This window comes from Nannobrachium achirus, assembly GCF_963921795.1.
Source record: "Nannobrachium achirus genome assembly, chromosome: 9".
Classification (NCBI taxonomy): domain Eukaryota; kingdom Metazoa; phylum Chordata; class Actinopteri; order Myctophiformes; family Myctophidae; genus Nannobrachium; species Nannobrachium achirus.
Window position 1 is genome coordinate 28166587 of NC_137818.1, and position 144179 is coordinate 28310765.

The 144179-nt window shown below is 43.5% G+C and overlaps 1 protein-coding gene across 1 annotated transcript; it reads right to left on the reverse strand.

Annotated features, from left to right (window-relative positions):
* Positions 1–17400: 17400 nt before the first annotated feature.
* casz1 (castor zinc finger 1) lies at positions 17401–77666 on the reverse strand (the record flags this gene model as incomplete). The annotated part of the gene is made up of 20 exons (XM_080733692.1): positions 17401–18689; positions 19476–19859; positions 21636–21858; positions 26105–26253; positions 27946–28117; positions 30906–31104; positions 31544–31855; positions 32613–32735; positions 33599–33756; positions 34757–34820; positions 35410–35533; positions 40948–41822; positions 42262–42434; positions 44752–44916; positions 47689–47785; positions 51555–51620; positions 53153–54071; positions 59961–60209; positions 60668–60988; positions 77588–77666. 20 exons carry the CDS (start codon positions 77664–77666, stop codon positions 17401–17403), a joined length of 6141 nt encoding a protein of 2046 aa, XP_080589818.1.
* Between the last annotated feature and the right edge of the window lie 66513 nt (positions 77667–144179).

A 144179-nucleotide genomic window follows, 5' to 3' on the forward strand; every position in this document is an offset into this window, starting at 1 on the left:
AGAGTTCTTTCAGATATAACCCCCCACCTTTAGCTCTCAGGAAACAGGGGGAGGGACACCCCTCCGCGATGGTCCTCCGTGTACCTTGGGCATGGGACTTGAACCTGTCTGAAACCTGCCTGTAACAGGGACAACCGATCAAGCGACCATACCATTGAGCCAAGGCACCTTTGGGCCCTCAACAGGTATCTCCTGGTTCTTTTGAGTTTTTCTCTTGTATTTTAGCCTTGAAAAGATCAAAGTTCACAAGCAATGAACTGTAAGAGGACTGGGATTTGAACATGGAACCTCTGAATTGAGAGTCTGATCGTTAGACCACTACACCATCTTTCACTGAAATTGTTATGGTGCTTTTGAGTAATTATTTTGTATTTTGAAAAGGTTCATATCTGTGGGAAGGCTGGGATTTGAACGTGGAACCTCTGAACAGGAAGTCCAATCATCAATCCACTACACTATATTCCACGCCAGATTTCATCAGGTGCTTTTGAGTTCTTTTTTTGCATTTTAAATGTCAAAGCATAACAGAAATGTATGAGGACTAAGATTTGAACATGGAACCTCTGCACTGAGAGTCTGATCTTTACACCACTACACCATCTCCCACTACAGAATTGATAAGGTGCTTTTGAGTAATTATTTTGTATTTTAACCTCGATATGGAACCTCAGAGCTGAAAGTCGGATCATGTCAAAGTACTCCAGCCACTAACTATAGAAGGACTGGGATTTGAACACGGAATCTCTATGCTCAGAGGTATATCACCAATACAACATCTACTTCACAGCAGATGTCTTTTAGTACTCTTGAAGGGTAGACAACATTTTGACAGGTGCAACAATGAAGTGGTTAGTTGCCCCAGCACGAGGTGGCGCGGTGCGGAGCGGAATGGCATGGTGTGCTACTGTTATGGGAAAGTAAACACCCAGAAAAGTGAGTCCCAAAATACCAAAAAATCCCCAAAAAAGTGAGTCCCAAAATCAAGGCAAAACACCTGGAAAAAGGTGAGTCCCATCAAGCCGAAACACCCGGAGAAAAGTGAGTCCCATCAAGGCGAAACACCCGGAGAAAAGTGAGTTCCATCAAGGCGAAACACCCGGAGGAAAAAAACTCATGCAAATGAGGTCCAAGTCAGCCTAGAATCTCTCGATTACAGACAGATTGGCCTTCTAGAGGTCTGATTTAAGACTTAAAATCTATGTTTTGACGCCTTACTATAGTCTTATGTAATTTTGGGGGTTTTGAAGACAATCTGAAAAAAAAAAAAAAAAACGAATTAATTTCATATTCACGCGATCGTCTCGAAGAGCTATACAACATACTAAGAGACAGGCGCTTAAAACCTATTGGTTTCCGAGTTATCGCACTTTGAAAAATCTATGATTGCATTTGTCGAAAAAAAGTAGGGTTCCAGGGGTTGCACAGCAATGTGTCACACATCCACACGTTCGTCTCGGCGAGCTATACAACATACCAAAAGATAGGCACTATCGGAAATTTAAGACTTAAAATCTATGTTTTGACGCCTTAAGTCTTATGTAATTTTGGGGGTTTTGAAGACAATCTGAAAAAAACGAATTAATTTCATATCCACGTGTTCGTCTCGAAGAGCTATACAACATACTAAGAGACAGGCGCTTAAAACCTATTGGTTTCCGAGTTATCGCACTTTGAAAAATCTAGGATTGCATTTGTCGAAAAAAAAGTTGGGTTCCAGGGGTTGCAGAGCAATGTGTCACACATCCACACGTTCGTCTCGACGAGCTATACAACATACCAAAAGATAGGCACTATCGGAAATTTAAGACTTAAAATCTATGTTTTGACGCCTTACTATAGTCTTATGTAATTTTGGGGGTTTTGAAGACAATCTGAAAAAAACGAATTAATTTCATATCCACGTGTTCGTCTCGAAGAGCTATACAACATACTAAGAGACAGGCGCTTAAAACCTATTGGTTTCCGAGTTATCGCACTTTGAAAAATCTAGGATTGCATTTGTCGAAAAAAAAGTAGGGTTCCAGGGGTCGCACAGCAATGTGTCACACATCCACACGTTCGTCTCGACGAGCTATACAACATACCAAAAGAAAGGCACTATCGGAAATTTAAGACTTAAAATCTATGTTTTGACGCCTTACCATAGTCTTATGTAATTTTGGGGGTTTTGAAGACAATCTGAAAAAAAAGAATTAATTTCATATCCACGCGTTCGTCTCGAAGAGCTATACAACATTCTAAGAGACAGGCGCTTAAAACCTATTGGTTTCCGAGTTATCGCACTTTGAAAAATCTAGGATTGCATTTGTCGAAAAAAAGTAGGGTTCCAGGGGTCGCACAGCAATGTGTCACACATCCACACGTTCGTCTCGACGAGCTATACAACATACCAAAAGAAAGGCACTATCGGAAATTTAAGACTTAAAATCTATGTTTTGACGCCTTACCATAGTCTTATGTAATTTTGGGGGTTTTGAAGACAATCTGAAAAAAAAGAATTAATTTCATATCCACGCGTTCGTCTCGAAGAGCTATACAACATTCTAAGAGACAGGCGCTTAAAACCTATTGGTTTCCGAGTTATCGCACTTTGAAAAATCTAGGATTGCATTTGTCGAAAAAAAGTAGGGTTCCAGGGGTTGCACAGCAATGTGTCACACATCCACACGTTCGTCTCGGCGAGCTATACAACATACCAAAAGATAGGCACTATCGGAAATTTAAGACTTAAAATCTATGTTTTGACGCCTTAAGTCTTATGTAATTTTGGGGGTTTTGAAGACAATCTGAAAAAAACGAATTAATTTCATATCCACGTGTTCGTCTCGAAGAGCTATACAACATACTAAGAGACAGGCGCTTAAAACCTATTGGTTTCCGAGTTATCGCACTTTGAAAAATCTAGGATTGCATTTGTCGAAAAAAAAGTAGGGTTCCAGGGGTTGCAGAGCAATGTGTCACACATCCACACGTTCGTCTCGACGAGCTATACAACATACCAAAAGATAGGCACTATCGGAAATTTAAGACTTAAAATCTATGTTTTGACGCCTTACTATAGTCTTATGTAATTTTGGGGGTTTTGAAGACAATCTGAAAAAAACGAATTAATTTCATATCCACGTGTTCGTCTCGAAGAGCTATACAACATACTAAGAGACAGGCGCTTAAAACCTATTGGTTTCCGAGTTATCGCACTTTGAAAAATCTAGGATTGCATTTGTCGAAAAAAAGTAGGGTTCCAGGGGTCGCACAGCAATGTGTCACACATCCACACGTTCGTCTCGACGAGCTATACAACATACCAAAAGAAAGGCACTATCGGAAATTTAAGACTTAAAATCTATGTTTTGACGCCTTACCATAGTCTTATGTAATTTTGGGGGTTTTGAAGACAATCTGAAAAAAAAGAATTAATTTCATATCCATGCGTTCGTCTCGAAGAGCTATACAACATTCTAAGAGACAGGCGCTTAAAACCTATTGGTTTCCGAGTTATCGCACTTTGAAAAATCTAGGATTGCATTTGTCGAAAAAAAGTAGGGTTCCAGGGGTTGCACAGCAATGTGTCACACATCCACACGTTCGTCTCGACGAGCTATACAACATACCAAAAGATAGGCACTATCGGAAATTTAAGACTTAAAATCTATGTTTTGACGCCTTACTATAGTCTTATGTAATTTTGGGGGTTTGAAGACAATCTAAAAAAAAAAAAAAAGAAATCATATCCACGCCTTTGTCTCGAAGAGCTATACAACATACTAAGAGACAGGCGCTTAAAACCTATTGGTTTCCGATAGGGGTGTCTTCAAAAATTCGACGAATCGACGCGTCGTTTTAAGCCCCCGGAATCGACGCCAATTGTTTGAGTCGAGCCGTCAAAAATATATTATTTTTTATCACACCGGTGCGGTATGAGAGCGCTGGACTGTCATGTTCTTCCTATTTAGTCCATACTTCCTACTGCTTGCAACTAGACTTAAAAATAAAACCAGTTCACGTGACTTGAAAGTTGCCTTGATCATATAACAAGGTGCTCTTATTTTGAAGTTAACCGCTTTCAAAGGAAATGCGTCGACTTGTTGTTATTCTACTTGTTAAAGCTGACCAAGAAGCAGCAGCGCGATGCGCTTTCACTTTCACTCACTGCCGCTGACTCGCTGAGTGTGGCTCTGTGGTGGTGGTCTAAGGCAGAGAACTGCGGTGGAGTAGAGGACTTCTTAAAAAGTTTTAGATTATGACAATTTGCTTGCATTGTGATGCAGCCGTGTGCCGCTCTGCATCGACGCAGTGATGTTACATTATTGTTACCTTTAGCCTACTTTGGTGTTGTTTTTCCTCCTGAAGGAACAGGGCTAAATCGTTAGCATGCTAGCGCTTTAGCCCTGTTCCTTTAGCCTTGGAGAGGCATACAATCATTACAACCAGGCAGTTTTCAAAGCAGAGAATCCACCAATCATAGTGGTTTACAACAGCTGTTGTACCAGTACTCTATCAACGCGTCGCGGTCGCGCCTCCTCTCCAGTCATTAAAGCACAACTTTTTTTTTAATTTTTATTTTTATTTTTTTTACACATAAACGATTCGTCGACGCGTCGGATTAACCCCCGCGACTCGAATCGACTTGATAAATCCTGAGTCGAAGACAGCCCTAGTTTCCGAGTTATCGCACTTTGAAAAATTTAGGATTGCATTTGTCGAAAAAAAGTAGGGTTCCAGGGGTCGCACAGCAATGTGTCACACATCCACACGTTTGTCTCGACAAGCTATACAACATACCAAAAGATAGGCACTATCGGAAATTTAAGACTTAAAATCTATGTTTTGACGCCTTACTATAGTCTTATGTAATTTTGGGGGTTTTGAAGACAATCTGAAAAAAAGAATTAATTTCATATCCACGCGTTCGTCTCGAAGAGCTATACAATATACTAAGAGACAGGCGCTTAAAACCTATTGGTTTCCGAGTTATCGCACTTTGAAAAATTTAGGATTGCATTTGTCGAAAAAAAGTAAGTAGGGTTCCAGGGGTCGCACAGCAATGTGTCACACATCCACACGTTGGTCTCGACGAGCTATACAACATACCAAAAGATAGGCACTATCGGAAATTTAAGACTTAAAATCTATGTTTTGACGCCTTACTATAGTCTTATGTAATTTTGGGGGTTTTGAAGACAATCTAAAAAAAAAAAAAAAATTCATATCCACGCCTTTGGCTCGAAGAGCTATACAATATACTAAGAGACAGGCGCTTAAAACCTATTGGTTTCCGAGTTATCGCACTTTGAAAAATCTAGGATTGCATTTGTCAAAAAAAGTAGGGTTCCAGGGGTCGCACAGCAATGTGTCACACATCCACACGTTCGTCTCGACGAGCTATACAACATACCAAAAGAAAGGCACTATCGGAAATTTAAGACTTAAAATCTATGTTTTGACGCCTTACTATTAGTCTTATGTAATTTTGGGGGTTTTGAAGACAATCTGAAAAAAAGAATTAATTTCATATCCACGCGTTCGTCTCGAAGAGCTATACAACATACTAAGAGACAGGCGCTTAAAACCTATTGGTTTCCGAGTTATCGCACTTTGAAAAATCTAGGATTGCATTTGTTGAAAAAAAGTAGGGTTCCAGGGGTCGCTCAGCAATGTGTCACACATCCACACGTTCGTCTCGACAAGCTATACATCATACCAAAAGAAAGGCACTATCGGAAATTTTAGACTTAAAATCTATGTTTTGACGCCTTACTATAGTCTTATGTAATTTTGGGGGTTTTGAAGACAATCTAAAAAAAAAAAAAAAATCATATCCACGCCTTTGGCTCGAAGAGCTATACAATATACTAAGAGACAGGCGCTTAAAACCTATTGGTTTCCGAGTTATCGCACTTTGAAAAATCTAGGATTGCATTTGTCAAAAAAAGTAGGGTTCCAGGGGTCGCACAGCAATGTGTCACACATCCACACGTTCGTCTCGACGAGCTATACAACATACCAAAAGAAAGGCACTATCGGAAATTTAAGACTTAAAATCTATGTTTTGACGCCTTACTATTAGTCTTATGTAATTTTGGGGGTTTTGAAGACAATCTGAAAAAAAGAATTAATTTCATATCCACGCGTTCGTCTCGAAGAGCTATACAACATACTAAGAGACAGGCGCTTAAAACCTATTGGTTTCCGAGTTATCGCACTTTGAAAAATCTAGGATTGCATTTGTTGAAAAAAAGTAGGGTTCCAGGGGTCGCTCAGCAATGTGTCACACATCCACACGTTCGTCTCGACAAGCTATACATCATACCAAAAGAAAGGCACTATCGGAAATTTTAGAATTAAAATCTATGTTTTGACGCCTTACCCTTATGTAATTTTGGGGGTTTTGAAGACAATCTGAAAAAAATTAATTAATGTCATATCCACGTGTTCGTCTCGAAGAGCTATACAACATACTAAGAGACAGGCGCTTAAAACCTATTGGTTTCCGAGTTATCGCACTTTGAAAAATCTAGGATTGCATTTGTCGAAAAAAAAGTAGGGTTCCAGGGGTCGCACAGCAATGTGTCACACATCCACACGTTCGTCTCGACGAGCTATACAACATACCAAAAGAAAGGCACTATCGGAAATTTAAGACTTAAAATCTATGTTTTGACGCCTTACTATTAGTCTTATGTAATTTTGGGGGTTTTGAAGACAATCTGAAAAAAAGAATTAATTTCATATCCACGCGTTCGTCTCGAAGAGCTATACAACATACTAAGAGACAGGCGCTTAAAACCTATTGGTTTCCGAGTTATCGCACTTTGAAAAATCTAGGATTGCATTTGTTGAAAAAAGTAGGGTTCCATTTCCAGGGGTCGCACAGCAATGTGTCACACATCCACACGTTCGTCTCTACGAGCTATACATCATACCTAAAGATAGGCACTATCGGAAATTAATATATACATATACATAATATGGAATTAATATCAAACTCTGCCCTCAAAATACCCCTTTGTACCCCTTCTCTGCCATGCCCGTAGAACCTGTAAATGTAATAAAAATTAATTAAAACATTTTTTTTTATCGAAGCGGAACTAAAATAGGCCGGAACTAATGCTCCGTGATCGGTTTCTACACGGACACATTATTGAGCGGACAACTTAACATTGGAGTCCCTGAACCGGAAGCGGATGTCCGTCCTCTATTTTGGCCCGTTATCTTTCTGTCTGAACTCCGCGGCTTACAGATGGAGAACTTATTGATCAATTGAAAAAGTTTCAACGGATTTGAGAAGCTGATGGAATACGCGAACACACGATGCATAGCAGTGTTCGATCACGCACGATGGGAACTGGACGAGCGCCCACGTTAACAGGTAGGAGAAGCCGGCAGTGAAAGACATAGAGAAATTAACGGGCTTTACGGCCGTAAACTACGAATGAGTTAACAGAAGGTAGGGTGTAAATCAGAGTAAAGTAGGCTTTTGGGCCAGTTAGGGCCTGGGATTGATGACATCAGAAAGTGGAACAGGAAGTGATGTCACGGTGACAGTATGGATATCCAGGGTTTGATCTTTGATGAGGTGATGTAACGTGACATCACTTCCGTTACGGAAGGACAAGCTACGACATTTCTCATGGTATACTGCGACCTTCGGTCACAATTACAGGTGTTCATGATACCTATGTATTATGAACAGGTGTTCATTTAATGTTAATTTAATACATGGAAAAAAATGTTTCAAATACATGTGTAGAATCTATATGTTATGTTCTTTCAGTATTGCCATATCATTTTTACAACATCAGGTTTCAATGAAATATGTAAAAGATTCGGTTGTAATTTATGAAAGGCGTTGCGGTAATGAGAGAAATCATAATTCAAATAAAAAACGTTAATTTACAAAAATGTGTAACTGTGCTTACAAAAGTAACTGAACAAAAGTGAAAATTTGCCTCTGGACGTATGCATTATCATCCAGGGGAGGGTGTGCTTTGATGTTACTTTCCATTGTGTTTGTATCGTTCCAATGCACCATTTACCATTTACCAGTTCGGTTGTTGCGTTCACCCTCACCTACAACTACAATGTTTCAAATACATGTGTAGAATCTATATGTTATGTTATTTCAGTATTGCCATATCATTTTTACAACATCAGGTTTCAATGAAATATGTAAAAGATTCGGTTGTAATTTATGAAAGGCGTTGCGGTAATGAGAGAAATCATAATTCAAATAAAAAACGTTAATTTACAAAAATGTGTAACTGTGCTTACAAAAGTAACTGAACAAAAGTGAAAATTTGCCTCTGGACGTATGCATTATCATCCAGGGGAGGTTGTGCTTTGATGTTACTTTCCATTTCCATTCCATTGTGTATCGTTCCAATGCACCATTTACCATTTACCAGTTCGGTTGTTGCGTTCACCCTCACCTACAACTACCCCCCCCCGCCCCCCCCCCCCCTGGATGATGATGCGTAGGTCCAGAGGCAAATGAACTCACTTTTCTGCGCCTAATTATTCAAAAAACTACAGATTACAGAAAAACCACTGAATGTTGAATGTTCAGTTTTTTTTTGGGTGTAATTGAGGTCAGTAAACATGAAAAAAGTCCCCAAAGAAGAAATAATATTTATTTATTTTTTGATGTCATAAGACCTTTAATAGCTTTGGCTTACTGGTTGTGTGGGCAAAGTTTCATGCTGATTGGTCCAACAGTGCCTGAGATTAGATGCTCACAGACACAGACCAATGGACACACAGAGCGAAAACAGAGTCAACAGCTTTGTCTGTCTGGCCTGGCGGAGATAATGGCAATGAATTTCTCTGGCGACCTGGCTGCAGTAGGCCTGCTCTGCTGCAGTAGTCTTCACACAGACAAGAACTGTTACACTGTCAAGTTTATCACACACACACACACACACACACACACACACACACACACACACACACACACACACACATTACAAGAGGATTGTGATATCTCTTGAAGGGAGGCAGCTGTTCAAAAAGGATGGTCAGCCAGCTCTCATTGACTCAAATGAATTTCACCTGAACTTCCGCATCCGATCCACCTCCCATACGTGTCAATGGCACGCGGACTGGCCATACCTTCTTCTATAAATTACCTCCTTACCTCCTGGAAGAAGGGGACTGCCCATACTGTAAGTCCGACATCTCGTTAAATTAAGGAAAGGCATCAACGTAATTTTCTCTATCCAACAATTGCAGCTGTCAGATTCGTCGCACTGGGGCAAACTGCAGCTGGGAGGTTGATGGAATGCACTGCAGTCAATGAGAGCCAGGTGGACCAGCTCATATATGCCTTGTTCAGAAATAATCACTATTTCTAAACTACCGCAACCTTTGTCAAATACTCTGTCCAGGAAATAAAAGAAGATATACTGTATCACACATTGTTTTCATCTGTGTTACAATTTACAATTTAGCAGACTCTCTTAATCCAGAGCGATTAACATGAGTGACTTACAGTCAGCAAGGACAGCACAAGGTAATCATCATCAACATCAATACATAAAATGCATAGAAATCAGTAGTAATCTAAAAACATAGGTACAGTAGTCCAAGAACCTATTCAGTCAGTAAAAGACAATAGAAATCGAAACAATCAGAACATCAATAATCTGTACACCGAGCTATACACACAATATATAGGCTTTCTACTCTAAATTACATGTATGGTCATTGAGAGGGTATAGGCAAGTGCTATGGTAAGTGCTAGGGCTAAGGTGGAGTCAAGAGGTGAGTCTTCAGACCACAGCGGAAGCTAGGGGGTGAGTATCTGCCGTTTTAATTGCAATGAGGAGTTCATTCAACAGTCTAGGGACAACTAGACTGCAATGTATTCTTGCGAACTTCCAGTCAAACTACAGTCATAAGCTCCCAAAGAGTAAGCAATCTAAGGCCTCCGCTCCGACACACCGTTCAGTGTTACCAGATGGGAAATGTTGAATTATCGTACCGGAGGCTCAGAATTATCTTATTTGACATGAAACTATCGTACACGGCCAAAAAAGAGAAATCACTCGCGTAAAAACGTAATTTCACCAAAAAATGTGTCTTTAGTGTAAGAAACGACCTCGTTTTAGACTCCTGCGTGACAAAAACGCATCAGATATGCTGTGTGGAGGCAGGCAATTTCTTGGAGCTTACACAAATAAAAGCCTGAAACTGGTCTGGAAAGATGCAACCAGTGTTTTTAATGCCTCCAAGTACAGATCTAGGGTCAGATTGACTGATTTCCTGGCTTATTTTGAGAAGCCAAACCAGATCCCAGATCAGCAGCCAGGGAAAATAGTGAATTCACGCTCTTTTTGATGATATGCCGAAATTATCGTACATTTGGGCATTTTTGGAATTATTGATCGTACATCGTACAGAGGGTCAAATTATCGTACAAATACGATAATTATCGTACGTCTGGCAACACTGACACCGTTAAAGGCACATACCCTCCCTGTGCTTGCTCTTGGGAGGAGGGGGGAAGGGCAGCGTCCAATTCATTCCCTATGGAGCAACGAAGTTTGACGTAATTTACACATCCTACCTAGTCCCCCCCCCATTCTGAATTCCCATAGACTTTTTTCATATTGCATGTTCCAAACATAAACAAATCTTAGCGGTTTGATTCATATGGATATGAAGAATCAACTGATGGTGAGAAAACGCTAATGTTACTGTCGCTGAATTAGTTACACTAGAAGCTCGGACGCCCTTCGGGTGGCCGAGCGTCTAGTCGGCAACCTGGCCAACTCGGGAACGATGTAAATAGGGAATGAATGCCCCGCCCTTTAATGCAAACCCCATTATACATGTTGTCATAGGACCCGTTTTGACCATATGTTTGTCTGGGTCCATTTTATGCCCTTATATGGAGATCTCTGTATCTGTCTGTGTCCCTTTATGGAGTGCATCTCTCCACTCCGACATGTCTCCTTTCCGACATGTCTCCATTCCGACACTAACCCTGTCTCTATCTCTAACCCTAAACCTTAGGCCTATGGGAGTGTCGCCACTCCGACAATAAGAAGTCAATTTCGGAGTGGCGACATGTCGGAATGGAGAGAGCCTCCCGCTTTATGCCCATTATGGAGATCTCTGTATCTGACTGTGTTGCAGACACAGTGCCGGTTCTGGAAAACCCTGATGTCAGACATCAGCTCCACATACGGAGATTTCGAACAATTCGAGCTGGTTCTGGAAAACCGTGTATCGGGTCAGGTCGAGGCTGGGCACCGCACTCGTGCCGAATTTGAGGCCGGTGGACAAACGGTCCCATTATACCTGTTGTCATAGGACCCGTTTTGACCACCTGTTTGCCTGTGTCCATTTATGCCCATATATGGAGATATCTGTATCTGTCTGTCTGCATCCATTTTATGCCCATATATGGAGATCTCTGTATCTGTTTGAGCGTCTAGTTGAGGACCGGCCTACTCGGGAACGATGTAAATAGGGAATGAATGCCCCACCCTTTAATGAAAACTCCATTATACCTGAGATCCAAACGTTTCGTGGCCGATCCGGAAAACCGTGCATCGGGTCGGGTCGAGGCCGGGCACTGCACTCTGCGTCGCAGTGGGGAACGCGCGTGTGGACAGATGGGCGGTTCTCAAGAAATGTCAACTACCTACAAACACAAAAATACATGCATAGTGCATACATGCATACATACAGTACATACAGTACATACAGTACATACATACATACATACATACATACATACATACATACATACATACAGTACATACATACATACATACATACATACATTACATACATTACATACATACCTACATACAGAGAGAGATTTCGTGCATTTACTGTAAGATTGCATAAAAATCAGTTTAACCATTTGAACCCTATACTTCAGCTGCTATATATATCTAATCTCACTTTAACCCAATGTACTAGAACAGCTGCATAAATAAACAGCCACATACAGAGAAGCTGCATGTTCCTATGGCCCTGCCTTCAATAAGGTCTCGTTAATGTTAAATTGGCTGAATGTGCGTCCAATTCTTTCTTTCCTCAGGGGTGTCTCAGCAGCAACAGCTGCTACCAATGGCCTTTTTCACACTGCCCTCTTTTATAACCGTGTGACCAAGGTCTTTCCAAAATAAGCCCTTCACAAAAATAGATAAATGCACGTCTATTGCAAAGGGCAATGAATTAAAAGAGAGGAGAGTTGGGCTAACTGTGCTGAGAGAGACAAATACATCTTCTAATATTAAGAACCAAATAGTCCTTTATCAAAATAAACAGCACAGCTGCACTAGTTATTTTTTACATGTAATGATCAGTGTGATTGGCTAACGTCTTGGTGGGGACTTTTGTGTGAACCGTCTCCTAGTAGTTCCTTTATGGCTGTTACGGCAGACTTGGGCGATAAGCAGGCAATGAGGTCGGGACAGTCACATTTCCATAAATCATTCCAGTGACCACAATCTCTTCAAGTTCGTCTGTACAATATCTACACACGGCCGCACCTGCTTCTCGTCTTGCCCACACACCCCATGCCTGCTCCCCTCGTGAACTTAATAAAAGCCGCCATTAAGGATAGCTTCATCTGTTTCGTTCCTAATCTGCCTCATAGGCATCATGTGACCACATGTGTAGTGCACACACCTGTCGTGTGTGTTCCTAGGCATGGTTTTTCCCTCTCTTTGCTGCCTTGTAACCACCCCAACCCGTCACTCAACCTGTTCTTGGCATATCAACCCAGGGCACATCACGCCTGCACAAAATTGCATGCTCGTAGAACATGCACACAGTATAATTTACTCTTCAGTGGTTTCAATACACTTTCACACTGAGAAGTTGTGAAATCAAGGCGTCTAAATAAAAACAGCAACATTGAAACAGGCCTAAGTTTTGTTCAGTTTGTGTTTATTTCGTTGAGTGAAAAGCTCAATCTTTGCATAAGACATGCACAAACAAAAAGGTTAACATAAATATATAGCACAATGAAGACGATCAGCACTGTATCCAAGTGGAAATATGCAATATTAATAGCATGAACAGTAGTGCTGAGGGCAGCAAATTCAAGTAGAAGATTTACTTTTTCAACTGCTTCGTCTATCTTTCATACAAAATGTCTCATTTGCCTCCTTGTAATGGTTGTGAATCCTGCCAAATTGACTGTGAACTGGTGATGGCTTATAGTCGGAAAGTGCAATATGTTTCACAGAGGCTAAAACATTGCTCTGTTTATGCACAACACTGGAGCAGTCCGCTGCTCTCAGATCACACTTTGTTAGCAGGGGATACACATACATCTTAGTTTATATCCCTCCTACTCTTTTTTAGACCATCCCTTTTTTCCCTCTCTTAATTAAAACAGTAAAACGATCTGTCGTTTCGGGCAGCAGCCTATGCAGGATTTGGAGGTCGTTTCCGTCTGGTTTTCGTGTAATATAATTTTCATGTTTATTCTCTTTTTTTTTCTCCCTGGTAGATTATATACAGGATGCCAGCTGGCTGACAGATGGTGATGCCTTTACCCGTGTTTTTTATTTATTTATTTATTTAAAGAAACATCACAAGGAGGAGGTGGAGGAAGGACGGGAACAGCTGTAGACTGGGGCAAAGACAGACAGACAGACAGACAGACAGACAGACAGACAGACCCAGCATGCTGGCCACTGGGTGAGGTGAAGGGCCCCAGAGCACATGGGTTAAGTGAAAAAAGAAACAACCAGAAACAAAAAGAACCTGACACAGGGAGTTGTGTTGGTACTGGTAACAGTGGCCGACCTGTCTTAAGTCTTAGTTCATTGTCTGTTGTACGGCCGCGTCGCTCGCCGGAAAAAAAGGTTTTACGACCAAGTACAAATTAGGCTCAGCTGAACGGCCCCATCAGTTCTGATCTCAGGCAAGACCATGCCCCCCCTCCAACAAATATTGTTGATTCCCTCAAATAGTTTTTCTTCAAATTCTGGGATGAACCTTTCTCCGTAAGAAATCCCCAACGGAACGAAGCAGAGGAGAGCTGCACAACGTAATGAAAAAGCCCCAATTGCGCTCCACAGGTCTGGGGCTGTTAACAGTAGCCATCTATCTGTCTCTTTCTTAGGGGTTGGAGAGCAGGCGGACGCCGGACACACACCGTCAAACCCCTTCAGTAGTACCACTGAGACACACCACCTGCCCACTGTGACCTCCTGCCCTGCTGTCTATTCGGGGATAGTTAACCTGGGTCAGCCAGTAGCACCTCTCTCTAGCCACACCTCACTCAACATGTCCTCAGGCTAAAGCACTATCAAGCAGTATGTATCATTAGAATAATTATAGTTTCTTTATTTTCAACTTTTTACAAATCCTGCTATTTTACACTCACACACACACGCACACACACACACACACACACACACACACACACACAAACGGTATTCAAGTGCACAACGTCTCTCCCAGCCCAACATCTATGTCAATTTATAAAGAAACAAAACAAATAAAGTGATGCACTGCCTTGCAATCGAGTCCGGGGGAGACACTTCAGTCTGTGAACGAGGCATGCCCACAGCAAAGTAAATATATAAACCAAGAATTCCAACTAATTAAAAACAAAATGCACACGCAAAAATCAACATACAAACGAAAATGAATGAAACAAGTAGTTAAATAAATCAGAAACATCTGTATGAAGAAATCCAAATCAGTGTGTTTTAGTATGAGCTTTAAATATTGTCAGCAAAAAAAGAGGAAAGTTTTTTTTATGCAAAAGTATCAAAGTAAAAAAACAAAACTAAAACTGAATCTCAGATGCCATTGCTACGGTATGAACAGGGTCCTAACGTGTTTTTGCTAACTTCTTCCCGTATAACGACCGTAGAATTAGGATTTTAAATTAAAAGATACAAATGAAATTCCAAGCACACAAGCAAACTATCGTGAGGCTATTAAATTTTTAACTTTTTATTATTCTTTTCTTTTTTATGGTTTTCTTTTTAAAGGAAGCTGTTCATCAAAGAGCATTTTGTTCATATAGTTATTTTTTTACAGAGGAAAATACTGTACAACCTTTTTTTTCTTTTTCCTTCTTATTCTCAAAACAATATCTGGAGAATCATCTACACACACATCATTTCCCTATATTATGAAGATGTATTTCCAAAGCCAAGTTCAGGACATAATTCATAATTAGGCCTACAATGTCCACGTCCACACCTCTGTCTGTTTTACACATTTGGTGAATAGAAATCAGAAAGGTGGCTTTCTTTGACAGGTTTGTAATTTAGTTTCTACATTATCGGAGCATTGCCATGATCTTGTTGAGAATTGATTTATAATCACAGTTCATATTAGTGTTTCTTGACAGGTCGCCATATTTTCAGCACCCCCCTCCCCTTTTTTTCTTTTTACAGTTGTTATACCATACCGTCCAATGACAGAAGCAAATAAAACCAGTCTTTAAATAAACCACAGAACAACAGTTCTTTGTCACACTAACATCTATTTGTGCATCAAAGCAAAACAAAAAAAAAAGTGAAATAAAACATCTTAAAGCAAAATTCCCTGTTAAAAGATATATGTCATATTTCTTCCGAAGGTAAAAATGAACCTAAAAAGTGCAATAACACCCTAAAAATGTCTCATTGGAAGGTCACATAAATATTAAATAAAAACCGTTAAGCCTAATTCATGTTCCGCAGTGTGATGGTGTCGTCTCTTGCCGACAAGAATTGATTTTCAGTTCACGTCTTCAAATCGCTTCTTTGTCATCAAGTGACGCCGTCACGCCACGGAGCATAAACTGATCTTTACAATAGGAGCTCAACCACAGCCAGAGTGAATGGAAAACAAAAAACAACGTTTTTGGGTCTGTACATTTTCAAACACAAGCTCCCTGACACCATCACCCCACGTCATCCTGTCTGCCGGTCCATTTGACCCCCCCGCCGCTGCTTGGTCATCAGCCATGACCCCTCGCCCTCTTACCAATCGATATGCATCTTACTTAACAACACAACATGGAAAACGAAAACTCGATGCAATGATGCAAAACGGTAACAAAAATATATATTTTTTTAAATATATGATCCGTGTATCTCTAGTCGTCGTCACCGTCAGGCGTCAGCTAATAGAAAAGTGCACACTCCTAGGGTTGATACCCTCACAAAAACATGCACGTAATCCTGGTCTCAATAATGCCTCCCCCTGGCCAGCCGGGGCGCCTGATGGAGGGGAAAGGAACTGGTTGGAATAACGTGTTCCTTCCACGCGCTACGTCCAAACCAGGGAAATCTCCACTGTCAGGTGAAAAGAAGCAACTTGGACTCCTCATGCATAGAAGGAAGCATGAGGTCAGTCCGTTGTCTCCCCAGGCGCGGCAGAGGGAGAGCAGAGCCCAGGATTACATAGGCAATTAGCACTGGGTGAAAAAATGGGTTACAAAAATTGTGGGATAAAAATTAAGTAAAAAAAAAAAGAAAAGTGCACACTACCCATTACACAAACTTGATTCCTCAACAGGGGTGGGCGAGTGGGGGAAATGACATGGGGGAGAGCTTGGTTTTTGGTGCTAGTTGAACAGGTTCTAGCAGAATGTCAAGAGAGGACTGCTTATACACTGATAGCTTGCTCATGAGGTGCGAGTCGATGCCCCATCTGCAGCCGAGACTGACCGCGCAGTCACTGGTCAATTCTACATTTCATTGAGAACATAACAATAAATACCTTGCAAAACGTTGGAGAGAGGTGGGCACAGGCTAAAGCAAAATGCTAACCCTTTGCTCTCAAATGTGTATTAATAATAATAATAATAATAATAATAATGTTACAGAAAAATGATCAAATGTTTGAACACATTCTCTTTCATAATTTCTCCTTGGTGATCCATGTCCCTTTTTACACCAGGGCCCCACAGTTCATGTTGACTGGACCAGCTATTTCCTTTTGTATATCAACATCCTCTCTCTCATACACACACACGCGCACGCACACACACTTACATATATAATTATATAGAGATATTTTGTTTTTCTTTTTGTTTTCTTTTTTCCACACAAAAAAGTGAAAACAGAAATAAAATAAATTAAGTCAAACATGCACGCACACAAAAAGACTGATGTGTAGTAAAATGTTTACATTGCTGCCCCGTGTGTAAAAGAGGGCCTAATTCTTTGTGTCTCCGTTCATTTTTTCTTTTAATGCATAATTGAATTAATAATGTTGGTCATCTTGTAAACATCATAATAAATCATTTTGGGCCGTCATTTCTCCGTGTTTTTATTTTTTTGTTGTTGAGTCTATGAACATGATAAATGAGGCCGCTTTATTTTCTGTTTGTTCCTAGTACACAGGGTTCATCATGTTTGTTCCTAGAACACACACAGGGTTCATCTTCACTTCCTACAGTCTGTCTGTATTATTATTATTCTTTCAGGGGTCGTCACCCTCTGGCTTTTCCAGTTGGGAAGCGTCAGTGTGGTTAACGGAAGCACCGAAACTCTCGCCATTGTCCTTTTCGCCGTCAGGCTCTGGCATCGAATCTTCATATGAGTCAGTGTTGAGGTCCTCCTCCGCCTCCTCCTCCTCCTCCTCCTCTTCCTCCTCCTCCTCCGGGTTGGCCTCCTCCTCTGGCGACATGTCGTCTTCGGCGTCGCCAGACGTGCCCGTGGTGTCGTCCTGCCGCGCCGACAGCCCCGGCGGCGGGGTGGGGTTTGGACCGGGGGCCGCGGACATGGTGGAGTGGTGGTGGTGCATCTTCTTGCTGAGGTCCAGTGAGTCGCTGAGGCCCAGACCGGCCGCGTTCTTCAGGAAGAACAGCGAGCTGCTGTTTTCTGTGCCCAGGTTGAGAGAGCTGTCCAGGCTGACTGAAGGCGGCTGGTATGGGTGGGGGTTGTACTCAGAGTGCATGCTGACCGGAGGGTAGAGCATGGAAGGAGCATTGGTGGTGTGGTGGTTGTGGCCGATTCCATGCAGGCCACCGGGAGAGGAAAGACCCAGAGAAGCCGAGGAAATCGCCGACACGCCGCCACCGAGGTGGTGGTGCGTCATTTCTTGGTGGGGGGACACGGATGGCAGCTCTCCCCGCTCCTGTTTCTCGTGCTTGCGCTTGTGGGAGTCCATCTGGGACATGCCCACCACAGTGTGCTTGCACTCTGGGAAGGTGCAGTGGAAGTGCGAGCACTTGAGCTTGTACTTGCAGTCGGCCACCTCGCAGTCTAAGCTGGAGCTGAACTGACAGAAGCCGGCGGCGGTGATCACGTCTTGTTTGCCGTGGTGCTTGCGGTGGGCCGTCACCTTGGTGCTGTCGGTGCAGCGGAAGCCGCAGCGGAGGCAGTGGAAGTGGGTGCTGTTGCCAGAGAACTGGCAGTCAGGGAAGTTGCAGCTCAGCGAGGACTTGAAGCGCTTGAAGTCGTCCAGCACGAGGTTGTCCACGCGGTCGTGGTGCTGCGCGTGCTTGTACATGTGGGTGCGGCCGCAGAACTTGTAGCCACAGTTCTCACGCGTGCAGTGGTAGTGGGTGACCTTCAGAGAGAACTGGCAGGTCGGGTCCTTGCAGTCCTCATACAGGTCGTATCGGCGGAAGCCCTCCAGCATCATGCCCTCGTCCAGCATCTTGCGCGACGAGGCTGTCTTGCGGCGTTTGCCGAAGGGCGACATGTCCTCGATGATCCAGAAGCGTTTCTTGGCGCCCGCTGCCGTGGGGATGGAGATGGTATTGCCTAGAAATGGGGAACAAATAAAAAGCACGTCAGACAAACATGACTGGTCAGAGCACAGTGCAAACTCTAACTACAACAAGCAGTTGCCTCCTTACTCAGCCAGAAGTGGCTAATGGCTGAGTAAGCAGCGAGATTCTTAATTCCCACAATGATTAAAGGAGAGGGAAAATGACAGATTTGCTTGGCTGCTAAAAGGAACATGACACTTTTACAGGGTGTCTACCGCCTCCAAACGGAGGCGGAGCTGTTGGTCTTAACTGCCCACTCTTATCTCCATGTTGCTTTTTACGAGGGGTGCCCACCTTCTGCAGCACCCCTGGGGTCACCGCTAATGATGTGATCCCTGTTCTGCATGACAGGAAGCAGTAGGCCTCGATAAAACTTGAGGCGTGATTAAAATAAGAGGCCGGTGATGCAGTCTTTGTTAATGGAGGCTAAACAAGGCCAAGGCTTTGGGACTACAGGTGCTGAATTTACGGCACTGACTCCAAAGCCCAGCAAATTCCAATAAAGTGGAATGCTACCTTATAGTGTGACGAACGCATACATGATGTAATTACATAAAAATTTGCTCTGTGACATTTTGTCCTGTGTTATTGTACCCACCACAGGTAAGCATGCACAAGTTGTTTCCCTAGAGGTGGTTTCAGTTTTTGCATGCTTTGGGAGTCCTTGGCTCTCCATAAAATATTTGTCAAATAATATTGGATAAGACAGTAGAATATAGTACTGGACTGGATTGAGAATGACAGGCTGCAGTGTTGGATTTGCACCGGGGATAAGTACCTGCAGCATCCTGTACTATAGGGACGTCATTTTTAACCGGAGACGGAGTGGCAATGATGGGGCTGAAAGCTGGTGTGTTGGTTGGCATGACAACACTCCGAGTGGCTCCCAGAGAGGCGCTGAGCAGAGAGTATGACAGACAGGATGGAGAGAGGAGGTACGGGAGTGAGGTAAGGGGAGGTCGGAGGAGAGCGGGAGAGAGAGATGGGGCCTGGGACTGATGGAGGCCATGATGAGAGGCGAGGACAGAAACAGAAGTAGGAAGTGGTGGAGGTGGTGGTGGTGGAGGTGGAGGGGGTGGAGGAGGAGGTGGTGCGTGTTGGGGAGCGCTAGTGTCAGCAGGGGTGGAAGAAGCAGAAGAAGTGGTGACGGGGTAGCCTTGTCCTGGAGAGACAGGTTGACCAGGGAAAGGTGGAGGAGGACAGACACAGAGGGGAGACACAAAACACAGAGGATCCAATCATACACACAGGGATGGGAAGTAAAAAGAAGGGGAAAGATAAGAGAATGATACAAAATGAAGCCCAATCAAGACAAGTAACCCCCAACAACCAGCCAAAGCAACAATGATGAGAGTAGTGGATTGTATTAGCAACAAATGGAGAACCATGAAAAATCATATGAATGATGGCAGGCTCAGATTTTGGAGGAAAAAAAAGAAAAGAAAATGTGTGTCCGTTCAATAGTTTTAAGAAATAGGACCTTTGCTTAACGTCATCGTTTCATCACAGTTTCACACAGTACAGGATACAGGATGTTTTAAGGCTGACCAAGCAGATAGAGATGTATTATCCGCATTTTAAACTAAATTCCATAACTGCAGAATATAGCCTGTGAAATAACTCGTCTGGACGTAACAATAACTGAATTGTTTCACCGTGGATTATGATGTATGAAAAATGAATTGACTAATGATGTATACTGTAACCAAAATCGGTCTTGCACTCTTTCCTTCTTAGGAAAGGCTTCTCAGATCTACCTGCTGACACTTTTAAACACATTTAAAGTCCAATATCATCACTGTTGGGCATAAACCTTGCATCTATTCAACTTTATATGTTTTTTTTTTTTTTTTTTTTTTTTTACTTAGAAAGAGAAAGTGGTTAAGTCTGTTTTGGGGTTCTAGATATAACCAATGAAAAGTTTGTGACTAAATAATACCTTTTACATTTTCTTTCTTTTTGGAAAAGTATCATATTTGGACATAGTGACATTCAAGGTTTCCACCTGACAGCGACAATGTAGTGGTATTCCACAGAAAAGAAGACCATATATAGCGCCTATCAGTGGTGTAAAGCAACTAAGTGCATTTACTTACATAAGTAGAAGTACTGTACTTAAAGGAGTAGTTCACCACTTTTCAACCTGTCTTCATATAATAGGTCCTCACTATTGTTCATGATAAAATATCACAATTTTTTTCTACTCAGTCCAAGTCTCCTAGGAGAGCTGTGGGAAGTTCAGAATCCATCGTCTTGTGACATCATCATTTTCCCAAAAAAAAAATTAATCAATATTTTTGAAAAAAATATTTAGATTTTTATTATCGCGAGAACAATGGCTTCCACTTTAAAATTGCAACTTTTCAGGAATAGAAAGCCTGCAGTTTCTATAAGCTGGATTGGCAATCGATGATGTCACAAGACTATGGGTTTCTGACCTGCCCACAGCCCTCCCATGAAAAAAAAAAAAAAAAAAAAAGAAAAGCTATTTTTGAGTGAGGACCAATTATATGAACATAGGTTGAAAAGTGGTGGAGTACCCCTTTAAGTACACTTTTTTGTAATATTTATTTTCTTTACTTGAGTATTTCCAATTTCCAATACTTTTTACTTCTACTCCACTACATCTCGGATCCAAATATTGTACTTTTACTCCACTACATGTATTTGAAAACTTTAGTTACTAGGCTATTTGAAAATAACCGATCTACAAGCTCACAAAGCGTCGCATCACGACGCATCGCGACGCATCGCGACGCATCGCAACGCATTGTGAACTTTTGCTACTTTCATACTTTTACTCAAGTACATTTTGAATTCCGGACTTTTACTTGTAACAGAGTATTTCTATAATGCAGTATTGATACTTTTACTTCAGTAAAAAAAAAATATATGGAGTACTTTTTTCCACCACTGGCGCCTATATCTGCGTACTAACCTGCGGGGGAGCCTGGCCCGGGGGTGCTGGTGCAGCTGCGGTCCTGGTTGGAGGACTCGGAGGACAGGCCCAGGGGGCTGCCTCCACCCATGTAGTCCATGTAGTCGTCCGTCTCATCCATCAGGTTGGAGTAGCCTGAGGTCATGCTGTGGAGGCCGGAGGCTGATGCCATGCCACCGGACATGTGCTGCATCTCATCTGCCCTGTGGCCATGGGGCATCACCTGGGAGGCACAAAGGGGGCACAGTGTGTTTAGCATGGGCAAAGCCAGATACAATGTAGATTATACCAGTAAGACTCCCTAATCGGGAGATAAGCGACCGTTGGTCGCTTATCTCCACAAATAGGCCAAAAGTTTGTTTTACCAATTATCAAGACATACGGGCAGTTGACAGTTTGCCATGGTTACTCATTGAAGTTGAATCTCCATATATGGAGACATAAGTTGCTCATACCATAGCAACCATGTTTTTTACAGGGCCTGGGATTGATGACATCAGAAATCTCCATATATGGGCATGAAAGGGATTTTGTTTCTGGAAATATGTCTGTGGGGTGCCACATTTGGAATAAAACACTTACATCACACATCTGGATATCCATACAGCCCATCTAGTTTGCCTGTGTCCATTTATGCCCATATATCTGATGACATTGGGACACTGATCTCCATATATGGGCATAAAACTTATGTTAATTAGTAAAGCCTGGGGATCTCCATATATGGGCATAAGGGGTACCCTAAAAGGGCATCATCTGGGAATAGCAAATATAGTTATCCTAGAAAGTGAAAATCTTACATCAAAGGCCATAACTACCTACATACCACCATACTGCATTCCTCATTCAACTACCTACCAGTAAGATGCCTATAGGGAGAAAAGCAAAGGGCGAGGTTGCACCATTTCTTGGTCTTCTGGCCAGTGATGTATATCGGACCATTTAACCATATATGGAGACATCTGGTACCCAAAGATATTCACAGATATGGGCTTAATATTGATGACATAAGGGATCTCCATATATGGGCGTAAAAGGGATTTGGTTCCCCTGGCATCACAGGGATCTCCATATATGGGCATAAAATAGATTTGGTTACCCTGGCAACACGGGGATCTCCATATCTCCATATATGGGCATAAAAGGGATTTGGTTCCCCTGGCATCACAGGGATCTCCATATATGGGCATAAAAGGGATTTGGTTCCCCTGACATTACAGTGATGTCAGTGGCTGGTTCTACAGAGGGGATCTCCATTTATGGGCATAAAAGGGAATGTATGTATGATGATGTCAGATATCATAGACGTCATAGGACTTTCACATAACGAATAACTGAGTAAGCATGTAAACCCGTAAAATCTATATTTGGGCATGGCTGATTTATGACCTCATCATGATGACACGAGCAAACACAGCTGAATTGTATAAATGATCAGTGCAGAAACCAACAGAAGTATTTGACCAAGACTCTTCGATTTAAACATCAACAAAGGTGTGACGTTTGTTGATGGTCACAAAGGTGTGACGGACGGACGGACGGACGGACGGACGGACGGACGGCCGGTGGAGGTTTTCATAGTAAACTGCTCCCTGACGGTCGCAACTAATACTGTATATACTGTATTGCAGGGGTCTTCAACAGGGGGTCCGCAGGGATACTGCAGGGGGTCCCCAAAAAAATCAATTTTTTTATATAGTTTTATAAAAAAAATCTGCTGGCTCTGAAATTATATTTGTTTTTAAATATAAAAAAAAACATTATTCTGTCTCTTTTGAATAGCTTTTATACATGATTATTATGCAATTGACCGATTGTTAGTGATAGATTGATAGTACTGACATTGGTTCTCAGTTAATAAGGTATATTTATAAATGGCAGTGGTACGGCCACTTGTACATGCATGTTTAAAATTAAAGCATTAATATATTAATCTATTTTACTAGCATAGTATCGAATGCACAATAACATGGTATGTTTAAACACATGAAACACAATTTTATACATAATATACAATATATGTTGTAGCCCCACCCCCACCCTACGAGTCCCTGCCCATCTCCCCATCGGTTTGGGGGTCCCTGGCCTGAAAATGTTGACGACCCCTGCTGTATTGCATATCTACCAGTCATTTTAATATAATCATCATACGGTAAAGGCCATTTCAAGATGGTAGCATTTATTTTGTGCGCTTGATTTTCTTTCAAGTAACTGCCATTTGTCTCATGATTAAATCCACACAAAACGCAGCTTTTCAATAAAAGCATCAACCTGGCAGTGGCGGATAGACAATTTTGTTTTAACATGGTCAGTTAAAGGATTCATAAACAGAATATAACCACCTGTTTCCTTGGGTATTTACTGTAGCATTATGTTTGGGACACTTCCGGTAAACTTGAAAAGCAGTGTTTCTCAAACACTGTGCCTGGGGACCTTTGGTGTGCCCCTGAGAAGGGTCAAGTGTGCCCCTTAAAACTGCTTGAAAGCCAGTATTGTATTTATCATTTTAAAAATGATTTAAACTAGTGAAAACTTTGCGAAGAAACATACAAATTTGAAACTTGGAGATACAAGGTTTCTTCCCGACAGTGACGATATTTACACCCCCATATTATGTTGGTGTGCCCATGGATTCTTGGGACATGAAAAGTGTGCCCATGCAGAAAAAAGGTTGAGAAACACTGTTGTAGAGAACAGCTGACATACAAGCTCACGTTGCGACGCAGATGCGACCGCTGTGAGCTTGTAGATCAACTCGGCTTGCGACGCCGGGAACTGCCACCCAGGCACCCACCTTCTTCGCAACGCACAATGGGACGGTAGAAACTTGTGGATATATATATATTTTCTTTCTCTTTTATTTGTTCAGGTGGTTTGCCAATTTCATTTAATCAGGAGAGAGTAGCCATTTATCAGCTTCAATTTTATAGTGTTCTGGATTTTGTCTGCTTATTTCATTGCGTCATCACTTCCAATTTCACTTGTTTATCCTGTATCCTGTATGAGTTCTCTCTCGTGATTGGATAACATTATATCGACCGGCTTCACCAGGACGTGCTATTTTGCTAAGAGATACGTTATATATAGTTTAATTTATATACATTTATTTGTGAATACATTTTCTCCGTTGACTTTAATTAAAAATGTAACTTTTCCCAAATATGGAGATGGCTGACATCATAGATGTCTGACATCACAGAACACATGAGACTGACACAGTATGTCCATATATGGGCTTTCCAAGATATGGGCTTGATATTGATGACATCAGGGATAGTGTATATGGGCATAAAAGGGACATTAATGTATTAGTGAATACATTTTCTCCATTGACTTGAATGGGGAAAATTCAAATGGTAAGAAATTACCATGTGATTTTTTTTGCGTCACGGCAACCACACTTTCTAGTTTTAAGTTGACATTTTTTGTTTTGAGTCCCACACTTGCAAAATAGTGAAGATGTAATGTGTCTTTCTAGGATATTGATCAATGAATATAATGTTCTTTTCTCCTAGTGTAAACAGTAAATGGATACAGTATTTTGGAACGAATACCCTTCATATGATTTAAGTCACCATCAAAATGAAGTGTTTCCTAGCAGGCACGCAAACAACATTACCTCACCCCACACCAATCTTTCCTAAGAGCGTGTCTTACAGTATGTGAAATGTTCAAAATGGAACAAATAGAACAAGAAATACCACATGTGCACACCTCTCTTCTGCATACTGTACATACCACAGGGCTTAACAATAAAAAAGAAACCTCCATCAAAGCCATTTCAGGTTTCATTTGTCGCTGACTGCAGTGACAGGCTATGACAGGTATTTTCTTTTGCTTTACAAACTGCCAACCCAGGCGCTCGTTATTCTTATTTATACACGTGACTCTAGGAACAGGAAGCATGGTGAAAAATGAAGAATCTCCAAACTTTACTGTACGAGGCATGTCTGTCACATTTGTCACGGGTGTGCAAATTAGGAACTGGGCTTTTTTTTTCTTGCTGATGTACAACGTACAAATTAACCACGATACACCGCCACGTGCTTCCATATACAGTATGTCAAAGAGCAAAAAAACAACCGATCTTCAAGCTCACCGCGCTGTTGAATGTTCTTCTATATTCACAGAATGTTCTTACATCTTTGTTGAATGTTGGCCTATTATGAAATTCCCAGAATAGGGATACTAGGTCTAGGGTTCATGTGGTTGAGACCCAATCTAAGTGCTCCCTTTTGAGCACTTACTCAAGTACTGTACTTGAGTCAACTTTTGAGGTATCTACTTTACTGGAGTATTTCCAATTTTCAGTACTTTTACTCCACTACATCTCAGAGGGAAATATTGTACTTCCACTCCACTACAAGTATTGTAACAGGGTAATTCCACATTGCAGTATTGATACTCTTACTTTGGGAAAACATTTAAGTACTTTTTTTCCACCACTGGACATCATCACAGTACTCTACCTGGGATGGAACCCTGTCAAAGTTCTTCCCCAGCATCCGCCTCATGTGTTTGCGAGCATGCGACGTCATCTGGTGCTTGAGCAGGAAGGAGAACTGACAACCGTCGCGGATGCAGTGGAAATGGCTGTTCACTTGGTTATACTTGCAGCCTGCAGAAAAGGAGACAAAGGGGTACGCATGGTAAACAACTCACAATTACACCTGCAAAACTTGGCCGCACAGCCTTTCCTTTCTTGTCTGAACCGTGACGTACTGTGTGTGAAAGCAGCCCAACTCAGTTAGTGACACGGTGTGACAAAGTGTGATGAGATCAAAATCAAAAGGAAATGCTTTTAGATGTTTTACGTCGTGATGGCACACTGACACGTTGACAAGGCCGGGGACAAAAGAGGGATCGCATTTCAAAGTGTTTGGGAGTGTTACACGTAGGAGGAATATTAGATCACTCCAGTGTCACACTGAGCAAGTCTGGGGCTTCTGTGGACCAAACCTGTGGAGCTCTTTTATTACTCTGACATGCTTTATTCAATTAGGAATTTACATAAATAAATCCTCATATTCCGTGGGCCAATAATGCACACACCCCTGCAAACCAAAGTAAATATACAATTATTCCCATATTAAATTCATTTTTCAGAATCTCTCCATTGTCGCCCCATCCTTTTGTTCCTCCACGGTGGCGGTTGTCTGTTTCATATTCTTCTGTTCTTTTCCTCCTGTTTTTAAAGCGCTCCGGCTCTAATTGCTTTATGATTTTAAATTAAATGAATGTTCCTTTTTGTGCCTGTTAATCAAATACCATTATATAAAAGCAGGCAGAAATAATTGAAAGAGTAGTATGCTGGGCAGGTGCTAGCATGTCAGTAACCATGACACCCGGTGAAGGGCACAACACGTCTGTGTCATCAAATAGCTTTTGTACACACAATGTTTTAAACACGCAAAGTTGAGCAAATAACAGTAACCCCCGCAACACGGAGGGCCTTTTGTGAGACAGGAACCAGGTAACATCATCGCCTGTGTTCAGTTTAATGTTGCTGCCATGGATACTGGTATAACCCATCAATTCTTTATGACTCGAGTGCTAGCAGTGGTAATCCCTTCAGCCAGCCCCCCCCCCCCCCAACCCAAACAATACAGCCAGGCAGATCAGGCTGGAGACAAAAAACAGCTGTTTAGGCCCCGCTTTTTTGTTTGCTGTGAGTGCGCGTGCTCGTGCGTCTGCATGTGTGTGCGCGCGTGTGATCAGAATAGCTTGTGTAACTGTCTGAAAGGGGGAAAAAAGGAGATCACTTTTAATTTGTGTGTGATGGCAATGGAGGCTTCACAACAGGCTAAGCCAGACAAGCCAGGTAATTAACAAACACAAACCTAATTGCTCATTTCAGAAAGGGGCAAAAGGAAGACGAAAACAGCCTAGATACTGTGTGATGGCAGTGGGACTTGATGGCACAGAATGCGAGCTGCATACATACAGAACTGTACTGCTCACAACAAAAGGTGTATGAGTCATGCAGGCTTGTTTCATGGCATGTGAATTGCTCTGATAGCGTGACATTGCATTTGCCAACACCGGGAGCATCTCCCTCTCCTCCCTCTGTAAACACAGAGAGAGAAGATCCACTCACAAAATCAATCTACATCTCTCTTGATTTCACACCCTTAGCCCATATATCTCCCAATTGGGGAGAGATGGGTGCTGGTGTGTGCGCGAGTGTATGTGTGTAGGGAGGCGGGTGAGGGTACAAATAAAGGAAAAAAGGTGACAGAGATAAGTGGGGGAAAACGGGGCGACCAATACAACTCATGGTAGAAAGAACACTTTGTCTGCGTGTGCTTACCCAGCCTGCCACACTCCTCCCTCTTGGTGAAATATCTAAAGCCGTTGGCGGCACGGCGCTCCGCCTTCTCGTGCTTCTTGACGTGCCAGGGCAGCTTGGTGGTGATGTTGGTGGTAAAGTAGCAGCCTGGCCTCAGACAGTGGTAGTGGCCCCTCATTCTGAACTCGCAGTGCTGGAGCCCGGGGACGAGACAAGACAAAGAGTTTCAAACAAACAGTGGTGGAAAAAAGTATGCACGTTTTTTAAGTAAAATTCCGGAATTCCAAATGTACTTGAGTAAAAGTATGGAAGTGTTGACATCAAAATGTACTTCAAGTACCAAAATTTAAAATACGAAATGTTTGAATATAGATGGTCTACAAGCTCACAACGCGTCGCGATGCAGCGCGTTGTGAGCTTGCAGATCGGCTATTTTCAAATAGCGTAGGTATAAAATAGAGCTAAAGTGGTTAATGTATGCTTTATAACATTATAATTTTATATCTGCAAACTAACTATAAAAAAAAGAAAAAAGTGGAGTAAAAGTACAATATTTGGTTCCGAGATGTAGTGGAGTAGAAGTAAAAGTATTGGAAATTGGAACTCAAGTAAAGTACAAATACCTCAAAACTGTTCTTAAGTACAGTACTTAAGTAAATGTAGGTCTACTTAGTTACTTTACAACACTGCAAACAAACATCATTCAAAATCATTTAACCACTATCAAACCTGCCGTGCGTATTTTGGGGACGTTATTATAGGCAAACATTTTCAGACATTTTCAAAAACAAATAAAAAAACTGCGAAGATAGCTTATCTACAAGCTGTTGAGATGAGATCAGCTATTTTCATGCAAGGCCATTGTATGACTAAGTAAAACATAGGGCTTAAGTGGTTAAATGGTTTATAGTAAGTTCAGTCACTGCAATCTCTTGTTCACAGAAATTAATATAGGATGTTACATTTAGAATGAGTTTTATTCCCTTTTTAGCATTTTGCCATATTTATACCATAATTACCTTACATTCACATTATATTTACATTACTACTGCATCGTGAACATAGAAAAAAAAAAAAAAAAACATTGAATGCCTTTCAAATCATTCCTTTATGCACATTTGGGGAGGGTCCCATATATCTAAGCAGGCCAATTCTTTATTATTTAGTCTAGACTGCTTTTTCCCATGAACCCCTCCTTTTTGAGCGGTGGTAGCCGCTCCTGTGATTCGCTTTCAAGATGTTACTGGCCGTGTATGTCTGTCGCCTGCCGTGTATGTCTGTCGCCGGCCATACCTCTCCTGACCACACACACAGACCACACACACACACACACGTTAAAGGAGGGGCGCTATTGAGCAGGGCAGGCAGACAACACACTCTCTCTCTCTCTCTCTCCCTCTCTCTCTCTCTCTCTCTCTCACACACACACACACACACACACACACACACACACACACACACACACACAGCGCAACGGTGGGGGCTTGAGTGTGGGGAACACGCACCACTGAGGCAGACAACACACACTCTCTCTCTCTCTCTCTCTCTCTCTCTCTCTCTCTCTCTCACGCGTTGGTCAGGGACCGCGTTGGTCAGGGACGTGCAGAGAATGTTAAGAGAGGCAGGGGCTGACATTTCTAAAAGGGCCCTTTGGTGGACAATTCTCTCTTAAAAAGGCAGGGGCTCAAGCCCCGTTTGATGTCTGTGTGCACGTGCCTGACGACTGGCGTTGGTAAAAGCAAGAGCAGTATCATCGCATCGTCTATGCGAAGCGTGGAACAACCACGATGTGAAACGAGCAATTATAATCACACCAATGGATTATGTTTTCCTTTGAACCAAATTAGGTAGTCTACAGAGGGACGGAGGGAGTTTTACCGTGAACGTGGCTGCGTGCAGGCAGACTCGTGAGAGAAGAAATCCATGCTTTACACAGTGTTTTCGGTGGAGAAGTCTCGTAAACAGTCTGCCTTCCCGTCCCTACCAAATGAGTCGCCCGTTTCAGCTTGACTCGTTATCATTCTGAATCAATTAAAGTTACATTGTGTGAAACGTGAGCACGTTTAACTCAAGAGGCAAAGCACTGTCTGCTAGGCGGAGGACGGTCAGTGTAGGGAAAGTTCAGTAGCTGGAGGTTTATTCTTCGCTGTATGTCGGTGTCGCTAAACAAGCACCCTTTTAATTAATCTACAAGCCCACAACCTATTGGATCAGTGACGCATTGTGGACTTGTAGATCAGCCCACTTTTGCAGCGGCGAATGGAGACTTCTGCCTCGTGAGACCAGCCACATTTTAACGTTACACGCGAGAAGTGCTGCAGATTTGTTGTTTTAATTAAATATAAATTAATTCGAAGCTCTGTCTAGGGGTTGGTGGGTAAACCACCGCTCAGTTCACACGGGTGTGATTTTTTTAACATGTCTGTACACTGCCATCTGTTTGCGGGCCCTGACTCCCAGAGGAGTGGGCCAAATAAGATCCGCTCAGTTCAGGAGGGGGAGGAGGAGGATAGAGGGGCTCTTTTTGAGAGAGGGGTGATTTTCGACACATTAATGAATTCATTTAAATGGTTTTCCAAATACGGGCTCGCGAGAGCAGGCGGGGGGCTGCCATTTAGGTTTCATTTGCGAAGCATTCCCCTGATTTTTGCCCTATTCCAGACAGCCTTGTTTACTGTGCGGGTGACAATGATTTATTGGGTAATATCAACTAAATTGGCCTTTTCTGAGAGGAGAATGCGGCAGTCAAAATGACATCATTGACATATAAACAGGCATTACGGGGGTGAGTCGACTGTCTTCTTCAGCGGAGATGGAAGACGGCAGGAAGCGATTGTGAAAGCCTTGAGTCAAATAACCTCAAATACAGGTCTAATAGATAGCATACTTCATGCTTAGAAAAACTCTGCGATATGACAGTTTGGTGATTCAGCTCCAAGCCCGCAGAGCCTGAGGCTCAAGTTATCAGCCATATCACCCACCTGGTTGGGACAGAGACACTGGAGAGAGTAGTAGGAGAACTGGTCACGGACATTGATCAGGTTGTTGTTGGGGTTTATGTGGTCCAGGCAGTGGGATTCGGCCTTGCCGGCAGTCTTGCACACATACTTGCAGTTCCCAAACAAGCAGTGGAAGTGGAACTTGTTGGAGTACTTGCAGTCCGTGGCCAGACAGGGATCACTGGACGGACAACAGTGAAAAATGTAGATTTGGTAAAATTAAACAGAACAATGACGATGATGCACAACAGACACGGACGTAAGGCTGTCACGATTAGGACATTTTACATGACGATTAATTGTCACTCAAATAATTGCGATTAAGGATTTTATTGTGTTTTTTACATTTTGTGTTTGGCTTTCAGGCTTTGAAGTTGCACATGGCAGATATGCCGCCATAAACGATAGTGGAAATAGCCGATCTACAAGCTCACAACGCGTCGCATCGCGACTCGTGAGCTTGTAGATCTGCTATTGAAAATGTTTGAAAATATATGAACATTTTTCAACATGGAAAACGATTATGACGATTATGCCAAAATAATTGCGATTATGTCAAATAATTGCTATAAGACAATTATGTAATAATCGTGACAGGCCTGCGCGGACGTCTCTCTTACTTTTCCTGGAACTGCAGGAAGCCAGGTTTGACCTGTGGCTTGGCGTTCTCCAGAGAGGTGGTGGCCAGGGGGGAGTTGGCCGGCATGGAGGCGGGCATCTGGGGGATGCTGCCCGTCAGCTGCTTCCAGGCCAGCAGGGAGGGAGGAGGGGACCCGTAACCGCCGGTGGAGGTGAGGTTGGCCATGTCCATGGAGGGGTTGCTGGCCATGGAGACCGGGGCAGCGGGCTGCATGACAGCTCCGTCGCTTCTGGACTCCCTGGCTTCGCCAAAGCTCTGATCCTCCGTCTTCACTTTGGATCGGATGTGAAAGCTAGGAAAACACAACAATGCTTTAGGCTAGAGTCTTTTTCAGTGGTGGAAAGAAACTATGTACATTTACTTACAGTAAGTACTGTACTTAAGTACACTTTTGAGCTACTTGTACTTTACTGGAGAATTTCCAATTTCCAATACTTTTACTTCTACTCCACTACATCTATATTCCAAATATTGTACATTTACTCCACTACATTTATTTGAAAAATGTAGTTACTAGTTTCTTTGCAGATATACATTATAATATTATAAAACATACATTAACCACTTTAACCCTATTTTATACCTTGGTTATTTGAAAATAGCTGATCTACAAGCTCGCGACGCGTTGTGAGCTTGTAGATCTGCTATTTTCAAACACATACATTTCCAATTCCGGACTTTTACTTGTAACAGAAGATTTCTATATTGCAGTATTGTGAGTACTTTTTTCCACCACTGGTATTTTTTTTGCCTGCTCGGAATCAGAAATGACTTCCTTTGACAGTAAAACGCTGCAACACTAGCTGTACAGGAATAGCAGCTTGTAGCTGTACAGGACTTTGTCTGAGTAACGCTGGTGTGATAGTATTGTATGAATACTCATTTGGTAATAACACTGCTAATGTATTTCGCATTTTGTACAATCAGGACAGTGCAGGATTTCAATTTCAGTTTAATCAATAAAGCCAAAAGCTGGACTGTGCTCGACAGTGCCATAATTAGCCTTTTGTGCTGGTAATCGAGCTATGAGACAAACTGTTGCTTCTCACTTAGCATGTTTGATGGCTCCATCCACAGTGCTGAAGAGCGCCCCGCAGTCCTCCACCAAACAATGGAAATGCACTTTGTGCAGAAAATCACACTGAGACTCGCAGTAGTCCTCTGTGTCAAACCTTAACAGAGAGGCAGAAACATGGGGGGATGCTGTAAATAAATAAGAATCTTCATGCTCAGATAAATAATGAATACCAAGAAGAGGGCTGCTTGGGTGAAAATCCACTTATGTGTCAGCATAACGCTTGCAGGAGCACGTCATTCTACTTAAATTCCCCTAACGCAATACAAGATTCTCTTCATTTTGTGGGGCTTTTGGGGTGTGAAGAATAGTGTTTACTCAACCAGCTTTCGATTTTAGCAGTGCAAGTTATGTTTCTGTCTGTCTTTTTTCCTCAAAGAAACAACTACACTACTGTCAGTGTGGTAAGTGAATCAAAGCCTAACAGTGAGTAAAAAGCTCCTTCCTGCAGGGGTGTCACACTGGGCCCTGGGTACTAGCATTCACTCACATTTTGTGCTTTAACTATTGAAAAATAGCAGACATACAAGCTCACAGTGCGGCACCGAGTGCCACGCTGCGAGCTTGTAGACCTGCTATTTTGGAAAAATCTTGAATATTAGTGCAGTGTCTGAATATTTCAAATCCTTCTTAGGTTTTTGAAAAACCTATGTTTCAATGTCAGTGGTGCTCAAACATTTTCATGTGAAGGACCCCCAAAATGATATGTATTTGGCCACGGACCCCCATCTCAAAATATTTAGTTCCAGGGTCCCCTCCAGAAGCAAAATTTGAGTTACAAATGTTCACTTAAAAAGTACATATATTCAAAGATTTGCACACATTTACACGACTTTTCGCTGTGAGCTTGTATATCTGCTATTTTTCAAAAGCTAAATAATTAAGGCCCCCCTCCACCTTGGGCCCTGGTAACTCAGTCCCACTCCCCTCCCCCCTTGTGACGCCTCTGCCTTCCAGTACCTGCGCAAGTATGTCCTCCATATCTCAGAGGGCTTGTCTGGCCTCTTCATGACTCGGCACATATACTGCGGTAGCTCCGAGGCAGCAGATCCCTGGCCGGCCTCCAGCTCTGACTTCAGGTTCATGGCGTTGAACAGGGCAGGGTTCACCTGTGACATCTGGGGAAGCACACAGCATAGAAACCAACAGCTGAGCACAGGTTAGGCTAGACACACACACGCACACGCACGCACGCACGCACACACACACGCACGCACGCACGCACGCACGCACGCACGCACACACGCACACACACCCAAAGGCACATGTCAGTGCCTGTGTTACCACACACACACACACAAACCAAATGACTTGGCAAAGCAAAAAAGCTCAGACGCATTTGACAAACATCCGGGCTTTTGCCTTGAGCACAGGCCAAGAGCACGTGCCAAGCATCCTCAGAGGGCAATTGAGAGCTGCGCCGTCTCAGAACGGGAGCCCCTGAAAGACGGCTGACATTACGAACGAACGCTGTGGGACGGAGGTTCAACAACTGCCTTGTGGAGTAGCAACTACACTTGTCAAAGGCAATGAGAGATTGGTGTAGGAGGAGACTCAGCCAGTTAGCCATCCAGAGGGGGAAAAAATAGAGGCTGATCTGTCTTTAAATCATCAAGGTAATGGAAACCACCCGGCACATTTGTATCAGTCAAAGAAGATGTATGATTAAAACAATGTCCACTTTAATCTTCACAAAAACACACACGCTCAAAGATCCCTACGCTAACATTTACCCGTGATAAAAAATGAGGGTGATGGCTTCCTCTTTTTTTTTCTCCGCTGACTTTTTAATCAAATAATTTACAAACTCCATAAATAAATACAGAGCGAGCCCAGGGAAGAAAAAGGAGAAAGGAGGATATAAAAAAATGGACGGCAAGTTCAAAACAGCTCATCAAAAAACAAACATCTCTATATATCTGGCATGGCACCCGGCTCCTGCTTCATTATATTAATTTGTGAGAGGTGCTGTGAAAATTACACCGTATGAAAAATGGCTGGAAAATTTAAATGATACAAACTCATCTTATTAGCGGTGAAACATTAAAAAACAAACAGGCCCCTCCGCGTCCCGCTAATTTGTCTTGGGATGAAAAGCGTTTGATGGATGGATCTTACCTTATTCATAAGCGAGGATAAAAGAGATGTATTCCCCGGTACAGGGTGTCCGTTTGATTCATTACTGGAACAAGGAAAATGAACAATGTTTAGTCAAGATTTGCATGAGAACAGTAAATATTACTATTTATCACGCAAGGTGTGCATATATAATGAAGAAGAAAAATGCTGGCTTCTCAAGAAATGAGATCCGCTGTAAGTTAGAGGGAAGATTGGAGTTGAAGATTTAGGTAAACATCCCTCTCAAACAGAAATTGAGAAATATGTTGATGGGGATCATAAATTGATATGTAAATGTATCCAACTGTAATGGGTTTGACAAAGCTATGCATATACGCTGCCAAACATAGTCCTTTTCTATACAAATAAACTATCAAGGTTTCTTAATTACTTTATTTCTTTATGTATTTTTACTTAAGAGTCCTATGTACGTAAAAATAAAACAAGAGAGTAAAACGATGAGACACAAAGTGAGAAATATAGAATATGTGTTGTCCTCTATTGTCGCACTGTACTCAACATTCCATTGTGAGTAGGTCATTCATTTTATGGTGATAAATATTACTTCCATTGGCTACTGTCCTGGGCAAATGAAGCGATTTTTGGTATCTTGGTAATTCAACAGAGCATTTGAATTCCCCAGGTGCTCATACCTGTTGTCCTTCTTGCTCAGGTCCAGGCTGTGCTCTTGCATGGAGTCGTGGGTGGGGGCCTCCATTGGCTCCTGCTTCACTTGAACCAGATTGAACCGGCTTGCCGAGCTATGCTGCCCGTTCCCTGAGGACCGCACCAGGGAGAGAGAGAGACGAGAGACAAACAAAGTTGTTGTTGGTCAGCATTATTAGCCTGTGATGAGATCCAATCTGACTTCTGTCCTGGCCCGAAAAGAATACGCAGAGTGATAATTATTGCCAAATTATGTCAGGCCGTCAAGCCTTTTAAATGGTGATTGAGAGGCGGGATATATGAGGGGAAAAGACTTCTTTTTCTGCAGCACTTGTCACAACTCATTTGCTGGGCTGCCTCTTAACTGGTCATTAAGTGAGATGCTAATGCTGAAGGAAAGTGGCAGTCTAAGATTGGTCAAACCCCCCCAGCCCCCCTTTTCCACCTTCCCCGGCTCCTCGTTGGCCTGACAACGGACGGCAGGCAGTGCCACTGAGCATGCCCACGAGGAACAGGGGGGGCTATGTTGGTCAGATTGGAGCTGACAGCCAATCAGATTGGTTCAAATAGCGTGACCTCTCGATCACATTCTCCTCTGAATAGGTATTCAGCGGACGCCCGACCGAGTGAGGAGGAGAGGAGTGCCGAAATTAAATAAATAAAGAGGCAGGGAGAACGAGGTGGGGTAGAAAATGCTGACAGGAAGGTGAGTCCTTCCCCCACCCTGCACCGTCCCCCAATCCCCAAGTGATTGAAATATTAATTTGCCCTGGGGCTGTACAGAGAAAGCTGGGCTTTTGGTAGACAGTAAGTGGAGTTTTATTAAAATAGAAAAAAAAATAATAATAGTAGTGAGGGAGGAGGGACAGAGGGACCTGCTGTATAGCCTCTCAGCCAGTGGGAGACCGGAGTGCATAAGCTGTGATTGGTTTGGTAGTGTTGGGGGTGGTGGTGTTGGTGTTGGGGGTATATTGTTTAGGAAATGGGGGGCTGGTGGTGATGAGGGATAGTGACAGGCAAGGTCATGGGCAACCAAGTGTGTGCCCTTGGCCCTCAGCCTGGTGAGGCCCCTGTTCTTTTCTTGCTAAAGGAGAACAAGACTAGCCTACGTAGGGGGAAATGTAACCCCCCCCCCCCCTCCCCACCCATGCTATAAGATGACCCAGAGACATATCAGCTAGAATAGGAGTGGAAAAGCCAGTCTTGGGCCATGTCAGCTGAACACTAGGAGACGGGGATGTGTCAGTGTCATTGTCGGTTTAGTCTCATAATGGTGAAGATGGAGGGGGGGGGGGGGCAATGGAGGGTGGGGTCAAGGGAAAAGAGTAGTCACACAGTCTTGTGTCTGGTTTGAGGTCATTGGATGCTTACTAAGTCTCCATCCAAGTCATACGCCGACAGCCCCCCCCTACACACACCCCCCGCCCGATAAAAGGGCCACCCAAAATTAACTAGCCAGACAAAAACCTTGCCTTGTCACTGGCAATTACATCAGCTGCAAAACCAAATGAGAGCCCATTATTTCAAGAGCAACTACTCACTATATGATGATTCCACACACCAGCCACCAGGCACAGTCAAGGCATGGAATTCTTAGCGTAATCTGCTATAAGACAGAATATTGGCCGGCTAAGGTGTACGGTACTATAGTGTAAAATAAAATCTGTTTTACAGTTGTACGGTGCTGTGTTTAGTTTTCATCCGTTTCCCAATGAGGGAGAACAAATTAGTTTAACTCAAAGCGGCATCTTTCTGAAAATTATCCAGGAATAATGTACCACTGTGTAATTACTCCGGAAAAGATACAGAGCTTGTGAAAGATCATTTGTACCATGCGTCTAATTAGTAAACCCTTCAGATGCATGGATCTCTGGATAAAAACACTTATGGGGAAATTGGAGTGTAACAGTAATACCATCTTTTTAAAATAATAATAATAATAATAATAATAATATATACACTGTGTGTGTGTGTGTGTGTGTGTGTGTGTGTGTGTGTGTGTGTGTGTGTGTGTGTGTGTGTGTGTGTGTGTGTGTGTGTGTGTGTGTGTGTGTGTGTGTGTGTGTGTGTGTGTGTGTTACACAAACACACAAAATTCTACTGAGAAGCAGAGATGGAAAATACAAAACAGAACACAGCTCACCTATTAAGAGGCAAAAGTTTCACAACCCTCCTGAATAAAACAAACACAACCTGATCTGAAATTAGCCACCAAACAAACTGACAATTTTCTCACATCATTTTAACTGAGAGCTCGAAAACCACTTCCTCTTCGATTTAGCCCCAAATGTCCTGTTCACACAATGTTTCTTTGAAACAAACATGAGAAACTTCGACGAAACAAAAACCTCAAACTCCCCTGCCCTCTATATCATTGCACTCTTTTAGACATCAAGACACAAATGGCAGTATGTGAATGAAACAGGGGAGCTCTTCACATGATGTTTCAACAGCACTGTGGAGCAGGAGCGTCACAAGGGGGGGGGGGGGGGGGGCAGTGGGACTGAGTTACTAGGGCCCAAGGTGGAGGGGCCTTAATTATTGCAATCACTGCAAGCTTGTAGATCTGCTATTTTTTAAAAGTCGTGAAAATGTGTGCAAATCTTTGAATATACCGGTATGTATTTTTAAGCTGACATTTGAAACTCAAATTTACACTTCTGGGGGGTCCCTGGAACTAAATATTTTGAATTGGGGGTCGGTGGCTAAATACATGGTTTGAGAACCACTGACATAGAAACATCAAAATAAAAAATAGCAGATCTACAAGCTCGCAGCGCGGCAATCGGTGCCACGCTGTGAGCTTGTATATCTGCTATTTTTGGAGCGGTGAAAGCGCTCCCAATGAACAGGTATATCCGTGGGTATGTGGCTGGCTGGCTGGCTGGGTGGGTGGGTGGCTGGCTGGCCCTGTCCGTAGCCTGGGCAATACCTTGAGTGGCCACACACAACACACTAGTTAAAGGAGGGGCGCTGTTTTGTGCAGGCCAGGCACACTCACCACTCACTCACAGGCACAGTTTACACTCACTCACTCACTCACATAGGGTACAGCTGCTCAAATTCACCGCTCCACTTCGAACCGAGGTTTGATTTTTCAATAGTTAAGCACAAAATGCGAGTGAATCATTGTACCCAGGGCCCAGAATTTGGTGCGACACCCCTGGGCTCTGGTATCCAGCCGTTGAGCTGGGAGCCCCCCCGCTTCCCCCACTCTGGTACCGGTGAGGCAGACGGAGGAGGAGAAAGGTGGTGCTACCATCTGTGGAGCCCCCCACCCTCAAGTGGGGCTCCATCTCCCAGTGGTGGAAAAAATACTTGAGTAAAAGTACAAAGGTATTGGCAATCGAAATGTACTCAAAGTAGCAAACGTAAAAGTACTCGTTATGCGGAATATCCCATTTCAAGTTTTCAAATGTCGTTTTTTTGTTGTTGAAAATATCAAATCTACAAGCTCACAATGCGTCGCGACGCATTGTGAGCTTGTGGATCGGAAATTTTCAAATGGACGAAATGTATCCACAAGTTTCCGCGGGAGTTTACTGGAGACTATCAGGACCAAACTTCCGGGTTTAACAGCAGACATACAAGCTCACGTCGCGTCGCAGATGCAACCCGTTGTGAGCTTGTAAATCGGCGGCGGAAGATCGGTGCAGACGTCTGCGCAATGCACTATGGGGCGTAGGAAACTCGTGGATATAGGGCTGAAGTGGTTAATGTAGGTTTTGTAATAATAACCCAAATCAAGTTTTCAAATAAATGTAAAAGTAAAAGTACGACATTTGGATCCGAGATGTAGTGGAGTAGAAGTAAAAGTATTGGAAATTGGAAATACTCAAGTAAAGTACAAATACCTCAAAATGATACTTAAATAAGTACAGTACTTGAGTAAATGCACTTAGTTACTTTACACCACCGCTATCTCCTCCGCCCCCCCGTTCAGGGTACCTGGTGGTGGGCCCAGAGGTGGAGCTCCGCCTGACAGCCTGGGCTCAGCCCTGCTCCCCGGAGCAGCTGCCCCGGCTCTCTCCCAGGGCCTGTCCTTCTCCGGGAAGGAATGCCACCAGGCACTGTAATCCTTCCCACCACCACCAAGCGCCCCGGCTTCCGGAAGACGCTCCCCTGTTCTCATCCCCCAATTTACAATCCGCACACACCCCACCTGCTCAGGCTCAGCACAGGAGGCCCCCGAAAGCTTACCGAGCAGAAGACAGCGGCTCTGTAGGACTTTATCAATTTAATGCCATAACTTCATTTTGATTTTCAGGTGCTTTTTTGTTGTTGTCTCAGAGCGATACGACAGACACAATAGACATGGCAATTAACTCCAGTGAGGGAAGGGAAGGGGGGGGGGGGGGGGCTGGTTATGTGAAGTGTGTTCACGCTAAATTAAATGTGTGTTTTGTGAGAAACAAAGGGGTTCTAAAAAATCTAAATGATTCTTTATAGGTGTGCGTGAGAGTGTGTTCCTGTTTCACAGAAAAAATAAAACAAAAAAAACTGCTTTCTCAGATCTGGTTGCATTGACTCATTTCTGCCTGAGTGATTTCTGTTTTTATATCAGTTTGCATAGAGGGGAAGGAGGAGGGAGAGAAAAAAGCAACATTTTTTGTTCAAGCAATTTCTGAACTTAATTTCATTCCACCTCCATTTGCTTGGAACGAGCACAGGCGCAGATAAGAGACCAGTGATGAGGAAACATGTTCGACACACAAGCCCCGGGAGCCCCCCTCCGCACTGTGAGCACCGTAAGAGACTTTTACAGGCTCTACTCTCCCCTGTCAGCGCATTTATCTGCAAATGGATTGTGGGTATCTAGCAAACGATCACCACAATAACAAGCCCAGAGCAGAGGACCATGCCTCCAGTATGTCCCTCAAAGCCAGAAAGCGGCAGTTTTCAAGCCCCGGTCTCTCTCTCTCTGTCTGCCTCCCTCTCTCTTTCTCTCCACTGTGGGACAGTGATAGCAGTGACCTCTGATTGCACTCTTGGATCTGGCTGGAGTGCAGTAGGGACATGATAGCATGAAGGAAGATGTGAATTTTACAGGGATCTGACTTCCTTTCTCTTTGAGTGCTGACATTATTCAGTGATGTACAAATGTTATGTATTTGGCTTGTTAATGTCAACAGCGTAGCAGTGGTGTAAAGTAAAACATAAATTAAATCGTATCATTAATAAAGAATAAACTTTTGTATGGAGTAAATGATCAATAAAGGTATAATACTTTTCTAAGTCAAGGAGATACGGATTATGATTTTGTATTGTGTATTGAGTATTTGTGTATTTGTATTGAGTGATTGGAAGCCAAACCAATCACTCTAGATTGATATTCATATGCATTTGTTAAATTGTTGTTGATGTACTGACATATTATCTTGCTTATTATAGTGATGTATTACCTGCTTATTGTAAGTCGCTTTGGATTAAAAGCGTCTGCTAAATGCCTAAACTGTAAACTGTAAACTGATGTGATTGCACATTGATGGAGCCTAAACCCAAATGACTGATTACTAATGACCAACCTGTGTCTGGGTTGTGGGAGGGCTTGAGGGCAGCAGCTGCCAGGCGGGCCATCATGGGCGATATGAGGCCCTTGCTGGCTGAGATCTTCTCCATGATTGAGGAGGCGGAGAAGGTGGTCGGCGTGGAGGCCATGGCTCCCTCGGCCCCTGCTCCTCTCACAGAGCAGCCCATGGTCAGCGAGTCGGTGGGCATGGAGTGGGTGGCGGAGGACACCGCCGATATCAGACTGGCGGCTGAGTGAGGCAGCTGGAGGGGCAGCCTGGGCATGAGAGGGAAGAATGGGTTGGAACCGGCCAGGGCACTGTTGGACAGAGCGAGGGCCACGGGCATGTTACTGGGCAGGGCTTGTGCCAGGAGGCTGGACATGCGCTGGCTGGTGTTTGGCAGCGAGGACGTGGGCTTCAGGGTGTGGCCAGACGGAGAGGGCGAGGAGACAGCAGTGGCGTGCGTGGCCAGCATGTGGGACACACCGGCAGACTGCTGGGCGGTCGGAGAGGCGCTCAGGCTGGAGTTCCTGCTGCTGATCGTCGAGAAGTCCATCAGGTCGTCGTTGCTCGACTCCTCTGGCTCGTCCTTGTGCGTCATGAAGGTCGAGCCCAGGCCGATCACGCCGGAGGAGCGGATGTGGCGGCGCTCGTGCTTGCGCTTGTGGGAGGTCATCTGGCTGGTGGAGGTGAAGGTGAAGCCGCATCCGGAGCGGATGCAGTGGAAGTGGTTGGTGGCCTTGCTGTACACGCAGCCCTCATACTTGCACTCCTCGTACTTGTAGAACTTCTTGAAGCCGTCCTTGGCGTAGGCATCGTCCTTAATGTGGTAGCTCTTGTGCTTCTCAATGTCACACTTGTTCTTGAAGGTGAAAGTACAGCCGGGGCGCCTGAGGAAAGCGTGGATAGAAAAAAGTGGGGGAAAAAACATTGTTGGACAAGAAGCATGTACTGTAAGTAGTAGTTTGGCTAGTCATGAAGCGGTGACACATGATTCAAATACCTCTCAATGGAGGAATGATAGCTAAGGGCTTTAGGTGACAAAACAGTAACTCACTGAAACGTCATGCCTTTCAGCCATTGCCTGATGGATTTGACATTCCACCATTTTAGTTTGATGACCTAACCAAAGCTATCCTCAATAAGCGCTAATAATAATTTCTACATTCATCCATCCCATAATGAGACAGCTGCAAACTCAGGAAGACTCAGATTTACATACTGTTCTAGCCACGAGAACATCCTTGGTAGCAGATCGAGCTGGAGGCAAACTGGGGGACAGCAATACATAAACCAAGCTGCCGAAAAAGACCATTCATCCTCCCTCACCTGCAGTGGAAGTGGGTTGTCTTTTGTCCATAGAACTGACACTCCACGGTGCCGCAGTCCTCTGTGGCACGGAACCTCTGGAAGCCATCATTTATAAGCTGGGCGTTCTTCTTGTGGAAGTTCTCATGGGTCATGACATCAGAAGTGCTGGTGTATACTTTGTTGCAGGCCACCTGCAGAATAGAGATTAAAAAAAAAGAAAAGAGAAAGATGAAGAAAAAAAACATCCCAGGGCATAAATTTCACTTTGCTTCACTATGTTAAGAATGGTTTAAGAAGAGCCGTCTTACAGGAAAGCAATATGTTTAGGTTAGTACTGTAGATGTACAGTATATGAGCTGTTGAGAAATGAGTACAGTGTGGTTAAAATGATGCTAGTGACCTAGAAGTGGCTGGCAGTTAAGACGCTTTCTCATGTTCGCCCTTAATCTCGCGGTTATAATAGTGCACCAGGGCTGTGTACCTCATAAACACAGAGTTTCAAGTCATATGAGTCAAAGTTGCGAGTTGGAAACAATGTTGTGACTGTGACACGGAAAAAAACATAAATGAAGAAGGAAGAACATGACTGAAAGAGGCAGTGGTCACAGCAGGTAGCATGTGGCTGAAACTATCTAACTAAAGAAAAATCATATTTGTGTTATAGTGAAGTCACCGCAACCTTTACTGCAACTGAGAGAGAACTTTAAGAGGACGAGGGGGGGGGGGGGGGGGCAGCAAAAGTGAGAGACAGAGAGAGAGAGACAGACAGAGACAGAGAAGACAGAAAGAGAGAGAGAGAGGAGTGTGACATGTCATGTTTAAAACGGTCTGTACTTGGGAGACCTCAAAGCCAGCACGCAGGGAGAAAAGAAAAAACTGCAAATGTTTGAATTAAAAGCAGCAATTGTATATCATCCCTGGCACTTTTCAGCCGCACAAACGGGGCAACTTCTCCATATTGAGTCAAACAATGAAAAAAATGCCACTCTGGTTTTCTCCCCCCCACCCGTAAATCAAGAGTGCCGATGCCAACATCTGCAGGTTCTCAGGCACTGTTAAAACAAGGGCTGAAACGTCTTAATAACAATTACGCAGTTAGGGGGGTTTAAAGAAGAATATATCTCTGGTCATCCTGCGCTGGGCTGCTGCCCTGCCAGTGAGAAAGCTCTCGGCATGATGACACCTTGAAAATAAGCAGATGTAAAAAAAAAATTAAACAAATCCGGAGGAGGGGAATAATCTTCAACTGGCCGCTTGGTACTAAAAGATGAAAAATGTGATGTTTATATAAACACCTAACCGAATTTTATCCATGCCAATTAAGGAGTGAGAGAGAGCGGGGAGAGGTGGGGGGGGGGGACACACGAGTGGTCTCACGTGTGTGTCTGCCTTTTAATTTTTTCCCTTTCGTTTATATTAGAACACCTTTCGCCAAACGAGGGAAACTGCTCTTAAAGCGCATTTTGGGATTAATGGAAAAAGTGGAGGAGCTGTAATTCCCTTTTATAGATGTATTTTAAAAGCGTGTGGGACTCTGTACCATCCAAGAGCTCATGTGTTATGCCTGAGTGTCCTGGTTGTCCCAGTCCCTGGCATCAACTATGTGATGCTCTCCAACGCTCCATCCTTTTTTTTCCGCTTTACTCCGTGCCATCTCTTGAATTGCCCCTAAATGGTGTCATTGGCGCAAACAATAACTCAACTGACTTGTATTTAGGCTCTTTATGGGCACACAACCAGGCTTTAGTCTCTTTAAGGACATACAACCTGAGCCATATACTGGCATATTGCTTGAACTGACAATACACTCCCGTTTCATATTAGCAAATCCACTGGGAACTGACCACTAGTCTACGTTGTATATCCGGTGTTGTGTTGTGGCTCTGGAATGCACGTTGATGAATTATGCATGACCCTGCAAAAAATCCCATTTCACAAGAAGCCTATTGGATCTGCATAAGTGACAATGGGTCATGGGTATGTAATACTTGTGGATAAGTGGCCATATGTTTGTGTCTACGTACTGTAGGCACATGTACAAGTGAGTGTGGTGCGCGCGTGTACAGGGATTGTTAGGGATGGGACGATATGAAAATTTCACGTCGCAATTATTGTGACCAAAAAAATTGCGATTTACGATATTATCGCGATTATCAAAATATCCCCAACATCCATTATCCTGGGGCGGAACGTTTGCCAAAAACTAGCAGATCTACAAGCTCACAATGTGTGAGCTTGCAGATCGGCTATTAAAATATTACGTTATTTCCAGGTCCGTTTGACAAATTATAGAGGGTATAAATGATACCGGATATGCAGCTCGGCAAATAAAAGGTGAATTGAGTGCATGACGGAGGATAATCACGATAAACGATAATGGTGATTAACGTCCCACTGGTCCCTAACCAGTAAGACTCCCTAATCGGGAGGTAGAGTGCGTGAGCGTGTGTTTGCGTGTATGCATGCGTGAGGAGAGGCAGGGGATGGATGAGGCCGGGTGTGGTCTACCTGCATGCAGTGGTAGTGGGTGCTCTTCCCATTGAGGTGGCACCCGTGGTAGTACACGCTGCAGTCATCCAGGGGGCTGAAGCGCATGAAGCCATGCTGGAGGGAGTTGTCCCTCTTCTTGTGCATGTTGTAGTGCCTGATTACGTCTTGCTTGCTGGTAAACCTCTGTCAGGGCAGGGGAGGGGGGGGGGGACAAAAAAATGTACAGCAACAGGTTGTTGTTTATTTGAACCAGTCACAGAATCAGCAACAAGTCACTTTATCGCTGCCGCAGGAGCAGCAGCAGCTGCAAGGCGCGGGAGCCAGTTGGCAGTTGTATCGGGGCTGTACCACGTTGCAAACGGAGTGAGGGCCAGGATGTCTTTAAAGGTGACAGGTTCAGGTTGTGACTGATTTATTCCCGCATTTCTCGGATAAGCAGTGACCGATTCCAAATGCAGCGTCCAAGGTCTATCCGAGTTACTTTTTGAGGGCAGTAGGAGCCTCTGGGTTCTCTACATGAGCCAGTAGGCAGTACATAAGCTATCTTCCCTTAATACCTGTCATTTGATTATTTGACATCCCCTCCGTACTTTATATATTTTCTTTTAATTAAGATGATTACTTGACATGCAAGATCACAGTTCTGAATGATGTTTCTGGCTTTGGGAAAAAAATTAGTGTTCTGTGCTGATGGTTTTTCAGACGTGCGCAGGGGGGGAAAAGGGAACACAACGGAAACAAACAAATAAACAAACAAGCCAACCAAAAAAAAAGAAAAAAAAACTTTCCCCTTTTAATTCCCTGGCTGAGATATGATTCCATTTTTAATTAAAGCATTAACGCTTGCTTTCAGTGCCAGCTTCTGCTGTAATGATGAAAGAATATCTGTCTAAAATTAAAAAATCCCTCCTGCACCCAGGAGTCAGGAAGGGGAAAACAGAAAAGACACTGCGGAGACCGACAGCAACCAAATCGGCTGTAATTGGCCTTAAGCTGATGTTACTGAGACTGTAACTGGAGAAGTGCGAATCAATGAGACAGTGCCGTCTGCGATCCATATTTATCTTCAGTTAAGTGAAAAAATATCAGAAAGAAGCCTTTCTAAAACACGGCTAATTGCTGTACAAAGTAGGGTAATTGCCTTGTGTCGTGTGTTCCACCAGCGCGCAACTTAAAAAGTAACAATCCCGCACAGCTGTTCATTCCTCTGCCCTTGGCCTATGTCCCACTGGCGCTTATTTATTTATTTTTCCGGAGGAATCTCATTTCTCACTAGGCTAAACACTTCATTGTGCGTTTTACTAATCATCAATGACCATGACGTTTTGAGTGTTTTTTTTCCCTCATTGAAAAAACAAAACTGAGCTTGTTGGATCCAGGTTTGGGTTTCTAGATGCTGATGGTCAATGATAAAGCAGTAGGTAGGCAGGTGGATAAGTTGAAGCGCGGTCAGAGTACATTCGATCCATCGTGGCATCCAAAATAGGCCATGGAGAGCTGACTGGGAAAAAGATCTCATTTTCAGTCGAGTGGCGATGAAGGTTGGGAGCCACTTGCTACATTTATTTTAGGATTCCCACTAGTGTGGCAAGATGCACACAACACTCTCACACACACAGGCCCATGAAAGGAGAATGTCCGCACTCAGCCAATCGGCCTGAGGCTGCCAGTGGGGTAATATTCCAGGAGTGTGTGTCATGTAACATTTCATGAGTTATTGCTTCGAAAGGAGAATCGTTCATCTCAGCTTGACTTTTTTAATTTTTTTATATTGACATCCAGAGTGCTTTGGGTTGCGTGAGCATGTCTGCGCTTTGCATGTGACACAAAGCTAGTGAGAAATGTGGACTTGAGCGTGGAAATTGCCATGATAACCTGAACTAACACTCTCATCTAATGACATGAAATGAATTTTCCTTTGCATTCCTCCCAGATTGTGTCTCATCAAGCTGTGAAGTGCGGAAAATGAGGCCCCAGATCTGCAATGCTCCTCGACACATAAACATTATTTATCGAGCGCTAATCTCTCTTGATAAGAAGCAGACAATGATTACGGTTGGAGATGCCTTAATTCACAAAATCGAGGGAAAATAAACATAAGAAACAACACAGCACCGGCACAGTTCTAGTTGTGCAAGGATTTTTGACGTCTTCGACAAATCTGCACGTGTTTGTCTAACTCTTTTACGCCATATGCTGTAGCAAACACAAGCCTTGTATAATGACATGCTTTGTGTTCTTTCTCCTTCCTGTGCCATCCATGACAACTCTCGGGACCAGGACAAGATTAATAACGTGAAAGGGGATTAAAACCAGGCCCCCTAGCAGTGGCAGATGTCTTCAGGAAAAGAAAAAAACAGCACATAGAAAAATTGAGCTATCTTTCAAGCATATTTACCATTAACCCCTGAAATAAAAGACTGATTGTCAGAGGCGGACTGTGCCCGGAATCAGCTTACGAAAAGGGGAGGGGAGGAGGGGTCAAACCTTTGCTCTGAAACTGAATGAGTGCCAACAGTCATAACCTGTTCAGCAAAGCCAACATCAAATAAAGGTTTTCATCTACACAAACCTTTGTTGGGTGTGCCCAGATATGAAAAGATAACACATTATTTATACGGTATTTATGTATCCTAGGGTCTAGCCGTTTTCCCTTTGCCATGAGTTGCTTGGCTTAACGAGTTGCGATAGCCGTGAATGCGACTCTTGACTTATGAAGACATCTTAAACGTAACCTTGATATTACGGAACGGCTCTTCCTAAGTACTCGCTAGGTGGTTTTAGGACATCCACTTGCGGGGGCGATGAACCTTGAGGCTACAACTTTACCGTATCATACGTAATCCCATTTTTCATTCTGACAAGTAACAAGGCCTGAAGAATCTGAACTGCCAGCCTCTGAGCCTAGAGAATATAAAACATGCAGGCTACTCCAGAACGATATAAATGTACATTGCTCACCTGATAGTTGCACTCGGGGTCCATGCAGTGGTAGTGCTCTCTGTACTGGTAGGCACAGGACATGTGTCCGCAATGCTGACTCCCGGAGAACCTGAAAACAGAGTGACAGGACACGTTCCACAGTTGTGCCAGCTAAGACGGAGGTTGACAAAACAACTAAATGGTGTTACTTTAATTTATTTATTTATTTAACATTACATTTAACCAGGTAATGTCAGAGCAAGCAACACCACTGGAGCGATCAGGATTTAATTCTCCAGCGGCAAGGGCATTTCCACTACAGTTGCTCTTTTCAAAAGCCCGTTTGCCCCTCAGAACTGTTCCAGCTCCTATCAAAGCGCAACAGTTCTTGCACTGGGAACAGTCACAGGGCAAACATAAATATGCATTACTCAAGCTGAAAAGGTGAGAGTAATAATGGAAGTAGTAATGGTGTTCAACAAGTTAATAATAACATGGCGAGTTATCATGTGTATGCACACTGTATGCAGTTTTGTATTCATTAATAAATAAATGCATTTCAACAGCATAGAATAAAACATAATGTTGAAGTGATCAAGGATCCTCCAGTTACCAAAAGTGAGTAAAGTACAGTGCAAAATCCATTTTCATCATCTCACCTTCAAAGCAACAAAACTCACACCTTAATACAGTCCTTAATCACAGTAAGTCTCAAATGGCATTACACATCCACATTTAACAACAGAAACACTTCCTGACCTTGGAATATTGTGTGAATAATCTGTTATTGCTATTACCACTGCACTCCTTCAAGCCAACTTCTGCTCTCCACACTGCCACAACAATTTACCTGTCCGTCACATCAATTTCAACCAAATTAGCTCAATTTACTTCCAAAGCAACGGGTAGAGACACTTAAACTGTAACCCTATTCCACGACTGACACGCATGCATGCACTCACATTCTCTCACACACACACACGCTCACGCACGCGCGCGCTCAAACATTCACACACATGCATATGATTCCTTCATTTACCTTCACTTTTTTTAAGCCCATGCCAAATCAATGCACAGTTCTCCCAGGTTAACCACAGTGCATTAATCACAGAAAAAAAGGTTAGCTCTATGGAGATATTGGAGTAGCTCTGTCTACACTCACCCACTGAACCCCACCACTCTATGAGTCTGGAGTCCAAAAACAGATTCCAGCTTGGCTCCACAGTAGTTAAATAAAAAAAGAGAGTACAGCGCGGCTGCGTTTTACGGGCCTGATTATAAGCCTGACGATGATGACTGTTAAAAACTCTCCAATTACCACTCAAAACACACAAATAAACATTTGCGCTGCTGCTGCCAAGAGTTCCATCTGCTTGAAGAGCAGAGGAGAGGGGGGAAAGGGGCTAAGTAATAGATTTTTTCCATTTCTTTTTTTTTTTTTTTTTTTGGCTGTTAGGATTATCCCAGTGCTACATTTACAGATCACTTTGCCCAGTTCATTAAGCTAATTGAATGGCAAATCCACTACCTTTTATAAGTTGGTTGTGTGTTAGGGTGGGGTGGTGGGTGGGGGTGTAGCCGGGGAGTGGGGGGTTCAGAACAAGTTGGTAGATGCAGAAGGGATTTTTGGAAGGTTGCACGATTCCTGCGAAGAAAATGTCAAAAAATAAGTAGCATTACATGTCTATGCACCCAATACAAGCAAGCTAACATATGTCGCCCAGCATCAGTATTCTCTCTCTTCAGCCCTATTCCTCTCTTTATGCGCCTATGACACACACAGGCAGACACACACCTATCGTCAGTGTCGTGGCAGAAACCTCGTATCTCCAAGTTTCAAATGTGTATGTTTTTTCGTAAAGTAAAGCCCTAGATCTACAAGCACACAACGCCTCACAGTGCGATGCGTTGTGTGCTTGTAGATCAGCTATTTTCAGTATTCTAAATATTTTTTTAAATGATAAATACAAAACGAACAGTTGGACATACAAGGTTTCCACCCGACAACAACGCTATATACACACACAGAGCCCCCCTGGGACTGTGGCCCACCCCTTTTGCTCATTGCCCAGCTGTATCAATTTGCCTCTGGACAATTCCCACTTGCCGCGTCAGGGGGCCTAATGGGCCGCTGCTATTCAGCAGCAGATTAAATATTAATATCGCCACGATACAGAGATTGCAGCGCATCTCCCATTACAATAGAGACGCGCAGATCAAAGTGCCGAGGCAATAGTGGGTGCATGAAAGCATTTAAAGAGGAGAAAACTGCGACTAAACAGTACCAAGGAAAAGCTCTTTAAAACGTCAAATTGTGGTGCGATGTGAAGATAAAGACTTCTCGCGGGGCTTGGTGGTCGTGGTCGTGGAGGTGGTGATCTACAAAGCTGTTTTTTGGCATAAGCATGCACTCATTAGCCATAGCCAGGGGTGTCGTACCAAATTCTGGGCCCTGGGTACAAGGATTCATTGACTGGGAACGCATTATTACGCATTATTTTGTGCTTTAACTATTGAAAAAAAGCAGACATACAAGCTCACAGCGCTGTGAGCTTGTAGGTCTGCTATTTTTGAAAAAACTTAAAAATTTGTGTCAAATCCTTCTAAGGTTTTTTGAAAAACCTGTTTCCCATCTCAAAATATTTAGTTACAGGGACCCCCCCCAGAAGCAAAATTTGAGTTACAAATGTTCGCTTAAAAATATATATATTCAAAGATTTGCACACATTTTTCACAACCACAGCTCCATAGATGAACCTCCCCCCCTTCCCCCCTGTCTAAACCCCTCACCTTCCCCACCAGCCGTACCACCAAATGTACCCATCCATATTTGCCCTTTTTATGAGCCCGTCCTTTTCTTTTTTTTCTCCCCTCCCTCCTCTTCTTCTTCCCGTTCTCTATTTTTTTCTTCTTTCACCCTCCCTACCCCAACACGGAAATTGAAACTGTATCTGGGCTTATCTGCAGCCTCCCCGTGCATCAACTGCCGAGATGTTTAGACAAATTTTATGCATTATGCAGCGCAAATATCAAAACAGTTCTTGGCAGTGCCAGCAGAAGCCTCATTAAAAATTCCTTAATTAAATCTTCTTGCAAAATGTAATCAGTCCAAGGAAGAGGTTTTTGTGTGTGCGTGTGTGTGCGCATGTGTGTGTGCGTGCGTGTGTGTGTGTGTGTGCACGCGCACACGCATGCATGCACGTGCAGAGGAGGATATGTGGTGTGTGCCTGTGTCTGTCAGTGCCAGGTCTTTGATTTGTGCCCTTCATGTTACGGCTTGCGAGAAATAATCATTAACGCCAAAGCCACTTTGCCTTTTTTCAAATGTCGGTTTTTCTTTCCTTTTAAACCGAATAAACAAACAAGTGATAATCACCTTTCTAGTGGCAGCTTGAATGAATGTGGAATATAGGGTGTGTACATGTGTGTGTGTGTGTGTGTGTGTGTGTGGGTATCGTTGATTATTGTGTGTCACTGTCCATTGAAATGCAAGTATCCCCCACCCTAGCTCCCACCCTTTCTTGTTGTTTTATCCCGGTTGGTGCGAGTGGCTTGTCTCTCAGATCAATCAGCTCTGCTCTGACTGCTCACCTTCATTGAGAAACACAAGAACTTAAGAAGCTCAGATCCCCTCTGTCTCAATCACTGACAAATGTCCTGAGTTTTTGTTTCAACTCTGTACACTACCATGTATCAAACCAGTAATCTGCTCGCCTCTCTCTCATTCTCTAACATACATCCTCTCTAAACTCAACCCCTCTTCTTTAATACACACAAAACATCCTCATAGCATTCTGCTATCTGGTTACATCACGTGAATAAAAACACCATTAATTTAATAAAACCGGTTTGTCTCCGTGTTGGATGTATTTTTCCAGCGCAGGGAGAGATTTGCATACCTGGCGATATATTTCTGGTAGAGGTTGATGTCATCGCCAGCGGGCTTCTCCGGTGGCAGGCCGTTCCTAACGCGACAGAAAAACACAAAAGAGGACAGGATTAATGGTGAGGCTGGGCTGCCTGTTGTTAATAAAAACACACTGACACAGTATTTACTTACAAGGCGCTTCCAAACTTTGGGCTATCAATATACATTTTCTTTGCAGCGTAACAGCGTTTTCACATGCCGTATGAATCAGAGGACGGCGATGGAGCGCACTTTGATGCATGGTCTCCCGAACCAACGAAGGGAGCATTAATCTTTTAAGGGGTATTTTGGTGAGTGCTTATATGCAAAACTGGATAATGGGCATGTGGGGAGAAAAGCTCTGAAAGGGTATTTTCTGGTCATCTCCGCCTGAGTTCTATCCACGGTAACATGCTGAGGTGCAGTTTATCTTGTGTCACCTGCGGATGCCATTCTCTGCATGGCACTGACAGTAGTCCTACCTTTAGAGTGACAGAAGCAACGCTGGCATTTAGCTCCTCGTGAGCGGCTCCACACAGGGGGGTGACCTGGGGTTAATCTGGCCCAGAGGGGAAGGCTAACTCTGGCATACGCTCTACAGTAGCAATCCCTCCCATGTCCTCCCCAGCGATGAGCACCAGAGCTAGGCTAGTTAGCCTGGCGCACGCGGCGACGCTGAGACCCAGCCTGTCAAAGGCCAAAGCCTGAGGGAGAGCTGCCTGAGGGCCCTGAACTGAGGGACTTTGATAGGCCTTGACTAACGAGAGACAAGGTCGAAAGCAATCAAACAGGCTCCAGGAGCTGTTTTCCTGGTGGTAGTGTGCCAAGATGCTCGGGCTAGCTCCCCAAACTCCTTGTTTGCTTGCTTTAAAGTGCACTCGGCAGGCGGCATTGAGTCAGCCCGTGTGACTCGCCGGGAGGTTAGACACGGCTCCAAAGTAATTAAAGGGAGAGTTGTTACACCCCAGCCGAACGGAGGGAAGTCAGTCACTTTGCGATGACTGTGCTAAATCAGTCTCGGCGGAGGGCCACGGCAAGTAAACACTTCATGTGCCTTCGCTACTCATCATGTTGCGGATCTATTGGGCGCCACGCGCTATTTCACACTACATTCGCGTTGGCTGCTGTAGAGGTAGCAATTACCTTTGCGTTGGGCTAACTGACTCATGGTGGCAGTTAAGTGTATGTGAGGCACACATTAGCTGCAAGGTGTTCCGCTGAGAGACAATCAATGAGGAGTACACAGACATCTGAGCTTGGTCTATGCACTGTCTAACTGTAAACTGGAGGTTTTAACGACAGTTTATGTGATTTAATAATTTATTGATTGGAGGTATGAGTTGTTCTAAGCACTTGGTGCAGGCCCAATACATCACACACTGGTGCAATAATTCACAACATTTCTCTAAATAAGCACATACTTTTAATAATAACTGCCAATGAAAGCACTGATTACACAACCTTAAAGAAGAAATATATTGCAGGCTTTCATCTGGCTCCCCAGTACTCCATATGTCATATGTATATACACACCTCCATGTTAACTCTACACACACTGATTTTATATGCAGCATGTTCAGACACACTTACTTGACAGAGGACACGGTGCCTGTGGTGATGGAGTCAGTCTTGGAGAAGCTTGACACCGCCGACTTTAAGTAGTCGGCGGTGTTGAAGCCAAAGTGTCCTGTCTGGTCCATGGTGAGTCCCGGGGCAACGCCAGCCCCAGGGGTGGCCACAGCAGGGACACCGGGCAGCGGGCTCGGTGTTCCTTGCGTTGTGGAGAGGACGCCAGGCATCGGCGACGCCTCGGGCTTCCCCGGCATCAGCTTCTGAATGTTCCTGATGTCATATTTGGAAGGACGACCGACTTTGCCAGTTTTGAAGGCAATGGCGCCGCCCATGTCGGGGCTGCCCTCGCCGGGCTTGAAGAGGTGCAGGAACTTGACGTTCTCCAGGTCATACTTGGAGGGACGCTTGTAGGCGTTGCCGTTCTGCTGCCGCAGACTCTCGCCCATCTTCAGCTTCTGGATGAAGAAGTCGTACTTGGAGGCGCGGGTGGCCATGTTCTGAATGTGAGAAGGGTTGGGGGGCTGAGGGTGATGGGCACTTAGCTGGGCTCCTCCGGGCTGTTTGGGCTCCAGGGTGGAGGGGTAGATCTGAGCCTCAGGCCCAGGGAGGCTCCCGGTGCCCTGGATCATAGTGGTGCTCTTGTCTGTGGCCAGTTTGGGGTTGAGGTCATCTGGTTTTGGTGGGGAAGCGTTCATGGGCCAGGGAAGGGCCTCGCCGGCCTTGAGCTTGCGTATGTACTCCTCGTACTTGGAGAAGCGTGCACGCCGCGAGGCCTCCTCACTGCTCAGGGAGGAGAGGTCTGAGGTAGCGGCTTTGAGCTTCTCAAAGCTGATCTTCTTGGCCAGCTCATCCCTTACCTGCTGGTCATCATACCCGAACATACCCAGGAACTCATTCATGGTGTTGGCTGCATAGTCTCGCAGGGCCGATGCCTCTCCTGTACAGACAAGAGCAAAACAGAAGAGATCCCATATCAGATACACCATTTGTTCTTGTAGTCACTTTGAAAAGGTTTTATGTTAATCCCTGGTCATAGCAAATGGAACATAAACTAGAAAAAAGGAAGCATTGGTTAAACGGTATTCTCCATTTGAATCGAGAAGCGTGGAAGCGTAAGCACTCAACCTATACATTTTTGGTCATTTTACGCTCTTACTATAAACATTATACTTCACTTTTTGGGAGCAAACCAATGTATGACTGGAATTCCCCATCTGGTCAAATAACAGTGAATGACTAATGACTATGAGAATGGCGTCATCACCGCTATCTGCTTTTTGTTTGTCACTTATTTCAAGGAAATGATGACAGGAACTTTGCAAGTCACAAACTTCACATTGAAAAGGATTTGTGATGATGCATGACCTAATAATAACCATATGACCTTTAAAATGCACACACAGAAAATTTAAGTGAGGTTTTTATATATTTGTGCTTTTACATATTCGTGAATTGAAACATCACTTTTTTTTATTGTAAGAGTCCATTAAATTAGACAACCTCCCCAAGGACATGGGCAAAACGCAGTAAATGTATAGTTTAATTGCATTATGTGGAGATTAATTCTGGCCCATTAACTTTCATCCAGGTTAGCACAAGGGGTCAGAGAGTGAAAAAAATTATCTCGCCTGAAAGCATAGGAGAGGAGCATAACCAGTTCATGATCAAAAAAAGAAAAGAAAAAGAGAGAGGAAAATGAAAACACGGGGGGTGGAGATAGAGAGAGTGAGCAAAAGAGAGAGAGAGAGAGAGAGAGACGGAGAAGGGAGGAGAGGAGAGCAAGAGATATAACCTGTGAGGCAGCTTGTTTTTGCCGATCCCAAATCTATTTCAAAAATCTATCCTTGTGCCAGTTTGCAAGTCTGGCAAGAACCCAGAACCCAGACATGGCACACACCAGATGATAACTCTGCGTTGGCGTCATGAAAGACTTTTTGGCCTTAATTGGATCACCCTTGGCACTCTTTCTGGACCAAGTTTTTTTATTTTATTTTATTATTTTTTCATTTGCTTGATTGCTTTTTTCACTTTCAGTGTGTGCACGCACACACGCACACACACGCACACACGCACACACACCCACACACCCACCCGCAAACAGAAGCTGGCCAGAGGTAATACCAACCACCGCCCTGGTAATTAATACAAAAATATTTCAGGTCTTGTCTCAGATTTCGGTGTTATTTCTAAATCGGTCACTCTGGCCCTGCTTTTCACATCTCCTGCGCGGGATGTAAAATAATCCCTAAATTTCCATCCACCGCGTTGGGGTTGCGCCTCCTCATGGCACATCAGTATGAAAGAGGATCCGGCAGATCGAAAGGGCATGAAAAATTTAAGAGAAATGGATCAGGTATTTGAGAGGAAATACCTGCATGTTTGCCACGGATCATTTCTTCAAATCCAACCATGTTTTCACATGTGCAGGAGACCGCAGAGCAACAGAGATAGTGTTCATTTCAATGTTTATTGTGGTGCGATTTAATTTACCACATTTTTGATGTTTACTCACACTTCTTACATATAGTTACTAGTGTAGTTAAGTTAATACCCAGTACTTGTTTACTACCCCCCCACCCCCACCCACCCCACTCCACTCCACTCCAAGTTGACTTTTATTTCCCTGACCTTATTACTAGGTGTGTTAACTGCTACGGCAATGGCTGGGGCATTTCAGGTCATGGCACAGCATATACGTACAGTAACTTTAACGTTTGCGCTCACGTTACTCCAAGATCGAGCAGAACTACACTAACACTTCAAGGATGAGCCAGGCCTTCAGATATACTGTACAACTCAGCTAAGTTTATGTTCTTAGAAATCAAACTGATAAGGAATGAACAACACCATCTGTATGACACCGATATCATGATTATCCCTGTTTATCCTGAATAGTTTTTGTTGTTTGGTAGTAGTATAGTAATAATGATAACATTGTGGTACAATCAAGGGTTACAAATAAAAAATAAAAATAAAAAAAGGAACAAAAATAACACCACGTATGCCACCATTTCTTTATTATTATAACTTATTTCATTTTTGTAGTGTATTTACCATTGTGAATGTTCTAGCATTATTCAGTAGCGGGGCCATGTGACATGCTATCAATGGCAGGCAAATGATTGGACTTGAACTGAAAGGATTATGGCGGGGCCCGACAGGAGATAACCTTTCTAAAACACCATGTAAATGAGTTTTCTCCTCTCAGCCTTATCTGGCTGCCTCTTAATGATGTCATGTGAACGCTGGGAGAGGAACCGTGGCTTATGGGTTAAGGTGAGATTGGCCCCACTGCTGTTTCTCTATTTCGTCGCTGTCGGGCAGAAACCTTGTATCTCCAAATTTCATCTTTTTTACATTTTACACAAATGAATGCCCTAATGTAAACTTCATTGTATGATAGTGTTGAACAGAATTTGTGAAAATTGCTAAAAGCTACTGCTGTAGCTTTAAGCAATTTTCACAAATGTGTTGCATTATGCTCACTTTTCTTGTGAACCTCTGAAATAATAACAAAATAAGGATGCTAGGCTGAAAGTGGTTAAGTCTGTCTGTGGGTTTTATAAATATTATAGAATAATTGAAACGTATTAACAAGAGCTTCTTGCGACTGAATTTTACATTTTGGGAAAAGTATCCATTTTGGACATACCAGTTTTCCACTCGACAGCAACAATTTCTAACTTCTCTCTCGCCCTGGCTCTCTCTCTCTCACATACATATGACTTTCCCCTCTTCGTTCACTCACTCTCAGATCACTCACTCTGGTGTCACTGGAAAATTTAAAAAAGAAGTGGGCCCTAATCTTGCCACTTCATGCCGGCAAATTCCAACACGCAGCACAGAACGAGGCCTTGTCTATGTTTGAGGCAATTAGGCCACATTTTCCCTCTCAGATGTGATAACAAACGGGCATTATATCTCCTTTCGGCTGACCAAACATGGCCATCAGTGTGGCATGGCTTCTGTGCTCCCAGCACTGAGGTGTCGCTGATGATAAAGGTGCTTTGCTGGTGGCTATATATGGACTAATGCCCGGTCGGAATACACCGCAAAGGGCCGTAAAGCAGGGCATTCACATCAAGGGTCATGTGATCAGTCAGAAAAAGAAGTTGAAAAATGGGATGTTTGTTTATGGGTATTGGCAGGTTTCTGTAAGTTTTTGAAAAACACTTCCTTTTACCGTATGAATGAATAAACTTCAGTCTCCAATAAAAGAATTAGAGAAGTTCACTAAAATGTGAACGTTTTAAAAAGAGCTTTTGTTGCGGTGACGGACAGAGGTATCATAACAGATGGCTGGTTCGGCTGAGCAGGACACTTTGTTCATTGGTTCGAACTAATTTGAAATGACGCGCAGACAAAACAGCGCGGAGCGCCGAACTTCCTCGCTGTTTGTTAAGTTAATTAACAGACAGTAAATAGAGAATGCTTTGAAAATGGCTCGAAATGAACAATAACCTTTTACAGTGAACTCTGAGTTGCAATTTGAAGTCATGGCCAGGCCCGTTTGATCCCTGTGTGCATTTTATCATTGATTTCATCGTTCCAGTTCAATTGTTTTTCTTGCATTGACCTGCTTATGAGGGCTCTAATAATGCAACATCTTAAATTATCTGGGAAGAGAATTCGGGGGGTTTTGTGCTGATAGGAAATCTGCACGATGCCTCAATGTGAGGAGTTAAATGTTTTGAAGGTCGCAGTTTCTCTCATTGATCTTGCAATGTTTGTTAATTACATTGTCACTGATGTTGTGAGAGATAATTAAGCCACTATGTTTATATGCATAATTATGCGCACTCCGCATCAGCCTTTGAAAGACAGCGGAGAGGGAGAGAGGGAGGGAGAAAAAATGTTTTAATTGTGAGCCGTGCAGAAACATGGCAATATAGATGCCCTAGTTACAATCAACAAAGAGCAACTCTGAAAAAAAAAAGCAATCCAAAGACAAGAGTTGCGACTGATGCAGTATGCTCTCTCCACAGTCTTCAAACACGCTAGCTTTGTTGAGAGATGTTAAGTTGTAGGAGAGCAGGTGTACGCCTCTTTTGCAACACAACACATATTTACAGACAGGCCTTTTATGGCCAAGAAATAACACACAAAATGACTAATTAAAACCACAAAGCCTCTTTCATTCGCCTTGCTCTGGCAAGAAATTTACACGATTTTTCTGAGAAACTCTTGCCCCCAATTCTGTCTGAGCGGTAAAAGCTACTGTTACACACATTTGAGTAAACAGAAAAAGGAATGAAGAGAAAAAGAAAAGAAAAAATGAAGCGTACATATTTGACTCTGAGGCAGACACCCAGATGAAAGAAAAAGAAAAACAGCAAAACTGAGGTGAGCAAGCAGAAAACAAAACCTGTTTTTCTACCACAACAACTGGAGCCCAACTGCACATTGTTTTGCTTTTCTTTTCTTTTTTTGCACTAGATGTCTGTGAAACAGACCTTATCTCTTCCTATTATCAACCTGTGTTTTTTCCCTCTCTCTCTCTTTTTTTACTGCTCTGTGTTTTGTTCTACCACATACAGGTCCGTCTCTGTGATACGGTGGACATGCTTCCGGTTTCCAGGTTCAACAAGTGCAAGCCTGTAAATAGTACTTTCTCAGAAGATTGTTTGTGCTGTTAACACATACTGCTGCCTCTGTAGGTGTGTGCCACCTTTATCTCTTTGCTAATCCAGAATGATACCAAAGGAACATTGTGTAATTATTAAATGGGAGTCTTGTGGTGGTGAGACATTTACAACAAACTATGAGATATGGATAAATTCACTAAAATATGCTCTGTTTGTGAACATGTTTGCCTCTGATTTCACAGAACTGCAATAAATGGACTGTGATTCTATTTCTGACTTTATTTGACAACCGATCTCTTGGATTTGAGCATAGTGAGCTAATCTTTGCCAGAACTGAACCCGAACTCCTTCACAACAGACTACTACCGCATGTAATAGCGTGGCTTTGAGCGGTGGCTAAGTTTAGTGAGCTTAGGGAAAAATCAAAGACTCAATATGTAATCCCGGGTGTAATATGAAGCTTAGCCCAGCCCTGCCAAGCGCTCTCGGCCCTCCAGCTGCTGGGAGAATGTATAAGCGGCCTTGCAGTGTAAGCCTACTCCAAATATGAATTTCTTGATACAGTTAACCACACACTCTGACAGTAGTTCCTGTTTTCCTCTCCCGAGTGCCAGTTGATTCTGTCTTTAGGGTGATACTGTCAGTGGTTATTCATATTGTAACCCTAGAGCTTCTCTTTCCAATAACAGGCCCATTTAAGCTGATGTGGAGGCAGCCATGATGCCACCCATCTTCTTTCTAGGCTTTGCCCCCCTTTAACAATAGTGAGCGGATTGTGGTGAAGGGCAAAGGTAGCGTTGGTTTAAGCCAAACAAGTACTAAATCAGCGCGCGTCTTCAACAGGGGATCCGGGACCCCTAGGGCGTCCTCAGAGTTACTACAGGGGGGGCCGCCAAATCTTTGTGCGATAGGATCATGTTTTTTACATTAACCATTTGAACCCTAGCATCCCTATTCTGAGTGGAACATTAGCCAAAAATAGCAGATCTATAAGCTTACAACGCCTCGCAGTGCGAGGTGTTGCCTCTACAAGCTTGTAAGCTTGTAAGCTTGTAGAGGGAAAAGAAGAGCAGACTAAGCTGTCTCAGAAATCTATGATCATTTTCAATCTGCAGCACAATTTTATACAATAATAGTGGGGGTCCCTGCTTCATCTCTCTCTCAGCTAAGGGGTCCTTGGCCTGAAAACGTTGAAGCCCCTGGAGTAAACAGAGGAGAGAAAGGCGCCAGAGGAAACGTACCTGGGGAGGCGAAAGGTGCTTGGCGACTCGGGGTCTCGCTGGGCGGCATGTAGACCTCTTCTTTGGGCGGCCCGTCTTCGGAGTCTTTGTCGTCGTGGTAACTGCCGTCGTGGGAGCCCAGCATGGGCTCGGGCTCGTCCACGTTGTCCTCGTCGTCACTGCAGCCTTTGGGCTGTACCATGTACACGCCCTCGGGGGGACCATCTTCATGGTGGCCGACCTTCAGTGGTGGAAAAAAAAAGTACTCAACTGTTTTACTTGAGTAAAAGCATCAACGCTGCAATGCAGAAATACTCTGTTTGCAAGTAAAAGTCTGGAATTCAAAATGTACTTGAGTGAAAGTGCGAAAGTATTGGTATCAAAATATACTTAAAGCACCAATAGTGAAAGTACAAAATGTTTGAAAATAGCCTAGGTATAAAATAGGGTTAAAGTGGTAAATGTATGTTTTATAATATTATAATTTATATCTGAAAAGTATTAGCAAATGAAGTTTTCAACAAAAAGAACATTTAAAAGTACAATATTTGGATCTGAGATGTAGTGGAGTAGAAGTTAAAGTATTGGAAATTGGAAATACTCACAGTAAAGTATAAATACCCCAAAGTTTTACTTATGTACAGTACTTAGTACTTAAGTAAATGTACTTAGTTACTTTAAACCACTGCTGACCTTGTGTTGGTGTTCGTGCTCCTCCAGGTCGTCACCGCAGTCGGGCATCAGGGGCGGCTCATCGCCGTACTCGCCGTTGACCCACTTCTCGATGGCCTCGCGTCTCTTCTGGTCCTCCTCGAGGCTCTGGCCCAGGGTCAGCGTATCGGGGAAGTTGGTCTCGTCGTCGTAGTGGGAGCTGCCGCGCTCGCTGTTCTCCGCAACGCTCTGGTCTCCCTCTGCATTCTGGGAGCTGGTGTCGCACACCACCTGGCGGCTCAGCTTGGCACAGATAGCGTTGAGTTTTAGGCCACCTTTCCTTTTGGCGGCCATCTTGGATTTTCCTGAGGTCTTTTCAGTGCATAAACTCCTTTCAGCTGACAGGGAAAAAAGACAAGAAAAAACAGAAAAGGAGACACCATTAGACAAAGTTGTGTCACAAGTGATCTATGTTAAAGTTTCGAGAAACCTATAGTTTTCCCTCAATGGACAGGTTTTTCAGATGAGGGCAGAGGCAACGCCTTCATCGCAAACCAACATTTGAGAAAATGTTGTGCAAGGGTCATTCGCTTATGCTAATTTGAAGGTTCACCCTGGAAAAACAAAGTGACATAGGACAACAGTTACTGCTGCTGCTATTAATAACATCCCAAAGCACAGCCACTTAACAATAACAGCACAAGACTGGGAGGAGAGAGCGAAAGAGAGAGAGAGAGAGAGATACTGTACATATCTTTGTAAGTCACACCTTCCAGCGTCAGTTCAGAGTTTAGAGCACTGACAGAGAAAAAGAGAAAATATCCCAGGCAGCTAAAACCACAGGCAGATTGGTATCAGGCCCCCCTCTGGTACAACAAGCAGCGAATACACGGCTAACATAATCCTCCACATGACAGAGCGCCACAGAGACACCCCTGAAATGTTATCTTCTCTCTCACCTCAAGAGGCTGTGGTCCTGCCACGGAGTGGGGGGCAGGGGGTGGGGGGGTTTATGGGGTGTACAGCCTCACAGCTGTCAGGATGTTGAGTGGAAATGCTGGGCACTTTAGGGCATTTTAGGAGATACTGGGGGTCCTTGCATGCTGGTTAGTGTGTGTGTGGGTGTGTGTGTGTGTGTGTGTGTGTGTGTGTGTGTGTGTGTGTGTGTGTGTGTGTGTGTATATATATGTGTGTGTGTGTGTGTGTGTGTGTGTGTGTGTGTGTGTGTGTGTGTGTGTGTGTGTGTGTGTGTGTGTGTGTATCGTGTCTCACACCAAAAATAGGAGATGTACAAGCTCACAACACGTCACAGTTGTAAACTCGTAGATTGGCTATTTTTGGTGTAAGACACCAAGATCAAGAATAAAGGCTTCTCTCTACCTACCCCACCTCCCAAAACAAGGGGGGAAAAAGGAGAAAAGGTATTAAAAAGAAAAATCTTTGATATCATCACTGTCCAGCAGAAACCTCATATCTCCAAGTTTTAAATGTGCATGTTTATTTTCGTGAATTAAAGCCCTGCCTTATCATATAAGACTGTTGCACAAAACTGGTGAAAATAGCAGATCTACGATGCAAGGCATGGTGTTCTTGTACTGAAGATCGTCTATATTCACTAGTTTAAATGATTTTTAAAATGATAAATACAAAACGTTTTGGACATAGAAGTTTTCCACCCGACAAAAGCGATACGGTTGACAGTAACGTGAGTAGATAATAGGGGAAATGGTTGATCTGCCATCATTTTACATGTCTTTTACTGAACAATATACTACAGTGGATGGTGTCTACATTTCCCCCCCAGTGCAGTCTCGCTGAACAATGGCCATGATAGAGTGTGCTTTGGGGCAGGAATGGGTGGCATTATTTCAACCCATGCGGGGCTATCTTTAAAACATGTCCTCTGATGAGACCAGAACAGCTGCCTCTGGCATTCCATATCCAGGGCTTCCTTTTTAGGGCAGAAACTGCTCTCTGTTACCTTTCACTTGATTACCAGAGCCACCAAAGTTCACCTTCCAACAGTTTTTTCCAGGCTCAAAATCTAGTCCAGATCTTTATCACATTGTAAATAGCTTATAACAGGTTGTTTATGATATCAATAACCTTTTTTTCCCCCCTTTACTTGCCGCTGCAGCAGGACCACCGGGGATTGGAAACAAACTTGTCAACTTGTATTCTTTATATTCTTTCCCTCCCCCCCCCCCCCCCCCGAATATCAGGAGGAATGCCTTTGTCAAGTGGGGCTCAGTGAAATGCAGTATTACCAACCTTTGTGCCACAAACGGACTATATTCCTATCTTGTAAAGTTGTATTGAAATCTACAGCTCCCTCCCCTTTACTCAGTCACACCGCGGTAATAATAAACTACGTTGTGCTTTGGGCATACTATTTGTGTGGGGGGGAAAAATGTGTGATACGAGTGACAAAGTTCTATCTTAAAGACTCAATTCGCTCTCTATAACAATGGGTATAGTCCTCTTCATTTTCTCCCCCGCCATAAAGCCAAGAACAATCACGCGTGAGCCATTGCTGGCATTATGTAAATCACGTCAGCACGACATAAAATCCTGTTTTCATTTTCTTTTGCAAAGCTGTGGAATCATTAGAGGATATACAATTTGAGTGAGTTTACAGATCACCCTCGCAGCTAAACAATGTGCCCTGTGCTCCCCACCACACATGCTTTCTCAGTTACTGTATTTACATTGCGGACTTCCTCTCTGAAACAATGACTTGAAGAATTATGTCGTTCTCTGTGTGTGTGTGTGTGTGTGTGTGTGTGTGTGTGTGTGTGTGTGTGTGTGTGTGTGTGTGTGTGTGTGTGTGTGGGGGGGGGGGGGGGGGGGTACATCAGCGGCACATTACTGTAAAATTCGGTGTTAGACGATTACAGGCAGGGGTGAAAAGGTCACCTTTTAGAGGGCAGCAAAGAAGAAAAAAAAAAGAAATAGAAAAAAATTGGCTGGAAAAACTATTAAGAAGTGGAAGACATAAATTTTAGCTTTTTTTTCCCCTTTTCAGAAATACACTCCCAAGGAAGATTGAGGTCATTTGGGTGTTGCAGTGGAGGTCATTTTTTCTGTTTACTGGGCTCAGTATTTCATGCTTTAACTACCGATTTCCTTTGCATTGCAATCTCTAGCTCCTTGTAGGAAATGACCCCTACACAGTTGTTTCTTTCCATTAGTGACTATTTATGTACATTTCTCTGTTAACAATAAGGAGCGTGAGTGCAGGTCGACAGCCACTGCCTAAGTATCTTTCCAGGTGCCTAACAAAAATGTCAGGCGCGTCTTTTGCGTTGAATAATTATTTTCTGCTGTACAGTACAACACTATATACAAATGTTAGAATGTGGAATAGCCTGTAGAGATGCACAATCAGCAGTGGTTGTACAGAAGGGTGTATGGGAGCTGTCTGAGCTACTATTACATGACTTTACCACAAAACATGTATACATTATTCTGAAAATAGCCAATCTACTGTACAAGCAAATATATATATATATATATATATATATATATATATATATATATATATATATATATATATATATATATATATCGGTATATATATATAGATATAGATATAGATATAGATATATAGATATAGATATATAGGTGTGTATATATGTGGACAAAATGTGGATGCCTTGTTAAAGTGGTTAGAGAAGAAGTTTCTGTTGTGGATTTCTGTCAACAGGAGCTTTTTGCTATTGCTTGCAATAGGGATTGCTATGGAAACACTGGGCTGTTTACCTCAAGTCGTTTGTGTGCATGATAGCGTACAATGAGATAAAATCTGTAGGGACCAACATGAAAGAACAACTTTCCCCTCTGGGACCTACTCCCCCACCTCCCCGAGAGTCCAGTAAGCAATCTCCCTTATTAATGAATATCAGGGAGAAAAACAACTCTGTCACACGCATCGGACATTATTTACAGTCTGTTTTAGCATGGTGTGCTAATTGTCAAGGCAGAGACACCTCAGTAAGCACTGGGAGTTGGAGAGAATCAGGCAGGCTTGAATTTGAACACAACAAAACCTGAAACTAATTTTTCCAAATGCTTATGTTAACAGTGACACCAGTTTTACTGGAAACAGTGCAGAGCCACGAAAGGAACGCAAATACGCTGACTGTATAAGGCCAAAACCTGAAGAAAGAAAAAAAGGAAAAAAGTCAAGAAACTATTTTGAATATATTTGTACTAGAGATGATTTCTTTTTCATCTATGGTCAAAAAATGTGCATCGAAGTTAATTCTGGGCCCCTGGTTCTTCTCAGAACTGGGCGGCCGTCTATTTTTTGGCGACACAGCCTGTATTCAAATCTAGAAGTGAACTGACTGTTCCCAAGCTGCTCCAGGGCTCCAAGTCCCCCAGCATCTTGTTGGTTTTTGATGCAGCGTCTCTGTTTATGTGCCAGGATGATATCATGCCCAATCAAGTGGTGTTTCAAATCCTAATAACGCCGTTGGAAGTGCATTATTTGTGCGAACGTGCGCAGACTCTAATCAAGGCAGCCACGGGGGGAAAAAGGGGTGGGGGAGTTAACAAGGGTGGAGAGTGGCAGGGTCCGGGTCTCTGTCACACAGACGAGAGGGGCTCCTGTGCGTCCTTACAGGGGACCACAAGGACTCGTGTAATCATTGTGGCCCACGAGGGTTGCTAAACCCCACTTACAATCCATAAAGTAACAGAATAACTCAAGGCATATGTTCTATGTTCACTGGGAGTCAAAGTGCTGTGCTGTGCCTCGCTGCAAACGCAATGACTCCCCGCAGTGTTGTCAGTTTCTATGGAGAATCCACCGGAGGTCCCGCGTTCAGAGAGGTAGATATTACCTGTTAAACTGAAGCTTATCTCTTTACCTAATCAAACATGGGTACAGGGCTTGTTGTAGATTCCTGCCGACTTCCAACATCTTGACTGACACGGGGACAAAACCCCCAGCAATATCTCTACTTAATTAACACAAACCGGGCCTGGGAGATGACTGAACAGCACAGGATTATTTTTCAATATGTAACCAAGAGTTTGTTCTGGCTCTTTTTTTTTTACTTGGTTATAACTTTATAAACCTTTGGCAGATTCATTGACAAGGTTCCAGTTACCGGTGTGTGCCCCCCCCACAAAGGTTCATGTGTGTGGGTTTTAGGAAATCACTGTGGCACATGCACACACAAACACACACTTTCACATACACACGCGCACACACACACACACACACACACACACACACACACACACACACACACACACACACACACACACACACACACACACACACACACACACACACACACGCACTGACATGAAAACATCTCTTGTTTTTATTTTTGCAAATTTACGGCTTGCAGGAAGAGAGTGTTTCCCTCCGCCCTTTCTCTCTATTTCTCTCTCTCTCTGCACGGCTGAGAGGCTGCGGCAGCCGCAGGGAAGCCAAGCGGAAAGCCACTGATGGACAACTATGCCACGGCACCCAGACCCCAGCATCTGGCCCCTCTCTCATTTTTTATTACACAAGAATAACAATAAGCAGGTCGCAGACCCCGCTGTGAGATTTTGCCACAGTTTTCCAACAGTCGGTGCCACTGATGCTAAGAAAATTTCCATTTTTCCGCTTGCATATTTAATTGAGTTTTGTCCCAGTGGTGCGGAAATGATTTGTTTTTTGCTCTCTGTTCACTTGACTCCTCTTCGGAGTCGCTAACCCTGATTAAGACGTTCCCGTTAATTTCCCAGCGCACACCTTTTTTTTGTGCATTAATGGTTCTGATCGTCTAATTAAAACTTCTCAGCTCGGCTGCTGATCACCGCTCGTTGTGCCTCTGACCTGAAGTTTTAATTGCCGCATCAGAAGCGATAATAATAATTTCGGGGGTTCTGATGATTAAAAACAATGCCATTGCCAACTAGTTGAGAGATGGAAAAGGGGAGATGGATAGAGGAAAAAAGAGAGAGAGACAAGCCACGGGAGAACTTTATGTAGAGGGGGCGGGGGGGGATGTACAGTACCTGTACATGCAAGCAACGCAGGTAGGGGTGGAGGGGGAGATGGGGAGGTGATTACTGAAGGAAGAGGAGCAGTGGGTAAAGGGAAGTGGCAGAGCATATGGAACCCTCCCAACCCTCTCCTCTCCTTCAGGCTCTTGGCTGGGGCTGGGGGTGAGCTCCTCTTCCCCTGCTCAAATTTTAAATGTGCCACCAGCCAAGTCACTTAGGACGTCTACTCACTCGGCAGGTTTGCCACGATGGGTGTGAGGTAGAAAGCGATAAAGGTGTATAAAAGAAGAGTACAGTCCAACACCCTCTGCTTATTTTCATAAAAGAAAAAAAGATAATAGTACAGTAGGTGCAGAACAAAAGACACTTTGTTCCCGGAGAGACAGAGAGGGGGAAAAAAACCTGCAGTAACTAGTGGCTCTGTCATAAAACATCAGACAATCAACACATTATATATATATATATATATATATATATATATATATATATATATATATATATATATATATATATATATATATATATATATATATATACACCATACAGTATATATATATATTCTTCTCAAACTGTATGTTTGTATTATATTTTGCAGATTACACAAAAACATGGCAATGACCTTAAAACAGGAAATGATTAAAGCAATGCAGAGAGGTCATGCAGTATCGAAACTGCCACCAGCACCAATCTGTCACATTCTGTTCTTTTTTTAACGACTGGATTTCTAATGGATTTTTTTTTATTCCACTTCAGGATCAATGTTTTACTGTGAAGACACAGTACACAGCCGCTCAATATGGTAACAAGCAACGCTTTACAATGTTTTTTTTTTCCTACAGACAAACAAATAAATATATAAAAAAGAAGGTATACATGCTTGTGCACACACACACACCCACACACACACACCCACACACACACACACACACACACACACACACACACATGCATAGACAAACACGCACGTACACGCACACGCACACGCACATGCACACAGGACAAAGCGTTCTCCTCTCTCCCTGCCCCCTCCCTCCCCCGATGTCCCTCTCCCTCACAAATCTATTTTATTATTAATCAGTTGGTTGCACATCTGCCTGCTTGCTGTGTTTTTTCTATCAATAAAGCACTTATTGCTTTTAGTCTAGAATGTGACCTTGCACATTGCGTGCCGTCTTTCCGGGGGGGGCACCGACCTTGGAGAGACCCGTTTGGACTTTTTCACAGCAGCTCCGTCCCCGGGCTGTTATCACACACAAGCCCTCAGCCAAGCGCCACACGCCCGTCATACCGCCACAAATACAAACAAGACGCCCGCAGGACAAAGGCTGACATTCGTGCGCGTGCACGAGCGCACACACACACACACACACACACACACACACTCGCAGTATCACACACTTGCTGTGCAGGACAATGGCTTGGGAAAACAATGTATATTTCAAGTGCAAGCGGAAGGGGAAAGACGCTGAACTTCGGGGGCAATCAGGCAGGAAAGTTTGCAAATCTGAGGACAAATACGCCCTCCGGCTCCATCATAAACAGGGTAATTATGGTCGTTTCCAGAAGACAGAGGGGAGGAAGATTAAGAATTTAAGAAAAAGTGACATGAGTGACGAAAGCCATTCTGACAGACGAAGTTTTATTCAGCACTTGTTAAAATTGTACATCAAATCTGGATTCACAGCTGGCAGCCGAGTTTCCCAATTAAGAGTTAATTTTTAAAGTGTCAGATGCAGGCCAGCGGTAATCAAGACTTTGTTTAAAAATACATATCGCTCTCTGACAAATACAAACCCCAAGGTTTTTTTTCAAGATTGAAACGAGGGAAATATTTGAACCTTTTCGCAAGGGGGCCCTGCTTTGAGGTCGGGGCCCCTGTGCACAGGTTTAGAGCGCAACAGCAGGCGAGTAGGTTTGATAAGCCAGCCACCATGTCTAAATGAGCAGACGACCCCGGGGTCCCTCCCTCATGGCCGCGGTGCTCAGCGCTGCAGCAAGGCAGTGAGGGTAATACAGTGGAGAATGGGCTCAGTGGCATGCCACTCAAGGGCCCTTGAGCTAATATCTGTACAGATTAACTGCTTCAGTTGTATTTTGGTCACGGGGATCTCTCTTTGCCTTTGTGGCGTGTTGGGCGGGAGGGGTGTGTGTGTGTGTGTGTGTGTGTGTGTGTGTGTGTGTGTGTGTGTGTGTGTGTGTGTGTGTGTGTGTGTGTGTGTGTGTGTGTGTGTGTGTGTGTTGTTGTGTGCGTGTGCGTGCGCGTGCGTGCGCGTGTGTGTACGGTGCGTGTGAGAGTGCTCTCAAGCCAAGAAGGTCGGGAGGCCTAGAGTAGGCTGGCCGGTGTCTGTCACTCCAAGTTATTATCTTTGGGGATATTTTTAATTGAACACATTCCGGAACGACGCTAGTAAGCAAGTCAGGCCCTTTCCTCTCAATATAACCTACTGTACCTCCTTTATCACTCACTAACTCACAAAACGAACGCACACACACACAATACTATATACTTGCACACATGAGCTGATTCTCCAGGGTAAACCCAGCCCACCCTGCACCATTAGTTATCAATTAAGTGTGCAGAAATCTCCACTAAGCTTGCGCACATGATCATGCACACGCACGCACGCACGCACGCACACACACGCACGCACGTACTGTACACACACAAGTGTGAGGCCAGGGCAGCTAGACGCACGGCAATACACTCGACAGGAAGTCAAGGGAAGAACGCCTCCGCTAACTCTGTGTGTGTGTGTGTGTGTGTGTGTGTGTGTGTGTGTGTGTGTGTGTGTGTGTGTGTGTTTGTGTGTGTGTGTGTGTCCGTGTCCGTGCGGGTGGCACTTTCGTCCATGAGGTTAACCTTGATATGAGGCCCTGTCAGAGCAGATAATGTCAATCAATGACAAGCCCTCACAGATAACCCCTAATGTGAAGCCTAAAAAGCCAGGCTGTTTAGATCTTTAGACATGCCCCCTTTCACCAGCATATGAATTGCATTACAAGGAAATGAGTTGTGGCATTTCTTTAATAAGACTCTTAAGACATTTTGACAGCATATAAGGCACTTTGCAGTTAAAAAAAATTAAATAAAGCCGACCGGTCGACAAAGGCACAAGGCATGATGGGCAGATCTAAGTCGTTGCTTACCAGGAGGAGGGAGAGAGGGGGGGGGGGGGGGGGGGTCTAGCCCTCTCCCTTCTATTTTTTTTCTTCTCGTGCAGCTCCCGGGGACTTCTTAATTGATTTCCAAGGTTACTTTTCAAATTTGTTTTTCAGATATGGGGCCCCGGCATGAGAAAGAGCAAGTCAATGTTTTTCAAGCAATTTCCTCAAATTCGGCCTGCTCCAGATTGTTTGCGTCAGATCTCCTGGACCCCCTGCATCCCTCAACCCCCCATCACCCCACCTCCCAAACACCACCACCCTCCACCCTCCACCCACCACCACCCACAAGCCTTCTCTATTTATATTCTCTCCTTGGAATGGGAGGAGGAGGAGGAGGAGGAGGAGGAGGTGACATTAACCCAAAAAAAGCATACATTTCCAGACAGGATGCCTGCGCTGACAACATCGATCCCTGGCCGCCATTAAAACATTTGCTCTGCTTGACAGACTTTTCCTCTTTTGGACTTTATATGCAGTGGAATGAATCACAGGTGCCCCCTAAATGTCATCCACCCCAGGTACCCTACCTGGTGCTGTAACCGCTTCCACACTGGAGGACCGGGACAACTTTTTATATGTTTTATAGAATAAATGTATAGAATATATTTTATATATATTATATATTTTTTATCTATTTTATATATTTAGAGAGAGGGAGAGCCTGTACTTCCCTATAGTAGCGCTCCAGAGATTTTAGATGACACATTTATAAAATCGTTTATAAAAGTTTCAGTAAGCACATTTACACATAACCAGAATTTGGCCATAGAAGGACGGGGCAGAAAGGTGGATTGCTTGCCAGAATTGCAGTGTGTTAACACCTTTTCTTTCCTAATATGCAGCATGCCAGTGACTATTCTGTTTGAAATTATATGTGATGTCTCTGCATATCTGCAGGTGGGGACGTGCACCATGCATTGTAAACACATGCTATAAGTTTCGCAGCCAAGTATGGCATGCAAGTGTGTGTGTATGTGCGTGTGTGTGTGCGTGCGCATGCCTGTGGGGCTTCAAGAGTGCATACTATTGTGTACTCCCTCTGCTCTTCTCTCACTAGTGGCTGTAGGTCATGTCATTTGCTCTGAGACGCACACTGTCAAATATGCACACTGACACTTCTACACACTCAGGGAAAACCGATCCACAGCGCGGATATAAACACCCTATACTGCGCCAGTGACAGCACTTAAACTGTGCGTGCCTTACCAAAAAGTTCAATGCGAACTGGAGGCGGAACTAAACGTGGCAGTTTTCACCTAAAACGGGAACATTCTTGTCCCAGGGAGCTCCGTCGAAGGAGGAATGTGTCGTGACCGGATTTTAAGGTGTGATTAAAAAAAAATGACGCGCGCAAAGAAAACCGACAAAAACAGGCAAAACAATGTTTTACCAGAAAAGAAAGGAGACTCTATTCTATTTTGGGCCCAGGCCATACCAAAGGAAGTGTTGCTATGATGACTCAAACAAATAAATATGCTTTTGATGAAACCGCAACAGCAGACTTGTGCATTCTACACCAAAACCAAGGTTGTTTCCTGCATCTTTATCCACAGGATAATGTGACTTACCACATTGCGAAAGGCGTCTGACTAAGTGTCAGGCACAAACATGCAAAGGTGCACAGTAAAATCCTCAGTGTTCATTGAAAAAGCGAAATGTTCTAGTAGGGGTACATTTTACACAGTCAAACATGAAATAACAGCGAATTTTCTTTTGCGTGTTATTTTTGGGTGCAGCGTTGATAGTTCAAAATGCGATTTATGTTGAGAGTGTGCCTATTTGGGCTGCATCCAGCTGTCCGTTTTACATTTCTGCAACATTAATATTCCTCTTATTATTATTTTAAAGTGAAAACGGATACTCTGTTGAAGTGCAAATCTGATGAATTACAGGAGCAGATTGCTGCTATTAATTATTAAAACCGATTTTATAAATATTCAGGTCTGTCATGCATCTAATAATGAACGCTTTAGAGAAGGTTACTTCCCGTGCGCATCCTAACGTGTCAAAAATATCACTTTTAATCACACTCGTGTCAGTAAGCACCGGTTCTGAACCTGCCGGAGATTTAAAAAAAAAAGAATACAAAAAATCACGGAAACGACCTACTCCTGTGTTCACTCACAGATTCTTCCTCTCGATCCTAATGTTTCGCATGATCCAAGTTCTTCTTCTTCTGCCCCATCTAAAAGAGGTGGCGAACACCTCAAAGCACCCCGCCGTGCATGCTCACCGCGGTTAATTTGAACAGAGAATAATGCATTCGGCACCACTCTACCTTCTGGACACACCTAGTCCCAGTGCTGCAACCACCATATGCTGTGATGATGCATATTCATCACACTTTCTCTGACTCGAGTGTCGGCGCGCAGCAAGGCTTAAATCAGTTGTCTCGCAACTTCTGATGGGAAGAGGGGGAGAGAAGCGAGCGAGAAGAAGAAGAAGAAAGTTCTCGCTCACTCCTCTCTTTTTTCGTGACTTCCTTCCCTCTTTTCTTCATCTTCTGCGAGGAAGACGAGTTTGGATGCTTAAAGTGAAACCAGTGCTTTGCGAGGTTGCGAATGACGCTTCGGCGGTTCTGTCCAGCGGGCAATGGGAAGGCGAAGGCCCGTCAACGTGGCTGGCTAGGTAAACCGTGTTGTCAGGTTGGTAAAGATCACAGGCACTGCACCTCTACCTCCACCTCCATACACCCTAGTACTGTATGTATATAATACACGGCACACACTTATGCATGCACATACACGGAATGTATACGCGTGCAAATGTACCACGGAGCGCTCTAAGATTAACACTGTCAGAGCGGCAATGATACCCCTTCATTATCTGTGCACGGGGCCTCCTCCGTGCGCACGCTTGCTTCACTGTCCTTTCCACTGCTTCTCTACGGAGGTAGTAATTACTGAACCTAACATCTCTTGCTCCCTGTCCTCCTAACCACCATCCCCAAAGCCCCCCCTTCACCCCCCCCATTACCACTCCTATTTCTCCCTTTATATATTGCAATGCTCTCGTCTGCCTTGCAAGTCTTTCGCCAGCCGGTCACACTGTCACAGCTGATGGTGTGGTGACAGCATGTTGTGTGTGTGTGTGTGTGTGTGTGTGTGTGTGTGTGTGTGTGTGTGTGTGTGTGTGTGTGTGTGTGTGTGTGTGTGTGTGTTATATTAAGTGGTGTTTTTATCAAATTACTTGGTACCCAGCTGATGTGTAATAAAGGTACAGTGGGATCTCTCCCTCCCCGTGAGGGCCACATGCCTCAAGCCTCGACGCTCAGGGCCAAAGCCTGGTAACATGCAGTTGTGACTTGGAGTACCACTGACTTACTGTTGGCATGCTATAGGCCAACAGTAACAGGCCGGGGATGAGAGATGCTCCCTCATTGCCTGGCACTTTTCATTACCAACAGTGTCCTTGCTTTTCGTTTTCTTTGTCTTTCTTCTTCTTCTCACATTGGAGCCGCAGCTTTATCAAAGGTGAAGGCGTGCTCAGTCACATCTTCTCAAACGTCTTCTTTGTGCGTCCATGTCCCATGCCGCTCTCGGGCAAAGCGCTGCTCGTGAGGAAACAGGGGAGGTTTGACGGTGAGATCAAAAAGAAAGAGTAGGTAGGAAGGACAGCAAGGATAGCATGGAGACCAGGGAGAAGAAAAAGAAAGGGGGGGGGGGGGGGGGGGGGGGGCAGGTTGGCGATACCTACTCCTCCCCCTCCAACAACGGAGAGCTGAGAATAATTCCTCAGAGCATGCAGGAGCCCCTTGTTTTCAGATGCAAATACAACAAAATGCCGGGTGCCGCCGTGAGACATCAAAATGGGCGATTTTGACTTCAGAGGACCTTCAGATGCTTGAGGAGTTGTCAGCGTGGGCCCCTACCCCGAGCCGGTGGGACTGAAGGCAGAGAACAGAAGGTACCGGCAGGCAGATCACAACCAATATGGCAACACCAGAAGAAACACTGTCTCCTCCCCGACTGCTGATCGGGAATCAGATCAGTAAGGTCTTCTACTGTACTGTAATACCCTGCCAACCCCCTTCCACCCCCACAAACGCTGTGGTGACTTCAGATCTTTTATCTGCAGAGACTAAAAATGGATTGATACTATCTCCACTATTGGATGTCTGCTATTTGGAAGCCGTGTACGGGGGGTTGATCACGCAGTTCTAGAAAGTGACAGTTCTATCAAGTGACACTTGACACTATCTTTCGGTGTATCAAAACGACACTCAGATAAGATTGAAAAGGAGAAAAAAGAGAACCGTACACAGCCTTGAAATTTCCCCTGCTAAAGGGGAAACGAGGGCTCCAACAGGTGCTTTAAAAGAGGGATTTTTTCTTGCCCCCCACCCCCAACCCTTCTATCTCCCACATCTCACAGCTAGATTTTCATCAGGAAATCAAAGACTCGCTTCGTTCCTTTGAGTCCCGAGAGTTGTGTTGTGACACGCAGAGAGGGACGTTGTTCTCGCTCATTCTTGGAGTATTAGGCTCACTGTAAATAGCCTCAAGGAGATTAGACTGGCTCATATTCAAATGCACACATTTCTCTTTTCTTTTCTCTTTTTTTTTTACGCATCCATGATGTGGGCCAAGGAGATCAACGCAGGAGCCTGGTGACGGCAGTCGGTCTGTCACGTACAAATCAGGGGAAGTGAGCGAGAGGGAGAGAAAGAGGGAGAGTAAGGGAGATGGAGCGAGAGAGAGAGGGAGAGGGAGAGAGAGAGAGAGAGAGAGAGAGAGAGAGAGAGAGAGAGAGAGAGAGAGAGAGAGAGGGGTAAAAGACAAACAAGCATTGGCTCTGCTATATGAGTTTAGTTAGCCAGAGAGTTAGCGTATGAGTTATGGCTAGCGAAGGGCTGAGGGACGCTGTATTTATGGGGGGACTGAGTGAGTGTTAAATCCCTGGTAAGAAATAAAGTCGTCCCTGAGCGAACTGGGGAAACATTTCACTCAGTCTAAAAGGTGCCTCAAAAAAATGAAAGCCATCTCTCTTGCAAGGGAAGCGCTATTCCTTATCCCGCGTAGAGAGGAAGGGGAGAGAGAGAGAAAAAAAAAGAAAAACATGTCATAGATCACATTCAAGTGGACTGAATCTCCAAAAGCATATTTTGAATAGGGAAGAGGATTCTACGGTGAGATAATATCAAGGAGGTTCATGAGCCAAGAAACTGATTCCTCTAAAATTGCATGCAGATTTTCTGAGGGATCTTTTGGCCAGAGGGGTCTGCCAAAACACACAGTGCACTTGTTGCAGTGCAAGGGTTCATCCAAAAGCCGTCTACTGTGGTTCACCCCTGGAAACACGCTTGCTGCTCCTTGGCTTTTTTTCCATTCAACCGTTTGAAAGGAACCACTGGATTCTGATATACAAACACAGTAAAATATAGACATTTCTGTTTCATACACATTTTTTAAATAAACACACAGTATAGATAGATAGATAGATAGATAGATAGATAGATAGATAGGATGGGACGATAAGCAATATTATCATTTATCGTGATAAAAAACACTCACGATAATCGCATTGTGGAGATTTAATTTATCGTGATATCGTCCTCCGTCATGCACTGGGATCAATTCACCTTTTATTTGCATATCCGGTACCACTTAAACCCTCTATAATTGGTCTTTTTTTCATGTCTTTCATGTCTTTACCAAAAAATAGCGGATCTACTAGCTCACAACGCGTCTTGCGACGCGTTGTGAGCTTGTAGATCTGCTATTTTTTGGCTAATGTTCCGCTCCATGATATGGATTTTGATTAGCGCGATAATATCGTAAATCGCGATCACGGTCACAATCGCGGTCACAATCATCGTGATATGACATTTTCATATCGTCCCATCCCTAATAAATAGATAGATATATAGATAGATAGATAGATAGATACATACGGTAGATAATGTTGAGGTGGATATGTGTGTGTGTGTGTGTGTGTGTGTGTGTGTGTGTATGTGTGTGTGGGGCTGGTCGTGTGTGTTTGTATGCACCACACAGTCACACAAGAACGCTTCTTGTGATGCTTTGAGAATCGGGTGAACGTGATGACCTGCACCTACAAACAGCCAGAAACAAAGAAAGGCACAAGGCCAAATGGAGAAGGAAAAAGCTTCAAAGTGTGGCCACTGTACATCCAACCTCCAACTCGGAGCTGCTCTCTCCAAACCCCTGCAGTAGTAATAACAATTATTACTTAAAAAGGCTATATTTTTGCATTAACTTAAAAGGCTATATCTTTTTCTTCCCCTCCAGCCTGTGCGGCCTCACTTACCCTAAGTATCTCCATAAATCATCAGTTACTGTTAACATGTACTCCACAATTCAGTCATCAATCTCCTACCGGGTCAGAGTGAAAACAGAGGGGAAATGTCTGCTTAGTAAAATCTCCCTCTTGCGAATGCAGCCTAACACACACACACATTCACGCACAATCAAATCCCACACTCACATTCAAAACAGTGGCACACTGTATGTACACACACACACACACACACCAGTCAAATCACACACAGGTTCACACGCGCCCGGCGTACGCACGGCAACCAGACAAGTACTATGGGGGGGCTGGAGCCGCTGCCAGATCGCCACGGTAACGCAAACCAAATTCAATCGCGACTTCACCTTTCACTGGGGAAGCTGGTTCCATTTGTTATAAAAACAAATAAACAGCGAGCGTGAAATAACAGGCAGCCAACTTCTGCCTTTCTTTTTTTCTTTTTTTTTTTCTTCCTCTGGGCCTCGACAAGTGATGTCTGGCCTGAGCTGGGGTATTAAGGCCTGCCTGAGACACAAAGCGAGAGAGAGAGAGACAGAGACACACAAGGCCACATGCAAATCCGTGTTTATGTTCACAGACACAGTATTTATTTAACCAAAAGAGAGAAATCTAATTGCACACGAGGAGGATTATTCCTCTGAGAGCAACGAGGGGCTAGAGAAAGCTCCCGTAGCCTTTCCTTCAATAGACATGGTTTACGTCGGCACGCCGGAAAATCCCTCCGTTGACAAGCCTCTCCCTCACAACATCTGTAGCTAAACAGTCAGATCTACACCGGCACATCAAAACATCAGTAGCTAAACAGCCAGATCAGTCCACAACGGCAGTCTCTCAACATTTGTATCAAAACTGCAAGTCAGTTTATACCACTTTAGCATCCCACTTGAGCTCCACAAGCACCTCCACTTCACAGCTAGCCGATCAAAGCTGGTGTTTGATTTTCCGAATTTTAAAGCACCAATTCAAATTCAGTTACAGTTCCCATAGAAAAGTATAAATAGAATCATATCAATGTGAGAGAGTGGAAAGACACGTATGCATAATGTTAAAACCTCAAAATAATAAAATAAGTTTGCTGTGAACTTTTGGGGAAGTTCAATACACATACACAGAAGTGGGAGTCTGTGATAAATCATAAGGTAAACTAAAAAGTTTTTTTTTCTCCAAACATAAAATATTACACCTTTTCTGACAGTGTAAACTCATGTTTGCACTCACTCACCGACCCATGCATGCAGTTGCACACACACATATCAAACTCTCTCTCTCTCTCTCTCTCTCTCTCTCTCTCTCTCTCTCTCTCCCTCTCTCTCTCTCTCTCTCTCTCTCACACACACACTCTTTGACACCACCCACCCATCTCTACACATGCGTGCCTGTCTCATCCCAACTGCCATTAGTACCAGACCTATACAACTCAAGGTACCACTCAACATCTCTCAGCAAGAGAGTGTGTGTAAGTGCGCGTGTGGGAGAGAGAGCAAGAGAGAGAGAGAGAGAGAGGGAGTGAGTGAGTGAGAGAGAGAGAGGGAAAAAAATATTCTTACCTGGCAGGAGACCGCCCTCTGCGATATGTCTCACCTCTCTCTCCTGCTCTGGTATAATTCTCCCCACAAAGCAAGGCATTTTCCTTCTCAACTGCTCTGTGTCTGGACTCTGCTCTCTCTCTCCCTCTCTCAAACACACACACACACACACACACACACACACACACACACACACACACACACACACACCCTGGTCTTTCTCGCTCTTTCACTTTCCTTCCTTCTCTTCTTCACTCCCTCTTTCCTCTTCCCTGTCTGTCCTTTCCTCACTCTTTCCCTGGCAGTTTCTCCTCTCTCCACCTTCCCTTCCCTTCCCTTCCCTTCTCCTCCCCTCCCCCTTGCTCCCTCTACTCTTCTCCATTCCACTCCTCTCCTCTCCTCTCCCTCCCTGTGCACAGATGTCGAGGCTGTGCAAGTTTACCCACTTTACCAGTAGGGGTCCTTCATCGCCCTTCTCCACCCACAGCCACGCTAGGGAAACACACGCACGCACGCACGCACGCACGCACGCACGCACGCACACACGCACGCACACAACTCGCACAGGCCCTTGGAAGAGGAGCCACTTAACAGGCGCCCTCCTGTCACTGCTACAATGAGAGCCCTGTGCCGTGCAGCACGGCTGTGTGTGTGCGTGTGTGTGTTGCACTGTGCTGTGTGTGACAGGTGTGAAGTGGGTGGTGCACACAGGGAGCAGGCCCTTAGCCCTGTCCAGCCCCATGCTCGGGGCAACGGTACAGTAGCCACACACACACACACACACACACACACACACACACACACACACACACACACACACACACACACACACACACACACACACACACACACACACACACACACACACACACACAGAGATAGAGTTACACTGGATCAGTAGGAGCCAGCAGTTAGAGCGAGAGAGATGGAGGAAGGTGGAGAAAGCCACAGAAAGAGAGATAGAGACAGAAAGAGAGATAAGAGAGACAAAAACAGAGATAGTGAGATAAAAAGAGAGATACTGTAGAAAGATAGAAAAATAAAGAGATAGAGGGAAATGGTAGACACATGCATTTACTCAATTCCTGTCATACAATAAACACACATGTCAACGGCTGATGCCTGCTACTATTGGCAATCAAAGTACCTTATGGTGCGTGTGTGTGTGTGTGTGTGTGTGTGTGTGTGTGTGTGTGTGTGTGTGTGTGCCGCTGTTGCAAGCTTGTGGATCTGCTATTTTCATTACTTCTTGAACTTTTTTTAAATGTATTTATGGAAATTATTTGATAATTTTCATTTTATTTATGACATATTTATTTTTTAAATTGATGAAAAGTTGTGTTTTAATTGTTTAAATCTTTTGAAACAATGTATTATTTAATGTAGGAAACTCGCGACCGATGTTTCCGCGACCCAAAGATGGGTCCCGACCCACTGTTTGGGAAACAGTGCTCTAGAAGATTGATTAAAAAAGAAAGCGAAAACCAGTAAAGAAAACAGCCTTCATTGACACTGGCATGCTAGATTTGAAGGCTCTTAGCTAGTCTGCAGTGGGGAATTTCTAGTTTCTCTCCTACTTGTGGGACGCTTTTCACATCACAGTATCAGCACTGGGGAATATTACACTGTAAAATCCTTGCCATTCATTTAAAGTTGCAGTAAGTGTTATGTTTTTTTTTGTTTAAAAACAAAGTTTTTGTTTTTGTTAAATGTTCCAATAATAATCACTACTATAGAGTGTTTTGGTTCAGTAACAGAGGTCTCTCCAGCTCTTTAGTAAACATAAAATACATTTCCAGAGTGGGATACCAATTTCATCCAATCAGGAGAGAGAACCCTCTTATCAGCTTAGAGATATTTAACACTTATTTTAGCAGCTTTAACGCTGATAGTGTATGAATGAATTGTATACATGTTGGTACAGTACATGTTGGTTAAATGTGTACACTGTCAGGGTTACAACATGATAAGTTAACACTAAGGTTTTTTTTTACTGTGTAGCCGTCTTCTGAATAATGTAAAATCCTCTGTTGAATAAGAGCAGATTCCATTTTCGTAGAAGGAGAACAAATATGACAATCAAGAGTCCCAATAAGCCTATGATTATATTTAGTTGTCAGCTCAATAAAATGAATTATACATTTAAATCGTGCAGTCGTTTTGAGTATTTTTTTTTTCTCCTTCACAGGGACAAACCTTGAGAAGAAAAGTTATATATCGTCGTTGTTGGGTGGAAACCTTGTATGTCCAAAACCGTTCGCTTTGTATTTATCATTTTAAAATGATTTAAACTAGTGAAAACAGCCGATCTACAAGCGCGGTGCGAGGCGTTGTGTGCTTGTAGATCTGCTATTTTCACTAGTTTTGTGCGACACTTTTCCCTGAGGTAGGGCTTTAATTTACCAAAAAGAAAAAACATACAGATTTGAAACTTGGAGATACAAGGTTTCTGCCCAACAGTGACGATATTCTAGGTTTGACTGAGCGCTGTATACAGTACATTCTGAGGTTGTACACAGCTGCTGTGTTCTGCAGCCAAAGCCTAGATACTGTACTGTACCATATGGCTTAATCACACAACCTACGCAGTTCTGTTAATACATGTGTAAGACCTGTGTTACTGTTAGTGCACCTTGACTATGGAGGAGTAACTAAAAGTAGTCAATACTGACAACTTTTATATCTATACCTGTTAACAGCTCATACAGTTCACCACGCAAATCCTGACAGCCTAAGTGGAAGAGATCAGTAGTCTAAATTAGTCTAGTAGGAAAGGGGGGGTCCACGCGCATAAGGTGGATTTTATTTCGCCACCTGTTTTTTCTTAATCCTTAAAGGGTGTATTTCAAGATTCTGCCAGGTAACTAGTCTGGTAGGATTTACCTTGAAACATGGGCTGCATATTGTTGTAGTGTTTTTGGTTGGTTTCTGTTCTGAATGTTTTGAAGGTTTGCACAGGGCTCTACTTCCTGTATTGTCCCAGCTCAGATTCTGAGCCTGGGACAACTTCCTGCCCATGAATATCATAGTCTTGGCCCAGAGGTTCTTCTCGCCCCCCTAGTGGCGAAAAAAAGAACCTCTGGGAACTCAGATTGCCAGGTAACAGGCTGAAATATCGTCCCAAGGGGTTCATTTTTAATGATTTCTTGCACCTACCCATTCATTTAAAATACAAGAAAAAAAGACCCTCCCCCAAAAAATCGTCTTTAAGTAGAATGTGAGTGGTCTAACTAGGGGTTTTTCATGATTCTGAATCCATTGCAAGCATTGTTTTGCACGAAAAACATTCTTCTGGCTAAAAACGCCCCCACAAAACTATGTGTTTTTTTTTTTTTTGGTGAAAAGTGATGAGTCATCACTTATCACAGTTTTGTGGGGTCCATTTTTAGCCCAAGGAATGTTACCTGACAGAATCTTAAAATATACACTTTAAGGATTAAGAAAAAACAGGTGGCGAAAAAAGATCCACCCTATGCGCGTGGACCCCCCTTTCCTACTAGACTAAATCCCCTAGTTTTAGGTCATTTATAACTAATCCCTGTGTGTTTCTATTGTACCAACTTATTATTATTATTGCGCTTTACTACAAAAACCTTTTTCTGTAAATGTCCTTTTTTCATCACTGCGTTACTGCCACTGAATTTCCCTCATGGGATCAATTTATAGAGGTCTATCTATCTTTCATCAGAATCTGATCCATTCCGATAACTGAGAAAAAAACTCCATATGGATATTGAACCTGAGTTTTTGTTTTGTTTCATCATTATTTATTGTTAGCTTTTTATCAAATATTAACAAACTTTTATGGGGTATTCTATTTCAGCGGTGCACTGATCTTGATTGAGATCCTGTACTATTAAAATATCAGAAGAGTAATTATCAGAGAGAGCGGTGCACAAGGACGTGTTTTCTTCTATTTATTTTTTTATTGCTCCCATGAACAGGATAAGAGTATCTGCAGTTAAGACTTGATATCCTGGACTTGCTGTTGGCATCATTTGAACAGAGGGCGGTTCGCCTTATTTGACTCAAACAAACCCTGGTAATGACACAAAAAAGGCAGCCAAGGCACTATTTGACAGACAAGGGCCCAACGCCCAACCAGAACGCCCTGAAAACATTGACAAAGAGCAATAAAGAAAATAGGATGTTAAGAGAACAGGACACGGATGTTGAATAAAGGCAACAGAAAGTGTACATACTTACTTACAGTCGTGATAAGCTAATGAGAGAAACAGAACTGTGCTTTCGGTTGATTCTTATCACTGGATTTGCATCAGTATATTTGCATCATGGCCAGACAGTGACACTGAGTCATGGCTTTTGGGAGAAGAGAAGAAAAAGTTGTATTTGAAGGGAATGAGGACGATGCAACTCAATTCCTATCTATAGGGATGGGACAAAAAGCGATATTATCGTTTATCGTGATAAAAAACACTCACGATAATCGTATTGTGGAGATTTAATTCATCGTGATATCGTCCTCCATCATGCACTGGGATCAATTCAACTTTTATTTGCCAAGCTGCATATCCGGTACCACATAAAACCCTCTATAATCGGTAAAAGGTACTTATAATATACGTACTTGATACAGTCTTTTTTTTTATACTCTCTATCAAATGTCTTTGCCAAAAAATAGCAGATCTACAAGCTCACAACGTGTCGCAAGGCACCAGGATAATGGATTATGATCATCGCGATAATATCGTAAATCGCGATTTCTCTTGTCACAATAATCGTGATATGAAATGTTCATATCGTTCCATCCCTATTCCTATCCATGTGTTGTATTGACTGGTGTGACTTGGATTTGATGTTGGAGGAACAGCATGGGGACAAGTGAAACATACCTTAAATAGACTACAAATGAAGTCACTTAACACCTACCCGCTTTCCTCACCCCAACCCCTCCTGTTCTGTCTGTCTTCAGCGGTGGAAAAAAAGCCCCATGTCTGACTCTGGTTGTTGTGTTTTTGCTCTTAAAACAGGCAGCTCTCCTGTCACGGTGCAGGAGCGGGTGCATTCCCCTTAAATGGCTCCCTTTTGACAACTGATCTGTAAATAAAGCCAGATCTGCAACTTCGCCGTGTTCTCCCTCTGTCTCAGCCGCACCGCTAGTCTCCTTCTCTCTCTCTCTCTCCGTTGACTCACGCACACACGCGCACGCACACGCACACCCTATGAACCCCACACCCCCATCTCACTCAGGGCCTCTCACCCCAAAAAACAGAAGTGCGCGCACACACACACACACACACACACACACACACGCGCGCGCGCGCGCGCGCGCAAGCACGCACGCACGCACGCACCCCCTCCAACCCCAACTCCATTCCCCCTGCCACTATAAAAACACAAATATGCCATAACTCAGGCAGTGCTGCCACACTGCCTCCATCTTGGCCTGTGCCGGGGGTTGGGCTGAGGTGGGGTGGGGGTAGATGGGAGTGAGAGAGGGGCTGGGAAGAGAGGGGAGGGGGGGGCTGGCTTGGTGCGGAGGAGGGATCTCAGGAAGGTCACCAACAAATGGTTTTCCAATTCACTGCCCCTGAAATAATTTTGTGTATTAAAACCTGAATCTGCACTTTCTGGCCTGAAAGCTTTTCTAATTATTCTGGTGTCCTTGGGACAGACATGGATCCTTCACACGCTGGGGGGATAACAAGAACGACCACTACATCCACACAAACACACATTAACTCGCACACGCACGCACAGACGCACACACGCACACATGCACTCACAGACACACGCACTAACACATACAGAAACACATGCACCTCCTTTCTAACTCCCTCTTTATCCCTCTATCTCCCCCTCCCTCCCTCTCTTCCTCTCTCCTCTCTTCTCCTCTCCCCGCTTTACAGCCTCCCCCCCCTCCCTCCCCAATCTGTTTTCAAAGCGTGTCTGTCCTTTATTAAATTGTTTTCTTTTCCACATTATCAGTTGCCATGGAGACCTCATCTCTCGGATTATTTGAATTTCATTATATCTATTGATTTGGGAGCATTTCATCTTTTTTATTGTTTTTCTGTCAATTTTCGAAACGAATAACCATCTAATTTGCGTCAGCGCTGATTACGTTCGTCCCTCAATAGAGGTCGGCAGCTGCGCCGGGGAAACAAATCAATGGGAAAACATCATAAAACTCCAAAGTACAATCAACCAGGATATGGGTGACATTCCGTGGTTGCTGAAAACGAAGTCATCAAAAAATATATACTTTTTTTTCCTCCACCCTGCTTTCTCTGCTGTGTGTGTGTGTGTGTGTGTGTGTGTGTGTGTGTGTGTGTGTGTGTGTGTGTGTGTGTGTGTGTGTGTGTGTGTGTGTGTTGGGGTGGGGGCTTTCGGGGGGGTGCTGAGGAGGACACATATGTGTCTGGGGCAGATATATTACTATATTTCAGCTGATAATATACTATGGTGAATTTCCATACTGATATAACCCTCCCTCCATCCCTTCCTCCTCCTCCTCTCTGGCCTGGCCAAAACAAAAAAAAAAAAAAAGGAAAAAGAAAATGCTTACTGTATGTAAATAATTTATGCAATTTTTGCATTTATATATAAATTTTTTAATAAGCTGCTCGGAGCAAAGTGGCCATTAACAAAACACACAGCTGTCCAATGGGCTAAGCCCAGCAGATCAATTGCGCTTTTTTATGACATGATAAAATGCTTTTAAAGCAATTTACACAAATATGGAAAAAATGGCTTCATGGGCTTCATTTATTCATAAGGACGGGTATTAGAAAAATGCACGCGCGCGCGCGCGCACACACACGCAAACACACGCACACACATGCGCGCGTGCGCACACACACATGCACGCACGCACACACACAACATTACAAAGGCCTTAGACAGGAGAGATGGTCCCGGTCCTAACTGGAACGGACTTGCTGCCCTCTCCACAAGGACATAAAGTTTCATTACCAATGCACGCAGTCAAAGGCAATTTAGCAAACACAGTGTGCAAAAGAAAACATCAGCATATTGCAAGTGTTCCTGTATTAAAGGCGGACCATCGCGCCTTGTTGTTTTCGAATTCTTATTCATTTTTTCATGGGGGGGGGGGGGGGGGGTGAGTGCATTCGCCCTCCCCCCGTGTCCACAGTGTCACCCTGACCCAAAGCCTCCGAGGGGAGGCAGCCTTCTTGGTGACAGGGGAAGTGTGGTTTGTGAAGGAGTCACATGCCCCTCACACAACCACGGGCCAGACAATGACCTATTAGAGGCCTTTTATACAGCGGGACAAATCCTTTAGTCTGGGGTAGCCAACCTGTCCTCAGTATCACCGTGGCTTACAGTACATGACACATTCTATGAGACAAGCACAAAAAAAACAGCACCACAAAGGTTTCAGTGCAACTAATAATTTAGTATCCGTGTACGTGCAAACACACTCACACGCACGACACACACAAACACACACGCAGAGCAAATTATGCACAATAGCATTTGGGGGGGAGGCAGAGCTGTTCGGAGGTTAATCTTATTTCAAAGCGTCTTCACTTCGTGTGCCGACAATGTGTGTGCCGGTGCTGCTCTCCAAAACGCTGCTGCAAGCGCTGAGAGGCCCCATGTTTGCAACACATGTCAACATTTGACAAAGCATTAGGCCCCCCCCACCCCCACCCCCCCTCCAATATTCTCCTCCTGCCCGGGCCTCTGAAATGAGGGCGCTAACAAATTAGCTTTTTATGTTTATTTGTGTGTGGGTGTGTCAGAAGGGGGGAGAAGGAAAGAGCTCATTTTCTGAGGCACCCGTTTTTTAAACCGTGTGAGGAATAGATAGAGAGAGAGAGAGAGAGAGAGAGAGAGAGAGAGAGAGAGAGGCAGAGGAAGAGAGAGAGAGATGAAGGTTGAATATTTTTTTTGAGTCACGATTCTTCTCCTGATTGCCCTCGCATGTCTCCATTGTGGCAAAACACGACCCTCCCCTCCTTCAGCCCCGACAGAAAACACGGGCGACTGGATAAACACTATTTTATGCAGTGACTGGATGAATCGCCAGACAGTAATTACAGTCTTCCTCTCCGTCTCCTGCAAAGCCCTACTGTACCCAACTGCCTTCCTTGACATGGTGCTTGTGTACTTGTTAAAAAAAAGAAACAAAAAAAAAAACAAGGTACCGCAGGTGTATAACATGTTTGTTGATGCTCCTGTAAGGCAGACAAATATTACAATTACAATATTAGACCAATATTGTTGCGATGACAGCGTACCGCTCTCGGCCGCTTTCAGCGATGTGTTAATAATCTGAGGCTAAAAAGAGGGACTTGTTGTGTGGATTGATGATGTTATTGTGTGCAGTCAAACGTTGCCAGAGCCGGCTTTGTAGAGAAAGTTTTCGGGGATGTTTTTTTGCTACCCTTGCACTTTGTGCATTCCCCTCCTCGATGTGACAAAAATAACACGGTTGCGTCCCAAACCAAACATTCCCACACGGTGGCTGACGGTCGGCTGGGTCTCTCCAGGCAAGCAGTGTTGCCCACCACCACCACAGACCAGTTAGGCACAATGAAACTTCCTGTTTAAATAGTCACACGATGCCATCTGGCTTGTTTTGTACTTAATTTGCCGTTAAATAAAGTCATTATAAATCCATTGAATTGATCAAATTTATGTGACACATATTTTGAACAATTATCATTTCTATAAATAATTCAGAGGATTGGTTGGGAGTTTGAAGAGGATTTCGGCAATAACAATCAAATTAGACGTATTGTTAGGCTGCGGTCATTTTGGCCAAGTTAAAACTTTTATTAATTCCTGGTTTATACTAAAGGTCTTTAAACACTGGGGGCGTCATGAATAAACAAAACATACAATGCTTGCTGGCTAATATTTTTGCGTCAAACTATTCATGTTGTTGATGCCTCATTCATACAGGTTGTTGCCTTTATTTGGGCAGAAAGATCGTCCTTATTCTGAATAAAAAAACAACTAAAAAACACTTTATTTCAGCATAATATTTGTGTTCTGTGTTGATATATTCATGAAAAAATATATATTTTCGGGCAAATTAATAATAATAAAATAAAAATAAAACGCTCCTGGTGCGAAGGTTCTTTAGTTGCGTGCTTGCATCGCACACGAAAAATAGCAGATTTACAAGCGCACTGCACGTAGCTGTGATCTGCCATTTTCAGTGTGCGATACAAGCGCACAACTAAGTATAACTCGGGCATTAGGACGATGAAAGAGGCAAGTTCTCTCTCTGAACACACACACACACACACACACACACACACACACACACACACAACACACACACACACACACACACACACACACAGAGCTACTTTATCCTCGTATATCCGGCCATGCCGTGCCCCAGCTCCAGGGCAGTAAAGCATGCTGTCGATGTCCGAGGCTTCTAAAAAGCACAATTACGAAGGACCTCGGCTGAATAATTTAGAAAGCATAATTATTGACCTCTTATCCGAATTCCTCTGAAAGGTACATTAAGATATAGAAAAAGCACTGGAAGAGGAACTGAGAGGGGTGGATAGTGTGTGTGTGTGTGTGTGTGTGTGTGTGTGTGTGTGTGTGTGTGTGTGTGTGTGTGTGGGGGGGGGGGGGGGGGGGAGGTTGCCTCCCTAATGCACTCTCCTGCTGTACTCTAACTTCCTGTGGACCCCTAATGTGCCCGCCGCTCGCCGGCCCTGATGAAGACTACAGTTAATGAGGCCCCTGTTTCTGAAATGAAGAATCTCTAAAGCCATCAACAAGCATTATTATCAAACTACTGCCCTCTCTCCCGACCAACCGACCCCCTCCTCCCCCCCCAAGTGCCCCTCTGACCACACACACACACACACACACACACACACACACACACACACACACACACACACACACACACACGTGCGCCCGCAATCCCCCTGGCTCTACCCACCTTTCAGTGCCACTATGGGTTCTGGAAACTAGTGGGGGTGTAGGAGAGGTGGAGTGGGAGGTGTATGTGTCTGCGTGGAGGAGGGTGGGGGGATTTGAGGGTTAACTGTCCCTTAGGGGGCTATCAGTGAACTGGGCAGCCGTCCCTGCTGGTGTGTCCCCCCCCCCCGCCCCCCCTGCCCCCCCCCCCCCCACATTCGCAATTGACAACCAGGTCCTGACAGATTAGCAGCCAGTCGAGGGGGGAATCCACAGCAAGGGAAATAATTAAAATAATCACTTTTCTCAATTTCATCTGTAGTATGCGTGTGCGCGCCAGTGTACGTGCATTCATATTGGAATGAATGAGCGTGCATGTGCATATGCGCGCGTGGGTGTGGGATAGTGGTGGTGGTGGTGGTGGTGGGGGGGGGGGGGGGATTGGTTGGTGGGAGCTGGCAGCAGGCTTGGGGGAGGATACAATGAGATGAGGCCCTTTTAATTAAAAGAAAATATTTGTGCTTGCACACACAGTGGTCAGAACCTAGGATGATTCCGAGAATTCTGGATGTTTAATAGCTTGCTCTTTAAAGCAGTTTGGGGGATCATTCAGATCCTCGTTGCATACATGCATTTTTAAAATTTCCATTAGGGTATAAATTCAGTTAAGTGAGATTTAGAGGGATATATCTGTTATGTAGTTCCGAGAACATTTACCAAGGCTGAGGGAAAATTGCAAATATCTTTTTTCATGACCATTTTGTCTTTGCAAAGAGCTTTTCAGAGAGAAAAGACGTGCGCAAATTCAGCGGGAATGAGGCTAATCCACCAGCTGAAATGACCTGCTGTCTCCGTGATATTGCGACCAGGAAGGATAGAGGGCACAGAAATAATTAGGCGACTTCTGCAACATCCTGAATGCCAAGGACAGGTGGATTAAAGTATTAAAACAATCGCATTTCAGTCTTGAAATAGTCCTGTGCAGTACGACTCAGCACCAAGCATATCCGTTGAAGTTCAGCTTCCAGCTCCATAACGCCACAGGGAGGGAGACAGAGAGAGAGGGGGGAGAGAAACATCCCATTAGCTACATACATGCATCTCAGCAGACCTGCTGGAAAACGTGAGCAAATCTCAGCGATGATTACCCCCCCCATGCTCATCTAACGACAACGCGTAATCGACGAGTACAGTAGATTTGCCTGAAATCGCACAGCTGGCAGAGACGCTAATTTGGGTTTTCCCTGTTGTTCCTGGAATCTGGCGTTCTCCCAGTGAGATGGAAGACACCGCGGCAATCAGTCGCCTTGCCTCTCCAACTAGACGTTTTCACCGTCTGTTCTCCAATTAAAGGTCCCCAAGAATGGGGCTCTTCTTTACACTTCTTTCAGAAAGACTCGGGATAAGAACAAAGTTCATGTCTGATTCTATTTACAGAGTAGAATTAATAAGAACCAAGGGTGCTTCATGGTGGCACAATCAAACATTTAGATGAGTGAATTTTTAATTCAATCAGGGGTCTTTAGCACGACTCGATGTTACAATGAGTGGCTGTATTTCTTCTGTCTCCTTTTCTCATTGCTTTGGTTTCTATAAAACGGCATAAAAGGGCATTAACCCTATCAAGGAAAGATTGTTCTGTCTTATTATCCACATAAAGGCCCTAATGGCCCATGCTAATATTATTGTATAGAACAGAGTACGTTGCAGAGAAAGCACCAATCCATTCTTAAGTGAAGTTGTTGAGAGTGAGGTTAAGGGTACTCGTTAAATTCTTTTAAAAATTCCATTAGTGAGCTCATTGCTATCATGGGGATTTTATCTTATCGAAGGCCGCTGAACCACTTTCTTGGGGAGATAGCGGACTTATTTCATCAGCATCAGCTCCAAATGGACAGCTCTCTAAATTCAAGCACCCACTTAGATGGCTGTGAGGACAAGCAAAAAAGGGAAACAGGAGGGAAAAAAATGTAGAAAGGGGTAAATGAGAATATAAATGGAACAATGTATTACCACTAATTCAAAAGAAATTCCTTGTCCTTCGATTGAGAATCACAGCAGTGGACGAAAGGTTTTTATTTTTAAAGCGGGAATGTATTATAGGTCTACCTTCTTCAATCCACTATCAAAGTAGATTAATCACAGATATTACTTTTACAGTCTGGCAAGAGAAAATTACCTAAACCCTGAGGAGATCCTCCTTTCTTACAAGTGACAATAATTAAGGTGAGCTCCGATGAAATCTAAGCCTCTTAGCCCGACAACAGCCATCTGTGGTACCAATATTGCATGCTGGGAAGGTCTTCAGTTCTTGTGACTCTTGAAAGGTACGGGGTGGACATGCATGGCCCCTGTGCAATAAGTCAGGGGACCACAGTCAACCTGCTTTCAACCTGGAGCATGTCCAGGTGGGCATGAACCCCCCATGACAGACACAAACAGGAAAGTGGAAAACAGAGCCCCTCAAAAAAGAGAGAGCGAGAGAGAGAGAGAGAGAGAGAGAGAGAGTTGAGAGACAAAGAATGAGTTTTGAATAAGAGAGAGGGAGTTGAGAGCGAGAGAGAGAGAGAAACAGAAAGAGAGAGAGAGAGGGAGGGAGGGAGAGAGAGAGAGAGAGAGAGAGTGTGAGTAGGGAGTTGAGAGAGCAAGAGGGAGAAACCTGTGCCCTTCATTCTCCCCCAGTAAAGACGCTCTTAACCAGCTCTGACAGCTGACAGCTCCTTGACAATTGGGGTCAGTTAAAGGAAAAGTAGCTCAAGTTTTGCCGAGGCTTTGGCTCCAGAGATGTTCAGGAGCAACTGCCCACCGCAGCATCAAAGGGGATTATGGGGACAGGGCCATCTGTTGCCAGCATAAGCGTGAGCCCTTTTATGTCTCTGCCTGTGTGTGTGTGTGTGTGTGCGTGCGTGCACGTGTGTGCGTTTGTGTGTGAGTGTGTGTGTGTGTGTGTGTGTGTGTGTGTGTGTGTGTGTGTGTGTGTGTGTGTGTGTGTGTGTGTGTGTGTGTGTGTGTGCAAGAGAGAGAGAGAGAGAGAGAGAATCCCTCAAGTCTCTATACTTTTCAAAGCCTCGGGAGAGTGGAGGTGACCGATGCGGCCCAGGGCATGGAGCTGATATTAGCCTGGACTGAGGGGACTAAAGGTTAACACCAGGGCACGAGGGGGCCTTCACTGTCACAAGGCAGAGTCATCCAAAGGCCAAGCGTGCTTGCTGTTCAAGTATGACACCACAGCAGCCCAGACAGTGCTATCGAGTCTATCAGCGATCAGCGCGGCCTCGTCTCTACCTCGTATATCTATTATCTATCTATATCAACATCAATACTGACAACAACGACATCATATTATCAGTTCCGATGCAATACGGTGCACCTTAATCACGTCCAAGCTCAATACTGGCATAGGGAAAATAGGCCTTATCTGTGGATATTCCGTGCCTTGTCATTCAGGAGAAACAAAACATTCTCTCTGCCCGTCATTGGGTTTATTGGCAAGCAATACAAACCCTGTTCAGCCCCTCTTATGTCTCTCTATTCTGCCTCTCTAATTTGTTTTGGGTCCTGCTCCTGGCCTCCACCCCGTGAATGTTTTCTCTTCAACAGTCTGCTACCTTTTAGCTCGGCAGTTCGGCACTTGACCCACTGCCGACGTTGATTTCCAGCCCTCTAATTGTCGTTTAATAACATATCAACCTGTCACTTAAACACCCCCCTCCCCTATTCCCCCCCCCCCCCCCCCCCCCCCAACAGCAGGACATTTGCATATTGTGTAAAACTAATTCCTATCAAAAGCTCCACTGGCTATGAAAGCGTGGCTGCATGGACGCTCCGTCTCTGTCTCCCTTTCTTTCACAAGCGCATGGATGCAGTCGGTTTAACAGCGACTGGAGAGAGGAGGACACAGGGGAGCGCATGTAGTCGAGTTTCAATCTCACTTTTTAACAGACGGGAGGAGGGGGGGGGAGGGGGGACACGCCCAGGCAGACACCATACCTGGCTTATAGTCTTGATTCGGGGTGGTTTCGTCACATTTTGTTAACAGTGTGTGGTGACACGTAACGTGTTACAACAGGGGTAGTGACAGGAGCGAGTCAGAGCGCTCGTACGCCGGTGGGAACCAAAGTGGAGGTGACAGTGAACGTACAGTGTTATAAAGGAATCAATTAGGGTTAATAATGTATCACCCTTTTTTTTCCTCTCTAAATGTAACATTCATTTGTTCGCACTTAAGATAAAGATAAAGCTACCACGAAATAGGCCAGTGTCAGGCATGCCTGGCGGAGTACAGTGCATTTACATTATCACCCTTATACATCGAGGAGTTCCGCTTGAGTGGCGGCGGCACACGTGGGGTGGGTTCGGGTGTGTGTGTGTGTGTGTGTGTGTGTGTGTGTGTGTGTGTGTGTGTGTGTGTGTGTGTGTGTGTATGGGGGGGTTGTTGGATGGGAGTAGGAGTCATGATTTTTTTCGGGCTCAAGGAATGCTAGGCCTCAGGAGATCTCCCCCTCTAATTACATAGTGGAAGATAGAAGGCTCTTTGTTCCACCTGTTATTACATTAATTGATAAAACGGGGGTCCGGGTAGGGCTAGTAGTGGAAGAGGGTGGAGGTTTAGGGGTGTAGATGTGTGTGTGTGTGTGTGTGTGTGTGTGTGTGTGTGTGTGTGTGTGTGTGTGTGTGTGTGTGTGTGTGTGTGTGTGGAGTGGGGGGGTTTCCCTCTAGGCAGATGAGGCAGGGCCGAGAGGCTTTTTGGAGCTCAGGCCCTATTTTCAGCGGGCTTCTAATCCCGTTAGGGGCCCCGGTGGTGCCGCAGCCCCGGCATTCTGCTTTCCCAGGGGCCCTGGCGTCTGGCGAGCGTGGATGCTGGTAGGAAGGAAAGCACAGCGGAGGTGGGAGAGATGGCAGGGACAGAGGCTGCTGTGGGTGGGGTGCAAGTCCTGGGCCTGCATGGGCCTTAATTAAGTGACTCCTCAGGGGGCGCTGAGGACCACACTGAGACCCTATGTCACCAAATGCCAGCGAGCACCGAAACAGCTTTAAGAGGAGGTGGCATCTCACCCACTGCTGCATCCTGGGGAACCCTGTGGAGTTTTAATATGGACCTCATACAGCGCCCAGGCATATAGATACCACGGGACATTAGTAGGGCTTCTTTATGGAGTGGTTATTAGCTTAGGACAAATTGCCCAGGTGGGTGATACTTTAACTAACGTCAAAGCGCTTTTTATTATTAGCCTAAAATTAACAAAGTCAGGGCTCCAGGGACAATAATGGGGGAGCAATGCACGTTAAAAATCAGTAGATAGCTAAACTAAGAAAAGTGAAGATTGCTTTTGTAAATAACGGCAATAAGGTCCATTACCATTTGTACAGGATTGGTCAATCTTATTTGTCAGTGGTTAAGTAGCTGTAACAGGCTTTGTCATGGCTGTTAATCCCCTTCTCCTCGTTTAGGCTACCTGAAGACAACAGAGGCTGGAAAGTCCTGGTACAGCGCCCAAACGGAGGCTCAGTAGATGGCACAGAGGCAATTAAGCATGTTATGTGTACACACATATGTGTGTATGTGTGTGCGCGCGCGTGCGTGCAAATGCATTTGCATGCGTTGTAATGTCAGAGGTGCTAAGTCCATCTTAAGACCCACCCAAGTTCCTCGTCGCGCTCTCCTTTCTACTCCTCTGTGTCTGACGGCCAACCAAGACGCTTCAAGACTGTCAAAAGCATTTTCCACAAAGCTGAGGAGAGAAGAGAGAGGAAAAAAAAAAACAACGAACTGCCACTGTCACATGCACAGGCTTGCCCAGGCAGCATGCACACACACTCACACGCTCGCGAGGGCTGTCAGGTAAATTAGATCTGAAAGCTGACAATTTCTGACCATATTTCCTTGATTATTTCGAACAAATGCACACCAGCCGCTCTAAGGAGATTAAAGTGACATAAAAGTCCCGAGTGGGAGGAGGGAGGGCAGAGAATCCAGGTCACCCCCATTTGTCCCCCTGCCTGACAGCAGCTATATCGCTATCCAATCCAATAAAAGTCCCCCCCTCCTTTTGCTTTAATTAATTTTACAGCTAGCTTGCTTAATTACTTTCAATCAAAATCCTCTTGCCATCACAAAATTAGAAATGGTTCAACTCCATTAGTCTAAATTCTTCATTTACATACACAAAGACTGTCAGCTCTTGCTAAGCAAACGGCCTCCTGTTTGATGAGATTGTGTTTTTTTTCCTCCTCTCGTCTTCTTCCCCAACACTCTATCACTCACTCTAACTTAATGCACGCGTGCATGCGCCGGCGGAGTTCATTTTCTTTTTCATTTTTTAAAAAGAAAAGTAGCGTGAAATTATTTGATCCCCCTTGCTTAAGACATCTCACACCTAATGTGAGTTTCAGGTGAGCTTAATGCAAGGTAATAAGAGAATTGAGCGTGTGAATAAAACTGTTGACACTGATTTAATCCACAGCTTCCTCAACATCTTTGGGTTGTAAAAAAAGAAGAAAAGGGCTTTAGCAATGCTGCACAAGCTTTACAATACTGTACCCGGGTAGTGGGCAGAAATTATAGATGGCTCAATTCGAGGTCCTAGCCGATCCCCATGTACTAAATGAACGCTAACTAGTTCTTCTTCAGGATTAGCTATTATTTCCCCAGCCCACAAACAAGCCACACAGATTACCCAGTGACACGTAGTACACTATAAATCTGCCTCCTTTGTGACTGAATGTCAGCGTGGCGGTGGGGAGGCTGGACCGTGCCACCATCAGTCATGATGGTGCCCCCCTATCCCTTTTTTTTAAGGAGGGTTAGGGCCCGATGTCCGGCTGCACCATCACTTCAGCGCGACATGCAGGCGTCCTCTCCATCACACACTGCCCAAGGCCTGCACATCATCAGGAATTAAGGACATGCAGATATGGTTTGTGCGCGGCAAACCAAAGTGAAAAACACGCGCGCGCGCAGGCAGGCATGCGCGCAAACAAAGACACACACCACTCGTGTCTATAAGTAGGTTCCAAGACGAGGGCATTAAGACTGGTGTAATGCATTCACTGCCTGCCGCACTACACTACAATGCACTACGCTACCACAGAGTCCATCGACAGTAAAAACCTATACACGCTCATCAGCGACACTCTCTCCTCTCGCTGCTTTTATTTCCCTCACGCGAGTGTTGTTCAGCGGGGCCCCGTGCACAAACCGCACAACACCAACAACCCTTTGATCTGTTGTCTCCTGTAGTCTGCTTACAGACCAGCTCGTCTTACAGCTCCTGTTCTTTTTTTTCCCTTTTTCCTTTAAAAAAAAAGGTGGATGGGGTTGGAAAACAAATAAAACAAGAATCGACACACAGTCAATTTAAAATCTGGTGTATTGGTGTGTTGAAGTTAGTGTTGGTGTTCTTTCTCATGTATATTTCATAATATTCTAACTTACTGTAGGCTATATGTCTAGGGATGGCCAAATGGAGATTTTTTCTTAACCGATAACCGTCAGGCCTTATCAGTTAATTAACCGTTAACCGTTAAGGAAATGTGTTCAAAAATGCGCTATTTTAGCGATTTAAAAAAGGAAAATAGGCCTACACACGTTTTTCCCCATAATAAAGTGCTATATTTACACATTAAAAACCATAACACTGGGAGAAACAAGAATACAAATGTTTTCCAGGGGTGAAAGTGGTTTGAAATTCTTGCCGGAACTGTCATAAATTGGCCGCGCGGCGAAGCTGCGCGGCCGAAAAAAATTGGGATGCTCTAACCCCCCAAAACCCCTGAAATGCATAGAAAACTGCATTTTGGAACAGTTATAGGCCTACACACAATAAAAACACTACAGGTCCTACACCTGAATTAGGCAACGGCATTACACTTACTGTAACATGAAACATGATTGAAATCCTAAATGAAATATCTATAATAAGCCTCTTCATATTGTTCATATTGTTCATTGTTCCATACAGAAGGGTAAGCATCTATATATTATTATTATATTTATTATATTATTACACATATTATTATTAATATTATTATAACCAGTTAGCTCTAACCCCCCAAAACCCCTGAAATGCATAGAAAACTGCATTTTGGAACAGTTATAGGCCTACACACAATAAAAACACTACAGGTCCTACACCTGAATTAGGCAACGGCATTACACTTACTGTAACATGAAACATGATTGAAATCCTAAATGAAATATCTATAATAAGCCTCTTCATATTGTTCATTGTTCCATACAGAAGGGTAAGCATCTATATATTATTATTATATTTATTATATTATTACACATATTATTATTAATATTATTATAACCAGTTATCTAAAGTAAACTAAGTACATTTACTAAAGTAGTGTATTTAAGTACAGGTTTTAAGTATAGCCTAGCCTACTTTACTGGAGTATTTCCAATACTTTTAATTCTACTCCACTACACATGCAGAATAGCATCCATGCAGGCACAGACACAGCGAGTCCTCCTAGAGATGGGATTTATGGCTCTTTGAAGTGAGCCGGATCTCTGGGATCCGTTCCTTTCAAAGAGCCGTTCAAAAGACGGCCACTGTTCATTAGAAAGGAACGGCTCCCTACTGTGAACCGAATCCTATCGTTCATTTCAAAGAGCCGTTCAAAAGACTCGACTCGTTCGCGAACGTCCCACCTCTATTCGCTCCGTGTCAAACAAACACTGAAACGCGAACAGAAATGGATCACACTGACCTACACAAACCCACGGGAATAATTTAGAAGCACTTTATCAGAAAATATAGCCTAACTAGTAACACTTGTGTAGCCTACTGTATGTTAATCTGACTTTGGTATAGGCTATTGTTTTCTTCCTGGACGTGCGTTTGTGGAAGGTTATTTAACATGGGATTTTGACAGCTGGCTTCTCCTCGTCTTAACGGAACTCCGTTCCGGCCCCAAATGTTTTAACGGAACGGGGGTTCCGGCCGTTCCGGCTCACTTTCACCACTGAAGAAATGTGTTTTTGCAAAGAAACGGATTGAAATGATAAGTCTGTAATGTGACGCGCTGGTCGCCAGGCACGTGCGCACATACAGCAAAAGGGGCTTGAGCCCTTAACTTTTATCCGTATGAAAAGGCCCTTTTAGAAATGTCAGCCCATGCCTCTCTAAAATTCTGTGCACTCCCTGGACCCTGGCTGTTGCCTAACAAAACCAGCATGAGACGCATGTAGCCGCATGTAGCAATAACTTCCAATCGTATGACTTTTGGAATCGTTGAATCGGCTAAACGTGATGTCCATTTCATTCATTTACTTCTCTCACGCCCGTGTTTTGTGTGTGCTGATGCAGCGATCATTGAATTTGCGACTCTGAGCTTTGTTATTTTCGCATAGCCTACTATGTAACCAAGACGACTTTAGCGTTCCTCACGTCATCAATGTAACATTAGAAAGTTGTGTTTTAAGCTCTTCTTAAACAGGATTCAATGTGACGACGCGGGTCTGTTTTGTAAAATCCAATCGACGAGGGAGCATGTTTCCTGATGAACAAGTCAGCGTGTACAGCCAAATCAAGCACGCAGCGGCAGACTCGCAGTTGTATAAATGCATGGATGTTACACAGATATTGGTGTCCAGAAATGTGTGACCACAGGGCCTGACCATAGAGTTCTAGGGCCTGACCTGTGAAGTGTGAAGGAATGGTGCTCCCTGCTGGACAAAATATTTCATTACACCAGTCTAGGATTCCATAGCTTGGAGGAGCGAAAGTCCCCTGCTATTGGCCCTAATGCAGTACCCCCCATCCCATCGTTTGGAGGGCCGCTTCCAATCATGAAACTAGCTCGGTGACCATGTGACATTGGACAGCCAATCGGCAAATAGGTCGCCTAGGTCGCCTGAATGTCTCGGCAGAAAATGATCTCTTTAATGATCTGGTTTACACCAGATAAAAACACCTTGGGAGAAAAGAGAAAGGAGATGCATGGTTAGATTTGTGGGAAGCGTTTCACCTCCCTAATGGCGCGCCACACTCCGGGAACGCTTAATCGTTGTAAAACAATCCCCCCGCGAGTGACCAAGGGCCTTCCCCTCGTAAAAAACACCTCAGTCCCCACCGGGCTGTGGGAAAGCGGAGTACAATGCAGGTTCTGACCTGTCCTGTTTCCCCCTGTGTCTGCACTCACCAGTTCCCCCCCGCTCTCTTTAACCAGTCCCCCATTAACATTGTTAATTATCCAAATCCATCATTCTTGGGATAAATGAAGACTGCCTCTTTAATTCAATTTAATAGGATCATTTTCCTACTCGCCTTCACTTCAGCCCCGGCTGCCCGCCCACCCGACCCCTACTGTGCACCCCCCCCCCCTCCGATCTTCCCTTGTGTATCTCTATTCCCTGGGCTGTGTCTTCCTTTGGCCTCTCTCTCTCTCTCTCTCTCTCTCTCTCTGGGAAAGGGAGGGTGAGGATGAATGCTGGGCTTGTTGGCACTGATAACTGGACAACACTGGTGATCCCCCATGTCTTGTCTTGGCTCTACTGGTGGCGAGCAGCAGTTTCGGGTTCTCAGCAGTCCTCAGTGAACGCTGCCTGTCTATCTGGTTGCTCTATCTGGCTTACACGCACGCACGCACACACACACACACACACACTCACTCATATACACACAATCACTCATTTTACACACACACACACACACACACACACACACACACACACACACACACACACACACACACACACACACACACACACACACACACACACACACACACACACACACACACACACAGTACCAGCCATGCTCATCGGGGCTTGGCTAATCCTGTCACATCGGCCCACATTGGCTGAGTTGAGGTCTTTAACAGCACCCCGCTCTACGACCCCCCCTGCACCTCCACCCTCCACCACCAGTCCTTCACCGGCTCTTCTCACTCTCTCTCTCCTCTCTCTCTTGGTCTGTCTCTTAGCCTCTCGTTCATTTAACAGGGTCACGGGTGGCCTACTATGGCACGCGAGTGCCGAAAGTGGATTGTTGACCGACCACTGCATGTTCCAGTCAGGCTTGTAGAACTTGTCGTCATTGGGCCAGTACATTTTTATAAAAAGTAAAACAATCAAAAAACCATCCTTGACATTTTATTAACTCATATACTGCTGCGTGACGACTTTGACGACTTATCACCTATGGTCCACGAGTTTGACGATGTCCTTATTTTGACGATGGATGGCGCTGTTTGCTAGCTTATGGGTCACCAATCATTTCTGGTCAAGGTCACCTGACATGTCGATGCAATAACACCTGTGCGTCGCAGAATATTCTATTTTTTTTCGTGAACATTTTTTTGTGAAAGTGTGGCAGGGAACAACTTAATTTAAGTCGAAAAACAATGTTGGCAGTAAATCGAGTTGTTTTTGCAAAAACAACAAATGGAAACCCAGGAATTAGATTTTTGCCATGAATTGCCAGGAATTGGACCCGTGATGACATTGTGCCTTAGAAATGGTGAAGGTGATGAATTCAGTTTGGTGGTACAGTAGGTCATATTGTAGTAGAGTAGCAGCCTTGTAAAGGCACTGATCACTGTTGTTTCATCTAGGCTAAAAATGTCTCCTGTAACGACAAACATTTACCACTTTAGCAGGGTCAGGCATTATGGCCTGGATCCCGGCATTAGAAGCCTCTGCCCTTTACTTTGACTTTCTATCTATAAAAGTGCAGCTATATCAAGACTGGCTTATGTTCTCTCATTTACCCCCTAACAGATTCCTTACTTTCCATGAGGTGGTCCAGTCATTTTTATCTAGAAGTCACTTACTGTATACATTACATACATATATATATATATATATATATATATTATATATATATATATATATATATATATATATATATATATATATATATACATACACACACACACCTTAGGTCGCAGTTTACTGTCAGAACCGTCACAGCTTGTCTGTATCCGTCTGGACGGGTAACGCCTGACACTGTGGTTCCCCTGACACATTGCTGTGACATCACAGGTGACATCACAGTGATGTCGGATACTCAGAGCAGGGATCTCCATATATGTGCATAAACAGGTGACATCACAAGTGGTGTGGCTGGTTCAGACAGGGATCTCCATGTATGGGCATAAAAGGGATTGTATGTATGATGTCAGATGTGATGTCAGATACTCAGAGCTGGGATCTCCATATATGGGCATAAACAGGTGACATCAAAGTGGTGTGGCTGGTTCAGACAGGGATCTCCATGTATGGGCATAAAAGGGATTGTATGTATGATGTCAGATGTGATAGACGCCATAGGATTTTCACATAACGAATAACTGAGTAAGCATGTTTGGGGCCTCACGGCATATCTCCATATACAGTACATGGATCTCCATATATGGATATACAGACGGCCAGACGGCCAAGACATGGCGCGACCTCGCCCTTTAGGGCGAGGTCGCTTGTCGCCCTGAGGCGTCTTACTAGTATGGTGTGTGATTCACTCACACACCATATACTGTAGGTTAACCAAAGCCAAATTATTCCTCACTTTTCATGGATAAAAACAACACCAAATAATGGAAGCCAATGACTGTCCTCTAAATGTTAAAACCTAAAAGTAGTTAAATATCAGCTCCCTGATCCAATTATTCAGTGAGGGTAAATTTGTCCCCATTTCCACAGCACACATACCCCATCCCCCGCCGCTAAACACACACACACACACACACACACACACACACACACACACACACACACACACACACACACACACACACACACACACACACACACACACACACAGTAGGGTCACACACAGCGTTCCCTTTAAATTTTCCCAGACGTCCATTGTTTGGCCATTTCAGACAGACTCGGGGAGAGTTTCAAATGATTTTCGCCATGATTTAATTTGGTTTGTTAAAGAGTGATGTCAGTACAATGGGGGACAAGCCTCTAAATCCACTACATTCACCCAAAACGCCCAGAAGATATAATCACGGGTGACGTCTACAAAAACACTTATTATATTTGCCCATCGCCTGGCTGAAGCTGCTAAAACTCATCAGCGTTATTCCCTTTTTTTCTGTGGGAAAGGGGGAAAAAATTGACCAACTTATAGTCAAAACTGTCACCCTCCCCTTAAAGAGACAGTGCATGTTGTGGATATTGGAAGAGTTTATAAATGGAAAAGGAGAGAGATACAGGGCTATTGGGTGTCTATTCAATACTCATTTTGTTAGCACCCGATAGTAATTAAATAAAAACAGGCAGAACTTTTTAATTGGTTTTGCAAAGATCAACAGTATCTGTTGAGTTGAGTACAGCATCTAGCATCATACATGCATATTAGGAAATCTATTTTTACATACTAACAAAATGTGAATGAGTACTACTTGTCCCCTTTAGTGGTCCACATACACGTAAGCTAAACGTGTTCCGTAAAAGGGTCTGACAAGGCAGTAGCAGAGATAAGAAATGGATCAAGGTGAGCCTTCCTCATAGCTTAATTTATTTTAAATCCAAGCCCTATTTACACACTGCACTGGCAGCCCGAGTCAACTCCAACTAGCAGCGAGATATTTAAAACCATTAATGGTGCACAGCAGCGGCAGTGTAAGCGTGTACGACACAAGCTGCTGCTGAGTGAAACAAAGCCAGATTCCTAAACGGCTACGACTTCAGCTTTGAACACAGCATGTCTACAAAGTACTGTACCAATTCAAAGGAGACGCATCACAAATATAACGCAGCATACAATGAGGTACATTACAACGTCCTAAATTGTGAGGAAACAAAAGCAATTAAGAAAAAATATGAAATAATTCATAAATTCGCAGTGTGTGATATGATAACATGAAGCCAGGCTAAGGCCCGGGTATATCGTTAGTGCTGGGGCTTGTCCATAGAGGCAGGGGTCAGGATATGAAACACACAGACTAGCTGCCTCCCGACAGGATATCCTCGCGGATCAGCAACGGTAGCCATGTTGACCTGCCCCGTTATTAAAGAGGCTAATCTGTTCAACATGTCAATGTTAGCACTTTTAGCCGCGATTAATAAAAGAATACCCCAAGAGTGCTGTGTGTGCTTTTTCACTGCCTCGGGTTGTTTTGGTTTGTGTTTTTTCGGGTTTTTCTCTCTTTGTTAATTCAACAGTCCCCCATTTCCCCCATTAGCATAAACAGTGTGAATTATTAACTTTAAATTATAATCATTCCTTGAATTCTCAGTTGAATACTAGCTATTGTGTCTTTTTCCTTTCTGCCGTGGGCAAAGACGCCATGTGGTATTGTGGTTAGTTACCAATACCATTAAATGCAACTTTACATTTTATAGATACAGGACAATGTGAGGTGCCTAATTTTGTGGCCATTTATACGGTACTGAAAACGTGTGGCTTTCACACTCGGCTGATAATAGGACTGGGTCTCTAACAGATTTGCTTTCCAAGTGCCTCGTGCTGTGTCTTAATTTGTAATCAAGTCAAACCAATTGTCCGCAACCCACAAAGGTCACCGAGACAAAAGACTACACATCCACCTGCGATGGGGAAAAACTCTGCCATCTTTTGCAGCTTTTTAACCAAAGGTGTAATTAAGACATCTTCTTCAAAAGGTGAGAAGGGCACTAACAAGAGCCTGCGGGGGAAAAAAAAGAAGAGGACGTGGCCATTATTCCGAGCACACCAGGCCTGAACAACTCGAGTGGAGGTGAAAAACAAGGCACTTGTCCCCACTAAAGCAAAGCATCACCTCTTAGGGTGTTCGGTAAGCTTTACCTACTCGCGCTGTCAGCGCGTGATTTTATACGTTGTGACTTAACATTGCGGTGAATAAAAGCTTGTTGGGAAAAACAGAGTGATGCAAGGCAACGCAGGAGAGGCAGGGGGAGTCGGGTGGGTGAGGGGGGGGGGGGGGGGGGCAGGGGGGGTTGGTGGGGGGACTTAAAGGACGTGATTTATCTGGGCTTGATTGCGTGTTAATCGAGGTTACGTGTATTAAGTGGAATCTAATTGGAACAGACACTGGCAGTCTGACAGATCGACATGATGCAGATGGATTGAGAGAGAGGGGAGAGGCAGAGACAGTGAGAGAGAAAAGGGGGAGTGAGGGGAGAGAGATGGACTGAGAGAGAGGGAGAATGGGAGGGAAGTGGAACGTGAGAGAGGCGGCAGGAAATGGAAATGAGACATGGCAGCATTCTGCATGTGGCTCTAACGCTGTGCACGATAAACAAAATATAAATCAGATGGGTTGAAAGAAAATGTATAGAAGTAAAAAAAAAACAACAACTACAAACTGACATCTTTCGACCAGCAGAATCACGGAAGTAAAAAACAGGCGTCTGTCTCGTCTCACGTGTGCCTCCTGATTGGTGGGGGTGACTGGCGAGACATGTCTCCCTTTAGGAGGAGGACACACACGAGCAGGAGCGTGAGTGACAGGCCAGGGAACAGTGCTGGAATTTAGCCCCAACCCCCCGGCCCCCCGCAGTTGCCACAAACATTCATTCATTTCTGCTTTATTGGAAATGAGGAAAAAATATCCCTCCACTACAAAAACACGAAGGAGGGAGGGACATAGGGGGGGGGGGGGGGGGGGGGCTGAGCTGCCCAGCTGCCAGAACATGTCTCACCCCGGAGTGGGGGGGACGAGCAACTGGCCCTCCTCTGGTCCTCCTAACTCTCTGCTCCTTCTGACAGGCGACAACTGGTTCGAAGGCCCTCTCCTCTCCCCAAATCTGAGGTATTTAAGCTAGGGAGACTGAATGACCCTTTCAAATGTTACCAGGGGAATGGACCATAAAAGATGCCCACCTGTTTAAGCCAAGCAACTGCTAGCTTCTAACTAATATCACACAAACTCCATTTAGTTACACAATGGAGAGAGCGGTGTGGTTTAAAGAAGAAGAGAAAAAAACCTTATATACTTCTTTGACCGGGTTCCCCAGGGATCTATACTGGGTCCCCTCCTTTTTTTCCCTCTACACCAAATATTTTAGCGGAAGTTGCTGATCTAAAGTCAGCTTGTATATCTGCTATTTTTTGCAGATTTTCTTTCCATTCTATTTTCATCGAATGTTCTCTTATTATGACATGCCTAGAATAGGGACGCAAGGGTTCAAGTGGTTAATGCCCAATTTTCTTCTTTAATGCAAGTCTGAAATGGTCAGTGTTGATATAATTGGCAAATAATGAATTCAGAATATGAGTGACAAGATTGGCCTTAAAGCAGTGAATGCCCCGAGAGAAAAGGAATGGCAGTAATGCTGTCATTATCTAAATCTGGGTTAAAACTATAGCAGGAGAAAATGAAAGGGTCACTTCTACTGATGGCTGGCCCAAATGAAGGACTTGGACAGTGGTGGCTTCAGGAACCCAATGTTCATAGGAGTCCAGTCAAATAAAAAGATATGGAATTGAAGTAAAAGTATGAAGCGAGGAATAGAGCTACAGAGAGAGAGAGAGAGAGAGAGAGAGAGAGAGACTATGGGCATCATTTAGGGGGGTGGGTTGCAGGATACTGCAGCTCTCAAAACTTTGCTCGTCAACACAAAATGGTCAAATTGTTCCCGACGTGATCAAATCACAGCACAGAGACAGACGAGTTGCTTCGGTCATCCGTTGATTTGATCCGTGATGACTGTTACACTAATGGCATTAATAAGGGCAAAATTACTATTTTGAAACACAGAATTTCTGCCCTCTCTTAATTTGGCTAACCTTAACCACTTACCCTTCCTACAGGAAAAAGTGTATGTGTGTGTGTGTGTGTGTGTGTGTGTGTGTGTGTGTGTGTGTGTGTGTGTGTGTGTGTGTGTGTGTGTGTGCGTGCGTGCGGGTAGAGTGCATGGTCTAATCATGCAATGACTATAAGGTCGTCTATATTTTCCAGGCATGGTAGAGTATGCCATGTCATTGGATTGCGACATTTTGCAGAGTTAAAAACAACAACATGAGCCTTGAAATTTGACCCTCCGCTATTTTCGATAGTTTGATCGAGATACTGTGCTCACCAGGCCGGTCCAGTCCAGATAAAATGTCCTCACCTCACTAAACATTAAGTCAGTGAATGTAGTTAAACTCTCATGTGTATAGCAGTGCTTCTCAAAGTGGGGTCCGGGTTCAGTCAGGGGTCCTTGAGGCGGATCAAGGGGGTCCCCAGCACTTAACCACTATTTCAGAAACAGCTAAAATAGTAGATCCATAAGCTCATAAAGTGTCGCGACGAAATGTGTTGTGAGCTTGTAGATGTGTGTTGTTAGCTTTTTTTTTTTTTTTTTTTTGCCATTTATGTGTTCATTTCATTAAGCATCACGTGAAACTTGGCCAATGTGAGCCTGGGTGTACAACAAACTTTGAGCTCATTGTGGCAAGATGTAGGCCAGATGTAGGCCATGCTTCAGAGCCCGGACATTTTTTGGGCCCCAGACAAAGCCAGATTTTGGAGCTTGGCTCCTTACAGGAGCACAGATAAAAAATGCCTATAACATGTATAATATGTACAAAATCGGAGCTCTGGGTTGAAAGTGGTTATTTTCACAATAATTTCACCAGCTATAAGGTAATCCACTAAAAGGGGGATTACCTTGACATGAAAATGTTTGAGAACCACCTGTATAGAAAGTCAGTCGGAGGCCCCGTTCAAACTTCCGTGAGAACATTGGGTTTGAAACCTGTTCTAAAAGTCATCAAGAGACGTTGTTGTTATTACACTTCCCCTATACTGCATGTTTGTCCATTTTCAATAATGTATGTGCACAATTCATTTGTGTGTGTGTGTGTGTGTGTGTGTGTGTGTGTGTGTGTGTGTGTGTGTGTGTGTGTCCGTCCAGCCCTCATCACTTTCAGCCTCTCACGTTGAAGAGAGAATGACACTGTGTGATCAAGGACATGAATTGCTCATTGATTTTTAGGGGCCAGCTTAACTATCCATTCCAATTGATTTTTAGCTTTGCTGGGTGTGCGAGTTATGGCAGTTTTAATGCATCATCTGTATGTGTACTCATCACCCCACAGCAAGAGGATTTACAATTGTATGAGGAAAATGCATATACTGTACCAGACCCTGCTGAAAACGTGTGAAGTGGGCTCTTCTCTTTTTCCCCCCCCCATCCTACATGTGTGCTCATAGATACGCTCGCCATAAAAATCTACTACAGTGTACTTTACTCTCTCGTTCTGGAATAGAGAATATTTCACCTCAAACAACCTTGTCAACATGATCAGATAGCGACAATGGCAACACGTCATTTTTATACACTTTAGAACTAATCATGCATGCAGACTAGTTGGTAAATGATCTATTGGAAAACACTGTGTGAGTGTTTTGAACAACAATGTAACAGGAAACCAAACCAGACCGAGCAAATGAGCTGTCATTCCCTTCAGTGCTAACCAGTGCTGTTTAGAGCACACATCTCAGCTAGCAAGTTCACTAAACCCCATCTATGATGAGTAGAAATTCAGAGGAGGCTCAAGTCCCCTGTGCAGCACAAACAAACAAACAAACCAAGAGGCCTGCCACTAACCATAGCTACAGACAACAAGCAGCTCCGTTCAACAGCCTTTACCACAATTTGTATTTTGTAAGGAGCTCAGATCAACAAAGTCATCACTTTTCCATCACAGACTCGAAGCACGCGTTTGCCGTCATAACTCATGTTACCTATCAATTAACAATTCATATCAACTATTAATAATCAATGGTTTGGTGATGTCAGAGACAAAGTCAGAGCAATGTGATCCAAAAGCCGGTCTAAAGTCATCTGTCAGGTAGAAAGTCGTTAAAATAGGGTCTCGTTTTCCTGTGCCGAGCTTGGGTTTCACTGAGGAAGGGATACATTTCTATTCTTCAGCAAAAGCCTGCCTGTATGATATCATCTCCTCTCGAGCATTTCTGTCAATGGCTTCTCTTTTTTCCGTCCTTTTCTTCAATTCAAGCCCACCCCCACCCCCCTCAAATGGATTGAGTGATGGTCCTCATGTGAGGTAACTGTCTTTTATTCAGTGAAAGGAACTGCATAAAGCACACTTTACCCGTTCCTTTAAAAAACAACCCAGCGTAATTAATGTTTTACAAGTACTGCTGTATTCTTAGTAAAAAAAGAAAAGCCTCTATCAAAGCCGGCAGGTTCAGATTACGTACGCTAATTGAAATTCAGAATTTCTGAGCCAACTTCTTTTTTTTTCCAACCAGCTCTCCCTTCGTCTCTGCCCTCCCCCCTCCCTCTCTCTCTTTCCCCCTGTGCACACAATAAAGCCTACCGTTTTGTAGTCCACAAATGACATCAAATCATCAAAGTAATGTGGGCTTTTCTCTTTTTTCCTGTATTCTCATGTTCTGCTAGTGGGTTCATGAGACAGCTTAATAAAGCAGTAAATGCTTGGGGAAGCCTCTGAGTCTAACGTCTGTGTGTGTGAGTGCTTGTGTGTGTGTGTGCGTGCGTGTGTGCGCGTGCGTGCGTGTGTGTGTTTTACCTCCAATAGGGACCGTGTAGCAGTAGGCAAAAAGCTGGTTCCAGACTCAGGCAGATTTTCTCAAAGAATAAAGCAAAGAATAAAGCTGCCGAACAAAAGAGAATGACTAATACCGAACCAAAGCCAAAAGCAAACCACACTTATCTCATGGGTTGACATTGATAGAACCCATATTAATGCCGTCTTTGGCTAAATGAATACAGCATAATTTACAGGTTCTACATGTGTGGTTGGTGATTGAGGCCGACAGGCTGTGTGAACAGCTGCAGGTGCTGGGGGAGTCCAGCGACAGACCTAGCTAAACCTATACAGCCTTCACATGAAACGCAATCTAAAGCACAGTCTGAACTCCGTCGCTCTGCGTAGAAGTTGAAATAACGTGACGCCATTTTCTGTTGAAAATGTGCCATTCTCGTTAATTATAGATTTTCCTTAAGGCTACGGATGAATCGATCAATTATCCATGCAGTCTTTGTTTTATAAGAATGCCATTTTTATCCTCATTGTTTATTTGGCAAGATGTTTGTTGGCGCCCATCATTACATTAATTATCCATTTACGACATTACCATAACCTTTGTGTCTTTGAGTTAATCGTGTCATGAAAAAAAAAAAAACTCTTTCATATTTACCTTAACTGGTATTCTTTCCAGAGGCATTCTTTTATTGGTTTGTTTTGCAAGCAGGAGACACTATAACTTTGCTTTCTTCCCCCAAGGTCAGTTTCTAGTGCGTGCCACAAAGACTGTTTGCACATGGGGCTTTTTCAGGTCACTTCCATTGTATTTACATCAAATAATTTTTGATAAGGGATGTAAAAGACCTATAAACCCAACATCATAAATGGGAGAGGTGTAACTGAAATAAGGACAAAAGATCAACGGCTGAATTCTCTCTTATCTTGGACACGTTGAAATTTTTGAGTCAACTTTCTCCACCTCTCTCTCTCTCTCTCTCTCTCTCTCTCTCTCTCTCTCCCCCCCCCCCCCCTCTCTCTCTCTCTCTCTCAGCACAGGCCTGGTTAGATTTACTCGAATGGCTTCCCAGTGTGGCCAGCAAAGCGAGCTCCTGTTTCATAGAGAAGTACCTCCCCTGTTATCTCACTAGCACTATAATCACTTAACAAAGACTTGGGCATTTGCACAAATTAAAACATCAATAATGCATAAGTGCTTTTCAGTTTTGAGCTATGCGTGTCCCTGTATTGGGATGAAATACCCCCAACCAACAGGAAAAAAGAAAAAGACTCTTGTTCACCATTTTCCATCCCACAAACAGCCCAGCTCAGTAAATCCACAACCCCCTCTGAGCCAACCCCCCCCCCCCCCCCCCCCCCCCAACCGCCATAGTAAAAAAGAAAATTGTGGCTATCGTCATGGTGAACATTTGGGATCTGCATTGGTAACGGGACAAAATGGCTGGGGTTGAGCGGGATGCGGAAGTTGTTTTAGAACGAGAGGCGGTAAGTGGTGGTGGCGCATCAATGCAAACAGGCAACACCCTTGAGTGGCGCAGCGTGGCATCCTTCCATAAACAACATCACCACTGTGTCTCCGACATTTATCATTTGTGGTCATAATGGCAACACAGCTATGGTTCTAATCCAAGTCTGCGTGTTTCCCTATCGTTACACGGCTAAATCTGCCCCAGCCGACTCTCTTATTTTCCTAGATGAAAACACCAGACATTTTGAAATGGGTGACAGAGGGCTTGCTTAAAGCAAGCCATATGAGAACACTACGGCAAGGCAGGCAGGGGAAGGCAACATCATGGGAAATATACTTGGTGACGACTTTGACATGGGAATGCTATTATAGGCTACTTTTCATAGACAATGTGTAACACTTCTCAATGTCAGCACAAAAAGCACTGGTTGATCTGTGAGCATATATTGTTTAGCCACTTGAACTTGAAAACAGCGGATCTACAGTACAAGCGCAGAATGTGTCGCAGCGTTTTTGGCCAAGATATTTATTGTAGAGCGAAAACAGGAGTGGGCAAAGTATAGAGCCCTTGGGACTCTGGTCAACTAAGTATAGGGTTTAAGAGGTTAACATTGCCAATGAAGGTATTGGACTGGTATGTCAGCGGACAATTAGAGCAGTACGATGTATATGTCAATGTAGAGCCATGGCCAGCACCGTTATAACACCAACAGAGGACAAGCCATCCCATACAGATGGCCTCAAGGACAATTAGCAGTAATGATTGGTTGCCACGTAAATGAGGGAAATTCTATTTGCCACTGCTCTTGCTGATGATCAGAATGAAAGCACGCAACAATAACATGCATGACATCTTTGAACTTGAATCCCACTTCTAGAAGCTGGTTATATTCATCCCATACACTGAAATAAAGTACTTTTTTCCTACAACAGAAGTCATTCTTTCTCAGCAGTAAAAAAAAAAGAAGAAAAGAGGAACATTGAAATAGGAAGTAACAAAAAGGGGAGAGAAATGATTTAATGCTGCAATGTAAAACGTGATTGACTCTTCAACTGTGCCCTTTTCCCTCTGTTTTTCCAGATATCTAGATTTTTTCCCTTCCCCTTCCTCTCCAGCCTTCTCCCTCAGTTAGCCTGGCAAACAATCCCCTTGTTAGCAAACTGTTAAGACAGCCGCTTGGTACACAAATTGCGCTCGACCAAGCGAATTTGTTTTGCAAGGGTGACCTGTTTAATCATCTCATTTTCTTTGGCGGACATTTATTCATCTGGTTTCCACGGTTACGGAGAACATTAAGGGGCTACAGTAATAAGGCTGGAGAGTCAAACAGGTAATAAAAAAATTAACGCCATTTTCCAGCAGCCGAGGACAGTGGGTGAAATGAATCAAGGGAGGGGGGGGGAGGGAGTGGAGTGGGGGCTCCAATATTGTCCAAACAATAAGCCTTAGCAGTTATTTTACTCTGTAGATCAGGTGGGGCCGTTATGGACATGACACTTTGGGCACAGAGCAAAGAGGAGATAAAAGCTCTTAAAGTGAACCTGCTCCTTTATTTTTTATTATCATTTAGCGATTACATATCAGGCCAATTAAAAGTTAGCCCGTGATAGTTATTAACTTTGTCCTTTATTCTTTGATTTCTGGCTTCAGAATGGAGGTAATGTGAGGTCCCTGTGTCAATAGCATGCAAGTGACAACGTGACATTTACGAGGCCTGGTGAGAAATGTTTCATAGCCCTCTCAAGCTGGGTCATGTTGTCTAATATTGTCTTATGAACAGCTGAAACAGAAGTGTGGTGAAAATAAAAATATAGCAATAAATAACTTTGGAAAACATTGCCCAGTTTGTGGAACTCTCCCGTCTCAGATTACTAGAAAACAGTGACCTCCGCACCAAATGAGTGAGCCCCACTTCCTGCCAAATATAGAAAATTCTGGTACAATAGGAGAACAGGTGCTGAGGGCCCACAGAAAGTGACGAAGCTGAAGAGCTGGGTTGCTGCTGAATGCCTAATAAGGCAATGGGAGATGTAGCACTAAGCCGCAAAACAGCCTAATGCAATCTTCTTTTGAAATCTAATGAACACCACCAATACCCCACAATTGTCTCCTGCACAATAGGTTCCATTTAAAAATAACCTGCAATTCACGTGGTTTGGTGCTGGGTTAAAATAATAGTCTGTTGTTCTACTTTTAATAATAGCCCGACATGAAGAATAAAAAAGAATCTATGCGTTACTCATAACTCCACTCCTCACAAAAGCATTTATAATTGACATGAGGGCTGTAGCACTCCTAAAACGGGCAAGAATGTGCTCAACCCAGCCCTTAATCATTTTGCCTGGCTTAACCTGTACCTGTGCATTTTATAACTGTGTCTACACCTGTCCGGCAACCCGTGTGCAAAAAATACCCCAAAGATTATAAATTAATTTATTTCCTTGGCTCGCTGTCATGCTACTTGTATATACATTGTTTCGGGGGTGGCTCCGCAGTGGCTGAGGTCGGGGAGGGAAGCAGAACTGATGGCAGACAACATGTCTCAGGAGAGGGAGGGAAAAGAGATGTCAGCCGCCCCAGCCTCTCTCTCTATCTCTCTCTCTCACACACACACACACACACACACACACACACACACGTACGTGCACGAGCGAGCGGGGTATGTGCCCCTACCAGCCCATAGACGAGCCGCTCTCCTGTCACATGGAGTGTTCTCCCCTCCTTGCCCCACTAACTGAGGCAAAGGCCCCGAGGATTGAACTCTCGTCATACATAGAGTACAGTGCAGTGCAGTACAGTACAGGCCAGGGAGGAGAAATCCCCAAAAGGGGACACAGAATGGAGTCCAGAAAATAGGGCTAATCTCTGGCTATGGGACTGCCAACTGCTCTGCTAACAGCCTCTTAACAGGTGTGGGCCCAAGAACCACGTAATCCTATCAAGTTACAGAGTTTAAAAAAAGGGGGGGAAAAATTCAAGCAAACTGCTAACTCTTGAGCCCCTCTGTCTCCCCTCCCCTCATCTCTCTATATCTCCGCTGGCAGTGACAAAATTGAACAGCTGGGCTTCAGATTTATCATGTACAGACAGTAATTATTGCTGGTGCTGCCTGCTACTGACCCAAGTGAATAGAATGTCACATGAAAAAAAAGAGAAAAGGGGGTTGAACCTGAGGTTGAAGGGTGGCACGTTGGGTGCTGCAGTGAAAGGCTCAGCGCGCGCGTGTGTGTGTGTGTGTGTGTGTGTGTGTGTGTGTGTGTGTGTGTGTGTGTGTGTGTGTGTGTGTGTGTGTGTGTGTGGTGTGTGTGTGTGAGGGGCCAGTGTTTAAACGTCACTGCGTCCCTGTTTGCAGTCAATTACCGACGAGGACAGGGGTATTGGCTCTGTAACTCAGCAGAGCAAACATTCTCCTTCCCAGTGAAGGTGACAGGAAAGAGAGAAGTCTGTGTTTGTTTCTCTTGTTTTCTTTCCTCCTCCTTCGCTTGTTCTAAGAATTCATTTTTTTAAATCATAAAATACCAGAGGCAGCAAATTCCTGTCAATGTAAGAGATGTCCATGAAATGAAACTGAGAAACATGTTCCCGGAACAACGGCGATGATGCGGAAGACACATTTTGGGACGGCACCCTCTCACCTTTGAAGTTTAGGGGTGACGTGAAATGTGAAATGCACTCGACAACATGATTAGACAATGCAATTAGACAACAATTAGAGGTATTGTCAAAGAAACACTTTAAAGACCAGGAAAAGCGCACATGTTTTCGGACCACCCAAAGGGTTTCCGCTATTATCTCGACCCTGTCTGACCCGGCCTCCTGTATTTGTACCTGAGATAAGAAGGTCACGAGATAAACTATCAGTCTATTACCTGTGTCAATCACTACCCTGTGCGGCTAAATGGTTAACCCCACGTCTGCTGCGTGCTTTTCTTCTTCCTTTTCGCGCGTTTGGTCTCATTCAGGTTCTGTCACATTCCATACCCATCCTCTTCCACTAAACCTATGTACAGGGTGGTTCACACCTTAAAGACCCCCCCTTCCACATTTAAAAGGATTAGTCACCACATTTTGTGCCGCCTTAATCTCTCTTTCAGCTGCCCTAATAAGTGTGCGTCGATAAGCGGAGCATGCAAATTCATTGGTGGCCAGTGGAGCCCGTGCTTTCAGACAAGCGCGCCAAAGTCTTCTACAGTGCTAATTGCCTCTTCATTTTCCTCTTTTCCCCTCTTATATGGCATATCAACGAGCAGAGATTATTCTTCTCCCCCTACTTTGCATGAAATTATAATTTCATATGAAAGATTAGGAAACGGAGACGCAAAGAAGTCACCGGGTTTGTTTTGTGTGTGTGTGTGTGTGTGTGTGTGTGTGTGTGTGTGTGTGTGTGTGTGCATAAGTGTGCGCGCGTGCGTGTTCCTTGACACACAGGAATACATGACACGGCACATTCGTGTTATGAGATTCATAGCATGATATCTTCTTTGATATCATCTCATCTCAAAATGGACACACATTTGGAATGAACAAATGGGGCTTTAAAGATGTTGACAACATAATGATGAGCAACTTTTTCTCATTCACTAGTAGTTTTGTATAATTATAATTATGATTATCATGAATTTTTCTTTCATGTTATTGCTAAAGTAATTTTTCCCCCCTTCTTATTTTTCTGTGTTGCAGCTTTAACAAGGACAGCATTATCTCTGAGAATAATAATAATGGAAGAAGAAAAAAACTTGCCCTGGTATATTTGAGATAATAAAGGCGATGAAGGCCCAAGGTGCAACCTGTTTATTATTCTGGAGTATTTCCTCACTGAGTATTAATTAGGCCATTACTCCAGATTGGTGACGGGGAGCTTTGAGGTTTTAATTAGGTGCCGGCCACTGCATGAGTGCACAGGAGTGAGGAAAGGGGGTGGTGATGCCACTTGCCTCGCTCCTGGCCCATATCAAGTAGCCCTGAACACTTTGGCTACTGCCGCGAGGTGCATGGCAGCCCACGTGCATCTGGAGTTTATTTGATCGTTTGATCTCCGATGTTTCTGCTGTCTGTTGTGAAAAAGGGGGCCAGTTGGTGTGATTTGGGTATTAAGAGGAAGCGGGAGGGGGGGGTTAAGGTAATTATGGTGTTGGGTGGCTTGTGTCTGATGACGGGGCACATGCTCAATCAGGAGTCAGCTGTCCCTCTCTTTCTACCAACCCCACAACCCCCTTCCCTCCCCCCAGCAGCCGTGCTGTTCCCCTTTCTGCCTATAGCTGCTGCCACTCTGCCAGGAGCAGGCATAACACACACACACACACACACACACACACACACACACACACACACACACACACACACACACACACACACACACACACACACACACACACACACACACACAGCCTCACGCAACATCAATCAAACACTCGCGTGGACCATAAAACTACACTAACATATACATTGCGATTAACAACTGGATTTGACACTTTTTATAATGCTTCAATAATTGTGCTTTGAGTTGTGAGCAAAAAAAAAGAGGAGACGATGATTTGTAGAAATGAATTAATTTGTGCAGAAAAGGGAAAAGGACCGTTTGACAGTACTTTTTTTGTGCTATTTTAAGAATGGTTATATTTTTTTAAATATTAAACGTCAAGACAAAAAAAATATTAACGGCTTTATTTTATGTTTTAACTGTAAACATCTAAATTACACCGTTCTTCTTAAAAGAAAATGTGCTTTAAAGTAAAAAAAAAAACATATATCAGGGCACGCAACTTTTTTGCTGTTTTCCAAAAATAACTATTCAGATTTCCAGCAGTGTGTCCACATGTTCAATCAAATACATATGTTGCTGATAAGAAGAGCATATATTTAGGTGTCAATTGAACAGGGTATAAATAAATGTCTGAGTGCGTGAATGTTTTGCCTCGGTTGACAAGGCGATACTAATCACCTCATTGCGGAGAAGCACTCTTCCCTGACAAGACTACACAGAATACCAAGGGTCCCCCTGGAGAAATCGGCATGAAAGAGGTTAAAGACAAAGCCTTGCATTTTTTCTCTCTCTCAAAACGTCTCCCAGTCAAATTTATTTCAAAACTCTGTTAATCTGCGGTACACAACATTCCCATTAGCATAGCCCAGCCCCCTAATAAAAATTCCAGCTAGTTTAATTAAAAAATGTAAATTTACTGTCATCCTAGGAGCAGCAGAATTAGGACAGCAACAGCAATTTTTATTGCTTAAGACATCAAATTGATTCCGGTTATTGCTAAATTGTGATAAAAGGTTATTGAAGGCCCTCAGAGCTGGTCTTGTTTTTCTCCACATTTCATCCTGGTTTTGTAGAAGGCCGTAAAAAAAAAGGAGTAGAGCGCGCCTCAAAGGGTTAATGAGACAAGTCACTAAGGGAGAAGGCAATCAACATTATGACTCATATGAAGGTAGAAAAACATTTTCCGAGCTGACGAAAAGTTAGAAATTAGGGTGTGTCACGATAGCAGTTGTACTTGTTTACTGTTATTTCAAACTATAATGCAGGACAAGTAAAGCAACCAGAGTGATAATAACCAAGCCCTCAGGTCTCTCTCGTATCTGTTTGTGCAAGCCTGTGGTCACAGTGGTCTGCTGTAGTTTCACTGAGTTATATTTAATAAGATACAACATCTTTAAATTGTATGTTATTTTCATTAATTCTGTCATACAGCATATACAGTTTGAGTTGAAGCTAATATACTGTAGTGTCGAGGGTGGCGAACAGCAAGGGAAAACTAATTCTTGTTTAGGGGACTCAAGTAGGATACCAAGAGAATACACAGCTCACAACGAAACGTGTCAAAAATAGGGGCCTGTGTAATAATGCTAGGTTTCAGTGACGTTTGACTTAAAAAATATTTTTTAAAGCAAGCAGAAATATCTTTTTAATATATACACGTAAATCATATATTTTTTATTATCTTTTGGATAAATGAAACTAATCCGATGACAATGTAATATTAGACAGCCCAACCTGAAATATAACTTCAATCAATTTTGACTATTAAAAACTTTATATAGTGTTTCTAAAATAAAGCATGGAATAATTCAAATTAACCAATATCTTAATGTGTCCAGAAGTTATGTGGAAATACTTATCTATGATGCAAATTATGAAATTATTCCTAGGAAATACACACTCACCCACACAAACACACACGTATGCACACAGACATGCATACGTGAAGTCTCATCACAATTAATTCTAAACTGAGTACACACACACACACACACACACACACACACACACACACACACACACACACACACACACACACACACACACACACACACACACACACACACACACACACACACAGAAAAATGAAACAAATGCAATGCGATGGCAAACACTTTCGCTGTGATTGATGAAAGCAACTTATTTTAAAACACACACAAAGGAGTCTTTCTAAGCTCAAATTCATTAAGCACAATTCAATTACATGAAGACAAGTTTGTCCTTTAAAAAGTATGCAGAAATAATCCCCATTTCACCTGACCATCCAATACATTTTTAATCCAATATGTCAATTCCTACACAATTAACTACTGAGGCTAATCAGAAATATATTGAATGAATGCTGCTTAAGCTGAAAAACTATTACAAAAACAATTTTACATAGCCTGAGCAATTTGTGATTATACATCATGCTTTTTTTCATTAATGTGCTGTACACCTTTGTGTATGAACTAATTATGACTACCTGTAAATGTGTTAGTACAACTCCTGCTCGCTTTACATGTGTGACGGCACAAGCAACACAGCAGTTTGTTTGCTGTATCCCCTTGGCAACAAACCCTTAGGCCATTCAAGGCACCCTAATGACATTGCCCATACCTATGAAAAAGAACAACAACCAAATACCTGTGTTTCTACATTATGAGATACTGGCCTGTATGGCATGTCATTAAACCACAAGATGACAACAACAAGAACAACAACAACAACAAAAAACTGATGAAGTGAAAATGCATCGGCAGTGAGTTGTGAGTTGTGCAGGTCTCAACTCACAGAACAGAAGTACAGAAAATGAAACTATGAACTTTTTTCACATGCGTATGCAACACAGTGTTATGAGTAGTGTGTACTGATAGAGCGAACTGAGAGCTCTTATTTGATATTGCAGTCACCCCTGGGCACTGTCAAACATCTATAAATAAGGGTGTAGCTGTACTCGGGTATATCTACGCACTGGCATACATAGTTTAATCATGAGCAACTTCCCCCCTATGTGCATTTAGTCAGTGATAATGGCACACCTTAGACTGTCAACTAATAAAACATATGTCACAAATATTGGGAAGGAGAAGAGTACTCACCATATTCAGGGAAGTCGAAGTTTAATCCTCTCAGGCATGTAACTTTCATAATATTACTCAACTCTTGTTAGAAAGTCATTAGAATGCTGGTTTGTTGAGGTGAAGAAACGGAGCGGAAAAGTAACTACATAAAAAAAAGCTTCCTTCAATCATGCACTAAACTCCTTGACATGTAATCTGTCAATAGTTTGTTGCTGAGATAATGCCGGCTGCCACGAGCGGATTTGATTGGCAGCTTAGGGTCTGGCCCCTCCTTCCTGTGGTTTGATGGGGGGTAGGTGAAAGAATACGGAGCCTCCCCCTTGCTCTCTCTCTCTCCTTCTCTCTCTGCCTCTCGTGCGCTGGCTGGCTCTCTCCCTCTGGTTCGCTCCCATACACACACACACACGCACACACCAGGCTGTTGGTGCTGTTGTCTGAATAGGCTGATAGGAAATTATGGCTGAGGAACCGGAGCAGTTTTTTTCTCCCTCCCTCAGTGGGCTGGCCTTTTCCCTCTTTGTGGTCCTGTAGCCTTTCAACTCTCATGGGGTGGAGCCTGCTCTGCCTCTATTCAAATGAGGGGAGGACAACATTAATAATAATATAATAAAAGGTTTGGGGAGGAAAATATTATGTTCATTAAAATATTTTAGACTTAGTAATATTGTACTAAAAATGTAGTTTACATCTTGATTGTTAAGCAACATCTTTTTTAAAGTTAGGTTTTAGGATTTTGTAAAATATGCAATTAATAGAGGCATGCTGTTTTGTTCAAATTAGTCTCAGTAATAGTTCATTAATTACTGTTCATTATAATCACACAGCTTTATTTAAATGTGATCTTTGCAAAAACAAGTTACTTATTCTATTCCAAAACTTGATATATTGCAAATAAGTCTTCCATGTAACTCTATAAAATGGATCCTCTCGGATTATGTCAAACCTATATTCTAATCTATCCGCCCTCTCTCTCTCTCTCTCTCTCTCTCTCTCTCTCTCTCTGTCTGTCTGTCTCTCTCTCTCTCTCTTTCTCTCTCTCTCCTTCCCTCCCAGTGATAAGGTATCAGTTTTCATTGTAATTTCAGGTGAAATGATAAACGACAGCCGTTACCAGGTGACAATGAATACTTTATAAGACAAACCCCTTATTTGCCTGGCAGTTTCTTCCGCAGTGGCATGCAAAGTGCTGCTGGACCTTTTGTACATAATGCCCATGTAAACAGCAAAAAACTAAGAATGGTCACCGATTATTTCTCATTCCCAAAGTAACTTTTTTTTTTAAATAGAGAAGGTACAGGGCAAACATTTACGGCTTTAAAAAAAAGGGGAAATGAATAACTTTATGACTGTATATGCTTTGACATGAGTCCAGGATTCAGTTCCTGGCAGCAAAGTCCAACGTATGTGTATAAAACAGGTTTTGGTTGATTCTGAGATTATGATGACTCACCCTAGTTAATAATGAAAAATGCCTCAGTCTCCTCCTACATGAGCGACATGAAGTTAAAACAGCCGTAAAAGGGTTTCCATCAAAAGGCTCCACCCTTGAACTAACATTGTACAGTAAATACCACAAGAATATCATGTTACACCGAGATAAAAATCCCAATACTTGCTGTTGTACACTAGAGAATATGTCTACCAGACCCATTTTATGTTTACTGTATAAAGGTCTTGGTTCAAGTCTCTAGTCAAATGTCAGTCCCAAAAGGGCCTTAGTCTTAATCAATTGTACTGTAAAGAAGATTACAATGAACAAATGTATTTGTTTGGTGGATTAGTGAGAGCTTGGTGAGGTTTGACGCCCATGTGGATCATTACCAAAACAAACTTTAGGCTAAACGCTCATCCTAGAGACTAAAGTGGCTGCACATGTTTGTGAGTCGCTATAATGCAGAGTGTCATGCATGAAAGACAATTATACATGTCAAGCCCATTTAATAAACACTATCGAGTGCTGAATCATAACATGTGTGCGGTGATTGGCACTTGTGGACAGCAAAATAAAACATCAGCTAAGCCTCTTGTTGTAACAAAGTCATGTAAGAAAAACAAACATTAACAGTTATAAACGGAGTTCAAATATTGACATTTCTACCTATAATGAATGAGTTGATGTTTAACGGAGGAATTTGAAAGTGAAATAAACGTACAGTACTCGCAAAACTGTGATATCGGAGAAAGTTTCGCTTTGTGACTCGCAATTCTATTCACTCAAGAACGGGCACAGTTGGGAAGGAAGGGCTCCGCTGTGCGCCAGGGCGCTCTCGAGCTGCCATCGTCGGGGGCGAAACCATTACTTTTCAAAAAAGAGCCATGGGGCCTTTCGTTTGATGTGGTCGTGAGTATTGTATTGTGCATGCTGGAGAATGTTGAGGGCAAGGTGGTGTGTGCGTATGAATGTGTGTGTGTATAAGTGTGCGTCTAACCGTGTGAGTGTGCATGCACGAGCGTGCACGTGACATGGCGGGGGAACATCAGTCAAAGGGCCGCTAGGCCAGACGTTTGGCCGCCCCTGACAGTGCACTCCAGGAGGGGCTGGTCTGGTGCAGGGCCCACTCCAGAGTTCTCCATTCCCCAGGACAAAAGCCAAGGCCCAGTTGAAAGATGTGAATTCAGTGGCTTTTGTGCCCAAAGCCCAGAGACATGCCGAGTGAGAAATCTGACCTTTGCCGAGAGCTAGATTGTGTTTTTGAACCCCTCTTGCTGTCACTGGCAGTTCGGGGGCAAAAGAGTGAGTGAGCTAATGTGAGGAGAGGGGAGGGTGTGTGGGTTGGCGCAGAGCGGGGACGGAGGGAATTGTACTAACTGGTGGAGTGTACATATACAAGGGAAGTGTGTGTGTGTGTGTGTGTGTGTGTGTGTGTGTGTGTGTGTGTGTGTGTGTGTGTGTGTGTGTGTGTGTGTGTGTGTGTGTGTTCGTGTGCGTGCGTGCGTGCGTGCGTGCGTGCGTGCGTATGTTGGGGGGTTGTACAAAAGGAATGGATGAAGTTAAAGGGATATTTCACTTTCAAACATGTTTGGGGTCATTTTAACGTCTACTATATTTGATATTTCCTATACAAGCTCATTGTAATGCAAGATTTATCGAAAACACCTGTGCTTGGTTCTGATGACTGATATTGTCCTTCAAATGCGTTGAGGGGGCAGTGTTTTTTCTTTTTTTCATTCATTCATTGATGAATCTATCATGGTTAAAATAGAGTTTGAAGTTACAATGGGTTTGTTTAGGAAGTCTGATAAAATGAATATCAAGCAACTTAAAAACACAAAAGCCAGAGTAGACATTGAAATGACCCCAAACATAAGTGAAAAGTGAAATATCCCTTTAAAGATGCGGTGCCATGATTTCTTTCTCCCCTAAAACATGATGATCAGGTATTATGATTATACTAGGAGGAGGATTTTTTCAAAGAAAGTGTACAGAAAGAGTTAAAATTGTGTTTTTTATGTGGCCACACCCACCAGTTCATTAAGTATGCCTGGTTGTCAGGTGGGTGGTGACCCAGCTCAAGTTAGCCACACCCACAGTGTTAAAGAGGAGGGTAAAAGAGGAGGGGATGATTATGATGTCATTAAATCTGTGTTTTTCGACTGGGCCTTTTGACTCAGAGGCTTTCAGCTTTCCGGAAGTAAAGAAAAATAAAGACAAATCTGCAGATTATAACCCCACCCCGTTGTCTATTAGAGTACTGTTAACTTCATAGACACATACAAAACAGAAAAAGTACAAAACTATGGCACCACCTCTTTAACTTCTAACATGTGGGCGATTTGGGGCGATTGTGTTTTTCAGAAAACAACGATGTATGTTTACTCTTTATATTGGATGTCAAGTTTGTCTTGACAGCCAACTGTGGGTCCCCATCCACTGTTTGGGAAACAGTGGTCTACAGTATGATGTAGGATATTGTACCTCCTCACGTCTGTTTATACAGCATTATATTAGGCTATATATTTATTTTCAAGGACGGAGAGGAAGTTGAACATGAAATCTTACAGTGATGTGAAGTAACTAAGTAAATTTACTTTTCCAATTGCCAATACTTTTACTTCTACTCCATTACATTTCAGAGACAAATATTGTACTTTTACTTGAAAACTTTTATTTACTAGTTACTTTGTAGATTGATTATTCTTACAAAACATACTTTAACCACTTCAACCCTATATGCATTTCGGCAATTTGAAAATAGCCGATCTACAAGCACACAATGTGTTGCGATGCGACGCATTGTGAGCTTGTAGATATGCTATTTTCAAATGATGTTCAAACATTTGAAAATGGGACATTCTGTATAATATAAGTATATAATAAGTATAATTACTTCTGGTACTTTAAGTACATTTTGATACCAACACTTTTGTACTTTTACTCATCTACTTGTAATAGAGTAGTTATATAGCCTATTGCAGCATTGATACTTTTACTTAAGTAAAATAAATTAGTACTTTTTGCACCACTGATCATACCTACAGATATGTATACCCAGAACAACACACCGCCATTTGGATGATCATCGCTGTCACTAACAAGAGCACTGCGATGCTGCACACTCATAACCTCTAAGCTGATACATTGTATGGGAATGATACCATTCAACCGCTTACGTCTTGTTGTCAAGACGTAAGTGGAAAAACGTAATTTTGTCTCTTAATAACAATTTGTCACTATTTCTGCTAGGGGTGGATATTGGCAAGAATCTCGCGATGCAATACGTATCACGATACTTGGGTCACGATGCATTAGTATCACGATATAGTGTGAATCTTTGCGATACGATACTATTGCGATATATCTGCTTTAAAAGCTGAAGGCGCTGCTCTAATGTTGTTTTCGTCGTTCGCAGCCATTTTCTCGAGAGCCCTCACTCACTGAACCGTGGGAAGGGGAAGTAGCTACTATAGTACAGCGACATCTAGAGGCAGCGGAGTGTCAGGACCGGACTTCTACCATTGGTTCCTATGCACGTGAACATATTTTATTTTTCTCAAAGTATCGCGATACAACTGCCTGAAGTATCGATACCGTATTGGCAAATAGACTATCGCGATGTATTGCCATATTGATTATATTGCCCACCCCTAATTTCTGCCTCTGTTAATGACATGCCCAAAATAGGGGCACCAGGGTTAAACTGGTTAATGTGCATCAGGTAGTGTGTGTTTGTCAACACGCTGCACTACAAAGTCACTCTTTGTTCAAGCTGTGTTTATGATATCAGGTGAATTATGATATACAGTAGCATGTTACTACTGCATGTTCCTCTCAGCACAGTGGTGCTGAGAGGAGAGATTTTGTAGATAGTGTAAGCCTATGTTTTCGAGTCATACATTTTTCTTGACACTGCTTTCATCCCCCGGCCGTAATCATCATATCTCCCCCGTTGCTCTCCCGGATGCAGACATCCATAATGCAATCTTCCTAATTTTGATCCCTCGCAATCTGGTTTTTAAAAAGGGAGGGGGAAAAAGGGACATATTTCTGAAGGCCCGCTCCGTAATCATTTTAGACAGATAGCCTTTCCCATCGCAGATGAGCAAATATTTGTAAACCAGCTATCTAATGGAAAATTATAGTGAAATTAGAGTGAAATTCATGACAGAGAAATCCGATTATCCGTAATTCTATTATGCCATCTTAGCCCACACAGCATATTTTTGTAGAGTTTTTTCCATAAATACCTATGCCAGGGGTCCTGCTAATCAAATAAAATTGAAATTCATCTTCCCATTAAATTCAATTAGGCGCAATTTCTAAAGCCTAACAAAGATTTTAATTACTAAATTATAAAATTCTCCCTAGCCAAATTGGGGAGAGAAAGCGTGCATCGCCTGCATCCGAAAAACAAACCCACGAAAGGAAATTGTTGATCAAAAAAATCACACCCGTGTGAACTGAGCGGTGGTTTACCCACCAACCCCACCTCCCCCCTCCCCCCCTTCCCCCCTGTGTGTGTGTGTGTGTGCGTGTGTGTGTGTGCCTGGCCTGGCCTGAAAACAGCGCCCCTCCCTTAACATGTGTGGCCATAAAAGGTACTACACCACATGAGGCTACATACAGACCCACAGACCCACCCACATACCCACATACCCACCCACATACCCACCCACATACCTACACACACGGCCACGCTATGGAGACGGTGTGACCACCGCTCAAAAAGATATCCAGGGGAAAATAACATTAGGGAGAAAGCACTGGGGGCCCTTATTCAGCGAGTCTGGGGTGGGGGAGTGACGTGTGCCAAACGCGAGGCTCCTGGGCCCGGGGAGGAAATGAACTTAGCCGAGGTGCTCTCTGTCTCTAAATGTCTGCCCTCGGAGTTATTACGCCGTAATTGACTAATTGACACCTTAATTTCATTTATGGGGCTCCTGTGTTCATAAGGCAACCTCTGGGTGGGGCAGTGGTCTTTGAACGGAAGCGAGGAAGCCAATGTCCACTGTCCAGGAGCAGCAGGTAGAGAGAAGGGGCCTCGGGCTCTTCGGTCCACTCCTTGGCAGATGACGATTATGCATTTGATAATGAAATGGTCAGGGAGAACATACTGACTTAGCAGGGGCTTAAGGAGTGTGGCAGTCCTATGCTTAAACCCCTCTGATTCATGCTGATGGGTAATAGCCAGGCAGGTCCGTCCTCGCAATCTGTCACAGGCTCTGTGGCTGACCTCCTTGAGGGTCAAGCAGTTTATTTTGAAAGGTAAAGCTCTTAGAAATGCATCATCTGAACTGAAAATGGCCCTGACTGCTATATTTGCTGCACAACACCCGTTGGAACAAATTGGCATTAGACTCTAAGTTAACAAGCACTTACTTCATAGTAACATCCACAGGGTTAACTTTGTAACTCAGAGAGTGTACAAATATAAGGTCCCGTTTCATTTGTACTGTGCACTTTCAGAGTTAAATTAACACTCAGGGTTTCACAGTGTATAAGCTCTTAACGCTACATCAAAAACTGTGTGGTGCACATCATCTGCAACGTGGGCCAGCTTGACTGCCACTACTCGAGGAGAGCTTATTGCTAATGGGACAGCACTGGGGTCTTAGGTCAGACCCCAGGTCTATTTCCCAGCCACCCCCTGCTCCTTGCCAGTGGGCTGCTAAAACAACAGCTCAGTGCCCTGCGCAGACTACAAAGCACCGCCTGAAAAGACACCTGCTGCTGTTATTCACTTTAGGCTCTTTAGCGGCTCTCGCTGTCTGTTTAAAGGGCACAGAGAGGCAGGGAGAACCTCCACACTGAATTGGGCAATGATAAATTATATAAGTATGATATGTTATTGTTCTGGGGCAGACATCTTGTTGTGGGAAGGTAACAGGGCGGGGTTTGTATGTGTGTTGGGGGGGTGAGAGGGTGAGAGGGTGGAGGCAGTGGTGGTGGTGGTGGTGGAGTCTCTTTGTGGAGAGGTCTGTCTGTCTACTACGTAATACAGGCAGCCTAATACTTCAAGTGGCTGGGTAAATAGGACCAAACTGAAACTTTAATCTGCTTTTTCCATACTCAAGCTGGCTGGGTATTAAGGATAATCTTTTTTGTGTGTCATATGGCGGGAGATATAGATGGAGCTAATTTTTTTAGAGACAAATCTGATATTTGTCAACTGGTTGAAAAAAACCTGGGGATTTTCTCCTAATCCTCCCTCGGATGTGAAGGCGCGTTAACAGCAAAATGCAGATGGTGTTCTGTGCATGGAGAGTGCCCAGCACAGAGCGCAGTGCATACGGAAAGGCCTCACTAGGACTCAGCACAACCTGCGGAGAGCTACCCCGCACACACGCAATTAATAAGGCATTTGCACACGAACTTTTCAAAACACACATCTCTGTTACTTCTCTTTACTTTTTGTTTCCCTCACCGATGCAACATCCTTCGTTCTGGGCTCCCTCATCAAATATTCAGTTGCAACTCAATTACAATAAGGAAGAGAAAAACAAATTATAAATAAAATGGAGGCATAAATCTTTCAGGATCCTAATTCTAACTTTCCCTCGGAGTGTTTCTGTGTTTATTTTGTCACATTAAGCAGTTTTGCTTTCCGTTCCCACTGCTGGGCGTGGTTCATTTTAAACTGGTAGCGGAGGCCTTTCTTCTCGGGCTCTCTTGTTTTGGAACAGTCTGACTTTTGTGGTGTCAGTTCTTTTTATGCACAATTATCACTTGTGTAACTTCTGGTTTGCTTTTTATGAGAGATGGAACAACAAAACTTATCTGATGTCTTTTTTCTTTTTTTTTTGTTTTCTTTTTTTTCGTCCCAGAGGGATTGGGGGCGAGGCCGCACTTTGTCCCATGAAGATGATCTAAAAGAACTTAAACTATGACCCATTTCCACAAAGCGATGTAAGGCTGTCTTATCCAGTATTCAGGCAGATATCTCCACTCGTCTTTTTAGCACCATATTGCAAGATGGCAGAGCAGTTTGGATGCATTCCTAAACTGCTTTGTGGCTCTCCACTACATTTGACATTCTATTGATAGTTATTCCATTGCTTTCCCAGACATCAGTTCATGCACCACGTTGTAGCTTACATATTCAGCGCTGTGTCCTCGCCCCAAAACGCATCAACAAGAAAACACATGCCTGAGAAGAACATGCATAATGTCTATTTAATATCTTTTAAAATCGTTATTTTGTTACGTGTGTGTGTGCGCGCACTTCTGAACCAAAGGAATATGTGGCTGGAACGGCTACAGTAGACAACATGGGACAGAAGAGATGAATGTCCAGATTTATAGAGAGATGCAGCTTAGTCCGCTCAAGACAGAAGATACTGTAGGTGGAGAGAGACCACTTTGCAACGTGCGGTTTCACGTGCATTAAGGTCTGGTCGTGCTGTTGAACCTACAGTGACACCACCACAACGCCACACCGGACACAGATTGAATTCAATTGCTCCCAGAAATGGTCTGATCACATATCATGTTGTCCAGTCTCGCATTAATCGTGTCAGGTTGGCTAGAAGTAGTTATTACTATCCATGATACACTCTGCAGTCTGTATATCATGTAACAACTTTTTCAAGAAATGTACATCAAAGCCGAGACAGATTTTTTAACGTTAAATATAATGCCTCTTGTTTTTTTTCTCCCTCGTATGGTCTAAGAAGCCACTCCCAATAGTGGACCACTCACAGTGACACAAGACCCTAAAATAGAGTACTTAGTTAAGTTAGATTTAACGACAGGACACACATGTCAGTCCCCTTTACAATACCAGGACAGAAGTCCTGAAGCAGCCCTGCGTCTCATTTTTCCAACACATCTTGAATTAGGCCTCAATGGCAGTGAGAATGAGCCACAAATGGAAATGCAACAGGCAAAGAAGATCTATTAGTTTTCATCTGTTGTGTGTGTTTGTTTTTCACAAGACAGAGGCTGACTGCTATCGATTAGGTCTTCCAAGGGAAAAAAAAGTTGACATTATAGGCACAATGAAATTCAGCATTTTTTTTAACCTTCAGCAATGCTTGTCATTCGCCTGTGAAATAAATAAATAATCTCCACCAGGAGGAATGGGGGGGGGGGGGGGGGGGGGGGGGGAGAGACGCTAAAGCTCTTTTGGTGTAATTGGCTGAATAGCAAGGGCAGCAGAAAATTTACAGGCAGACAACAGTGTGAAGGGGACTCGGTCACAGTGCAAAACGAAGCCCTCAGCACCAGCAAGGGAGCAAGTGAGCCAGTGAGCACTGAGCAGCAGAGCAGGCAAGCATCTAGGCGCCCGTCTGGTCCATGTTAACTACCATGAACCACTGCCACTCTCTCACTGGCTGTGGTGGTAGAGCTTCAGATCAGGCTTCCATTTCTGGACAAAGTTTAACCACGTGAACCATAGCGTCCCTATTCTGGGCATGTCATAATAGGTGGACATTTGGAGGGGAAATAGCACATCTACAAGCCCAAATTGTGTCGCAGTGTAACGGTGCCTGCGAGCTTATACAGTAGGTCTGCACTTGTAGCAATTTACCATACAATGAAGTATATAAGGTTTAAATGGTTAAGTAAATAACAAGAGACAGCAAGCAGAAGACCGTGACAAGGGAAGAGAACTCCCCCCCACACCAAAGTCACAGTGGTGGCACTCTGTTAAATCCAATCAAACTGAGCAGAGAGAGAGAGAGAGAGAGAGAGAGAGAGAGAGAGAGAGAGAGAGAGAGAGAGAGAGAAGACAGATTCAGGTAGAGAGAGAGAGGGAGGGAGAGAGAGAGGGAGGGAGGGAGGGAGGTAAGATATCCTCTTTAGTACTGTGTGTGTCCACCAGCATTGATGCAATAACACCTCATTCAGTGTTTAGCCCGTCTCAAAGGACAGGCAAGGGATAACACTTAAAACCCTGTGGCTTTATCTCCTGCAGATTTTCCATAAAATGCCGAGCCAGGGAGCCAGGGCCATGTGACTACCATGTAGGTCAGGGCAGATGGGGGGTAGAGAGCCAGGGAGGTGGAGAGAGAGGGGGGGGTGATTTTGTTGGGTAGGGGAGGGGGTTCTATGGAACTGTTGAAAATAGCAAGCGGTAACCAGATTAGATCAATAAGGACTGCTTCCAGATCTGCTGTTGTTCAGAAAATTGACGGTATAAAAGGCAGGGAGAAAAGCAGCAAAACACGAAGATGAAAGGAGAAAACAGATGTATCCATTAGGTCTAATCTGGGTAAGAGTGATAAGGCAACATGCAGACATGAACATTTCTAGCCAAGCCTAATTTATAATGTGCTTTATTTACTAAATGTGCACCAAACCAAAGCTTGACAGAGATGGCACGAACTGTACTTTGCCTGGCGTTCTTCAACCACTTCGTGTCGTGTTTATTGTCACATAATCTTTGAGGAGAGTTGCGAGAGAAGTACAACTTAGTGAGAACATTTATGCGACAGCTGGCTAGGTCAGCCGGTGCCAAGAAACAGGACACCCCAAGTGTCAGTTGCGTAAATAAATGTCAAAAATCCCAGCTCCAGGCTCTCCCTGTGCAAAATCTATGGATGAAACTGAAAGCCTCCCTGAGATATCTTTACCATCATATGTGAAGTGGCTGCATGCCCTCTGGAACTCCCTAGCACAGGGGCAGCGCTCTATTTGAAAGCACAGTCAAACAGATGCCTATCCACCACTATCATCATGATAATAAATTAGATATTAAAGAATTCTCTCTGATCCTTCATGGTTAGATATGTCATGTGGACCATGTGTATATGCACACACAGTAGAATCCTCAGTGTTGATTTAACTCGGAGAGTGTACAAATGTAACCAACTGGACCCTTGAGTCCGCCTCTAAAACATTTTGCAGGGCACCAACAAAACAGCCTGTTCAACGCATGATCCGCACAGACTGTATGACGACACATGCATGTGTGGTAGCCATCACATAGGAGGGAAAAAAAGCTACACTCTTAAGGATTAATTCTGCCTGTAACCTTGACCTCAGAAGAACAAGTTACATTGTCCATCTACTATACAATATAGTAACTATAGTAAGCCTCAAGATTAGCCTCAAGTTTGCATGAAAGCATGCCAGTGAAACAAATGGAGAATATTGGTTGATATTCGTCCATGGCATTTCTCGAATGATGAGATTATGTCAATATTCTGCAACTCAATGGGACCATATAATTGAGCTGAGGCCTGTTATGTTCCATATGCTGAGGGCATTCAAGTTCCCAGTGGAATACCAGGGACGCTTGACGGAATACAAAAAATGGACAGGATTAGGCTTTGTGATGTTGACTGACCTTGACCTATTTTTTGACCCACATTTCTAGTCAATCACATGACACCGCTGATCAATAAATCTCAGGTGAATGTGCCAAACAGAAGACATAAATAGTGGCTGTGCCCCTTTTGAAATCCCTCGTTTTTTCATTAGCCCAGAGTACCACTGGACATGATATCTGTGAATAACCTGGCTGCTGTCAAACCAAAAGGCGATGTCTCTCTGTAAAACTAATATTGATCAAAACTAGCATCTGTCCATGCATAAGAGTCTGTTTCAATTGATTTTTCCTCTTTGAGCTGAAAAACATAATAGAGCTGATATGAATTACCGGGTGTTTTGCTTCAATTCATCAAAGCAACCTAGACAATACTTGTTGTTGCTATGGGAACCTGATAGCAGTTTTTGACTGTTGCTCAACAATCAATTACTTCAATGCCCTTATGCCAGTGTTTACAGTGAAACACAAACAAGATGCTTGAAATGAACTAAAGCCAGGTGGCTCAGACTGGGATGGCAACATTATGTACATAAAGGGAGGTTTAGAAAATAAACATAATTCCTGCATAAGAACATACTTTAGAACACTGTATCAGTGAAGTGATTGGTAAAACATGAATCCCTTTCTTCACCCGAATAAGCTGGCTATGATATCTAAAAGCAGAATATTATTTTCCTCTGGACAATTGATGTTGAAAAATATGATACTATAACAACTTTGGTGTCACTTTATGATAGCATCCATTCAGAAGTGATATAAATCACTGAGCAGCATAGAACTTGCTGTCCCCTTCGGTCACTCGAAACTCTCCCAGTTGTCACATTATCTGCAAAGATTTGCAGTCTCTAATACCCAAGCTCAAGGTTGATCAGTGTTATTTCTGAAGCACCTGCTTTAAAGCCATCTGACACTAAGCCTTTATCGGACAGTTATGTGAATTACCATGGTCTTATTCTTGAAACATAATTACTTTATAAACTACCTGTTGTGCGTTTCAATAAAACACATGCAGCCAAGGAGTAAACTCAGTATACTATGTACACATAGCCTTGTTAGAACTTTTATTATTGATAGAACTTTGGCATAAAGTGGCATAAAAGAAGAGGTTGACCATGCCTGTTTCAAGTCATTTGACCTTCTACCAATGTACAGCACGTGGACATGTGGTAAACATGCAAATGTTACAATGTGTCTTAGGGGAACAGCACCCCCCCCACCACCACCCTAAAAAAAACTAGAGAAAAAGGGATTAAATGACGTGCCAGAGTAAATCAGGGGCTAAGCTTGCCTGACAAGCTCATCTATCCTGACCCTTCAACTTAAAACTACCTGTTGTTTAGAGAAAACCATTCTTAAAGCAATATGTACCATTGTTGCAACATAGCCAGTGCACTCGTCTGGATATGCCCTGGGGAACAATGAACTTGTTCAACTTCACAACATTCTCAAAAAAGAAAAGAAAATGAGCATAAATTAATGATTGGACACACATTGGTATATACAGTACATTCAAGTATATTTGAAGCAAGTGTGATAAACTGCAGATCTTTATTTATTAAACATACACATTAAACATTTAGCATGATTAGAAATAGCCTCAAGTTTAGATCTGTTTCTATGCCCACTTCACGTCATACAGTATACTGTCTATGTATCATAATGAAAGCATGTTCTTGAAGGTGCTTTGTTTTTCTAGCACTCTTTCTTAGACTACAAACTGGAAATACTGGAAATCAATCCTCAGATTAGCCAACTTTGTAATGCGTGGTAATGGACATGAAAATAAATTCTTTCAAATGGGCATATTGTGTTCTGATCAACGTTTTGTGAAACCACTATTGGTCACGTTTTTCACTTCACACATCGGAAGAGGTGATAATGTTTCAAAAGGGCACCCCATGCAGTAAATAATGACTTTAATTGGCTAATGATGAATGGTATTCATCCATTATACTGTAGGCGACTTTTGTTTTATTTATTTCAAAACAAATGTTGCCATTGGTAAGCTTTTCCTCTTCGATACAGTCCAGTAGCCGACCAGGTGCTAGCTATAGATAATCTGTGCTAAAACCATTATCTACATTATTATTTTCGGAAAATACCATATAAAGAATATTGTGCAAAAGTGATTAGGTCGGTCATTACATGATAGACTTGTTCAGGTAATCATTTTCATCAGATAAGAGGATTATCAAGACTCTCTCACACATGGGTAAGCTAACCATTTACAAAGACAGTGCATACGCAGATGTTTATAAGAAAGAAAGAAATAACACTGGAGACATTGTCAAAGTTTCTCAAAGCTCACCGGTCTTAGCCCTGGACAGAAAATAATATGATGCTCCATCTTTCAAAGATGTACTTTTCCTAAAGCATTGTTGATTGCCCTGTGTCCATTACTTGGAAGGATTATGATAATATTCCACATTGTGCTCGGCGTGATGCACAGGAAATTCAATACTCAAAAGGTTAATGCAATCAATTAGGATGACAAAGGAGAAAAGTAAAACCCTCCTGCTCGTGGAAAAAAGAGACAGGGAGAAAAGGTATTGAAAGCTTGAATGGATCCACCGAGAGAAAAGAGGCACTCGAAATGGGAGAAAAATGGCATTTATTCAACGTGTATCGTTCAAAGCCAACTGAGTGCCCTGCACGTGCGCGCACGCGCACACACACACACACACACACACACACACACACACACACACACACACACACACACACACACGTACTGTATGCACACTGAAAGCAAAAAATAGCTCTTAAATGGGGAATTGCATCATTCAGCACTCAACCGATTGTAATTGAACAATACAGGGGCAATATTTTTGTTTGAAGGTAATCAGATACCCTGGCCCAGGGAGAAAAAAAAAAGTGCCCGATACTGGAGGCCTGAACGTCGATTCATAACGCTGATGATGTTCTATGGACTTTCCCCTCGTTCTGAGTCAAGTTTTGTCTCAGCACTTCATTCCCCATGTGCATTGTTGCACGGCCTGAATATTAACAACACTACAATCGTGCACGGATGCAAAGTCTTTTGTTATTTAGATAGATGTTACAATGCTATACAACACAAAGGAGTCTCATCATTGCAGATAAATGGATGAACTTGCATGGCGGTATTGAGGCTCTACAACCATTGTAATAATCCATATTACCTTTTCAGACCAGGGCGCAGTCTGTCAAAATGGTGATGTATTAATCACATTTCAGCAATCCTCCATGGCTAATGATAATGTTATGAGAGTCTGGGTGGCAATATTTCGCGAATGTCTGCAACGCCTATTTTCTGGCAGATAAGTTGTGCAAGGAGAAAAGGCTAAAACCTTGTAATCCACTTAGGTAAGGCAGTGGACTTACCTACTTCCACAAACACACAACTTATGCCTCATAAGTCTGGTGCATCTCTGTGTGCTCAATCACGGCCAGGGTTAAATCTTGTGGAAACCGAGGGTGAATCTATCTTCCTCTCTTTGTTTGTATCAAATCAAAAGAATGTTCCACATTTCTAACCATTGCACAAGTCAGAGGATTCCTCACAGGCCCCGACAGCACCGGCACTCCAAAATCTGTCCTTAAGTCTCATTCACACCTAGCGGAGCAAAATTACCTCAAAATACCCCACCACAGTATGGTCTCCACCCTAATGTAATTTCCACCTTTAATAGATCTGTTGCAACTAAGGTATTTAACATTTTGATGAAATGCCGGGTGAAAAGTCTACATGGAAAAAAGACTGGATTAGACATTAAAATGTAGCTTAGTTTCTCTTCCATGTGCACATTATTACACCATTTATGTTTTCCCATATCGTCACTGTCGGGCAGAAACCTGGCACCTCCAAGTTTCAAAACGTGTACGTTTCTTTTTTGTAAAGGAAAGCCCTGCTTCATCATACAAGACTGTCGCAGAAAAGTAGTGAAAATAGCAGATCTACAAGCACACAACGCCTTGCGGAGGAGGCGTTGTGTGCTTGTAGATCGTCTATTTTCACTATTTTAAATCGTTTTTAAAATGACAAAAAAGGAAGGTTTCCACCCGACAACAACAATATAGCAAAATTTTGAATTTAGGTGGTAACCAATGTGAAAATATGTTTTGACCATGGAAATATGTTTTGACCATAAGATTTTGTATTTATTCAAAACAAAATCTGAGGCACAACTGCTGTAATTTGACCTACATCACATTTTTCTGTTTGGGCATTTTTTGGGGGGTGCCGGCGGCCACGTCACAGAGACAATGGGCCAAAATGGTCTTTGAAGTCGGCCCTGAATGAAAGCCTAGGGACTGACACATGAAATGCCCTCACAGCTGGGCTGCCCCCAGTCAAAAGAAAAACAAATACTTTGAATGAGAGGGGGACACGCCGCTCCTGTCTGAGCTTCCTAAGGACCCCGAGCCGCCGCGGGGAGGTGGGCTTTCACGATGTGCCCGTAATGATGGATGGATTCGGAGGAAAGTCTATTCACATGGAGATGTTACATCATAAATATTTACACAGGGCTGCCGTTTCCATGTAGCCTTTTGCTTGTTTTGACACACTGGAAAAAAAATTTAAAGGCCAAAAAAATGTAAGCGGGAGAAAAGCAGGGGGGAAAATGAGGAGGCGCCTGCCCCTTTTATGTTCTGCTCTGCTATGTTGAGTGATAGTGTGATACTCAAATGAGTTCTCTCTTAGCCAGACAAATTAACTTTCCTGCAGCATGACAGTGTTTTTTTTATTTACATTCATTTGTGTGAACTTGGGTTTATTATAGAATCATTACTCCAATATACAAAGACCCTCAGAAACAACCAGCAGGAACGTTAAATTGTGTTTGGGGTTTCTCAGGGCCACTGGCTTTATCGCTCATTTCCGCAATCAACTCGTACATGTTGCTGGATATTACATTTTAAATGAGAGAGAGAGAGAGAGCTACAACTAAGAAATAAACTCAAAAAGAGCCCTGTGACCACACAGCACAAAGCAGAGCCTCTTCAAAGCTTCACTTAAAAATCATATCCCAGCCATTGTAAAAGCATCATCTTTCACCAAGAGCCAAAGACAAGTGAAAAGAGAGACGGTCGTTCAGTTGTTGGTAAGCAGCCCTACAAATTTCTCCTCAGTGAGCACAATTAAAAGCCTAGACGTCCCTGAGGAAGTCCCCGGAACCAATGAAAACAAATTTGGCAGTTTAATTTTCTTCCCACTGTCTAAAAGAGACAGGGATTCCAGTCTAGGCGTGTTCACTTGGACGTGGGAGGAGTTTGGAGGGGGGGGGGGTTGACAGCAGGCTGGGCCCCATTTTAACATGACTCTATGATCAGTTGAATTCAAATATATCAAATCACAATTAAAATAACTATACACCAGCTAGACGCGTAGAGGCAAAGGGAGAGTGGAGAGTTAGTCAAGGTTGCGTAATCTTGCTATAGTCTGTGCTTGGCTCCACCGGCCCTGCTAAAACATTGTAATGTGTGTGTGTGTGTGTGTGTGTGTGTGTGTGTGTGTGTGTGCGTGCGCGCGTGTGTGTGCGCGCGTGCGTGTGCGTGTGTGTGTACGCTTACGTGTACGTGTACGTGTCGTACAATATATAAACACGTGTCGTGCACGCATGCATCCAAACTAGATGGGCTTACAGTGAGCGGCAGTAATGACTCAGGAAGCTATAGGAGGCTGCTATGAACCATTATGTAGCTCTCATTCACATAATGCAGGTATGGGGTCCTTCCTTGAATCTATATGCGACATGCTATCATTAGCGTTGCGAGGAGGTAAATAATTAGAGGCATAATAGTCACAGGGCACTGATTGATGCAAGGAGTGTGTTGTCTTTCTGGTGAGTGTGCAAGTGACACTGCCAGAAACAAAGAAGAGTGTGACGTGCCCCCTTCCTTCACCCGCTCAGGGGTGTCGCACCAAATTCTGGGCCCTGGGTACAAGGATTCACTGTGGGCCCCCCATGAATGTTCTTCATAGGGGGAACTGGGAACGCATTATTACGCATTATTTTGTGCTTTAACTATTGAAAAATAGCAGATATACAAGCTCACAGTGCCGCGCTGCAAGCTTGTAGATCTGCTATTTTTGAAAAACCAGGAAAGTTTGTGCAAGTCTTCGAATATTTTTCAACTTTTCAAAAATAGAAGATCTACAAGCTCGCAGCGCAGCACTCGGTGCCGTGCTGTGAGCTTGTATATCTGCTATTTTTCAATAGCTAAAGTATAAAATAATTAAGGCCCCCCCACCTCCGTCCCACTTTTCCCCCCCTTGTGACGCCCATGATCCGCTCCACAACACAGACACAAACACAAACACACACACACACACACACACAGCGCCACCCCCCCCCCCCCCCCACACACACACAAACACACACACACACCACCACCACCACCACCACAAAACCCCACTCCAGTGATAGCGAGGGTCTCTCTACATTGACATGAGACAGCCCACGGTGTCACTTCTGAATGTACAGATCCCTCTTGACTGGGAAGCCAGGGGCAAGGGCTGCTGTATGCATCCTTATGACAGACTCCCACGTCAGCATTGTGCTGCTACCAGCTAACGTCATTAGCACAGAAGGTTTCATCTCGGAGAGAGAAAGCGAGAGAGAGAGAGAGAGAGAGAAAAAAGCAACCCAGTTTCTTCAAGTCACAAGACATTAGCATCCTCTCCAGTGTCAAATTCAACAGAGACAGATTTGTTATTCTTTTTTTTTATTTTTTTTATCAGCTACAAAAAAAAAATGTTATACTCTTAATTTGGTGGATGTCAACTGTACTTAGATTTTTAAGTTTAATATCTGTGCACGTAATAATTGCTGGATCGTGGAGAATTTTCTTTTTATTATTTTGTCAAGATGACTATGGGGCCCTACATTCAGTTTAACATTGCCATGACAACCTCCAGACATAAAGCAGGCGTAATAATGCTTGCAGTTGTAATTAACATGACACAGTGTTGCCAATATAACTACAACATGGCAATATGTAATTGCTACGTGCATGAAAAACTATAGTGCTTTTGGCTAAAATATATTGACTTATCAATGCCAGCATACAGCTTATGTATAAGATGCTAATTAAACCCATTATTTTCAGGCAAGCTATTTTGTTATCCGAAGTTGGCCAAAGCACTGGTCAACAGCAGTTCAAATCGGGACATGAATTAATATAGTTCCAGTTGTTATAAGTTCCAGTTTATGGAGCAACAGTACTTGTTTCCAGTCAGTGCAACTCCACAGGATTACATTTTAAACTGTGTAGGAGTTTAAAATGCAAAAGGGGAGGGAGGGAGGGAGGGGGGAGAGACAGCTAGACAGAGAGAGAGAGAGAGAGAGAGAGAGAGAGAGAGAGAGAGAGAGAGGGAGAGAGGCCCTCTTTGGAAAACAGATACGTCAGTGTGTCTGTACAGTGTACGACATCGCTGTGAGTTAATCAGTTGGAAAATAAAACGGTGGGATTCTAATAAGTCATTTGTCAATTTTTACAACCCCCAGACACATTGATCCATGGGGATTAATGAAGATGCCTGATATTGTTGTAGATATGAACAGGGGAGACAGTGGGGACAGTAATCAGTCATGTTTGGGAGATTTGTCCCTACCTTGTTTTCTCTTCTTGCTAGCATCAGAGGCTCTCCATACAGGTGCTTCACTTCATCTGGAGAGAGGGAACCAAGAAAGAAACATTGAAACTTCAGGAACTGTTCCATAGAGGCTAAGCTAGTGCCACGTGCCAGATCAATACTTTTATATCCCCAGACCTTCCCGTCGGGCACCGGCCTGCCTGCTCGGGAGGGATGCAAGTCGTAAAACGAAACAACTTGGGGATGCGTAACACACTCCATATTTGGGCGGTGCTGCATTGGGAACTCCTTATATGGTTATGGCTAATTCATAGTGACATGAGCACGATGACGTGGTCAGCTGGCCCGCCGGCCGGCAGGTCGGTCCTCCCATAAGCCAATTTTGATATCAATATTTTCTGGATATGCGCCGATCCGACCGACTTCCCACTGCTTGGCGCTCACGCACAGAGAGTTTGTGACAGGTGATGTAATCCCAGCAGGAGATTTACAACACACACACACACACACACACACACACACACACACACACACACACACACACACACACACACACACACACACACACACACACACACACACACACACACACACACACACACACACACTTTTGTTCACTACCGGCTTCTCTAATGTAAAAAGGTGCGGCGTTGGGGGAAAGGGTTGGAGGTTGGAGTGAAGGCTGTGGGGGTGCAGGGAGGGGCTGGAGGGGAACACCAGTTGGCGAAGCCCCCTCTCTGATTCAAGCGTGGGGAGCAGGTGTGGCGCACAGTTAACCACTTTTGTGAATATTTCAGCACAGCTTGCCAATGATAATTTACTTAGAATCGGTAATCCTAAAATCAGATTGTGGCGGTGGCGGGTGGGGGGAGGAGGGTTCAATGGCAGATTTGACCTTGAGAGTTTCAGTTAGCTGACGCTGACTCGTCGCATTCTCTCGACTGCAAAATGAAGCTGATTACTTTCCTTCAACACCTCCATGGTATTAATGATATGATGCACGTGTGAAATAGTTTTTGCCGACACTGTTGGCTCAAAGAATACACTATAGATAAAGGGGTCAAAGTCTCCAGAAGGGTAGAGAACCTAGTCGAGTTTGCTTTATATATTTGACTAAAACAGTATGTGTACAATATGGCTTATAAAAGCTGTTATAACAAGTTTAGTTACACAACAAATATAACATTACTTTAACATAAACATATAATTATGTTAAAGTAAAGTGTGTCTTTTATATTTCATTCATATACAGTGAATATTCATATTCAGCACCCCTGAACTATCAAGGCAAAACTTTTGCAGAACAGTGACTTCAAATCCGCCCGAGAAAGTTTCCTAACCTTGAAAGCCCAAGCATCCACCGAAAAAGTAATAATAATTCTAACCTGATCTTCCTACTTATTTTATATCTCCCCTCAGCAACCTAACTTCTTCTTGGCAACAGTGCAGTTATTAATTCATGAGGCACTAATTAGTTCTTTGTTTAATTTTGTGTTAAACAGACTGACCGGAATGATAACGACTCGCGCTGTAGCGCTTCGGTCCCATGCCGCTCCTGTTTGCTACAACAAGGGAGCATCGTGCGACTAGCATGATGAACCCAATTCCCTTCTAAGTTGCACTTCATTAAGTCAAAATGTGACAAGGAGCTTAGAGGAAGAACTGGCAGATCAGATCATACATAACAATGCAGGCCCAGTAAGTTTGGCGGATGGGGGTGTCTGAGGTGGTGCTGGTGCAGGAGGGGAGTGGATTCCAGCATGCATGTTGATAATTTTCTATTTTTAACCCTTGGGGGCCGTCTTTCATTTTCCTTTAATTGTTTTTGTTCAGAGCTGCAGTGTCCTCTTTTTAAATTGCAGCTCCTATCAACTCCCCTGATCAACCCCCCTGTGCAACATTGCAGGCAGACAAGTAAACAACAGGGTTGCCCTTTTCCATGATGTATCACGGCCAGTATGTCTCTGTAAATGGGTGACGCCTTGCCGCGGCACATAATGTGCATAGGGCTATTATTTGTATTTGAAAAGGATAGTTTGCGTGACATGTCAAGCGGAGCAGTCAAGAATAAAATGAACTTGAAACATAACGTTTTTTGGCTTCAAAAGTTGAGAAACCTGCCGAGCAACACCAAAGGCAAGGTGCAAAAGCTCATCCTTGATGAAGGAATGCATCGAGGTGGCTCCATTGGCCCATATTTTGCGTGCCATCACAAAAATGCCAGTGTAGAGTACGCACTTGAAAAGTAATGATCAGCTTAGCTAAAGAAACTGTTTGATAGTTTTTGAACATTTTCTTTGGTATAAAGGCTTAGATTTAAAAACATATATACTTTAAAAAAGTTATTTGCACTTACTATACATACTGTAAGATGAATTCAATGTGTTATGCACATGTAATGCGTTTCAACTCTTCGGTATTTATTGCTCTTTTCCTGAAAATGTTAGCCAATTAATATTTTCCACAGGTTTCTATCCCTGTTTTGCCTTTCTAATTTTAAAGGAGAGCATATTTTTGCAGAAACTCACAAATGGCAAGAAACCACTCCATTCTCATTGAAAAGTCAGAATCCACCTTCATAGGTAGATTTAAACTACGAGAAGGTCATAAAAATAGCAAAAATAGCTGATCTACAAGCTCAATGTTCTGCAAAAACCCTGAAAATCTACCGTCTTGCCAATGGCGGGACGTGTGAAGTTTTTAAATGGCACATCTGTACGTCAAACAAAAGTCCTGAATGTACAAAGTTCCGCTGTACTCAACAGGTAGAGGCCACAATAAATCGCTCAAATCCGTGACTTGGGGTAATTGCAGCAGCTATCTTAAAAAAAGGGTGAAAAGGATCTTCGCGGCAAATCATGAGCTGTCAACCTCAACTAAGATGTTGAACCTTCCCAAGAATCTCCACACACCGTCTTAAGATTATGATAAAATCTAAAAGCAGACAAGTAATTACACTGCATAATAGGCAAGATTGGCATTTTCAAAATCATTTTCATGTGGATGGAAATGACATTGCATAGACTATTCTGTATTCACTGGTGCAGATAAATAAACAAGGCATGGGGAACGGCAGGGGGGGGGGGGGAGGGGGGGGCATACAGAACGCACAGTACAATGGCAAGCAGGTCAGTAATTAGAAACTCTGTTTGCACAGTAATAATTTTAATATATTCATCAGGAAACAGAGCATGCCTGGCATGATAAAATCCCATCAAGGAACATATCCCGACTGCCTTAACCTTTTAAACAGACAGAAAGGCTCATTGCCGAAAAACCGCAAAGAAAAATAAATAAATACATTTAAAAAATATAACACATGCAGCCGTTCCCTTCCTTTTCATCTAAAAGAATGATCAACATGAAACGTTGACGTTACAACTTGAGGAAGATGTATAATCCTTCCATTACGTTTAAGCCATTTAAGCCAGAGGGAAGCATATTGATCAATATGTGCAGCTAAAACCTTTGTTTATTTTCTTTAAATGTGAACAGGCTCAAATCTTTCAGTGGCAAAATGGATTCAGCTTGATTGCATGAGTTTAAAGTGCAATAAATGTGCATAACCTTGTTTGTTATTGAAGGTGGCGGTGATGCTATGGAAATTATTGCAAATTGCTTAAAGGAGTCCTGACACGCAAAAACCTTGACCTCATGAAGCCATTTCACAAAGACAGAAGAATGCATAATTGTGCGAGGAATTCGAGGCGGAGCAAAAAGGTAATCACCATCAACAACAACATTTTTGCTATGAGATTACTTGGAACAAAAATAGCTCAAAACCATTCATGTGCGAAATACACTGGTGCCTGCATAGCCACAGTGTGCGTCATTGTTAATGGGATGAACACATCTAACGTAAAGACTAAGGCCCATACAACTTCTTTCAAACTTAAAGTCAGCGAACAAGTCAAGCTGATATATCGCACCTTAATGTGTGCCAAAGCGCTTTTCAAATGTACAAATTTAAAATAACAGGAACACATAAATAGGCACTCCATTGAGCAGAACGCTTTAAAATAATAGCCCTCTACGCTGCAGTGATTGCCCATGTATTGTCTAAGTTTCCTGGTTCCATTTCCCACACATAAGCCTCGAAACCTACAAGTTTACATGACCCCAATCCAAACACAAACAACCTCTAATTACATGAAGTGGAAGCCATACTACCAGAATAAACTTCTCAGAGAGCAGGATCCTTCTGGCTTTCCTCTGCCCCATGCGTTTTCAATCTGAATGGCTTTTTTTGAATGCGTGTGCATGCAGTGAGACCTTGAACATTTACTTAATGACAAAACTCATGCATATTTGACAGCACCTCGTAGGCCCCTCTTTTGTGCCTCCTATTCTCCCTCGCCCCCAGGAGAGGACAGAGTTGGGGCTCAAGGGCAGCTACCTCCACAGTCCCGCTGTCCGCTCTTCGCCTAATTTTTGTTGTCCAGCCCTTTGAAAGCCCAGCCTCACGCAGGACCTAAGAATGGTGAGCCATGTGCAACAAGTGCCGGTGCCATGGAAACCCCCGTTTTCCCCCCAAAATATTCCTTTTTATCCCTTTTGAAGACCTGTCACCGGGCAAAGGCAGGCATCACACGACCCCCGGGCCTAGCCGTGACAAAGCCTATTTTCTGCCTGCTCCTTGATTGATTAAAAAAGACTTTTTAGCAAAACCATGTTAAAGGACAAAAAAAGTGACACGCAGAAGAAAGGGCCCCGGGGGGGATCGGCCAATCAGGCGGTTTCCCCAGCAATATTGCCACGGGAAAGAGAACAATATAATAATCGCAACAAAGGAAGGGTCAGGCCAGGCATGAAACTTGACAACAATGGTGATTACGATGATGAGAGAGCAAAGTTTGGGGTTTCAGTAGGTAGGTTAAGTCTAACTACATGTAGTGAAATTGGATTCATCTGTAGGATGTGCATGTTGTTAAAGATTTGGCTGATTTTGGCTTACGTCTCGTGCATTTTATTTAAACAGATTTGTGTTGACAAATATAGCATATAGTATGGCTTCATTCTATTATCAGACCCATTACTTTATCTACACAGCAACAGTATTCAATTAACTCAAGAGTGTAAAAATGAGTCTACTTTTACACTCTAAGAGTTAAATTAATAGGGTTAGGGTTATTTTTCTGTATATTAGCATTTGAGCATTGTTTGGTAACGCTCTGATTCAGCCGACACACGCTGTTGTATAACATCGACATACAGTGTTAGCATGTGCCTTGATGACTGTTAATGGTTTTTGCATTAGGTTCCCTTCACATATGAGAGCAAAATTATATGTGTTCTGTTGTGACTCACATGTGATGCAGGATCAATATTCCATGCATTGAACATATCACTACTCCGGTTGACCTAAGTGACAGAGCCATTTAAAATGGAGAGAGGCCGGCTCAGCTGGTCTGCACAGCACCAAAGAGAGACCACATTATTAATTCATCTCAAAAGCACAGGTCAATATGAGGAGTCTATTGCTTACATGGTTGTTGCTGTTTTCTTTCCTTTTTTTGCCTTTTCACATTATATGGCTTTTTCAAGCGTGGGCCTCTTTGGTCAATAGTTGTGACTTACAGTACATCAAGAGACAGTATGATACTGTATCATTGATACACCAGGTTTGCCTCTGCGCTACAATGAACAAAATGGGAGATACAATTAGTATTGGATACTCAACCATAGTGACAAATACAGAAAAATAAGAAATTTGCCAAGAAAAATGACCGACTCCGAGAAAGGAGTACTGAAAGATTGTGATGTAAAACTTAGGCTTAGACATTTCAGCATCACATGACGTCTTCTTTTAAGTCATATTCAGTGGTGGAAAGTAACTAAGTTGATAGTACAGTACAATTATTCAACATTTCCATGTTTCTGTTCTTTATACTCCAACTCAACTACATCTCAGAGGCAAATATAGTACTTTTTAATCCACTACAATTATTGGAAAACTTTAGTTACTTACAGACTATTATTAATACACAACATACATGAACGGGGTCATCGCGAAAACAGCTGATCTACAAGTTTACAGAGCATTACATCATGATGAATTATAAAACATTTAGACACATTTTGAAAGAAATCAGACATTCTGCATAATGAGTACTGCAAGTATGGGTAGATGCAATAAGTTGTTTTTTTTTAAGACAACTTTATTAGAAGTTTGCATATAATAGGAAAAGGTACAGTTTCATGAATGTACTGGTACAAGGTCAACTAAAAACATACACCCAAAAAAGCCTATGTTTCAATTGTCTGTCTGTCTGTCTGTCTGTCTGTCTGTCTGTCTGTCTGTCTGTCTGTCTGTCTGTCTGTCAGTTTGTCCGTCACACATCACATTACACTTTTGCCCTACTCATATCTCCGCCACCGTTGCCCCTATCCATGCCAAACTTTGCACACACACTCCTTGGCTGCCAAACCACAACCTCCAACCATCATTTCTCACATGGCCTTCTTCTAGCGCCACCATCAGGCTGATTCCTGCAATTTTTTGGACACTGCACCTACAGATTTTGCCCTAAAAAAACACGCAAAGTGGTACACAGTATCTCTATAGTCATGTTATCAACATGCATCTGTCCCATCTAGCGCTACCATCAGGCCGATTTTTGCAAAACACGTATTTGGACACTGCTCCTGCATATTTTGCCCTAAAATCACCTAACGCGGTATACAGTATCTTTAGTCCGGTCATCAACATTGATCTGTCCCATTTCCCATATTCCCTCCTGATTGGCTACCATTGCCTTTCTAATGTCTGTGTATGCGACCTGACGGTCGCTTATCTCCCGATTTAGGGAGTCTTACTGGTTAAGTGTAGATGCAATACGTACAGTACTTTTACTCAAGTAAAACTTTGAATGTAGGCTTGTTTGTACTTTTTTTTTAAGTTACAGTGTTTGTCTACATTGGATATATTGCTACAAATACTTTGCTACATTGCTACATTTAAATCTGAGTACTTCTTCCACCACTGGAAAGCTTCTTCACTCTGAAGAAGACTGTGTGAAACATGCTGGCATATGGTTTTGTGTGTCTCATTGGAGTGAACACAAATAAACTGAATTTGGCAACGGCAAAGAAAGCTGCTTCTCCTTCTTTGTCTCTGTCTTGTGGAGATGTGGAGGAGATATTTACAAAGAGTGGTTGGGGGGTGGGGGGGGGGGGGGGGGGCGGTGGTGGTGGTGGGGAGGTGGGGTTGAGCAGAGGCATTAGAAGCGTCCGCACATGAGCAATTAGTATTCCAGATCCTGATGGTTCTAAACACAAAAAGGCCTCACCAAATCCCCACGGCGGAGGTGTCAGATGGAAAATGACGAAAATCTGCTCCTTGACAGGGAGTCATTTATATTTTAGCTTCGTTCCATTATCTTAACGAATCCATCATCAGCCAATGCAATATTAACAGCAGAAAATCAACTCATTAGATCCAGGGGGATTTAATCAAGATTGCAATCATGTATGCGGTTCCTGGAGAGTTGGCTTCTTTCTTTCTTTTTTTTTCTTTTTGGTCCTTTCCACGTAATTGCCGCATCTCAGATCTTAATAAATTATTCTCGATCTGAGATTGATGCCTTTTTTCTCCCTGCCTCTCACGCCATGCACTCTCCATCTCCGACTATAATATTTACCATAAACATTATTATGTCATGGGCACACAGTTTAAAATGGCCTTTAGCTAACTCGCAGAAGTAATTGGCTTCTCCATTTCTCTCTCGTTTCCTTGCTAATTGCCCAGTGATATTGCGAACAGTTCCCAGAGAAAGACAGGAAAATCCTCTTTTGTAGAAGCTGGCATGTGTTACCATGATTACTCAACGTTTATATGTTGGATGTAGAATAATTCGTCCCTATGTTTGATATTGCTTAACAAGGTAGGCAATCAGACAAAAGAAAGTTGCACGTTTGATCTGCAAAAGTGTCCGTGAAACACCAACATCAGGGAGGTAAACAGAAAGGGCTCAGCTTTCAGGTGGAGATGCTATTTTAGTCGTGTTTCACAGAAAAACTCTTGGCAGGAAAGGAGCCACACTGAAATTGCTTCCACTTTCACAGATAGATTACATTACAAATCTAAATCGAGACTGTATGTGTAACTACTACTAGGCATGGGAAGACAAATATAGTATATAGTACATACCATAAACCTCATGCACGTATCTAGAGTACATTAAACTCATAATCAATTTATCCAATGTAATTAATAAAATGGTG